The sequence below is a fragment of the Panthera tigris genome, chromosome F3 (assembly GCF_018350195.1).
Source record: "Panthera tigris isolate Pti1 chromosome F3, P.tigris_Pti1_mat1.1, whole genome shotgun sequence".
Classification (NCBI taxonomy): Eukaryota; Metazoa; Chordata; class Mammalia; order Carnivora; family Felidae; genus Panthera; species Panthera tigris.
This window is the reverse complement of record NC_056678.1, coordinates 64080486-64216818: the sequence shown is the minus strand read 5'-3', so window position 1 is coordinate 64216818 and position 136333 is coordinate 64080486. Positions and strand designations below refer to the sequence as shown.

The 136333-nt window shown below is 53.4% G+C and overlaps 9 protein-coding genes across 22 annotated transcripts; 2 read left to right on the top strand and 7 right to left on the bottom strand.

Moving 5' to 3' along the window:
• Window positions 1–10456: 10456 nt before the first annotated feature.
• F11R (F11 receptor) lies at window positions 10457–34931 on the bottom strand. 2 transcript variants are annotated; one of them, XM_042976992.1, is made up of 10 exons: window positions 34747–34926; window positions 15175–15243; window positions 14902–15009; window positions 14568–14714; window positions 14056–14258; window positions 13564–13666; window positions 13319–13426; window positions 13087–13099; window positions 12709–12757; window positions 10457–12575 (listed from the first exon to the last, which is right to left on the bottom strand). In XM_042976992.1, the coding sequence occupies exons 1-10, from the start codon at window positions 34805–34807 to the stop codon at window positions 12540–12542; spliced, it is 897 nt and encodes a 298-aa protein (XP_042832926.1). In that variant the 5' UTR covers window positions 34808–34926; the 3' UTR covers window positions 10457–12539. The 2 variants fall into 2 exon arrangements, 1 of the variants encoding a protein (XP_042832926.1); XR_006214235.1 differs by lacking the exon at window positions 13319–13426 and adding an exon at window positions 13200–13270 and having other exon boundaries at window positions 12561–12575; window positions 34747–34931.
• A 17740-nt stretch (window positions 34932–52671) lies between these two features.
• On the bottom strand, window positions 52672–54225 carry TSTD1 (thiosulfate sulfurtransferase like domain containing 1). Its single transcript, XM_042976993.1, has 4 exons — window positions 53920–54225; window positions 53640–53762; window positions 52963–53125; window positions 52672–52868 (listed from the first exon to the last, which is right to left on the bottom strand). Exons 1-4 carry the CDS (start codon window positions 54176–54178, stop codon window positions 52817–52819), a joined length of 597 nt encoding a protein of 198 aa, XP_042832927.1. The 5' UTR covers window positions 54179–54225; the 3' UTR covers window positions 52672–52816.
• An 84-nt stretch (window positions 54226–54309) lies between these two features.
• Window positions 54310–60085, bottom strand: USF1 (upstream transcription factor 1). 6 transcript variants are annotated; one of them, XM_015542426.2, is made up of 12 exons: window positions 59852–60085; window positions 59106–59399; window positions 58000–58092; window positions 57548–57597; window positions 57268–57383; window positions 56827–56928; window positions 56381–56576; window positions 56070–56157; window positions 55876–55934; window positions 55651–55745; window positions 55277–55405; window positions 54310–55091 (listed from the first exon to the last, which is right to left on the bottom strand). In XM_015542426.2, the coding sequence occupies exons 3-12, from the start codon at window positions 58005–58007 to the stop codon at window positions 55002–55004; spliced, it is 933 nt and encodes a 310-aa protein (XP_015397912.1). In that variant the 5' UTR covers window positions 58008–58092; window positions 59106–59399; window positions 59852–60085; the 3' UTR covers window positions 54310–55001. The 6 variants fall into 6 exon arrangements, with proteins under 6 accessions (XP_015397912.1, XP_015397913.1, XP_015397914.1 ...); XM_015542427.2 differs by having other exon boundaries at window positions 59106–59306; XM_015542428.2 differs by lacking the exon at window positions 59106–59399.
• An 858-nt stretch (window positions 60086–60943) lies between these two features.
• Window positions 60944–76636, bottom strand: ARHGAP30 (Rho GTPase activating protein 30). Its single transcript, XM_042976987.1, has 12 exons — window positions 76453–76636; window positions 71113–71215; window positions 68818–68962; window positions 67830–67912; window positions 67564–67671; window positions 66874–67001; window positions 65971–66142; window positions 65789–65892; window positions 65624–65701; window positions 64668–65069; window positions 63454–63719; window positions 60944–63362 (listed from the first exon to the last, which is right to left on the bottom strand). Exons 1-12 carry the CDS (start codon window positions 76547–76549, stop codon window positions 61728–61730), a joined length of 3321 nt encoding a protein of 1106 aa, XP_042832921.1. The 5' UTR covers window positions 76550–76636; the 3' UTR covers window positions 60944–61727.
• A 109-nt stretch (window positions 76637–76745) lies between these two features.
• On the bottom strand, window positions 76746–93851 carry NECTIN4 (nectin cell adhesion molecule 4). 3 transcript variants are annotated; one of them, XM_042976990.1, is made up of 9 exons: window positions 93773–93851; window positions 85142–85501; window positions 83083–83373; window positions 82020–82140; window positions 80985–81133; window positions 80592–80748; window positions 80088–80163; window positions 79615–79689; window positions 76746–79323 (listed from the first exon to the last, which is right to left on the bottom strand). In XM_042976990.1, the coding sequence occupies exons 1-9, from the start codon at window positions 93849–93851 to the stop codon at window positions 79099–79101; spliced, it is 1533 nt and encodes a 510-aa protein (XP_042832924.1). In that variant the 3' UTR covers window positions 76746–79098. The 3 variants fall into 3 exon arrangements, with proteins under 3 accessions (XP_042832924.1, XP_042832922.1, XP_042832923.1); XM_042976988.1 differs by lacking the exon at window positions 93773–93851 and having other exon boundaries at window positions 80076–80163; window positions 85142–85577; XM_042976989.1 differs by lacking the exons at window positions 79615–79689; window positions 93773–93851 and having other exon boundaries at window positions 85142–85577.
• A 10076-nt stretch (window positions 93852–103927) lies between these two features.
• On the top strand, window positions 103928–105623 carry KLHDC9 (kelch domain containing 9). Its single transcript, XM_042975784.1, is given in 5 exon segments — window positions 103928–104313; window positions 104316–104463; window positions 104771–104930; window positions 105024–105222; window positions 105342–105623. Coding segments are annotated over 5 exon segments (1041 nt in total). The 5' UTR covers window positions 103928–103946; the 3' UTR covers window positions 105509–105623.
• Window positions 105624–105833: 210 nt separating this feature from the next.
• PFDN2 (prefoldin subunit 2) lies at window positions 105834–116934 on the bottom strand. Its single transcript, XM_007093041.3, has 4 exons — window positions 116825–116934; window positions 107088–107176; window positions 106871–106994; window positions 105834–106144 (listed from the first exon to the last, which is right to left on the bottom strand). Exons 1-4 carry the CDS (start codon window positions 116897–116899, stop codon window positions 105968–105970), a joined length of 465 nt encoding a protein of 154 aa, XP_007093103.3. The 5' UTR covers window positions 116900–116934; the 3' UTR covers window positions 105834–105967.
• Window positions 116935–116955: 21 nt separating this feature from the next.
• NIT1 (nitrilase 1) lies at window positions 116956–119962 on the top strand. 4 transcript variants are annotated; one of them, XM_042975787.1, is made up of 7 exons: window positions 116956–117097; window positions 117662–117760; window positions 118010–118264; window positions 118396–118499; window positions 118709–118842; window positions 119011–119136; window positions 119421–119962. In XM_042975787.1, exons 3-7 carry the CDS (start codon window positions 118020–118022, stop codon window positions 119685–119687), a joined length of 876 nt encoding a protein of 291 aa, XP_042831721.1. In that variant the 5' UTR covers window positions 116956–117097; window positions 117662–117760; window positions 118010–118019; the 3' UTR covers window positions 119688–119962. The 4 variants fall into 4 exon arrangements, with proteins under 4 accessions (XP_042831721.1, XP_042831719.1, XP_042831720.1 ...); XM_042975785.1 differs by having other exon boundaries at window positions 116957–117081; XM_042975786.1 differs by having other exon boundaries at window positions 116973–117050.
• A 952-nt stretch (window positions 119963–120914) lies between these two features.
• Window positions 120915–132079, bottom strand: DEDD (death effector domain containing). Of its 3 annotated transcripts, none has more exons than XM_042975789.1 (6): window positions 132009–132079; window positions 130168–130200; window positions 123152–123540; window positions 122847–122954; window positions 122291–122437; window positions 120915–121431 (listed from the first exon to the last, which is right to left on the bottom strand). In XM_042975789.1, the coding sequence occupies exons 3-6, from the start codon at window positions 123474–123476 to the stop codon at window positions 121055–121057; spliced, it is 957 nt and encodes a 318-aa protein (XP_042831723.1). In that variant the 5' UTR covers window positions 123477–123540; window positions 130168–130200; window positions 132009–132079; the 3' UTR covers window positions 120915–121054. The 3 variants fall into 3 exon arrangements, with proteins under 3 accessions (XP_042831723.1, XP_042831724.1, XP_042831725.1); XM_042975790.1 differs by lacking the exon at window positions 132009–132079 and adding an exon at window positions 131850–131922; XM_042975791.1 differs by lacking the exon at window positions 132009–132079 and adding an exon at window positions 131708–131725.
• Window positions 132080–136333: the final 4254 nt, after the last annotated feature.

Genomic DNA, 136333 nt, shown 5'->3' with positions numbered 1-136333 from the left:
ATCCTCCACAATTTTTCCTTAATTAACAGCAGGAGTTTGAGTAGCAAAAGTCACATGCTGTTTGTTATTTCCCGAGTGTATTGCTTCTCACGGAGCCTCCCTCCGTGTTCCCCCGTATCCCGATGGCTGGCAACTTGTGGAAATTCTCCCCACGGCCTCCAAAGTGGTGCTTGCTTTTGCCTGGTTGTTGATGCATGTTATGAACGGGGCCAAGAATCACGTTGATGAAGTTTTGGGGTGACAGTGAGGGATTCAGAGCCGGCGGCCAAGAAAGAATTCTTGAAGATGTCTTTGGTGCAGAAAGGTGATTTTATTAAAGCACGGGGACAGGACCCGTAGGCAGGAAGAGCTGCACTGGGGTCGTGACGGGTAACTCATTATATACCCTCAGGTTGGGAGGGCGTTAGGGACAGAGTAAGTCTCTAAGGCATTTTGGAAGCAAGGTTTCCAGGACCTTGAGGGGCTAGCTGTGCTTTAGAAAAAATGCCATTTATTACTGTTTAGTAAAACCTCAGCCATGAGACCCTTCAGATGTATATCAGGGGGTCATAAGCTTGGATTATGTTTGCCAGCATGTATCTTGGGGGAGTTGAGATAAAGGAAGTTTCCAAAGGAATTTTTATGTTGAAGTAGACTTCCAGGAACCTCGAGGTTGGGATGATGTTAAGCTAAGATTCTCTTTTGCCCCTAGCAAAGTGTCATCATGGAGGCAGCTGAGCTTCTAGAAGGAGGTCACTCTGCCAGTTTCAAGGACTTGTCATTGGGGCCTGTAGGCAGTAAGGGAATTTAATTTTTCATTTGCCTTAGTTTCCCATATCACCATGGCAAGCACTCAAACCCCTTTTCTTTGCGTGTGGGTAGCTGGGAGTGTCTGAGGAATATCACACATATCCCACCTGGGGGGTGGAGCCGGGGGTGGGGGGGGAGGGTTGCTAGCTTGTACTTGGCCCCCAGCTTGCCACATGCTCCCTCATCACTGTCACTGTTCACCTACCACACGCTGGCTCTGGGGCCTGAGACAGCACTGCCCACACGGGCCAGGTGATGCAGACTCTCCTTGACCAGACTCTACTGTGACATTCTCCCCCGCCCGTGGATTGCTTTCCAGTAAAATAAAGGACATCGAATTCATTACTAAATTGTATTATGTTTGCCATTTGAGACTCCTTACTTTCTAGTTCTCGGCTTCCAGCAACTTTTCCCTTTAGTCAAACACCTAGCGGTTTTTAGGTCCGGCTCGTCACCCAGCATGTTCAACGGTCGCAAGAAACACCTTCTCCCAAAATGTGCGGTCGTGACTTGAGACCTTTGCTTTTCTTTGTCTCTTTCAAGACTGCCACAGCTCCAGCATGGTCAGCCTGCAGCTCCTTTCCCACTGTTACCAGACACTCCCACGGAATTCATCTTCTTTTCCTCATTGATTTATTTTTTTATTAATGATTTATTGGCTTTTTAAATTGACATCCAAGTTAGTTAGCAAATGGTGCAACGATGACTTCAGGAGTAGATTCCTTAAGCCCCTTCCCCATTTAGCGCATCCCCCCTCCCACAATCCCCCCCCCCCCCCATCAACCCTCTGTTCGTTCTCTGTATTTAAGAGTCTCTTCTGTTTGGTCCCCCTCCCTGTTTTTGTATTATTTTTGTTTCCCTTCCCTTCTGTTCATCTGTTTGGTCTCTTAAAGTCCTCATATGAGTGAAGTTATACGGTATTTGTCTTTCTCTGACTCATTTCACTTAGCATAATATCCCCTAGTTCCATCCACGTCGTTGTAAATGGCAAGGTTTCATTCTTTTTGATTGCCAAGTGATATTCCATTGTGTATATAGACCGCATCTTCTTTATCCATTCATCCATCGATGGATATTTGGGCTCCTTCCCTACTCTGGCTATTGCCGATAGCGCTGCTATAAACATGGGGGTGCATGTGTCCCTTTGAAACAGCCCATCTGTATCCCTTGGATAAATGCCCAGTAGTGCAATTGCTGGGTCGTAGGGTAGTTCTGTTTTTAATTTTTTGAGGAACCTCCTTACTGTTTTCCAGAGTGGCTGCACCAGTTTGCATTCCCATGATTTTTTTTTTTTTTTTTTACGTGAAAACCATTAACATGGTTCTGTTAAAACCATGGGCCCCAAATAGTGTCACCTAGGTTAAGGCCCCAAGTCGGTAAAACGAGACTTACTACCTAACCTAACTGTAATTTCAACCCCCTAAAATGTAACCTTTAACCAGTCAGCATGGGATTTCCTGGTCAGCACTATGAATTTTACTGCTAGACCCCTCCTGCTCCTCTAAGGAGGGCGACCTCGCCTGAAACGATGGATTCCTTATTTCCTTTTCCTCACTCTCTACCTTTAAAAAACTTTCCTTTTCTGGAGCTCCTCTCTACTTGCTAGATGGGACGCTTCCTGATTCCTGAATCGATTAATAAAGCCCATTAGATCTTTAAAATTTGCTCGGGGGGCACCTGGGGGGCTCAGTCAGTTAAGCATCCCAGTCTTGGTTCCGGCTCAGGTCATGATCTCACGGTTCATAAGTTCAAGCCCCACGTTGGGCTTTGTGCTGTCTCTTCCCCTCGCTCTCTGCCCCTCCCCCACTTGTTCTCTCTGTCTCTCTCAAAATAAATAAATAATAAACTTTAAAAATTAAAATAAATTTACTCGGTTGAATGCTATTTAACAGTTCCAAAAGTCGAAAGCAGACGAAACAGTATACTCCCAGGAGGTGAAACTTCATCGCCTATCTCTTTCACCCGGATCCTATCACCTCTTGTAGGTAACCAATCTCATTAATTTTTATCTTCTATCTTGTGTATGTTTCTGCAAAAACAATACAGTGTGCTTTCTTATTCTATCTCCTTTTCCTACCAAAATGTAGCTTTGTGCTTTTTTTTTTTTTTCATTTAAAAATATGTCCCGGAACATACTTCAAGTCAGTTAATACAATTAGGGGAAGAAAATTTTTTCCTCATTCTTTTCTAGGTTCTTTGGCTGTTCTAAAAATTAAATTGAGATTGAGATTTTTTGTGTGTTTGTTTTTTGAGAGAGAGAGCAGGGGAGAGGGTCAAAGGGAGAAAGAATCTTAAACTGGCTCTATGATCACAGTACAGAGCCCGGTGCAGGGCTCGAACCCACGACCCTGGGATCATGACCTGAGCTGAAATCAAGAGTCAGACTCCCAACCGACTGAGCCACCCAGGCACCCTTAAGGCAGGTTAACAGGAAAAAAAATCAGACAGAAATGTAATGGCGTGTATACCTCCTATATACAAGGGAACACCCAGGAAAACTGAATAACTCCCTGAAAAGGCTGAAGCTGTCACATTAAAAACAAAAAAAGGTGTTGGGGATAGGGAGTCACAGGAGGTGACCCGGAGAAGCACAGTAAACAGGAGTGAGGTTGTTATCCAGGTTTACTTGGTGGTCTCCTCCACTGAGAAGTTTCTAGAGATTAGCCCCCCCCACACACACACACCCTTCTCCTGGTACATCGAGGGAGACAGTCTTCCAAATGGAGATTTCCCTTATGAATGCAAAGGTCTCTTACAAAAAGATCATTTCTCAAGTTTTCACAGCTTCTCTCTTGTCTGAGTTCCTTAAAAAACAACAACAACAACAACAACAACAACAAAAACCCAGTTTAGGGGTGCCTGGGTGGCTCAAGCATCTGACTCTTGATTTTGGCTCAGGTCATGATCTCATAGTTTGTGGGATCAAGGCCCATGGTGGGCTCCGCACTGACAGCACGGAGCCTGCTGGGGACTCTCTCTCTCCCTTTGTCTCTGCCCCTCCCTCATTCTCTCTCTCTCTCTCACTGTCTCAAAATAAATAAATTAAAAAAAAAAACAGTTTAAGTATTTAAGTAATCAATATGCCAGAGGTGCATTTCGGGGTGGTGTATTTTTCTCCAAGATCTTCAATTTTTTTTTTTTTTTTTTTTTTTTTTTTACAGTTGCAACCTATTGCATTGTGGGAATACACCGGAGTTTATTGACTCAATTGCCTATATTTGAACTTTTGGGGGCAGTTTCCAATACATTGCAATGACAAAGAACGCTGCAGATAACTTCGTGTGTGCGGATGTTTGTATTGTCAGGGGTGTAGCCTCAGGGTCGATTCCTAGACGTGGGGTTGCCAGGTCAAACGTTACGTGTATCTGTGGTTTTGTTGAGATATTGCCAAAATGCTCCTCATCAGAATGACGCCTTTTTTTTGTGCCCGCCGCACAGTATCCGCGTTACTCGTTCCCCACAGCCTTGCCAGGTGGGGAAGCGGAATACGTGACCCCGAAAATGTGCCTCTTTGGCATAAGGATTATCTTGAGCTGGTTATCTTGAAGAAAACAGTGGATCCGGGAGAAGCTGTGAAAACCAGATGGCAGGGACCCTTTGTAAGAGACTTTTGCATTCGGAAGGGAAATCTCCACTTGCAAGGACGGGTGTCTCCCTCCCCGAACCCGGAAGAGGAGGAGGACCTGATCTCTAGAAATTGATGGAGAAGGTAACGACTGAAATCCGCATGACCTCCTCACCCTTGTTTACTGTGCATTACCTGAAAAACCTCCCTTAACCGGCTCTCCCCCGCCCCCAACATCTTTGTCTTTAGCTAGAGATAATATTTAAGATGATGGCTCGGACCGTTTGGGGGAGTTACTCAGTTTTCCCGGGCATCTCATGCTTACGGGAGGTACACGTGTTACTGAACTTGTTTTTCTCCTGTTAAATTACCTTCTATGACGATGGGGGGGGGGGGTCTCCACCAGGAACCTACAAGGGTAAAGGACGATTATTTTTCGCCCCCTACACAAACATTTTAACTTTTGCCAATCTGATGGATGAGATTAACCATTTTTAATCCCACCTTCTTAACCGAGTCTCCAGCAAACCACGCCTGTCATTTACCCTCAGGTTTGGAAGCGCCTCCCGGGAGGTTCTAGCTCCACCTGGCGGTGGCGTCTGGTTGCAAGAATTCGTGCCTTTGCGCTTACTTTTCCTACAAGAGCAGCCTGGAGGGGCGTCTGGGGGGCTCAACCGGTTAAGCTTCCAGCTTTGGCTCAGGTTCATGAGTTCGAGTCCCGCGTTGGGCTCCGTGCTGACGGTCCAGAGCCTGGAGCCTGCTTTGGATTCTGTGTCCTCCCCTCTGCCCCTCCCCTGCTCATGCTCTGTCTCTCTCTCTCTCTCTGAAAAAATAAATAAACACTAATAATGCCACCCCTTCTCAGCCTGGACATCCTTAAGGATTTCAACCTGTATCTCGTGGGGTACTGCCCTCCAAAAAAAGACATTGAGACAGGGCAGAATATGCCACCCTAAAGACACCATTTTGGCATCCTGATCATTTTGAGCTGAAGGCAAGTAAGAAATAGGTACAAGAAAAGCTCTCTGCCCTTTCCCTATTGGCCTAAAAGCAGGACATCAATTCATAAAGGTGACCCCCCTCCACCCCCTCCACCCCACCTCCCCACCCCCACCCCCACCCCTGCTTCCCCACTAGGAAGGGGAGAAGTTCATCACTGGCAACAACTCTAGACCCTTAGTCCAGAGATTGTATGTAACAATCCTTACTAAGTAGATTCTATGTAATAATCCTTACTAAGTAGCCCTTACCAGAAGATAAAATGTAACAATCCTTACTAAGTAGCGCTTAGCCTGGCTGGCATAGTAGATAGAGCATGCAACTCTTGGTCTTGGGCTCATAAGTTCAAGCCCCACACTGGGTGTAGAACTTACTTTAAAAATAAATAAATAAGGGAGCACCTGGGTGGCTCAGTCAGTTAAGCATCTGGCTCTTGATTTCAGCTCAGGTCACCATCTCACGGCTTGTGGGTTCGAGCCTCACGTCGGGCTCTGCACTGGTTTGGGATTCTCTCTCTCCCTCTCTCTGCACCTCTCTCGCACATGCTCTTACTGTCTCTCAAAACAAATCAATAAAACCTGAAAAGATTTTTAAAAATAAATAAGTAAAGTGATCACATACGGACCAAGAAAAAAATATTTTTAAAAAGTAGCCCTTCTCTTCCATTTATTCTCCCCTCCCCATATTTACTTTCCCGTAATTTGCCACCCTAGAAATTCAAGCCTTTTTCCTTTTTCCTTTGTCTTATCACTTCCCTAAAAATGTGTTATTCTTTTGTGAAGATGCCACAGAAGCCCAAGTTGTGTTGTTTTGTTTTTTGTTTTGTTTTGGGCAACCTTTTCACCCAACATGGAGCTCAAACTCCTAGAAGCCTGAGTTCTACCCACTGTGAGTTACTCATTTCTGAGCGCTCCCGTGTGAATGCACGACGCGTATGTTAGTATGCTTGTTCATCTGTCTTTTGTCACTCTGCTTCACAGTCCCCGACCTGAGAACCCACAAGGGTAGATGAGAAGAGAAACGACTTTTTATTTCTTCCCCTACAGAAACGACATTGACTGCGGGTGTCGTGTGTGCAAACAATTAAAGTCACAAGCCTGTTAGGAATGTTGCTAAAACATTGGTGAGAAAGGGTGAGGAAGGCCTGGGAGCCTTAGGAGTTGTCCCTGCTCCTTATCTGTCCCCCTGGCTGCACGGCCAGCCAGGCTCCCTCCCAGGCAGATAAAGGGTCTCATTCTCAGCACTTAGCCTTTTTTGTGGAGGTTGTCTCCCTCGGGGGAGTTTCAGTGTGGTCCTTACTGGCCACCTCAGCGCCTTAAACCATGGGCTGGGCTCCAAGGTAGGACTAGGGCTGAAGCCAGGAGTCCAGCACCCTGGAAGGCACTCAGCATACCAGAGATAAGTAAATGGGTCCACTTATTCTCTTCTTTGGCCCTGCACCCACCTCCGCTGACTCCACTGCCCACATACCCAGAGGAAACAAAACGTTTGTGGTGCCAGCATTTAAAAATTCAGGATGGGGCGGGGGGGGGCGGGGGGGCGCCTGGGTGGCTCAGTTAGTTAGGCTTTGGCTCAGGTCACGATCTCAGGTCACGATCTCACGGTTTGTGAGTTCGAGCCCCCCGAGGGGCTCTGTGCTGACAGCTCGGAGCCTGGAGCCTGCTTCGGATTCTGTGTCTCCCCCTCTCTCTTCCCCTCCCCAGCTCGTGCTCTGTCTCTGTCTCTCAAAAATAAATAAACATTAAAAACATTTAAAAATAAATAAATAAAAGTAAAAATTCGGGATGTGGGACCCCCTGTCCCCCCATCCGTCTTCCACTTTTCACTTGGCCTGCACACGAATAACGAGAGGTAACAACGCTCATGACAGCCCGTGACAGCCGACTAGCCGCAGCAGCTCCTAGGTTATCGGGATTTATCGCATTCGAGTTTTGTAAACGGATCCTTATTCGTCACCATTTATTGATGCGCACAGAGTGCCAGACACTGGGTACACACAACAAACAGAACAACACAAGCTCCCTGCCCTTAAGGAAGTTGGTGACATCAGCTAAGGAGCAGATTTGTGGCAGAAAACTACTGCATGATTTGTACGTAGTTTAAATTTTTTTTTTTTAACGTTTATTTATTTTTGAGACAGAGCATGAACGGGGAGGGTCAGAGAGAGGGAGACACAGAATCCGAAGCAGGCTCCAGGCTCTGAGCTGTCAGCACAGAGCCTGACGCGGGGCTTGAACTCACGAACCTCGAGATCATGACCTGAGCCGAAGTTGGCCGCTTAACCGACTGAGCCACCCAGGCGCCCCGCCCTGATTTCTACGTAGTTTAATGACCTACTGCGAATCAACTAGAAACAGAAACTGGGTATAAGTGTTGTTCTAAAATGACTCAGTGGGTGTGGGTCTCTCCTCCGGTTCCGTTTTCCCCCCTGCATCACTGCTCCCTGGCACGTTGGTTTTCCACCCACCCCTTTCTCTCCTGCAGTCTCTGAGGCTTTGGCCTTTATTCTTGTCTAGCTGCTACCACCCACTGTCTTCTGAGTTCCTTTCTCCCCGGGGATGTCCGCAGACGTGACCAAAGGCATCTTAAACTCTGCATCCGGGGTTAACACCTCTCAGGATGAGCCCTGAGTGATGTTGAATCACTATATTACACACCTGAAACCAATGTAACACTGTGTGTTAACTATACTGGAATTAAGATAATTTAGCTAGAAGACAAATGGGTTCGACTGCTTTCTTTTCACTCCAATGATGAGTCAAAACAGCCATTGCTAGCCCGCTGTTTTTGTGCAGCCTGGGATCTAAGAATGCTTTTTACACTTCTAAATGATTGGGGGGCTGGGGGGGGCAGGGAATAAAAAGTTCCTTATTTCAGGACATGTGTTAATTATGAAATTCACAAAGAGACCACAAACAGCTCTTGTGTGAGGTGACATAAAGTGCTTCCCAAATCTTGCCTCATTTGCTTCTAAAAACTTCATTGGGTGAGGCCTTTAGGTGACAGAGACTGACGGGAGAAAACCTTGCCAACATCAAAGGCTGGAATCAGGCGAGGTCTGCGACCTCAAAGCTGGCAGTCTTTCCAGTACACGACACCCTTTTGAGAGGTCTGAAGGGCACATTCTGAATTATAACCAGTCTCCTTTGTTGTTGTTGTTGTTGTTAATTTTTTTTTAATGTTTATTTTTAAGAGACACAGAGCACGAGCAGGGGAGGGGCAGAGAGAGAGGGAGACACAGAATCTGCAGCAGGCTCCAGGCTCTGAGCGGTCAGACACTCAACCGACTGAGCCACCCAGACGCCCCATAACCAGTCCCCTTTGGACAGTCAACCGTTGGTCCCGATCCTCCGTGAGGCCATCCATACAGTAATCTTCAAATATCTACAGGCTGCCATTTTGTCTTGCCGGACCTTTGATTCTCAGCTTGACTCTTGGTCTCTTTACCATCCACAACACTTTTATGAACACGTTCCAATTGGCCTATAATCGCTTTAAAGTGTAGCATCTAAAGCGACCTGATACAGGGGTCCAGTGCCATGAGCGGACTGCCTGCCTCTCTAGGTCTAGACGCTCTGTATCTTTCCATCTTTATTCATGACTTGTTGAACTTTTTGGACCCAGAGGCAGAATCGTCCACTTACTGCTACTGAATTTTGGTCTAGAAGACGGAGTGTATCATTTGTGCTAAGATTTTTTCTTTTAATTCTAATTCCAGGGTAGTTAACAGTGTTATAGAAGTTTAGGTGCACAAGGCGGTGGTTCAACAACCCCATCTATTACTCGGTGCGCTTCTCTTGGTCCCCCTCACCTATATCTCCCACCCGCCGCCCCTCTGGTAACCCTCTGTTTGTTCTATTGAGATGCTTGAATTCTCATTCTGCAGCCTAAGTTGCCGTTCTCTTTTGCCATCCACGAATACGATATGTACGCCTTCTGATTTTCACCTGGGTCACTGGCAAAAATGCAGTGGGCTTTGCCCTTCCTTCCAGAAGGTGGCACTCATAGGCCCTCCATTTTACCAAGAGCTTCCTATTTGTTTCACTGCGTCCCCTGGATCCTGTTGGGGTGGCAGGCTCAAGTGAAGTCACGGTTCAGAGGAAACCCCCGGTAAACATCATTGCTTTCAGGGTCCTCTCTGACACCCACAGGGCCACTTCGAAGGAGACCTTGTTTCCTCCTCCTCCTCCTCCTCCTGAATTCTTTTCCATTCAGGGTCACTGAGAGTGGGACGGTCTATCTGATCTTCTCTCCCCAGCTCTCTCGAGCCCAGTCCTCCCACTTGTCCAGTACTGGTTGTGAATTTGGACAAGTAACTTGGCATGTCTGTGCCTCTTTTCCCCATCTGTGGCCTAGGGGTATTAATAATAGCCAGTAAGTAAGTTAATGGATGATGATAATCATTCAACAAGGTACCCCTCAAAAAAGAAAAACTTCCATTTCATGTTAGATTTTTGTTGGGGGGGGGGGGGGGACACCTGGCTGGCTCGGTCAGTTAAAGCATCTGATTTCGGCTCAGGTCCTGACCTCATGGTTTGAGGGTTCAAGCTCTGTGCTGACAGCATGGACCTCGCTTGGGATTCTCTTTCCCTCTTTCTCTGCCCCTCCCCTGCTTGCATGCATTCTCTCTCTCCTCTCAAAGTGAATAAACTTTAAGGAAAAAATTAGGTTTTTTTCCTTAAAGTTATACTTTTTCACTTAACACCCCCCCCCCTTAAGGTGTCCCCATGCCCCATAAAGCATATTCTCCCTTCATCCAGAAAGGGACCAAACCCATTTCCCCTCCCCTTGATCTGTAGATTCTGTTAAGACAGAACAAACACATCCTTGACAAGCATTTTATCCGCAATTACAGTGGGTTCGTGTCTCAAACCACCAATGCCCATAGAATTCTTCCCTCCAAGTGTCACTGGAAAGAAACGTCCACTTGAGTCATTCCCATTCAAGCACGGGCCAACGGTAATTTGGGGAGAAAAGTTAACTATCGGTCTCCGTGGAAGGAGATCTCAAATCTCTTAAGACTATCGGGAAGGTTTTGAATCTCCAAACCACTCTGGAAGTCCCAGTTCGTTTACCACACAGAACTTCAGGCTGTAAACAAACTCAATGTGAAAAATAAACATTTATTACAAAATTAGCCTTGACATTTCGAAATGAAAGCAGGCAGGGTGTTTTCCAACTCAAGGGGACTGTGGTAAGCTGGAGAGGTGACTTCCAAGGCTGGTCACGCATGACTTCTGTTCACCACAAGTGACCATAGGGTGAGGAACCACTCACCTCAGACCTGATGGGACAATGAGTCACCTCTGCTTCCCTGTGGCCTTGTCTCCGCGTCCCTCCCACCCCGTCTCCCAACCAGGAGGCTGAAACACACTTTAAAAATCTCTTTCTTACTGAACCATTTCATCATCTCTGCTTTTACTGTTTAATTAAATTTTATCTCCATCTGAAAAAGCTCTTTTTTTATTGGCCCATGACCCTTAACCGATGGTTTGGCTAGGCTTGTTTTTCCTCTTGGATTCTCGATAGAAAACTCAACTCTGTCAGGGGTTTCCAGATCAGGGAATAAAACCTGGCAAAGTGGGGCTTAGCGTCCCCCACATTAAGAAGTTAAGCAAAATCAACCCTTGAAGACCCCCGTGTTCTCCCTCTCGCTCGTTAATAGACCGGGCGACTATGGTAGAGGGGGAAACAGAAATTTAAGGGCAAAAAGGGCTGTCCAGACGCACAAAGGAAAGCAACGTCAGGCAGGCCTACCTTCCCATCCCTCACACGCGGGTGGCCTGGCCACCTGGTCTCAAATTACCTTTCCTCTAAACAGCACCCCAGCCCCCAACTCCGCTCCAGTGAAGCAATGGTTACTTTACTGCTCTGGGGCAGTCTGTTCTCCTTAGAGAAGTCTTTCGATGCATCTGGTTGGCAGAGGGGGGAGGGGAGGGTGGGCACTTTCTCCCCTCAGTGGACCAGACCAGCGAGAACCCCAGGGCACAGCATCGGCTTCCTCCGGGTGTGCTCCCGCAGCCGAGGGCACTCCTCCCGCCGCCAGAGGGCTCCGGAATGAGGGCCCCAAGCTCAGAAGCTCTGCCTTGAGACGGGAGCCAGGAAGGGGTGGGACAGGGGGCCAGGACCAACCCAGGTTGTTGGGAAGCAGGGTTCCAGGCGCCTTCCTGTTTGTACAAAGGAGCCCAGGAACTTCACTTCCCCAACTTCCCGCGACGAGAGGCTTTGACAAACCAGCAACATCCGGCTACATCCAAACACACACCAACAGTCTCACCAAAGAGCGAAGACGCCCTGGACACACACCGCATTTCAGCAGAGAGCTAGGACCGAGCGCGCGAATGTGCACGCGCGCGCACACACGCACACGCACGCCCACACCCCACAGCAAAGAGCTAAGACCACTGCGCACATCCGCACGGCTCTGCAGACACATCTTAAAAGGGTCCATCCAGTTGTTCCAGCCAAGGGAAGGGTGATGGTCGGAGCTCCCAGCTCCAGCTTCCTTTTCTTTAGATCAGGGGTTTTAAAACCCTTCCGCTCAGTGTCCCCTGAGAGCCCCCCCCCCCCATGCTGTCCATAACAAAGCTCCGGTTTCTTTCTACAGACACAGATGGTGTCCGCCTGCGTTCAGGCCGGTGCAAGAGGGTCTCGGGGGCACTTCCCGTGGGAAGACAGAAGAAAGCGGAGTGGGCTGCAGGGGCGGGAGAGACTTGGTGTTGTCACCCCGCAACCTCTTCGGTGGCTCGGTCTCCAGTCCCCACTCTGGAACAGTGGGTCCCTCCTCACCACGGGAGGAAAGGGCCGAGGGACCAAACTCCAGATCCCTACTGGGGGGGAGGGGCCGCCGCCACACAGGGGGTATCGAGTGCCCCGCCACTGTTGCCACGTTCTGGGAAGGGAAGTCAAGGGGCGTGACGCTCAGGGCTGTTCCCTGATCCCTCGTAGGGATGGGGGACGAAAGCTTTTAAACAAGTCCCGGGCCACTCGGCAATGGCGGGAAAGGAAGGGCGGGATGCAGGGGGAAAGTGTACACAACCACATCCTAACTAAGATAAACGTGGGGACCCCTGTGGGGGCTAGAAGACGCGTAAGGGACCCTGTGAAACTACAGACGCCACGGGCCGGAGTCTGGTAGCACCGGAAGAAGGCAAGCACGGAGGACAGGAGATGAGTCGGACCAGGGTCACACCAGGAATGACGAGGTCTGCCTGAATTCCCCCTGGAGAAATAAAACGCCCAAATCAACCCTGTACACTCTTGTTTAGCTGATAAGCTCCTGAACCTGTAAACACAGGGGAGGAGCCCCTCATTCCCTCAGGGAGACCCTCCCGGTCCCAGGGGAGCACACTCACCTCACTGCGGGCAGCGGGCTGGCTGTAAATCACCTTCTTACTCGAGGTCCTGCGGACAAGCCAGAAGACGGAGACGCTCAGCAACCCCCGCCCCCCCCAAACCCGTGCTCTCTTTAACCTCTGCTGGCCAACGTTAGAGGCTCCACCGAGAACTCTACGGAAGCACAGAGCTCTCAGTAGGGAGGGGTGGGTGGAGGGAGACCCGACAAGTGCAAGGTCACAGGGAACGGAGAGAGGCAGACACACAGATGGCCACCCAACCAGGGTGGCCTCTGCCTCCAGCCCCTCCCCCCGGGGCCCGTCTCCGCTTCAAACCACACGCATCCTTGTTCTCAACCTCCTTTGGAGACCTCCCAGGATGGCAGGTGGCTCACTCACCCTTTCTTTGTTCCTGAAAAAGAAGAAAGGGGACCGTGAGCGTCAGCGGGATAGGGGCCGGCCGGGCGCAGAAGGCTGGGGGGAATGGCACTCAATAGGTCACTGGTGCTCACCCGGGAGAGAACCCCTGCACACGTGGGCTCACTATCAGGTCAGTACTCAGATGGCACCCAAGGACCGTGCCCTGGAATGGGGACGATACAAAGGAGAGCCGTTGAGGGCAAGTACTTACTGTCAAAGTAGCCTCGTCTATAGGCGAACCAGATGCCCAAAATCAAGAATCCAAGGAGAATGAGTGTGACAAGGACAGCTGCCACAATGCCCCCCACATTCAACTCCGCTGTGAGACACAAACGAGAGGTCAGTCCTCTGAGGGCTCACTCACGTGACTGACAACACCACCAAAGCCAGGGTGGAAAGCAGACCCCGGGCCCCACCCCAGGTCCCAGCTCAAGCCCCTGCTAGAGCCTTGCTCACCGGCTTCCATGCGCACAGCCTCTGACCTCATGGGCATCCCGTACCCATTCCGCGCCTCACAGGTGTACTCGCCCGTATCCCAGGCTGACACGGGATCGAAGACCTGAAGGGAGGAAATCGGTTGGCCTCCTGCCTACAGAAGCCAAGCACCTACTTCTGGTGTTTTGTAAGTAAGCTCTACGCCGGACGCGGGGATCGAACTCACGACCCCCGACACCAAGAGCCGCAGGCTCTACAGGAGCACCCCCCCCCCCCATCCTCGTTTTTAAATTGCAGTATCGTGGACATACGCTGTTGCACTGGGGTTTCGGGTGCACGGCAGAAGGATCTGTGCACCTTATGACACCCTCATCCTGAGAAGCATCCAAGCCCCCATCTTTAGTCTTCTGACCCTAACGCCAAGCTCATCTTGCTGCTTGTCTTCCCCACCTTCCAGGGCTCTTTGGCCCTGCCCCCCCCCCCCAATACCCTAACGCACCACCCCATCCTTACCAGCTCCCCTGTCTTTTTATTCAGGCTGTAGGAAGAGTTGCTGAAGGCGCGGTTGCCCTTGGGATCCGAAGGCATCGGGACCCCGTCCTTGAACCAGTAGTACTCAGAAGGGGGGGAGCCATCCTTCTCTGAGCAGGTCAGCACTGCCCGACTCCCGATGGTGGCAGAGGAGGGGATGTGGACCGTGGGCTTGGATGGAGGCACTGCGAAGGGACAGAAGGGGCCCAGCACAAGTTCAGACAGCGCCGCCTAGAGGCCAAGCGGAAGACAACCCCATAGGTCAGCTCCAGCCTCCACCCCTTACCAGGCCCTCCGCTTCCCACTGTGGGAGGGGGAGGGGCGGGGCTCGTCGCCTCTGCAGCACAGAGACTGAAGCCCCCCACCACTCCCCACTGCCCCCCCCCCCCCCCCAGCGCCCTGGCCATCAGTGAGCTCCAAAGCTCGGCAAAGCCCCTTGAGGACCTGGGAAGCAATGAATGCCAAACCCACACACAAAACGCGTGGGCACATACCAAGCACAGTGAGCTGGACGCTGACCTCCCCGTACGTGTTGCCGCCTTCGTCAGACACCATGCAAGTGTACGTCCCCGTGTCTTTCCGGGTCACCGAATGGAAAGTGATGCCACTGTGCGAGAAGGTGACTCGGTCTGCATAGGAGGCTACCAGGAGAGAGGAAGGGGCGGCCAGCTGAGTGCGCTGCGGGGCCACGAGAAGCTGGGTGGTGGCAGGGCAGGCCGCGTTAGAGTCCGCGGGACCTGGGCCCCAGGGTGCTCCTCTCCCCCGGGGGTCCGGCCCCGTCGACCCCTCCACAACCTAGGCCACCGGGGAGGAGGTGGGGCAACTCACCCGTGATCTTGTTTTTATAACAAACGAGGCTGGTGATGTCACCATGGGCGAACTTCCACTCCACGCGGGGGTTGGAGAAGCCCGAGTAGGAGCAGGACAACTTGGCGGCTGTGGGCAGCGCAAAAGTGAGCGGGACGAAGGAGCGGCGGCAGACGGAGGAGGAGAAGGGCCCCAAACTGCGTCGGCGGCTCTGCGCTGCCCGCCCTCCAGGCCCCAGGCGCACCTGCTTCCCCCCCTCCGCCCCACCCCCCTGCACGGCCGCCCACGACTCACGTTTGTCCTCAGGAACTCTGACATCGGGCTCAGAAGTATACACTGCGCCCCTGCCCAACGCCAGGGAGCCTGAGGAGGAGAGGGGTGGGCCATCAGGAGGGAGACACCAGAGCGGCCCAGCTGAAGGAGCTCCTGAGGCCCTTCCCGTGGCTTCTCCAAGGTGAAGAGACTCAGGAGATCCAGGCTCCCCCTGGGTCTCACGCCTCCTCACCAGTATCCTAAATACCTTCAAATGCTTTTTGCCACCATCGCAGGCCAATACTTCCATTATCAATGGAAATAAAATATTTCTCTCAGAGGTAATGTCTTTCATTTTTTTATTTTTCCCTCTGCAACTCCCAATAATCTAATTAGATTCCTAGTAGTCCAAGAACAGCTTCCCAAATGACTTTTCATGGTTCAGAGAAAGCTTCTCAACAAATAATTAATTGCAGTCACTTGTCAGACACTCCTGGCAGGAAGCCAGCAAAGCTGGAGGCAAGGGAGGTGGGTCAGGCAGGCAAGGAGGCAGGGAGGCAGGGAGGCAGGGAGGGAGGCAGGGGGGGCAGGGGGGCAGGGAGGGACACAAGGAGGGAGGGGAGGAGCAGTAATGAGGATAATAACAATACTCAACATTTGTAGGGCATTTTGTGCTTTTTAAAGTGTTTTCACCTACTTTACCCTGTTTGATCCTCGAAACCAGAATGACAGATCAGCAGGACAGGTGTTATTATCCCAGTTTTACATGAGGAACCAAGCCCATGAGAGAGACGTAAAGAATCGTGCCTAAGATCACGCAGCTGGGTCTGAGCTGGGGTCGGGACCAGAACTGGGCTAGATCCTCTCCTAGATCTAGACACGAGATCTCCTCGTGCCCAGTGGAGAAGGAAAAGAAGGGGTGGCATGTGCTGGGGGCACAGAGACGAGGCTGATTGCACGACAGGGTCGCTGGAGGGTCCAGCATTCCAAACGAAGCACCAGGGCCTGGGCTCAGACAGCCGGGCTCTGCTATAAACCTGCCCTTGGACAGTCACTCCCGTCCATGTTTTCCAAGTTCAAATTCACCACCTGGGCTTTCCTTATATCCCTAAGAGTCCCGTCTTCCTTAGATAAATGCAAGCACATTTTTCCTTTACGTAATCACTCGCATAACTGAATACGGTCTCGTGACCTCTGAAGCACCCTCTTCTCACCCAGAACACGAAAGGTTTGGACTAGATGTTCGCTCAAGTCCTTTAGGGTTTTTTGTGGGGGGTTTGGGGACGTTAATGTCTAACGAGGACTTTTATACATACATTGATATCTATGAGGACTTTTACACATACATTGATATCTATCTGACACAACACTGTGACTTCGTCCAGGTACGTATTCTCTCTCCCACTTTACAGATGAGAAAATTAAGTGTCTAAAAAAAGTTCTGCATCTAGCCCCAAGTTTTCATAGCTATGAAACGGCAGAGCTGAGAGGAAAACACAGGTTCCCCCTACACCCCCATTTCCCTCATTATGTCAGACTTTTATAAACCATGCGGTTTCTCAGAGAGGCCGTGGCTTAATGGGGGGCAGACTATGTAATAAAATGCCATTCTTTTATCTGTGAGCTATTTATACTAATATTACCTTATATGTGTGCATTTGGCATTACATTTTAATGTCAAATGTATAATCAAATATAATAACACGTAAGAAATTTAAACCAGATAGCCCTCCCTAAGTCGAAAACTGAGCCCATGGGAGTCTCTTACTCAGCTGTGAGGGGGGAACGCGGAGAATGAAATGCTTTGATTTTCGCCCGGATCAGCTTTCTCTGCTTCAACGATGGGCACTTGTTTTCTAAGATCCTCACATTTTACAATTTGCTACCCGTGATGTGCAGTGTGATGCTCGAACGAGATCTCTCTTCAGGAATGAAGGACTGACTTGTTGTCATCCAGCCTCTGGGACTTCTGCCAAATCAAAGCCCTCGGCCTATCAGCCCTTTCGGGGACAACAGCCGGGACACTGCGGGGCCCAGGGGCATGCGGTCCACCCGGGCAGGGACAGGGGCAGCTGGCATCCAATGCCTCATCACTGAATGAGAGGAGGGAAGCCCCAGGGAACCCCAGGTCTACTGCCCCAATCCCCCCCCACCACCCCACCACCCCCCAGCTCAGAACAACGCTGAAAAGCTATTCCCACCCCGTAAAGCTCCCTGGGGAATAGGTTGAAGCTACTCTGCAGCCCGAATTCTCCCTCTGCCCAACCCTGCTTCTTTTCCCTCCCCTGCCCTTCCCGAGCTGTGGACCCCAAGAGCCCTCCGTAATAAATGTCCTGGCACGATAAAGGACATCTCAGAGTCAGCTTCCTTAGAACCCAACCTATGACACGACCCAAATCAGGAAGAGCTTCTAATTCCACTAAAAACTAGCGTTTGAAATAAAGGGCCGCCAAAAAAGAAATGACAGCACAGGAATTTGGTGATTGTTTCCGCATCACTTCTGACGTCAGCTAAAGTTCTTTTGAGACCTCTCAGACCTCCGGATCTAAAACATTCAGGAACCACACACACACACACACACACACACACACACACACACACGTCCTCCCCAGCTCCTCAGTGTCCTGACCTCCATTGGCTAGTCCAGCCTTCTCTGGTTTAAAACACGGGCTCTGCCCCTCGCCTGGGTGGCTCAGTCGGTTAAGCATCCGACTTCGGCTAAGGTCACGATCTCACAGTTCACGAGTTCGAGCCCCGTGTTGGGATCTCTGCTGTAAGCACAGAGCCCACTTTGGATCCTGTCCGCCCCCCTTTCTTCCCCTCTCACACTCACTCTCTTGTTCTCTCTGTGAAAAATAAGTAAACGTATAATAATAATAATAAAATAAAATAAATAATAATAATAAAATATAAATAATAAAAAATAAATAAATAAATAAATAAATAAATAAATAAATAATAAAATAAAATAATAATAAAATAAAACATAGGGCCTGCCCCTCAATGCCATCCCACCTCCCTCGGAGGCAGGACTGCAGCTGACTGTCTGTGGCCTGTCAACACTCTCACTCTATTGTGCCTGTGAATCGTCGCATGTGTCATACTCAGCCTCACCAGTGCTCCCTCCTCACCGTGGGACACCTCAGCCACCGTGGTCCACGCCTCCCCCCACCCCCTCCCACCTCGCCCCTGAATAAGCCTCTGGAACCAAGCTGCCTGGTTCAAATCCCAGCTCTGGTACCTACTAGGCTGTGTGACTGGGCAAGCTACCTAAGTCGCTTTGAACCTCAGTTCACCCATCTGTAAAGTGGGGATAATAACAGTTTCTACATCAAAGGGCTGTGGTTGAGTTAAACAAGCTAATACAAATAAAGTGCTTTACAACAGGAAGCAGCAAACAACTATTATATTTTCTTATTATTATTATTATTATTATCATCATCATCATCATCTGCCCATAGGTTCTTCTCCACACACTTAATTGTTGACTTTAAAACTTTCTTCAATAAGACATATAAATAAATATAAACACTGCCTGAAAAATGCTTATGCTCCAGCCCACCAAACCACCTCTCCTCTATCATTGCAATTGTCTTGGAAAAGCTAACTCTTCTCTAGAACCTTCCCAGGTAGACCAGCAGAGCGGAGGGCTTCCCCTCACTGCACCCCATCTCCATCAGGACACCCAGGCTCTTGCCCATGGCCTTCATCTATGTTGTATTTCCCTTGCCTCCTCATCCCCCCACCCCCCAGACCTATAGTTGGCTCAATGACACACACAGTAAACCAAAATAGAAGGAAAGTTCACCCTTTCACCACGATGCTTAATTTACTACAAGTTCGCAGTAAGAAAAGCCACAAAGTCAAAGGCATCAACAGATTTTGGACCCTTTTGTGTACAGAAAACCTGCACTCAATCTCGCACACCTCTCTAGAGGGACTCCTCTCCTCCCTTCCTCCGCAAACTTTTATTTATTTGTTTGTTTGTTTGTTTTAGAGAGAGGGCACAAGCGAGTGAGGGGCAGAAAGAGAGAGAGACACAGACAGACAGACAAGGGGGGGCTCACCTGAGGCTCATGTTTTTTACCCAAAGCCAGGCTTGTGCTCACCCGTTGAGGGGCTCAAACTCATGGAACTTGAGATCACGACCTGAGCCAAAGTCAGACGCTTAACATGAGCCACCCGGGTGCCCTTCCTCTGCAAACTTCTTCAAAGAAGGCGTCTACACACAGTTCCCAGCCCAACACACTCAATCACCGCCTAACCTACCGCAATATGTCTTTGGCTCTCACCTTGGAATGAAAATTGCTTTTACTAAGATCACCATTCGCTCCTCAACTCTATGACGCCCTGATTATACGATAGAACAGCGATTTAATAACAGCTCCTTGGGGGGTGGGGACATCATATTAAATGTATAGTTAGGCTGTACGTCGCATCCCAATTTCCAAAACATTGAAGTAGTCTTAGAATTAAGGACAGCCACAATTGGCTTTTTCAGTTCCCTTCAGGGGCCCCTGTAAGAGGCCTGGCCCCGCCGACCACTCCCTTCCTCAGAAGTCACGCCGCCCCTTGGTTTCTGCGTGCCGCCCTTCTGGTCATCCCCACCACTGACGAGTTTTCTCATTCTCTCCCTTGAACCGTGCTTCCTCTGTGGATCCCTTAATATGAGTGCTCCCCAGCATTCTATCCTGGGCCTTTTCTCCTCTCCACGTTCTCTCCAGGAGATCTCGAACACCACCCCAAAACTCATCTGCACCCACACGCGGCCACCTCCAGTCCCCGCCTCCCACCTGAGCTCCTGCCCTCATCACCGGAGTCCCCACACCCCTCCCCATCTGCCGCCCGCTCCCTCCTCCTCCTCCTCCTCCTCCCCCAGGTCGGTGGTGGTGTCACGGTGTATTCCCATGTATCCCATCCGTCATCGTCAGTCAAACTGGAAGCCTTCCAGCAGCCACGTCTCCCCTCCTCAAGCAGCAAGCATTGGCATCGTCCCCTCCCAAATCTCCCTCAAACTGTGACCGTCACTTCTTAGCACCATCATCGTCTGACGAACCACAACTCGTCTCTCAAGCACACTTGGGTGTCTCTGCCTCATTTAATCTTAACCCACTCAGATCCACCCTCCATCCCAGGGCCGGAGGAAGGGCTAGTATTTACTGAGCACTTACTCTGTGCCAGGCAGTGCTGCAAGCATACTGTATGGTCTGTCTCTTCATCCCTGCCACCTTGGGAGTGGGGCGATACTGTTTATTACCATCACCTCTATTTTCTACACGGGGAAACTGAGGCCCCGAGCAGCAAACTGCTGGTGGTGATTCCAATCCAGGCAATTCCTGGGGCTGTGCTCTGCTCCAATCCACCACACAGCCTTCCTAAAAATGCCAATCTGACACTCGCCTCAAGCTTTCAAGGATTCCACATTGCCTCTCAGATAAAATTCAACGTGTTGGGGGCGCCTGGGTGGCTCGGCCAGTTAGGCACCTGACTCTTGATTTCAGCTCAGGTCACGATCTCATGGTTCATAGGATCGAGCCCACGTTGGGCTCTGCACTGAGAGCACAGAGCCTGCTTGGGATTCTCTCTCCTTCCCCCCCTACACCCCTCACCCTCAAAATAAATAAACAGTAAAAAAAAAACAAAAACAAAAAAAAAAAACACCAAATTCTTCATCAAGGCAGAGGCCCAGCAGTACCGGAGCCTCTGAAAGGCTGTCTACTCTTGGCGTGTTTCCCCTCTAGCAGTACAGAGGACTTAAAATTCCCAGCAAAGAGCCATTTCACAACGTCTGCTTTGCTCCTGCCGTTCCAGCTTTGCAGAACACCCTTTCCCCTCTTTCTCCCTCTGGTCAGCTATTCATCCACGTTATTTTCCAGGAAATGACCTACCAACCCCCGATCCTACCAGAGCCAGCTTCAGACCTCTTCCGGAGGCTTGAACTACCCCATGCAACACACGGGTGAAGTACTTCCCACGTTATAATGACGTCATCTGTGCACATAAGTCTCCCCTAGCAGACAGTTAACCCCCCAGGGAACAGGGACCAGGTGTTATTTATTATTCTGAGTACTCCGCGCTCAGCAGAATGCCTGGTACAACGTGACATTGAACAACACGGAGCCTTAAACGAATTAGGTCCTAGCAGACCATTCACCATAACATCTACTGTTAAGGTTTATCTACAAAGATAACCCCAGTTTTCACACTGGCAGATGGGGCACGCCCAAATGAGGAAAAAACAATTTGATCCAAAGCTCAATCTTTTTAAAAGTTTAAGAAACTATTCTACTTTCGGGGGGGGGAGGGGGGGGGAATGACTATTCCATCAATCTTTTTGTAAAAACTTAGTTTCAGAACATAAAAATTAAGTGTTTTTTTTTTTTAAGTTTATTTTTGAGGGAGAGAGAGAGAGAGAGAGAGAGAGAGGAAGAGAGAGAGTGAATCCAGAGCAGGCTCCACACTGTCAGCGTGGAGTCTGGAGTGGGCCTCAAACTCATGAACCGTGAGATTATGACCTGAGCCAAAACCAGGAATGGGACCCTTAACCTACTAAACCACTCAGGCACCCTAAGAATTGTGGGGTTTTTTAAAGATTTAAAAAAAATTTTTTTTACGTTTATTTTATTATTGAGAGACAGAGTAAGACAGAGCATGAGCATGGGAGGGGCAGAGAGAGGAGGAGACACAGAATCTGAAGCAGGTGCCAGGCTCTGAGCTGTCAGCACAGAGCCCGAAGCAGAGCTCGAACCCATCAACTGTGAGACCATGACCTGAGCTGAAGTCAGACGCCCAACCGACTGAGCCACCCAGGCGCCCCAAGATCTTTTTTTTTTAACACAAATTGTTTTTTAACATTCATTTATTTCTGAGAGACAGAGAGAACGTGAGCAAGGGAGGGGCAGAGAGAGAGGGAGACACAGAATCCAAAGCAGGCTCCAGGCTCTGAGCTGTCAGCACAGAACCCAGTGTGGGGCTCGAACTCACGAACTGTGTGATCACAACCTGAGTCGAAGTCGGACACTTAACCGACTGAGCCACCCAGGCACCCCAGGATTTTTTTTATTTTTAAGTAATCTCTACACCCAACATGGGGTTTGAATTCACAGCCCCAAGCAAGAGTCACATGCTCCACTGACTGAGCAGCCAGGCGCCCCCCAAATTAAGTGTTTTTAAATTTGCTTCATAGTTTTGTAATACAATCAGAGTACTCTGCACATGAGCAATTTCCAAGTGGCATTTTGCAACAGGGACTAATTTTGTTTTAAGTTTATTAATTTTTTTTGAGAGAGAAAGAGAGTACACATGGGGGAGGGGAAGAGAAAGGGAGACAGAGAATCTCAAGTAGGTTCTGCACCGTCAGTGCAGAGCCCCATGCGGCGCTTGAACTCATGAACGGTGAGATCATGACCTGAGCCGACTGAGCCACCCAGGCGCCCTGAGGGACTCGTTTCTCCGCGTGGGTCGCAGTGCTTACAGACTGCTTTCCTGCATCCAGGGAGGTGTGCAGAGACAAAAGAGGAAGTTGCAGGAGGTTTTCTGATGCAAGGTCTAAACCAGCAGCATGAAGTGGGGGAAGGATGTGAATCCATTGAAAACATCCCCACTGGGGGCGCCTGGGTGGCTCAGTCGGTTGAGCGTCCGACCTCGGCTCAGGTCATGATCTCACGGTCTGTGAGTTCGAGTCCCGCTTCGGGCTCTGTGCTGACAGCTCGGAGCCTGGAGCCTGCTTCGGATTCTGTGTCTCCCTCTCTCTCTGCCCCTCCCCTGCTCACGCTCTCTGTTTCTCAAAAATAAATAAATGTAAAAAAAAAAATTTTTTTTAATAAAAATAAACAACAACAACAAAAATCCCCACTGTCTTCATGACCACAACAGGGAACTCCAAGCAGGTTCAAGTCAGCTGGGGAAGAGGCCTTGGCCAGGTAGGGCATTGCTCTCACTGCAAAGGTATCTTCAACACAGTTTACGGTTGTTATGGACCAAATGGTGTTCCCTCAGCTCCTATGTGAAAGCCTGAATCCCTGGTACCTCAAAATGTGACCGTATCGGGGCGCCTGGGCGTCTCAGTCGGTCAAGCCACCAGCTATTCGTTTCAGCTCAGGTCATGATCTCAGTTTTTGGGTTCTGAGTTCGAGCCCTGCATCGGGCTCTGTGCTACAAAGTGAAGCCTGCTTGGAATTGTCTCTGCCCCTCCCCTGTTCATGCTCACTCACATGCTTGCACTCAGGCTCTCTCTCTCTCAAAATAAAGAAACTTAAAAAAAATGTAACTGTATCTGAAGACAAGGCCTGTCACAAGACAATTACATTAAAATAAGGCCCGTATGACACGCCCTAATCCAGTGTGACTGGTGTCCTTTATACAAAGAGACACCAAGGTGCTTATACAGAGGACAACCAGGGACAGAGTGGCTGCCTGCAAGCCAACGAGAGAGCCTCCAGAGGAAACCAACCCTAACACCGCAGTGGTCTTGAACTTCAAGCCTCTAGAACTGTAAGAAAATCAGTCACTGTTGTTTAAGCCCCCACCCTCACTCTCCCCATCCCTGTCTGTCTGTGATACATCGTGACCATGGCCCAAGAAGATGAATAGAAAGGTCTCAGCTGGACATCAGCAGTGAACATTCTGGCTGAATCCCCTGTAACTACAGCCTTGACTTAGGTAATTATGATGACATTTCCAGACAATGGAAGAATCAACGCTCTGCTCTGCAAAGAAAACCATCAACAGAATGAAAAGGCCGCCTACTGAATGGGAGAAAATATCTGTAAATCACTTATCTAATAAGGGATTAATATCCAAGAAAATTGAGAACATACAAAGAACTCACAACTCACTAGTAAAACAACAACAAGAACAAAACACAATCCAATTAAAAACTGGGCAGAGGATCCATATAGATGTTTTTCCAAAGAAGACATCCAGATGGCCAGCAGGTACATGAAAAGATGTTCAACATCGCTAATCATCAGGGAAACGCAAATCAAAACCAAAATGAAATCTCACCACGCGTTATTATCAGAGACAAGAAGTAACAAGCACCGGCAAGGATAGAGGAAAGAGAACCCTTGTGCATGCTGCTGGGAATGTAAACTGCTGTAGCCACTATGAAAAATAGTGTGGGCGTTCCTTGAGAAATTAAAAATAGAAATACCGTATGATCCAGAAATTCCACTACTGGGTGTCTATCTGAAGAAAAGAAAACCACTGCTTACGAAAGATATATGCACCCCATGTTCATTGCAGTGTTATTTACAATAGCCAAGATATGAAAACAACCTAGGTGTCCATCGATGAATGGATGAAGGATATGTGGTCCACACATGTAACAGTTTATTATTCAGCCGTAAAGAAGAATGAAACCTTGCCATTTGTGTTAACATGGGTAGACCTTGAGGCCATTATGCTACATGAAATAAGTCAGACATGGAAAGACAAATACCATAGGACCTCACTTATATGTGGGATCTAAATTAAAAACAAAACTGGGGCGCCTGGGTGGCTCAGTCGGTTAAGCCTCCGACTTCGGCTGAGGTCGTGAGGTCGTGATCTCGCAGTCCGTGAGTTCGAGCCCCGCGTCGGGCTCTGTGCTGACAGCTCAGAGCCTGGAGCCTGTTTCAGATTCTGTGTCTCCTTCTCTCTGACCCTCCCCCATTCATGCTCTGTCTCCCTCTGTCTCAAAAATAAATAAAGGTTAAATTAAAAACAAAACTAAGCTTGCAGATACAGAGAACAGACTGGTGGTTCCCAGAGGTGGGGGATGGGCAGTGGCAAAATGGTTGATGGGGGTCGAAGGTTACAAACTTTCAGTTATAAAGTAAGTAAGTCATGGAGACGTAATGTACGGCATAGTGACTACAGTTAATAACGCTATATTGCAGGGCGCCCGGGTGGCTCAGTCAGTTGAGCATCCAACTTCGGCTCAGGTCACGATCTCGCGGTTCATGGGTTTGAGCCCCACATCGGGCTCTGTGCTGACAGCTCAGAGCCTGGAGTCTGCTTCCAATTCTGTGTCTCCCTCTCTCTATGCCCCGCCCTGTTGTGCTCGGTCTCTCTCTCTCTCGAAAGTAGATAAACGTCAAAAAATTTTTTTTTTAAATAACACTGTATTATATCTCTGAAAGTTGCTAAGAGAGTAGATCTTAAAAAAGTTTCCATCACAAGAAAAAACAATTCTGTAACTATGTATGGGGATGAATGTTAACTAGATTTACTGTGGTGATTATTTTACCATCTATAGAAATATGGAATCATTATGATGTGTATCTGAAACTAATATAAGGCTGTGTCAACAAGAAAAATAAATAAATAATTAAAAGGAAAGAATCAACAGAACTCCTGAAAACCTTTTTATAAGACTTGTCCTATACTTTCAATTACAGTTGACCTTTGAATGACACAAGTTTGAACTTCACGGGTCTAGTTATACACAAAAATTTTTTAATACAGTACAGTATTGTAAATGTATCGTCTCATGATCTTAACATTTTTTTCTCTAGCTTAATTTATTGTAAGAACACACTATATAATACATATAACAAAATACGTGTTCATCAACTATTTATGTTATCAGTAAGGTTTTCAGTCAGTAGTAGGTTACTAGTTTTTCGGGAGTCAAAGAGTTATGCACAGATTTTCTTTCTTTCTTTTTTTAAAATGTATATCTATTTTTAGGAGAGAGAGAGAGAGAAGACAGAGAGTGAGCAGGAGAGGGGCAGGAGATAGAGAGAGACACAGAATCCGAAGCAGGCTCCAGGCTCTGAGCTGTCACCACAGAGCTCGATACACAGGGCTCAAACTCATGAACCTCGAGATCACGACCTGAGCCGAAGTCAGCTGCTCAACTGACTGAGCCACCCAGGCTCCCCTGCACAGATTTTCAACTCCATGGGGTTGAGACCCCAAAACCCATGCGTCGTTCAAGGGTCAACTGTAATCATATCTAAATTCTAGACACATATTACTGACCATGACCAAATGAATAACATAGGAGCAAGAATAAAATGATAATAGCAGTTAGCGTTTCTCGAATACTCACCACATGGCAGGACTCTTCTGAGCCCTTTACAGGATTAATTCATTTGATCTTTGCCATGATGCCATGAAATAAACCTTACTGTTGCTCTCATCTTCCAGATGAGTTCATTGGGGCACGTAAATTAAGTAATTTGCTCAAGTACAAAGCTAATAGGTGGCAGAGTAGGATTCTAACCCTGGGAATCTGGCTCCAGTATGATACATTATCAAAAACTATGTAAGAAATACATATTGCCATCTCAAAGGTCAAAGTAGATCAGAAGTATGTCCAAAATGTACAAGCAATATGTAGAATATGACCCTATATTTATAAATAATAAAAACAATCTGAGTATATGCATAACAAAATCTCTAAGAATAGATTCCAAGCACTAGACAGTGCATATTACCTGAGACCACAGGGAGCTTTTCTTCTCTATGTTCTATATTTGTGTCATCAGCAAGCACGGGATTAAGTGTTTTAATTTAGAGAAAAACGCGGGGGAAAGGGGATGAAAAAGGGGGAAAAGAAAATCAGATCACAAGAAGGAGAGAAGAAGAAACAAAGCCAAAAAGGAGAGGCAAAAACGTTGATTAAACAAAACCTTAATTTTTTCTAACGTTTATCTACTTTTGAGAGAGAGGGAGACAGAGCGTGAGCAGAGAAGGGGCAGAGAGAGGGGGAGACACAGAATCCGAAGCAGGCTCCGGGCTCGGAGCTGTCCGCACAGAGCCCGACGCGGGGCTCAAACCGACAAACCGTGAGATCATGACCTGGGCCGAAGTCTGGCGCTTAACCGGCTGAGCCACCCAGGCGCCCCTGATTAAACAAAACTTTAAAGGTGAAATGAGGTAATAGATGAGAAAGAAATATGAGAGTACTATACCATCGGGATCCTGTACAGTGCAGGTGAGTCTGATAAATTTCAAGGAGAGAAAAAGGGCAGGAGGTAAGGAGAGCAAAGGCGACTTGGAGACACTGTAGTTGACAATGGGGAAGTAGATAGGTGGTAGGAGTGGCTCAAGGGGGTGGGAGCGGGGAAGAGAAGTGAACCGGATAAAGAGAAGGGGAGACAGATAGTGATGCAGCCATTAATACTTAAATCAATCCCTACATGTTTTCATATGCTTCAGAAGAGAGTCGGTGGCGTAGAAATCTGTAAGACTGAGGATACAATTCTTGAAAACCACTATGTATCTGAATAATAAAACAACCGTGGCAAGTTATTATTTTCCAGAAGCAGACGCACGGATCTATCTCATCCCACCTGGTTTTCTTACATTGTGACTGAAGTAGATTCTAGGTTTCCTCCTCTTGAATCTGGGCACTGTCTTGTGACTGCTTCGACCAATGGAGTGTAATGGGAGAAATGACACAGTGAGCCCTCCATGAAGGTGGGTGCCATATGCATTGTGTCCTTAGATTCTAATTGCAAAAACCCCATGAGACACAAGTTCTATTGTCACCATCCCATGTTCCAGATGAGAACACTGAGCTTAGAACGGCTGCTCCAAATCACACAGCTATAAGCAGCAAAGTAGAAAGGGAATCTTGTTGTTGTTGTTGTTGTTGTTTTAAGTAATCTCTACGCCCAACATGGGGCTCAAAGTCACAACCTGGAGATCAAGAGTCGGATGCTCTACCAACGGAGCCAGCCAGGTGCTCCATGGTGGGAAGGGCATCTTAACCCAAGTCTGCCTAATTCCGAGGCTCTAAAACCATGATACTACCGGGGCTCAGTCAGTTAGTTGGCTCAGGTCATGATCTCATGGTACCTGGGTTTGAGCCCTGCATTGGGCTCTGCTCTTACAGCACAGAGCACGCTTCAGATCCTCTGTCTCCCTCTCTCTCTGCCCCTTCCCCGCTCACTCTCTCTCTCAAAAATAAATAAACATTAAAAAAAAATAATAATAAAGGGGCACCTGGGTGGTTCAGTCAGTTAAGCATCCAACTTCAGCTCAAGTCATGATCTCACAGTTCGTAAGTTTGAGCCTCGCATTGGGCATCGTGCTGACAGCTCGGAGCCTGGAGCCTGCTTCGGACTGTGTCTCCTCTCTCTGCCCCTCCCTTGCTCATGCTCTGTCTCTCTCAAAACTAAATAATCATTAAAACTCAAAATAATAATCATAATCATAAACTATGATGCTACAGAGCATCTCCATCAGACAAGCAAGAAAAGTCTACTCATCCTTCAAGATCCTTTTCAAATGCCCCTTGCCCCACTATGACTTTTCCCAGTCAAAATTAATCTTCCCCAACTTCTAGGAATGTAGCCTAAGAAAACACTCAAGAGTTAAGCTTAAAGATGGAACAATTTCATGTTATTTAGCACAGCAAAGAAAAAGAAAACCTCAAAGTCCAACAAAAGGTGAACAGTTCATTATGATACAGCCATACAGTAGAATACGATAGAATGGATTTTGTTTAAAGCATATTTTGCTTAAATATACACAGATACTACATTATTCATAAAGGAAAGACTACAATTAAACACCAACAGTAAGTATTTATCTCTTGATAATAGGCCTACGTGTGATTTTTTTTTCCATATTCCTGTTTTCCCATTTTTCTACACTGAGCACATATCGTGTCTCTCTCTTCTTTTTTAAGAAGTATATATGTACATTTTTTTAATGTTTATGTATTTTTGAGAGAGAAAGAGAGGCAGAGAGAGGGGGAGACACAGAATCTGAAGAGGCTCCAGGCTCAGAGCTGTCTGCACAGAGCCCGATGTGCGGACTCATGAACTGTGAGATCATGACCTGAGCCGAAGTCGGACGCTCAACCGAGCCACCCAGGCACCCCTATTGTTTCTTAATAAAAATTTATTGTTTTGAAAAATTGATCTCTTCCCTTTTATGCTCCCCATTTTGTACTTTGAGTGCAGCCGCTGGTACCCCCTTGTCAGTCTACGTCTGTAGTTCCTGGAGGAGAGAATCTGTAGGTCCCCAGCTCCTAGCACGGTGCCTTGCCAGCGAAGATGCTCCATGACCCCTAACTGAAGCACGCTGTGAGGACAAGGTGGTCACAGAGGGCGGAGGCTTCCAGCTAACAGAAGCCAGCAAGCATCCCTGTACATGTAGACCAGATCCGCCACAGAAAAGCTACTTCCTTCTACTACTTTATTTTTTTCTTTTTTTAATCTTTATTTATTTTTGAGAGAGAGAGACAGAGTGTGAGCAGGGGAGGAGCAGAGAGAGAGGGAGACACAGAATCCGAAGCCGGCTCCGGGCTCTGAGCTGTCAGCACCGAGTCTGATGCGGGGCTCGAACTCGCGAACCACGAGATCATGACCTGACGACCTGAGCCGAAGTCAGACGCTCAGCCGACTGAGCCACCCAGGCGCCCCTCCTTCTACTACTTTATTAAGAAAACTCTGAGGGCGCCTGGGTGGTTCGGTCGGTTAAGCATCTGACTCTTGATTTCGGCTCAGGTCATGATCTCAGGGTCGGAGAGATCAGACCCTGCCTCGGGCTCTGTGCTGCTGGTGGCAGAGCCTGCTGGGGATTTTCTCTCCCTCTTTGCCTCTCCCCACCCTCTCAAAATAAATAAATAAACTTAAAAAGAAAGAAAGAAAGAAAACTTTGTTTCCTCTACGCATCCTGTCCATTAGAAGAATGTTCCTTAAGTTGCTTTTCTGCCATGAGTTTGTTTGAATTCCTTTTTTTTTTTTTTTTTTTTTTTTAATAAAAGGAAGAAAAAGGAGGGAAACCAGCCAGCCAGTCTCTCTGGTCTTCTCTAAGAATTCCTCCGATCTTCGCCTCCAGGCATATGAGGTCCACGGGAGGTGGGGGGGGGAGGGGGGGGGAGGGGGCAGGAGCTGGAGAATGAGGGGGAGCCCTCACCTCCAAAAGGTTACTCCCGGGTTTCCTGATGTGAGCCAATTGTTTCCAATACCCCCAGCTCTCCTAAGAACTTTTTTCTTTTAATTTTTTTAATGTTTACTTATTTTTGAGAGAGAGAGAGACAGAGGGTGCACAAGTGAGGGAGGGGGAGACACAGAACCCGAAGCAGGCTCCGGGCTCCGAGCCGTCAGCCCAGAGCCCGACGCGGGGCTCGAACTCACGGACCGCGAGATCATCACCTGAGCCGAAGTCGGACGCTCAACCGACGGAGCCCCCCAGGCGCCCCATCGCCTCAGAACTTCTAGATAGCAGGTGTGGTCTCTGCTTTGTCCCTACTCTCTAGCACAGGGCTGGAACACGGTAGACACCAATGTTCACCGGATTAACAAATGAACTTGACAAAGCAATATACCATCAGGACCTGGCCCTAGGGCTTCTACCCCCGGTTTGCCCTTTCCTCCCCACCGGCCACCCTGTAGAGACGGAACTCGCTCCTGGGGGTTAGGGCAGGACGGATAAGGAATGCAGGGGCAAGAGGAAGGCTCTGCGAGCCCGACAGGCTGGGCTAAGTCTAAATAGCCCTTCTTGGCTGCGCTTAGAGTGACGTCAGTGGCTGGCCCGGTGGGCCCTCAGGAGGGCAGAAGGTGGGGCGGGCAGCGTGGGACAGGAGAGCTCTCACTGGAAGGCTCCCTCCCGACCTCGCTCGGCAGCATTCCCAGTTCTACCTGCTGGGCTCCTCCCCTCCCCCACCCATCTCCCCATTACAAGGCTGTGCCCGCCCACCCAGGGCTGCTCCCTCCAGGGGCCTGGCATCACACTTCCCGGTCGGGCCAGCTGCTTCCTCCTGTCCTATCCCCACATTGCAAAACAAATACCACAGCCGGACTTTAGACAGAAACCCTGCTTATCAGGGAGTCCCAGACAGATGAACTCTTGAGTTTTCAATGCCTGGCAAAGCCCAGCGTGCGTCCACTCACGCGGCTTCCCCCCCCCACCAAGCCCCCTCACAACGCCGCACCCTCGTCCACAATGACATCTGACGGGCCGTCATCCACATCTTTCCTGGACTGCGGCAAAGGAAGCTCGTCTGAGTCGGGAGGCCCCCAAGGTCTCCTCTCCTCGATCTAACAGAGGTGAAAAACCAGGCCCACCATTTCCAGCTTTTAAACCTATCTCTGAGCAAGGGTGCCAGTGTCCACAGAACAGGTGGTCCTCGACCCGGTGGACTTGGGGGGGTGGGGAGGGTGGGTCCTAATGACCAAGGCCACGGCACCCAAAAGGAAAAGATCTCCAGGGTATCCCAAAGCGAATGAAACAAGGGGCCTGATGTAGTAGAAAATCTGTAGTGTGCCTCATTTGGTGTAAGAAAGGGCAAAAACAAATACATATTTATATGTAATTGTGCCTGTGTAACAAAACACTGGAGGGGCGCCTGGGTGGCTCAGTCGGTTGGGTGTCCGACTTCAGCTCAGGTCACGATCTCACACTCCGTGAGTTCGAGCCCCGCGTCGGGCTCTGGGCTGATGGCTCGGAGCCTGGAGCCTGCTTCTGATTCTGTGTCTCCCTCTCTCTCTGCCCCTCCCCCGTTCATGCTCTGTCTCTCTCTGTATCAAAAAATAAATAAACGTTAAAAATTTTAAAAAAAAATTAAAAAAAAAAAAAAAACACTGGAAAGAGACCTAAGAATCAGGTGGGGGGGGGTGGGGCATGGACTGAACCTTCTACATCCTTCTGATTCTCAAACAATGTATTAACCTGTTCCTTTTCGTTGCAGGAGCTCTACCCCAAACCAAAACCAGGCCGGAGATCCCTGGCAAACCAGTGAAAGAAACCAGACAGAAACATGGTGAAGTGAAAGTGTCCTGGGGCCCGGAGGTGAAGACTGAGGCAGAGACACTGGAATCCCAGCCCCGCTCATTTCCTAGTTCCTAGTTCCTGCTGCCATCAGCCACTAGGCTTCAGGTTTCCAGGGAACAATTCTTTCCTGGGAGTAGCAACTGGCAGGCAGAGGGAGGGGAAAGGAGAAGTGACTCATCGACGTGGAGTTTGAGGTAAAGCTAGCAAAGCTCAACAGTAAAGCTGGAAGGGCTTGGGCGGGAACCGTCCCTGGAGAACACCAGCGCTCACAGGTGGACCCAGACACAGGGGGCCAGCAGCCCCTCCCTCCGGGAACAGCTCAGTGGGGACACCACCCTCAAGGAGGGGTGAGGAGGAAGGACCAGGGTTCCAGCCCAGGTTCCCCTTTCTTCCCCGTGGTGACACCAAAAGCCATCCTCGTCACACAGGACCCTGCTAAGCAGAAATGCCTCTCCCTCCCTGCTTGGGAGATAGCTGGAAACTTCTAAGTGCAGGTTCCCCAGGGAGAGGGAGACCGTGTTCTCCATCACTGGTTGGCTTTTCCCCAGGCCCAGTTCCCTCAGTGTTTGGGCTCCAATCCCTGGCCAACAGCCCGGGCCTTCCTCTCCGCTGAGCTCCCCAGGCTGGGGCTGGACCTTTGCTTGACTTGGATAATATCCTGCCCTTTTTCTTCTTCCTCTCTGATGGGCAGCAGCCCTGATGGAAGAGAGAGCATGTGGGCACCCACATATGATGCAGACATCCCTGGGTCACAGGACAGACCAGACACCCGAAAAACAGCCTTTAATGGAGTGCCTGGGTGGCTCAGCGGGTTAAGCATCCGACTTTGGCTCAGGTCATGATCTTGCAGTTTGTGGGTTTGAGCTCCAGGTCAGGCTCTGTGCTGACAGGTCAGAGCCTGGAGCCTGGTTGGGATTCTGTGTCTCCCTCTCTCTCTGCTCCTCCCCTGCTCATGCTCTATCTCTCTCTGTCCCTCAAAAATAAATGTAAAAAAAAAAAATTTTTAATGTGACATGGTCGGTTCCCCCATCCCCCGGACATGTTACTTCCCAGGACCCACAGTCCTGTCAAGCTGATGCAACATCACATCAGGTTCCCTGCGAACCATCTGAATCCCTGAAGAGACTGGAGGACGTCCCCCAGCTCAGGACGGTGTTACCACAATTCTTTCAGTGCCAGTATGAGATTATTGGGGGATGTCACAACGCACAACAGTAGGAAGAGAGAAAAGGGAAGACGAAGAGGAAGAAGACTGTGGCTCCAGCAGGCTTGTGAACCCGACACACTCTGTCACAAATAGAGTCACCACTGAGAAACTTCTGGGTCTGGGGAAGGGAGCACTGGCGCAGCATGAAGCCGAGTACCAGTAGGAGCCCCACACGGAACCGGCATGGGTGTCACAAGCAGTTCTACGGTGCAGGCAGAAATGAAAAAGCTGGAGAGTAGGAAAAGACTGGAAACTGAGGCAAAAAGGAAAATGGAGGCATAGAATGAAGAAGACAAGTGAGAGAAGACTCTAGTGGGAACTGAAAAGGTAAGAGGGTGGACCCGGGAGCGTGATCTCAGGCTGATGTTTGAGGTCGCGGTTCCCGTGCCACAGGGTGCTTGAGACGCGGACCCGGGAGTGGGAAAAGGAAAGGGACTCAGGAGATTTTGGTGCCATTCCCAGGTCCTTTCATCCATCTGGAAAAGTCATTTCCCCTCTCTGGACCTGTTTCCTTGTCTGTACAATAGGGCGAGGGTTAGACTTGCCTCTGGTCCAGTGCACCCCAAGGGCTTTTATGTTTTTGTGATGAGGGACAAAGAAATTGTCCATCCATCCGTCCAAGGGCAGGGAACCTATTTCCACGCTTCGCAACTGGGCAAAGTGAACCGCCGTATAACCACCGATGCGGCTTTTTGTTTTTAATTTTCGTTCCCTTCACACTTCCTAAAGCTTCGTTCTTCAAGGGACCAACGAAGATCCCCCCACAGATCGCATACCCGCACCACGACCCACAGAGGCACAGACCCTCAAGACCCTGGCGGACCACGTCCAGCTGCTGACACGGGTCGCCTGAACTAAGGCCCAAAGCATCCACGCAGCCCGGCCCATAGGCCCAAACCTATCTCTGGACGGAGGCAAGCCCCAGCAAGTGAGTCTCATTGTTCCACAGGAAAGGGAGTTTACAAAGGAAACAAAAACTCTCAGAGGCGGCCAGGGGGAGGGCAGAGCCCTGGCTCTGGGAAGCCTCCAGCCAACCGACAGGCAGGTCCTTCCCCTGGGAATAGTCCCTCGGTCAACAACAGCCACCAAGGGCTCTCAAGGTAGCTACTCCAGAAAGGAACTTGAAGTGCTGTGTGCTGAGAAAGTTCAGATTTGTAATTGATTTCTTCTTCGGACTTTGCACCCAGACACTTCTCCCGGTGGTTTCCCACCCCACCTCACCTCCAGTCGGTCTGCCCTGCCCACCCTTCAGGAGCAGACCACCCAGGGGCCGAAGGAGTCAGGGGTGCGGGGCTCGGGGCTTCTCCCGGGTTGGGCGCGGGTGTCGGGTGCGCGTTGCGGGGCAGGATGGCCCGCGCCGGCGCGGGCGGAGGGGTGCGCCTGGGCGGAGGGGTGCGCCTGGGTAGAGGCGTGCAGGGCCCTCGCCGGCAAGCGAGGCTGTGAAAAGCGGGGCCACCCCCTCCCGGTGGGTGCCGGGGCAGGGGGTGGGGGAGGGGAGCAGGCCACCCGCCGGGGGGGGGGGGGAGGGGGAGGGGAAACAGGGAAGGGCCAGGGGTGGAAAGGCAACTCGCTGGGTGAGGCTGGCGGGTTTCTCAACGCCTCTGCTGCCGCGGGCGAGGGGCGTGGGGAGCGCCTCCCTCCAACCTCTGACCCGACCCACCGATTCCCCCGAAACTCCGGGAACTTACTCAGGACGACCGACGTGAAGACGAGCAACTGTCTCCTCCCGGCTCTCGCCTCGGTCCCCATGGCGATCAGGACCCCGACGCGACGCGGCCGCTGCAGCCCCGGAGAGAGTCAGAGATTCCCCCGCAGCCACCCGCGGACTAAAACTCCAGCCGCCAGGTCGAGCCCCGCCCGGCCCCGCCCTCCACGGCGATTGGCCGGCGCCCCGCCCCTGCGCGCTCCCATTGGCGGAGGGAGTCGCCGCTCCCGCTGAGTGATTCACCGTCGCCAGGTGCGACCTCGGCCCCCGGCTCCCCGCCCCCCGGCGCTTGGCGCCTTTCCAAGCCCGAGCCGCCTCCGATTGGCCCGCGGGCCCGTCGCGTCCGGGGACCAGTGCGCACCTTCTGCAGGTGAGGACGCCCTGATTGGTCGGCGTTCCTCAAGTAGGGACTTTCTGACTGGCTGCTTCCGAGTCAGGACGGGAGGGAGAGCCCGGGGGAGGGCGGGGAGGGAGTTGTGCTGCGGGCCTCGTGGACACCCGGCTGGGTTTGCTTTCCGTGGCTTGGGTGTGGGTTTGCGGGTACATCGCCGGGTGCTGCGGGAACCTTGGCCCTCGTCCTTTGGCAGGTGAAAGCCACACATTCATATGGGGGGGGTGGGGGGAGAGGGACCCGGAGAGAAGAGGACGCGAGCCCCAAAACGCCATCCTCCGTCCGCCCCATCCGCAGCATCACAAGCTTCGAGAGGGGGAGCGCGGAGAGGAGGAAAGGGAAGGGAGCCCTCAACTCCAAGGCGGGAAAAGCAGAATTACCTTCTCTCAAGAACTTTAAACATCCGATGGGGTCACCCACACCCGGATAATACAAGCTGACCCACAGACAGATGCCCCGCAGACATCACCGTGAGAGCCAGGATTTGCCCTTTACGCACGTCCGATGTGTCAGCGAAACGCTACGTTTCAAAATTGTTTATCCTCTCTCTGTGACTCACAGTCGGGTGCTGACTAAGCCCCTCTTGCTATAGACTATGTTAACACTCGAGCTTTCTGTTAATGTTTATATTGTTGTGTCATTTTTTTTAATTGAAACTCACGCTCACCACCTTTACTATTTCTAGCTTTTGCTTTACCATGATTTCATCTTAACTGTTCTTGCCAAGTGGAAAACTTCCTGAACATGGTTTCATTGAGTGAAAAGTCCACACCTTTCTGCAAACCGGTAGGTAGCATTCTTTGACCTTCTGCTTCTTGCACTGTTGCTCTCAGTCCTTTGTCCACATCGCTTCTGGTCCCACCCAATCTGAAGCAATGGTTATTTAAGCACCTAGTGGATGCTGTAGGGAAAAACAGATCGATATAAACCAGTCTCTGACTTCACATGACCGACAATCTACTCCCAAGACTGATACAGAAACAAGATATTATGTAACCAAAAGAAACTTCATGTTGCTGAACTGAAACAAATGTTCCGTGCCTGCCAGGGGCAAAGTTCTCTTCTTTACCCTCAAAGGAATTTAAGGTCTTGGAGACAGAGGCAGATACAAGGGGAAGGATGAGCTAGGAGAAGGGACCGATCACTGCAGGGTTGCGAGTGTCAGAGAAAACTTTAAGGGCGGGGGGACTTGAGCAGCAGTTAAAGGAACTCTGATACTGGTCAGAAGTCTTTAGATGGAAGGGTCATCTTAGAGGTCGTTTAGTTCATTCTCTTGCCCTACATAGGAAGGCTCATACAACCACAGAGTGTTTTTTTTTTAATTTTTTAATGTTTATTTATTTTGAGAGACACAGCATGTGCAGGGGAGAGGCAGTGAGAGAGGGAGACAGAATCTGAAGCAGGCTCCAGGCTCTGAGCTGTCAGCACAGAGCCCGATGCAGGGGCTCCAACCCATGAACTGTGAGATCATCACCTGAGCTGAAGTGGGACCCCTAACCCACTGAGCCACCCAGGTGCCCAACCGCAGAGAGTTTATACATCCTCTGTTTAAACTCTAATAAAAATTCTCGAGGCAAACCATTCTGCTTTTTTGCACAGCTCTTAACTGTTAAAATATCCTTTCTGGGGGCACATGGGTGGCTCAGTCAGTTAAGCATCCAACTTCTGATTTCAGCTCAGGTCATGATCTCATGGTTGTGAGCTCAAGCCCAAGTGGGGATCCGTGGGGCTCCTCAGCGCTCCGTAGGACTCCACGCTGAGCATGGAACCTGCTTTAGATGCTCTCTCTCTCTCCTGCTGCCCCTACCAGCCCTCATAAAAAAGTATGTATATATACTTTCTGGAATCTGCTTGCTGGTAACTGCCAGCCTCTACTCTCTGGAGTTACGCAAAATAATGTCATTGTTCTTTGCCAATGACAGCCCTTCCTTCAAGTATTTTAATATACTTATTATGAGCCTCCTAAGTCTTTCCTTCTCCAAGCTAAACATCATTAAATCCTTCAAGAGTCTTCATATGGCATGGTTTCGCAATCTTCCGCCCCCCTCACCCCCCGCCAGGCACGGGAGAAACCATCTCTCCATGAGACAGACAGATCTCAGTTCAAATCCGGTCCCCCAGTTTCTAGCGAGTCCTTGGCCAGCTCACATCCCTCTGAAACTTTCTGCATCCAGAAGGTAGTTCTGATGACAATAATACCTTACAGCAAAAACAAGGATTAAATAATATAACACACACAATATGCTAAGCACAGCACCTGGTCCATTTTAAGCACTGGGGTGATGGCTATTTCCATCACTTGAACTTACAGCACAAGAATGCATTCACAAAATATAATAGCCATATTACACCGCTGAGTTAGTTACAGCCAACTTGTGGCAAAGTCAAACCCACAAGGCTTTTCTTCTTTTTTTTACATAGATAATAACTTTTGTTGTCATAAGCTCATCTACATTTTCCTAACATTCGGGCTTTAACCAACCTTTTTTTTTTTTATTCTAATTTTATTTATTTATTTTTAAATTTACATCCCAGTTAGTTAGCATATAGTGCAACAAAGATTTCAGGAGTAGATTCCTTAATGCCCCTTATCCATTTAGCCCATCCCCCCTCCCACAATTCCTCCAGTAACCCTCTGTTTGTTCTCCATATTCAAGAGTCTCTTCTGTTTTGTCCCCCTCCCAGTTTTTATATTATTTTTGCTTCCCTTCCCTTGTGTTCATCTGTTCTGTGTCTTAAAGTTCCTCATATGAGTGAAATCATATGATTTTTGTCTTTCTCTGACTGACTAATTTCACTTAGCATAATACCCTCCAGTTCCATCCACGTAGTTGCAAATGGCAAGATTTCTTTCTTTTTTTTTTTTTAATTTTTTTTTTAACATTTATTCATTTTTGAAAGGCAGAGAGAGACAGAGCGAGAACGGGGGAGGGGCAGAGAGAGAGGGAGACACAGAAACAGAAGCAGGCTCCAGGCTCCGAGCTGTCAGCCCAGAGCCCGACGTGGGGCTCGAACTCACGGACCGCGAGATCATGACCTGAGCCAAAGTCGGCCATTTAACCGACTGAGCCACCCAGGCGCCCCAAGATTTCTTTCTTTTTGATTGCGGAGTAATACTCCAGTGTGTGTGTGTGTGTGTGTGTGTGTGTGTGTATACCACGTCTTTTTTTTTTAATTTTTTTTTAACGTTTATTTATTTTTGAGACAGAGAGAGAGCATGAACGGGGGAGGGTCAGAGAGGGAGACACAGAATCTGAAACAGGCTCCGGGCTCTGAGCTGTCAGCACAGAGCCCGACGCAGGGCTCGAACTCACCGACCACGAGATCATGACCTGAGACGAAGTCGGCCGCCTAACCGACTGAGCCACACAGGCGCCCCAACGTCTTCTTTATCCATTTATCCGTCGATGGACATTTGGGCTCCTTCCATTCTTTGGCTATTGTCGATAGTGCTACGAGCCTTTATTTTCCATTGGACTACTATTAAGTCAGGTCTCTCACATCCTGTACTTGTTCAGTTGTTTCTTTTTTCTTTTATGTTTTCTTTTATTTATGAGGAGGGGAGGGGCAGAGAGGGAGACCCAGAATCCGAAGCAGGCTCCAGTCTCCGAGCTGTCAGCACAGAGCCTGACGCAGGACTCAAACTCACAAACTGTGAGATCGTGACCTGAGCCGAAGTCAGATGCTTAACCAACTGAGCCAACCAGACGCCCCAACAGTTGTTTCTTAACTATAGGACATTTGCATTTAACCTCATTCAAGTTCATATTTTTTTGTTTTGAAAATGAAATATTCATATATACAAAAGTATACATGAGATAATGTTAATGGTTAATGTTAATTGAAAAAAAGGAAATACAAACAGTATGCATCCCAGTTATTTCTATACAAAATATTTGTGTATACAAGTATAAAGCATGAACGTAATTTTACGGCATGCGAATGATTTTTTATTCTCCATATATTTATTTTTCTCATAAAATTGCTTATATAAACCAGTTTATGAATCTCATTGTCATTGACATTTGTTTCTGTTTTTTTATTTTCAATTTTATTTTTTTATTTGAGAAAGAGAGCTGGGAGAGGTCAGAGGGAGAGAAAAAGAGAGAGAGAAAAAACCTTAAGCAGGCTCCACACACAGTGTAGAGCCTGACGCGGGCTCGATCCTATGACCCTGGAATCATGACCTGAGCCGAAATCAAGAGTCAGACACTCAACCGACTGACCCACCCAGACGCCCTGACATTTGATTCTTATAGTCTCTTTGAAAAGGAACAGATTTGTAAACGTCAGGCTGGTGAGTTTGCCTGCAAAGTTGAAAACTGGAAGGGATTATTAAACGTAAATCTTGATTGCGTCATCCAATATATTAGCAATTGCACCTGAATTTGTGTTCTATGCAAGTTTCATAAACGTGCTTTCTGTGGCCTAATCCAGTAGGTTGATAAAAAAATATTGAACGAGGACAGAGTTGAAAACGGAATCCTGAAGTGACCTCTTTCCAAGCTGGCACTGTTAGCATTCTAGGTATTGATATTCCCAAATGTTCCTGCTGAGAGACACCGTGTTTCTGCCACGTATTTGTCTAATGGATACCTTGAATTTTATAACAAATCCTGTTAGTCATTTTGCTTTAGTCTCTAGGAAGACCAAATCCAAATTGGCAATTCAAGTCCAAAAACTGATACGCATTCCTGACTCCATCTGACTTCATCTGACTATCCTGAGTATGCTCTTCAATTTTCCCTTTACCTCGACATATTTTTTGAAAAATCTTTTATCCGGGGGCACTGGGGCGGCTCAATCCGTGCAGCCTCCGACTCTTGATATCCGCGCAGGTCGTGATCTCACGGTTCGGGAATTCAGTCCCTGCCTTGGGCTCTGTCAGTTGAGGAAATAAAGACAGTGGCTACAGACAGGTCAACTGAGATTTTGCTGAGAGGGCAGCAGAGAAAAGAAGCAGCAGCTGGAGGGCTGTTGGAGGAAGGCAGAGCTAGTACTTTTGCATGGAAACACTGTATGCTAATGGCAATGATCCAGCAGAAAGAAAAAAATCAGCGCCGTGTGAGAAAGAGGGGACAGCGGCACTTCCGAGTTCTTGAGGAGAGAGGGGATGGGACCCAGGGTTCAAGGTGGGTGTTAAAAAGGAACAGAGCCAACCATCCTCCGTGACAAGAGGGAATTGATCGGTACAGCTGGTCATCCGTTACTCGTCTGCGGGAAGATGATGGAAATTCCGTCTGACTTCTGTTCTCAGTTCAGTAGGAGGCAAAGTCATTGGCAACAAATGCACAGGGGAAAGGAAGGTTAGGGGATCTAACTAGTGGGGGGACCTCCTGTGCAGGTAGCACCCTTGCAAGCATGGTGAGCCTTCCTAGAACCTGCCAGGCTTTCTGTGAGAAGTGTGGGAAGCGCCAGCCCACAAAGTGACACAGGACAAGACAGGCAAAAGATCCTCTGTAGGCTCAGGGCAAGCGGCATAATGACAGGAAGCAGGGTGGCCACAGCGGGCAGACTAAGATCATTTTCCAGTAAAAGGCTGTAAAAGTACGAAGCAGCTTGCATTGAGGTTTGAAGGTGTTGAAACCAGATGCAAATCTAAGAGAATGCTGGCTGTTAAGAGACACAAGCATTTTGAGGGCACTTGAGTGGCTCAGTCAGTTAAGCATCAGACTCTTGGTTTTAGCTCAGGTCATGATCTCACCGTTCATGGGTTCGAGCCCCTTGTCAAGCTCCGAGCTAACAGTGGGGAGCCTGCTTGGGATTCTCTCTGCTCCTCCCCTGCTTGCTCTCTACCCGCCCCCCCCACCTCTCTCTCTCTCTCTCTCAAAATAAATAAATAAAAACATTTTAAAAAAAGATGTGAACATTTTGAACTGTGAGGAGATAAGAAAAGGAAGGGCCCTGTGATCCAGTTCCAATCCTCATATTTTGTTTTATTCTGAAGACAATAGAATCTTGTGTTAAAAAAAATAAATAAAAATTAATCAGTTAATTAAGTAAAGATATTTTTAAAAAATGGGGCACCTGGGTGGCTCAATGAGTTGGGCGTCTGACTTTGGCTCAGGTCACCATCTCACTGTTCATGGGTTCGAGCTGCGCGTCGGGCTCTGTGCTGACAGCTCGGAGCCCGGAGCCTGCTTCGGATTCTGTGTCTCCCTCTCTCTCGGCCCTTCCCCTGCTCGTGCTTGCTCGCTCTCCCAAAAATAAATAAACATTAAAAAAATTAAAAAATACAGGGTGGGGAGAAGTGGAGACAGGAACTGAACACACACTAAGAAAGTGTATCGGGACTAGTGAGCTGTGTCAACTGCCTACTAGATATTTCGGACACAGATTTAAAGAGAGATCCTTCACACAGGTGTGAGTTTTACCCCAGCTGTTTGACTGCAGGGAAGGAGTAAGCCGTTGGGTTTGACCATAGTTGGGTTTTTCCTAAGCAAGCGGATGGAGACAACAGCAAGGATGCAGAAGGGGTTTCCATCTCTTACAAGTTCTTACTAGTTCTGTGTCCTTCCGAGCCTTCCTTTTGCGAACATAAGCAATTACACATAAGTAAGCAAATAAATAAGTAAATGTGTGGATATACACACACAAACGCATGTCCATATTGTCTTCCTTTTTTTCTTTCAAGATTTTGTTTAAATTCAAGTTCGTCAACATATAACGAAAAGCCTTTTTTCAAAGAGAGGGCACGCGCTCACTGTGTGCACATCCCTGGAAATTGGCGGGGGGAGGGGCAGGCTTCCGCAGATTCACGCTCAGCGTGGAGCCCAACCTGGGGCTCAATCTCGTGACCCCGGGATCACGACTTGAGCGGAAATCAAGAGTCAGACGCTCAACTGAGCTACTTTTTTTTTTTTTTTAACACAAAAGATAGCATAGTACCTTTTTTCCCCACTTAACAATGAATCTGGGAGATCCTGAGTACACAGAGAGCTTCCTCGTTCTTTTCTGCAGTTCCACAATATTCTGTTGTGTGCTTATAATGTTGTTGATTCAGCCAGTTTTCACTAAGAGACCCTTGGATTGCTTTCAGTCTTTTGCTAACGTAAGAAATGAAATGAATAAACATGTACACGTGTCATTTCACATGGGTGGAAGCTTATTTCCAGAAAGCTTCCAGAAATGTGAGTGCTGGGTCAAAGGGTATATGCAGATACTGACAAAGAGCCCTCCCATAGAGTGTGTACCAATTTGTATGTACGTAATCTATTTTTTCAATCTTCACTTTATTTTTTTTAAAGTTTATTCATTTTTTTTTTAATGTTTTTATTTATTTTTGAGACAGAGACAGAGCATGAGCAGGGGAGGGTCAGAGAGAGAGGGAGACATAGAATCTGAAGCAGGCTCCAGGCTCTGAGCTGTCAGCACAGAGCCTGACGCGGGGCTTGAACTCATGGACTGTGAGATCATGACCTGAGCTGAAGTCGGACACTCAACCAACTGAGCCACCCAGGCGCCCCAAAAGTTTATTCATTTTTGAGAGAGAGAGAGAGAGTGAGCGGGGAAGGGGCAGAGAGAGGGGGACAGAGGATCCCAAGCGGGCTCCGGTGCTAACAGCAGTGAGCCCCTTGTGGGGCTCAGACTCACGACCTTGAGATCATGACCCGAGCTGAGGTCTGATGTTCAACAGACTGAGCCACCCAGGTGCCCCGACATAACTATTACCATATCTGTTCTCCCATAGTCTTGCAAAAGAGAGTTTTCTCAGACATTTGAATATTGGCTAAACTGATCAATGTAAATTCAAGTACAATTTACATTAGTGCATTTACCTGATTAATGTAAAATGAGTTTAGTTTTTTCGTGTCATTTTTAGTGTCTTTTCAAAATTTTATTTATTTACTTATTTTGAGAGAGAAAGAGAGTGCCAGCAGAGTGGGGCAGAGCCAGATGTGGGCTTGAACTCAGGAACCGTGAGATCATGACATGAAGGGAAATCAAGAGTCAGAGGCTTAACCCACTGGGCCACCCAGGTGCCCTGTGTGTCTTTTTTTTTAAAAAGAGAGACATTTTTGGGATGCCTGGGTGGCTCCGTCGGTTAGGCGCCAGAGTTCAGCTCAGGTGATAACTTTGAGCCCCGCATCAGGCTCTGTGCTGTTAGTTCAGAGCCTGGAGCCTGCTTCAGATTCTGTGTCTCCCTCTCTTTCTGGCCCTTTCTGACTCACGCTCTGTCTCTCTCTATGGAAAAATGAATAAATATTTAAAAAAATTTTAAGAGAGACATTTTAAGGGAGACATTCTATCTTTTTAATTTTTATTTATTTATTTATTTAGAGAGACTGTCTTTTTTTTTTTTTTTTTTTTTTTTTTTTTTTTTTTTTTTTTTTTTTTAGTTTAGTTAACATTCAAGTTAGTTAGCATATGGTGCAACAATGATTTCAAGACTAGATTCCTTAACGCCCCTGACCCATTTAGCTCATTCTACCATCCACAGCCCCTCCAGCAACCCTCAGTTTGTTCTCTGTCTTTAAGAGTCTCTTATGTTTTGTCCCCCTCCCTGTTGTTATGTTATTTTTGCCTCCCTTCCCTTCTGTTCATCTGCTTTGTATCTTAAATTACACATATGAGTGAAGTCACATGATATTTGTCTTTCTCTAATTTCCCTTAGCATAATACCCTCCAGTTCCATCCACGTAGTTGCAAATGGCAAGATTTCATTCTTTTTGATTGTCGAGTAATACTCCATTGTATATACATACCACATTTTCTTTATCCATTCATCCATTGAAGGACATTCGGGCTCTTTCCATACTTTGGCTATTGTTGATAGAGCTGCTGTAAACATGGGCGTGCATGTGTCCCTTTGAAACAGCACACCTGTATCCCTTGGATAAATGCCTAGTAGTGCAATGGCTGGGTCGTAGGGTAGCTCTATTTTTAATTTTTTTGAGGAACCTCCATGCTGTTTCCAGAGGGGTTACACGGGTTTGCCTTCCCACCAGCAGTGCAAAAGAGTCCTCTCTCTCCGCATCCTCGCCAGCATCTGTTGTGGGAGAGACAATCTTAAGCAGCCTGCGAGCCCAGCATGGAGCCCAATGCAGACTCCATCTCAAAACCTTGAGATCAGGACCTGAGCCGAAATCAAGAGTTGGACGCCTCACCGACTGAACCCCCAGCCGCCCCGGGGTTTAGTGTAACTTGTGTATCTCAAAGTGAGCATCCCCATAACTTCAAGAGTCCTGTGTATTCTGTGAGCTCTTCATTTGTTTTTCATTTCTCTTCATATGTTTCGCTCATTTTTTATTGGAGTAATTGTCTTTTTCTTATCCATTTGTAAGGGCTCTTTATATAGTCAGGAGTTAGACCTTTGTGTACACACTGAGTTGATTTTCCCCCCAGTTGGCTGCTTGTCTTTTGACTTGATTTCTGTGATGTTTGCCTGTCTTTGCCATGCAGGCAGAAGGCTTTTGATTGCTTGTGTTGTTTGTTTGTTTGTTTTTGTTTTTGAGAGAAAGAGAGAAGAGAGCACGTTTCTTGGGCTCCTCACTGGGCATGGAGCCTGCTTGAGATTCTCTCTTTCCCCTCTCCTGCCCCTCCCCCACTCTCAAAAAAAAAAAAAAAAGTCACATGCTCCACGACTCAGCCAGCCAGGCGCCCATGGACTTGAGCTTGAGCTTTCTTGATAAGTTTATCCCTGGTTCTGCAAAGGAACGGTGATAGCAATGACCCATGCATAGAATCTACTGCATTAGGAGGAATACAAAGGCATGAGGAAATTAATAAATAGCAAAATGTTGGTAAGGTCGATGAATTGGATGACTTGGTAGGTTGAGGAACGTGGTGACAAATAGGAATAGGAATAGGAAGCAGAGTGAATGAGTGGGAAGGACGTCCCTCCGGATAACCTGATGACATTTTCCTGACTCATGTTCTTTTTGGGGTCTCTAGCAATGAATTTATGTTTTCTTTCAGTTTTAAAATCTGCTTTCCTAGAGTCCACTTCTTTTTTTTTTAATTTTTTAATGTTTATGTTTTGAGAGAGAGAGAAAGAGAGTGTGAGTGGGGGAGGGGCAGAGAGAGAGAGGGAGACACAGGGTCCAAAGCAGGCTCCAGGCTCCGAGCTGTCAGCACAGAGCCCCACGCAGGGCTCGAACTCACAGACCGTGAGATCATGACCTGAGCTGAAGTCGGACGCTGAACCGACTGAGCCACCCGGGTGCCCCTTCCTGTAGTGAAGCTGGTATATTTGCACTGATATGAAACAAAACAGACTTTGAAACTAGTTGAAGGGGACCTAATGAGAAAGGAATCCAATCAGGAGGAAGCGTTACAGTTCTGTGTACAATCTAATACCACAGTCTCCAAATATACAAAGTAGAGGTAACAGAACTAAAGGGGAAATAGACAAATCCCTATCATAGTGACAGATTTAAACATACCTCTGTAAGAACCTGAGAGTACAAGTAGACAAGAAAATTCTAGAGACATAAATAGATTTGAACAATCTATTAATTAATAATCAATTAATAAATATAATTATAATTAATAAATTGGACCTAACGGACATAGAGAGAGCACTGCACCCCCAAACTGCAGGATATACCCTCTTTTTTTTGCAAATAATTTTTAACAGTTATTTAGTTTTGAGACAGAGAGAGACAGAGCATGAACGGGGGAGGGTCAGAGAGAGAGGGAGACACAGAATCTGAAACAGGCTCCAGGCTCTGAGCTGTCAGCACAGAGCCCGATGCGGGGCTCGAACTCACGGACCGCAAGATCATGACCTGAGCCAAAGTCAGCCGCTTAACCGACTGAGCCACCCAGGCGCCCCTGCAAATAATTTTTAAAAATTTATTTGTTTATTGAGAAAGAGGGAGAGAGACAGGATCCCAAGCGGGCCCCACCCTGTCAGTACAGAGCCCAACGCGGGGCTCGAACCCACAAACCGTGAGATCATGACCTGAGCCAAAACCAAGTGTCGGGTGAGCCACCCACGTGCCCCTGTACCCTCTTTTCAAGCGTTCATGGAACATCTACAAAAATTGACCACACAATTGGCCATAAAGCCAGTCACAACAGAGTTTAAGTTTGTACATGCAATGTATGTTTTCTGAGCACAGGGGTGGTAAAATGAGGGTGTTCACTTTGCAGAAATCCATCCAGCTGCACGCTTATGAAGTCTGGCTGTTCTATTAAATATATTTTCTTTTTAATATGACATACTTTCCCACGGCCTGTCACATGTTCCCTTCCATCAAGTTTCAAAATACCTACGCAATTTTATTTATCTTCTTGTGCTTATTATTCATATATATATCCACACCTTCTACATGGCAGGTACTTTACGTGTTACCATTAAAAAACATTTTTTTTTTTTAATGCTTATTTAATTTTGAGACAGAGAAGGAGGGAATGCAAGCAGGGGAAGGGCAGAGACAGAGGGAGACACAGAATCCGAAGCAGGCTCCAGGCTCTGAGCTGTCAGCACAGAGCTCGACGCGGGGCTCGAACCCACGAGCTGTGAGATCATGACCTGAGCCGAAGTCAGACCAGAGCCACCCAGGTGCCCCTACATATGTTATCTTAATCAACTTCCACAACCGGGCACCTGGGTGGCTCAGTCGGTTGAGCATCTGACTTCGGCTCAGGTCATAATCTCATGGTTCGAGTTCAAGCCCCGCATCAGGCTCACCGCTGTCAGCGCAGGACCCACTTTGGATCCTCTGTCTCCCTCTCTCTTTGCCCCTCCCCCGCTCACACGCTCCCTCGAAAATAAACATTAAATAAATAAATAAATAAACTTCCACGACTATCCAAAGAGACGTGTTCTAACCCCCGTTTTTACAGATAAAGAAAGTGAGGGTTGGGATAGTTAAAAAGTAGTTAGCGGTGACCACTAGCCTTTCCTCTTTACAGAAAAACGTGCTACCCTTCATGAGTATTAGTCCCAACTTTCTCCCCTTGCATTTTTCCCTCTGAGAGTTACTCAATACCTCAGGAAAAATTCCACGTTTATGGAAGTACCTCCTCCGAGCCAGGTGCTGGTTGAATTGTTGGCCACACAAAAAATGGAGTCAACATAAGCAAAGAGCCATCCATGCAAGTTATCACACAGCATGAGAAGTGCGTGCCTCCTCCCTGTCCTCCTGGTCTCATGGCCTTTGTGGAATTCAGTGATACAATATCATCTACTTATTTTCCTCCCTCCTCCTTTAGTTTTAAAGCCCTCTGGATGAGGACAGCAAGTGTCCTGCCAAATACATTCTTCCAATTCTTGTGAAATTCAAAGTAATCACAAAAGAGCCTGGAAGCTTCCCAAACGGGGGGAAATGGTAAGCAGGCGCCACCACGGGGAGGAGGGAGTAGAGGCTGCTTAGTCCCCTAAAAAAATCCAGCCTGGTGGGGGCAGGTGCTGAAGAGGAAGTTTGCAAAGGCAGGGTGACGCCAGATCTAGGCTACAGATTGCTCAGAAGGCCGGGCCACGATGCGTGCCCGAGCCAGTAGGCAACAAGGACTTCTTGTAAAATTATCGACTCTGACTGATAAGATAAAATGTTATTCTTTTAATTTTTTTAATTTTGTTAATGTTTATTTATGTATTTATTGTGGGGGGAGGGGAAGAGAGAGAGGAAGACAGAATCCGAAGCAGGGTCCAGGCTCCGAGCTGTCAGCACAGAGCCCGACACGGGGCTCGAACCCACGAGCCGTGACATAGGACCTGAGCCAAAGTTGGACGGTCAACTGACTGAGCCACCCAGGCGCCCCCTTTTAATTTTTAAAAAAATTTCGGGGGCACCTGGGTGGCTCAGTCAGGTGAGCGACCGACTTCAGCTCAGGTCATGACCTCATGGCTCGTGAGTTCGAGCCCCACACGGGCTTTTGCTGCTGTCAGCACGGAGCCCACTTCTGATCCTCTGTCCCCCTCTCTCGTCCTTCTCCTACTTGCATGCCTGCACGCTCTCTCTCTCACTCAAAAATAAAAGATACAAACATTAAAAATTTTTTGAAGAATTTATTTTTAGTTATTTATTTTATATTAGAGAGAGAGAGAGAGAGAAAGTGCACCAGTGGGGTAGAGGGGAAGAGAGAGAATCCGAAGCAGAATTCAAGCTCAGCCCGACACGGTGCTTGATCCCACAACCCTGGCATCACGACCTGAGCCGAAATCAGGAGTCAGACGCTCAGCCGATTGAGCCACCCAATTGCCACTAAAAGATTTTATTTTTATTTTAATTTTTTTTTAACGTTTATTTATTTTTGAGACAGAGAGAGACAGAGCATGAATGGGGGAAGGTCAGAGAGAGAGGAAGACACAGAATCCGAAACAGGCTCCAGGCTCCGAGCGGTCAGCACAGAGCCTGATGCGGGGCTCGAACTCACAGACTATGAGATCATGACCTGAGCCGAAGTCGGCCGCTTAACCGACGGAGCCACCCAGGAGCCCCAGATTTTATTTTTAAATGAAAAATAGTCAGTTGGGCGACTGAGTTCACTCAGGTCATGATCTCACAGATCGTGAGTTCGAGCCCCCTGTCAGGCTCTGTGCTGACACCTCAGAGCCTGGAGCCTGCTTTGGATTCTGTGTCTCCTCTCTCTCTGCCCCTCTCCCACTCACGTTCTGTCTGTCTCCTTCAAAAATAAACATTAACAAAAAAAAAAAAATTAAAAAAAAAAAAAGATTTTATTTTTAAGCAATCTCTACACCCAAAGTGGGACTTGAACTCACAATCCTGGGATCAAGAGCCACATGGTCTTGCAGCTGAGCCACAGCCACACACCCCAAGGAACCAATTGTTGTTTTGTTGTTTTAAGTAAGCTGCACACCCAACATGGGGCTTGAACTCCTCACCCTGAGTCGGGAAGTCGCATGCTCTACTGACTGAGCCAGCTGGGCACCCAAAAATGTTATTTTAAGGTTGCTCAGCCAGCGGTGTTTCCAAAAGGCTGAAGTCAGAAGATTCTGAACCTTGGCAGGGTAGTGAGGCTCCACAAATACCCACTGAGAACTCGCGTTCGTTTGGGGCACTTCTGTCTTTAAGGAGCTCAAACCGACTGGGAGGAGTTAACAACAAAAATGGAGTGTGACAGATATGACACAGGTATTGGTCCATACAACGTGGGGCAAAATTTGGTGAGAGGGAGGAGCCCAGTGGAGTCTGGAAAGGAAGGCAGAAGGCAAGGGGACAGACAGCTGGTCCGCTCGAGCTCCCGGCCTCACCTGTTGAAATAGTTAGCTATGAGGAAAGGGAAGAATTAAAAAACAAAAAAACAACCTTTTAATGTTTTTTAAATTTACTTTTGAGAGAAAGAGACACAGAACGAGCTGGGGAGGGGCAGAGAGAGAGAGAGAGGGAGACACAGAATCCAAAGCAGGCTCCAGGCTCCAAGCTCTGAGCTGGCAGCACAGAGCCTGACTCGAGGCTCAAACCCACGAACCATGAGATCGTGACCTGAGCGGAAGTCGGATGCTCAACCGACTGAGCCACGCAGGCGCCCCTGAAAGGGAAGAATTTTAAAGGGCAAAGGAATGGGTTGGAACAGCCTTATCAAGTTTATGAACCAAACAGTTAATGAGGGAGAAAGAGGAAAGATCTCTTCATGATGACCAAGCCAGGGGGCATGGTCGGTCATGGAGCGCAGGCCAGTTTACTTCCGGGGCCCTCTCTGACCCTCATCAGCTAAACTGAAGAAAGCAAATAACGTAGGTTGGCAGGCTGAGAAGGAAGCTAAAACACTAGTGTACGGCGATAGAAGATAGACAATGGTGCCTAGAAAAAGATTAAGGATGGAACTGACTGCAAAGGGGCCCCAGAAAAACCTCGGGGATGTCAGTGTTCTAGATCTTATCAGGGTGGTTGTTACAAGTGAGCATACGCTTGCCAAAACTCAATGAACTGTACATTTAAGAACTGTGCATTTTATTGGAGGTAAATTATGCTTCAAAAAAAAAAAAAAAAGGAAGAAAGAAATGCTATAATCAAATTACAATATTTGAGGAGGCAAAAAAAGAACACTAGAGCAGTTGAGAGTCAAACAAGGAGGGAAATTAGACCCCAGGAAAACCTTCCAAGCAGTCTGAAAACCAAAGGGAGGTGGGTGTTTGAGGGACGATTTGCCAGAACTTAGCCCAGACTCACATGTTTCAATTGTTATCTGTAGACCCAACGCTGTCCAGCTAAGTGCGGACAGAAATGAACTGTGGTTGGGGCACCTGCGTGACTCAGTCGGTTGATTCCCACTCAGGTCATGATCTCATGGTTCATGGGTTCGGGCCTCGAGTCCGGCTCTGTGCCGACAGCTCAGAGCCTGGAGCCTGCTTCGGATTCTGTGTCTCCCTCTCTCTTCTTTGCCCCTCCCCCGCTGGTGCACTGTCTGTCTCTGTCTCTCAAAAATAAGTAGACGTTAATGAAAGAAAGAAAAAAGAAAAAAAGAACAAAGGAAGGAAGGTAGGAAGGAAGGAGTGGAGGGAAGGGAAGGAGGGAGGAAGGAAGGAAGGAAGGGAGGGAGGAAGGGAGGAAGGAAGGAAAGGGAGGGCGGGAAGCGTGGGAAGGGAGGGGAGGAAAGGAGGAAGGGAGGAATGGAGGAAGGGAGGAAGGGAGGAAGGAAGGAAGGAAGGAATTGTGGTTAGCCCAGGGAGAATGGGAGAGCCATGACAGAGAAGCTGGAGAACCCAGAAGAACAGATTTTGTGGAGGTGCACGGTAGGCTGTGACATAAGACACAGAAGGGCTGGGGACAGCCCAGGAGGTAGAAGGGGAGAGAAAAGGAGGGAGAGGAAGGCAAGGAATGCAGGGAATTGAAGGCATTTCTCCAGAAACTTGAAAAATCAGAAAATTGGGTCCAACTTCCTCTTCCACCAATAAAGGAACAGAATTGTATTATTTATTTTTTATTTTTTTTAAGATTGTATCTTTTTTCATTTTAAAAAATTGTTTATTTAAATATAATTTATTGTCCAATTGGCTTCCATACAACACCCAGTGCTCATCCCAACAGGTGCCCTCCTCAGTGCCCATCACCCACTTTCCCGTCTCCCCCACCCCCTCCACCCTAGGTTTTTCAGTATTTAAGAGTCTCTTAGGGTTTGCCTCCCTTCCTCTCTGTAACTAAATATGTTTATTTATTCTGAGAGAGAGAGAGAGAGAGAGAGAGCACAAGCGGGCGAGCACAGGGGAGGGGCAGAGAGAGAATCCCAAGCAGGCTCTGAGCTGTCAGCACTGAGCTCGATGTGGGGCTCAAACTCACCAACCAGGAGATCATAACCTGAGCCGAAATCCAGAAATGGAGGCTTAATCAACCGAGCCATCCAGGCACTCCTCTTAAGTTTTCATTTATTTTTTTTCAGGAATCATCCCGCCCAACGTGGGGCTCAAACTCGCAACCCCAAGATCAAGAGTTGTAGGCTCTACCGACTAAGCCAGCCGGGCGCCTCAAGGAATAAAATTTTAAGACAGCAAACTTAGGAAGTCAGAACTCTGGCATGAAAATATTTGCAAGGTCTGGAAGGACATGCATCAAACTATGCCCCGCACCAGAGGGAAGGTACAAACACACCGTGTTGAGTTTTGTCAGCAAGTGTGTGTTTCTCATTTTCCTTAACCAATTAAATTTTGTTCAGTCCAGCGTGGGATCAAAGGACGGTGTTGCCAGAAGCTGGGGCCTGTCTTTGGTGTAACCTCACACTTGTAACCTGTGTTTGACACACCTGTAGGCATGAAGGGTGACATCTGTTCAGTCCCTCACTGCCTGGAGCTGCCCTTTCCTTTCCTCAACCCAGTGACGAAGCCGGAGGGAGGTGAGGTGGGGGCTGGGGACCCGAAGGGCAGGGGCAGGGGCAGGCAAACTATGGCCATCAAGGACTAGATAGTAAAAATGTTAGGACTGGAAGAACATAGAGTCCCTGTCACAACAATGCCGCCATTTTGCACAAAAGCAGTCACAGACAACGTGGAAAGAACAGTCATGGCAGCAAGGCCAAGCCAAGCCCCAGTCGGCTGCCCTCTGGAGCAGTGGTTCTGGTCCCTGACTGCACATTAGAATCACTTGGGGGGTGGGTGGGGGGGGGGGAGAGGGGCACCTGGGTGGCTCAGTCGTTTGAGCATCCAACTCTTGGTTTCACGGTTTGGGCCATGATCCCAGCGTCGCGGGATCCAGCCCCATATTGGGCTCCATGCTTGGTATGGAACCTGCTTGGGACTCCCACCCCCCCCACCCCCCCACCCCCGCTCTCGCTCCCGCGCTCTCTCTCTCAAAAGAAATGTAAACAACACTTAAAAAAATCACTTCGGGGGCTCATAAAACCACCACTCCCCAGGTCTCACCCCCAAGATTCCAAATCTGGAAGGGGACCCAAACTTTTTTTTTTTTTTTTTTAAGGTACCAGTTGATTCTGATGTGCTGAAAACCGTTGTTCCAGGAGAATCATCCTCTCAGGAAACTGCAGGGGGTTGGGAGGTTGGAGTGGGGGTGGGGGTGGGGGACAGAGAATGCTGGAGAAGGACCCAGGGCTGAAGTGAAGTCTAGATTAAGACTGGGAGTGTTCGCAGTGCACCTGACAAACTGCTTCCAATGCTTCGAGTAAACGGTCTTTATTTGATGCTTTTGCGCGCAGAGCACTGTAAGCAGAGCGCCAGCTGGGGAGTCAGACCCTCCACCACCCGCAGTTACGGTGGCCGCGGTGGGGAGGGAGAGGGGGCCATCAGTAAGCCACCTTCTACCTAACCTTCTTTCTGGAACCATTCTCTATAGGCCCCTGCGTAGTTGCGAGCCCTGTGGAGACAAAACGGGGAGGGGGTGAGGGAAGGACAGGCCCGGGAGGCAGTCCCCAGTCACCCCCAGCTGGCGATGCGCACCTCCCCCATACCCTGTGTATCCAAGGCCCTGGGCCAGCTGCGTGGCCTGCAAACCCCGCTTGCCCATCTGGCAGAAGAAAATGAGATTCTCATCGTCCCGCTTCGGCTTCTCGGCGGAGTACACAGCCTGGAAAGCGGCGGGCTCCATTTGCAGGGCACTTTCCAGCTCAGACACTGGGAGGAGTCGAGGGGACAGAATGGGAAGCCGGCAGCTGGCGATCTCAGGTTCACACCGGGCCCGGCAGGACTGGCTCCCGCGGCCCGAGCGCGTCTCCGGAGCGCCCCCAAACCACACCCGGTGACCACGCCACACCCCAACCTCAAGGACGAGGCAGGCCCGCCCGCGCGGGAAGGCGGCCGCACACAGCCGAACGGGGGCCACCCCCGCTGCGGCGAGGAGGAGCGGCGGGCGGGCGGGCGCCCGGCCTCGGGGAGGTCAAGCGCGGAGCAGCGGGTCCGCCCCTTCCTCGCCGCCTGCGATCCGCTCAAACTGGAAGGGCCGGTTGCGCTGCCAGGATCCGCCTCCCACCAGCGTTTCTCCAGGAAGTTGGGAGGTGGGTGCGTGGGTGGGTGCGGGCGGCTTAAGGCAAGGCGGGACCCCCGCAGCCGTGCCTCCCCCACGCCGCCCTAGACGCCCCTCCTGCACGGCCTCTCGGCCACCCGCGCGGGCGTCCCCTCGGCCCCATACCCGGGATGTTGAGCGCCCCCGGGATGGTCCCCGCTGCCGCCTCCTCCCGAGATCTCACATCGATGAGCCGGGCCCGGCCCGAGGCCAGGAGCGAACGCAGTTCAGGGAGCGAGACCGTGGGCGCTGAGGAGGGAGGCACGAGAGCCTGGAGCGGAGCGCGGCGCCCCAGCCCGGGAGCGAGAGCGCGCGGACCTCCGCGCCCCCCGCCGCCGCGCCTCCTCCCGGGGGCTCCGCGCGCTCCCGGGGGTCGGGGCGAGGCCCCACGTCTCCCCGCAGGTACCTCCGGCCATGGCGCGCGCCGCGACGGCGAGCAGCAGGAATGCGGCCCCGGGCCGCCCCCTCCGTGCCCGCAGCATCTCCCCCGCCTCCCGGAGCCGGGACCGGAACCGGAAGCGAAGGCACCGCCTCCCGAACTGCCCCCTCGGCACCTGTTCGCGCGCGGTACAGCTGATACCCCCGCCGGCCCGAGATTCTTGCGACTGCCCGACTGCCCGGCGCGGACGGTCAGGCTTGGCCCAGGCACCGGGACTCAGAGTCATGAACACGGGAGTGGCACCCCACCCTAACCTGGGCCGACCAACCCTTACTGGGCAAAGTGCAATGTGCCCCCCCCCCCTCCCTTCCGCCCTGGGGCCCACAAAAAGGAAAACCAGGAGAGAAATGTGGCTCTGAACATTTTATCATTTTATCTTTAAAAAAAAAAAAAAAAGAAAAGAAAAGAAAAGAAAGTAAAAGAAAAACCGTCCCCACAAGGGGGAAGGCCCCAAGTGGGCCCCTGTCTGTTGTTCTCCCCGGCTCCAGAGACTTCCGCATAGGCCTTAGATGCTTGCCGGCCAATCTCCTCTTCCTGGGGGCAGCGGCCGCTGCTAAGCATCCTTTTCCCCACTTCTCGCTAAAGCCTGTTCCCCAGAGTCCTCAGGTGCACATCTGAGCTCCAGGGTGAGGAAGAACCAGTGGAAGAGAGCGCCAGAGTCCTGGGGCAGGCCAGAGCATCACTCGTTAGCGGACCCTCTGCTGGCACTCTAAGCGAGCACGGGGCAAGCTCCCCCCACCCCCGGTTCTGTGTGTCCAGTATCCAGCACGGAGACAGCACATGCATGCCCAAGAGGGGCGCAAGGGCCCAGGGGCTGCATGGCGCGGGGCCGGGCAAGGCTGTCCGCGCCCGCCCACGCGTGTGTTTCAGGCCACTGCAGGCTGCTCGGTCACAGGGCCTCAGTTCAAAGCCACGCCTTCTGACTCCCCCTGGTCCCACGCCAGAAGTGGGCAGTGAAGGCAAGGGGCACGGGGTTGGCCTGCTGCTCCTGGGCTATCTGTAGTTCTCAGAAAGGGGCTGTAGGGCCCAAAGCCCCGGAGTCCCCACAGTTAGTTGCTGTCGTTCTTAATGACGACCTCTACTCCGTGGTGCCGCAACTGAGCTCGAAGCAGCAGGTTCTTGTTTTTAAGATCTTCCACCTGACGCGGAAAGGAGGCGATGAGGAGAGTAAATAGAAAAGCTGGCACTTTTCTGACCTTCTTCAGGCATCCACTAGTGAGGGGAAGAGGATGAGGCCCGCTCCATGGAAACCAAAGGAGGGAGTCCCAAACTGGCTCGGGGGCCCTGGAGTCGAGGAGGGCTGTACGGAGGACAGGGGTCTGACCTGCTGTCGAAGCACATCATTGTCCAGCTGCAGCTGGTCAAGCCCTTGCAGTTCCTCAGACAACCGGTGGTTACTCTGTCGAAGCTCCTGGATATAATCACAGGCTTTGGAGAGAATCCCACCTTTACTCTGCAAGAAGAAGCCAACAAAATGAGGACTAAGGTGCTCCCTGCCCGGCCTTCCTAAAGCGCACACACACCCTGGGCCTCGTTTTCCCCCTAAGGACGGCGGGGTAACCTTTCACAAGGACACGGGGAACCTCAGAGAGAAAGAAGCACGGGTTCCTGCCACGGGTGCCCTCGCCACCATTTCTGCAGGCGATACCAGGAGACAGAACCCAGGCATCCGGCCCACTCCCGGGGCCCTCCCGTGACCTGGCCAGACTTGGTGCTCTCCATGGAGCAGTCTGGGATGATCTTGGACAGCTGCACAATCCAATTGTTGATCTTGTCTCGGCGGCGGCGTTCGACTGTGGGGCAGAGCGGAGGTCAAGGCGACTCTGTGAGAACCGCCCTCCCCCCACCCCCGGCCCTGTCCAACTCCCCAAGCTCTCTCGCTCAGACACCACGCTGTCCCCGATGCCACCAAGCAGTACCCACCTTCATTATGCTGAGCCCTGCGTTTCTCATCCCGAGTGGTCCGCGGAGCTTCTGACTTCCTGACGACAGAGCCCAGGGCGGCCAGGGTAAGGGAAGGACGAGAGAGAAGATTGGAGGTGGGGTTAGGGGACGACACAGGAGTTGGCGGGGATCAAGAACACCACGGCAGCCGAGAAGAACCAGGGGTCACTCACGGGGAATAAGGGTGAGTCCTTGGGGCAATGGAGCGCTGGCTTCCTCCCTGCAACACTTCTTGTGGCGACATCATCACAAAGAATTGGCCTGTGAAGATGCGGGGTCGGTTCTGTCAGGACGTGGGACCAGGAACCTCATCGAGCTCTGAGGCCAAGGCCCTAGGATCCTCTAAGAAGGACACACTTCCTCCTGCTGGTAGGGCAGCCCCAGACTCACTGCCTGCCCAGGTCTTAGCGATCGTTAGGGGGTCATGAGGAAAGGCCCCCTGCCCCCAGCCTTGTCCCTCCAGCCGCACCCTCACACGTCTCACCGGTGCCGGGAGGGGTCGCCTGCCCCAGCAGTGCCTCTGAGCCCTGCGTCGTGACAACCGCGGCCGCGCTCCCCGAGGTGGTACCCGCGGCCCCATCGCCCACGGCAGTGCTGGGGAAGTAAGTGTAGTGCGTCTCGGCAGCTGTCCCCTCGGCGTCAACCGTATCGTCACTGGTGAATGCACCCTGGATCACCGCCTGGGAAAGGGAACATGAGAACAAAGTTCAACGACAGTCGGGTACTTCCCACCGAACTACTCACTGCACAGCTCCTATCCCCGAGAGGAAGAAGGGAGAAATATCGAGAAAGGGAGAACCTAGCACCTTGGGACAAAGCAGCCCCAGGTGCCTCACCGCCCCCAGCCCCAGCCCCAGCCCCAGCCCATGGGCTCAGCTTCATTTTCCTCCACGGAGCCCTGGGCCCCCTCCCCAGCCCGTACCCTGGTACCTGGGTCATGGACTGAGTGGCAGGATAGCCACTGATGGCGCCAGTCCCCTCAGTCTGGCCATCCAGCTGCCCCTCAGACACCTGGATCACCCTGTACATCACCTAGAAGCAGGAGGAAAGGGAAGCGGTGGGGAGGGAGAGAGAGCAGGAGAGTAAATGCTGGGGACCCCAGGACCCTCATAAAGCTTCTCTCAGATAATGCCCCAAAACAAGAGTGCGTCAGAGACAGAGATTCGGCCACTCTCCCCTCTTTCCCCAGAAGTGTCAGCACGCCCCCAATCCCTACTCCAAACCTCATCCTCCAAGCCCCTCCCCACCCCGCAGGGGTCCACACCTTCGCCCCACCCCCACCTCCAAGCCAGGTCTCCCCCTGAGGGTTCGATTACCTCCCTCAACCCCAACCCCAGGTAACACCTGCAGGCGCCTGGCCCCCTCCCTTACCTGGCCCCCATTCTCAGTTCGGAAGACGTACTTGACGTTGGGGTCAGGGAAGGTGGCAGCTGACTGGATGCTGGCAATGGCCACGCTGGTGGGGTCCTCCCCAGTTGCCACCGCTCCTGAATTAAAAGAGCGAAGGAAAACTCTGCGAGGTATGGACTTTCTCCCCCTGTTCCACGAAGGACAAGGGTGCACAGGAGGTGCGCCCGCGGGGGGGGGGGGGGAGGGGGGCAGGGAGGGGCCACGATGGGCTCTGGGTCTCAGGTCTGTTTCTACCACTCACCTTCCTGAATCTGCACTGTCCCCTCTTCCGCTTCAGCTGTTTTCTGCTGCCTGTTTGTGATGGGGGGGGGCGGGGGGAATAAGGCAGGAAGTGAATAAAAAGCTCACTGACCCAGTTACATGTGGCTCCCAAACTCCCATGGCCTTCCCAACAGATGCCGGGTCAGGTTAGAATAACAATCTAACTGGTATTTACTGAGTGTTTATTGTGTGTGCGTAGCACCGAACTCAGCACTGAACACGCGTTATTTTAGCTCATACTAAGAACAGCACGATGAGCTAAGCAGCGTCACTTGCCTTTTGTAGATGGGGAGCCAGATCACAACACTAGTAGGTGATGGAGCTGAAACCGGAATCCAGGTCTGCCTGACTCCAGAGCCAGTGCTCTCAGCCGTTGTGCGTCCTCCCCGGCCTCCCACCTCCCGCCCCAGACCCTACCTCTTCTCCACTCACCCCTTCATCTCTCTGTAAGGGGGCACATCCAAGGAGCTGGTCCTTCTTTGGAAGCCTTTGTATCTCCCGCCTCACAGGCCAGAGTGTTAAGTCCTGGTAGAAAATCAGGGAGTTTGCGGTGAGGCCAGGAAACTGAACAGCCTGTTTCAAGAAGCCAGGCTCCATGAAGACTCAGCCAGGAACAAAGCGCAGTCATCTACAGGGGACAGTTTCCCCCGTTCTGATGCTGAGAGGTGGGCTACAGTATTTGAAAAAGCAACTCTACAAATAGTGCTCCTCGGCCCTCCACGATCACTCCAAGTCACGTGGGCACTGATGCTTCTTCCCGCTTCTCAGCCACAGAAATTTCTGTACCAAGAAATTTGTTTTCAAATCTAGGAAGGGGACACCTGAAATCCACTGCTATTGGCAAACCTCCCTGAACCATAAAGAACATCCGTGGCCCCTGGGCCTCATTCTGCTTAGCCCCTTGGGCTCTTGTTTCGGGGTGTCCAGATTTGTGTCATCTGTTCAAGACCCTAGAGTCCAAGTGTGTCATCTACAAGCCCCTTCTATTTTCTTCACCAAGCCTTCCCGTGGAACAACAGGGTTGCTAAAATGTTGCCATGACAACTCCAGATCAACTGAATCCCAGCAAGAAGGGGGGGAAAAAAAAAAAACAACACTCCAGGCTCAAGGTTCGGGAAGGAGAGACAATGGAAAAGGAACTCATTTGCAAGGTGGCCCGCCTTAGGATCCTGACACCCGGCCGGAGGGCAGGAAACACAAAGAGCGGAGAAGACAAACGTCTCCAGAAAGATACAGCTACACTTACAAAACGACAAAACGATCCCCGCAACGAGAGGGTAAGCTTTTTTGTCAAAGGTCCCCCAAACCTCTCCTACCCAAGGGAAATCTTCAGCGGATGACTGAAAAGCCCGCATCGAAGGAAAGTATTGACCGAAAAGAGAAGAAAAAAAACCCAACCAACCAAACAAACAAAAACAAAGGGCGAAGAAAAAAAAAAAAAAAGAAGAACCGAAAGCGAAAGTGTCCGGAGGAAGCAGCGCAGCGAGAAGATCCCAGTCCCTAAGGGGAAGTAGGACCAGGGTTTCGGGACCACCTACCTGTCCATCCCCAAACCTACGGAGGAAGTGCCCCTCCGAGGCTTGCTGCGCTGACTGCAGGAGGAGGCGATGGAAGAGACGGCAGGGCACAGGAGGCGTCTCTATCGCCCACAGCTGTCAGCCAGGGGCAGCCTCGGAGGACACCCAGCAACGGGGTCAGGCCGCTTATTCAAATCTTAGTTGGACATCCGGAAGCATTTCCTGAGCATTAGGGGATGCGACACGGAAACGCGGGCGGGATGTTGTGGCGTGCACGCTCGGGCCAGCGGGGCCCGGCAAGAGCCCCTGCTACGTCTGGACACAAAGGGGAGAACGACCAAGTCCCGAAAGAAGTCGGGCGCCCGACCTTGCCCGAGAACGCGGCGCGTCCCTGCAGGCCCCGCAGCCAGCAGGCGCGAGCCCGCGAGCCCGGGAGCCCGCGAGCCCGGGCGGCCGCCGCGCTCCCTCGGCGGCCCGGCGCTGCGCTCGGCGGCCCGGAAAGGGCGCGGGGCTCGGCGGGCCCGCGGTCCCGGCCCCGCGGCAGGCAGCGCAGGAGGGCGGGGACGCGCGCGCTCGGGGGCGGGGAGTGCGCTCGGCCCACAAAGGGGGGCGGGAGAGAAAGAACCGGGCTCGGCCCCCTCCCGCAAAACAAAGGCTTCCTCCCCGGGAGGTCCGCCACCTGAAAACGGGAACAAAACCCACGCTGCCCTGCCTTGCCGGCCCACCCAGCCCCTAGACTCCCGGCTCGCGTCCCGTCCCGAACTCACCGGCCAAGGCCGCCTCAGCCGCCGATCTCCCCCGACCGTGTTCTCCCTCTCCGGACTCGGAGAGCTCCATGGACGGCTGCTCATGCGCACTCCCGGCCTGCGGCCATGTTGCTGAGGGGCGGAAGTGTCTCTCTCGACCCGCCCAGGCTCTGAGCGGCCCCACTTCCGGTCGTTGCCGCTTGAGGAAAGGAGCGGTTGGGTGGGGGTGTCGCCGGGGCATAGAAGAAGTCACTTCCTGGGGCCCGGGGAGAGTAACACTGGAGTATTTGCGGCATTCGGCAAGAACGGGAGAACGACGACTGATGCGTGCTTCCATCTTTCTGCTGGACAAGGCGTTTTTAGGGGCACAAGGGAGGGAGGTTGGCTTAGATCAAGGGAGAGACGTCGGACGGAGGCGCCATCTTTAACAAGGGCTACTTGGGAGGCCATCTTGGGTCGGGACGCTTTTTTGGTGTCCCCTGGAGACGAAGATAGATTTGGGTATATTCCTTTGTAGTAGCGTCAGCAGTTGCTCACCCAAAGACCCCCCCCCCCCCGAACTTCCAGTTTTTGTGAGGCCCTCAGTTTCTGTGAGAGGGATCTTGGTTCCCATTCCTTCTTAGTTAAGACCTACTCTTAATGGATTTGGAGCAGTGTGGTGTGATCAGAAGAGTTTAGCCTCTGGAGCCAGACAAACTCGGATCTCGAACCTGCCTCTGCCGCTTCTTACCGCTGAGAACATTGGCAAGCCTTTTGGCTTAATTAGCCTCAGTTCTCTCATCTGTAAAATGGAGACACCAATACCAAACTTACCGAATCGTTATACGGACTAAGTAAAATCAAGGGTATAGATGTTATGCTCGTAGAATACCTCGCCTTTACTGGTAGGTCATGAGCATTATGTAAATAAAAGTTTCTCTTCCCCATTTCCTGACCACCATGAACCCAGCTCTAGTTTCTAGCCACAGGTCTCCATGACAACAACTGAGGAAGAGCACCCTAACAGCAACAGCAAGAAGACATCTTGCCAAATATGAAAATGTAATACCCGTCACCTAAGACTCTAGTTTAAAAAAGAGAACAAAACAAAAAAACACGAGGCTTCACGCTGTGTAGGTATAAAAGTATAACTTTTATTCTGAGATTGCTTCTTACTGGGATGGAACATCTGTTCCCAGCCTGTCTGCAGAAGCAGTCCCAGGGCCTGAGTTATGCTATTCCCCTTCCTTGAAATAGGAGGAAGTTATTCCAAAGGAAAAAGGAGAAGCCAGGGAGATCTGCAGAAGATCTCTCTTCCTAACGGTGACTGGAGGCAGAGGGTGGGGATGCTGGAGAGGGAGCCAGTCCCTCCAACACACTTTGAGGACTTCAGAGAGCTTCCTTGACATGGTCCTCCTAATCTGGAGCGAGGAGAGTCAGGAGGTACCCAAGGGTCCAAGAGCAGAATAAGGATGGGCAACTCGGAAGTGTTGATGTGTGAGAGCCTCTGACCTGGCCCCACCCTCCCCTCCTCCACCCTGGGCTTCCATGAAGGGAAGTACCCGGCCCCAGAGGAGGCAGGAACTTAGCTGGAGTTCCCTCTTCATTCTTCACTTCGAGAAGCCTCTTAAGTTTTCTGCCTACTCTTTGTTCCCTTTGACCAATGACCCCGCTCCTTGGTAACAGGATCTCGGTGACTTTCTTGGGAATATCCTAAGGGATAAGTGCTTTGTGTCTGAGACAAGCTCAAGTAAACCAACGGAGGCAATGCTTCCCACAGTCGAAAAGAGAAGCTGGAGGGTCAGAGCCTATGGTGCTGGACACTCCAGCCGCTTAGGCTGCAGGAGAAACAGCCGGTCTGGGAATCTGGAGATTCAAGACGACTCACTGTCCCCTTTGCCCAGCACTGTGGTCCTACTCACAGTCCCTCACCTCTCCCAGGGTTGGCCTGTGTTTCAAACGCATATGATCGGCGCTGGGGGGACAGAAGAGGGTCGGGGGGCTGGGGTTCCCTGGGGGGCAGACTAAGCCGACTCCGGTGTCCAGACCCTTCTGTGTCTTCTTCGGGTGGGAGCCCCAGGCAGCTAAGTGGCCGAGAATAGGCAGGGATCACACTACACGGGGAGGTTCTGGGGATGAGGCTGTAGTCCCCACCCCCCGTACAGGTCTGGGTCCGCCGAATTCCCTGAGCCTCAGTCCTCTGGCGGTCCCGGGCCAGGGCCACAGCAGCATCAAAAGAAAGACTGCCCCCGTTCCTCCAAGAGGAACGGGAGGCTCGGGACCCCCAAGCCCTTTCCCCAGGAGTCCCATCAAGCCGGCCAGGCCTCGGGCATGGGTTTGCGGGTGCCACGTGGATCTTGCTACACATCGCACTAGGCATCTTGGCAAATTGCGGTTTGGGGGGCACCACAGGCACAGAGCGGACCTGTTGGACCTGAACCAGGCTGGAAGCCAGGCGCATGCCCACACCACCAGCTGAGCCAAGAGGACAGGGACACGGGTTGCAGCCCTCTGGACCGAGCGGCCCCCCGGGCTCCATCTCCTGTGGCCGGGGTGGCTGCGGGACCGCCTGTTCTGCCTCAGAGGACTGGGGGTTGCCCTCTTCGGCACTGCCAACCTCCAGGGGCTCTGCGTGTGACCCTTCAGGAAGGGCGTCCTTCTCTACACGGTCACCTCCAGCACTCTGGTCTCCCTCACGCTCCCCGTCCCCACTCTCCCGTCCCTCGCTGACCTTCCCTGCTCTTCCTCCAGCTGCTGCTTCAGGGCCTCTGCCGTCTTCACCACCTCCTTGGGCTTCTCTCGCCCCTTGGTCCTCAGGCCCCTGCTGTCCTTTGGCCTCATCCTCTCTGCCCCCGTCAGCCTCTCGTCTGTGTACGGCTGCCCAGCTCCCCTCGGCAACCTGGGTTTCCTGGGCCCCGCACTCCGGGTCCCTTCCGGCTTGTACCTGGGCCTCCTCTCCTCCCTCAGCCTCTTCCCCTCGCTCCTTCCTTTCTTTCTCCTCGTCTTTACCCTGCCCTCCTCCTGTTCCCACCGCACACTTAGCTTCCTCCGTGCTGCCCTCCTCCTGCTCACCACGGGACTCCTCTTCCTTGGCCTCCGGCTCTTCCCCACCCCCTTCCTTCACACTGACCGTCGTCCCCTGCCTTTCCCCAGCCCTCCCTCCTCCCTCACCTGCCTCTCCATCCTCCACCTCACTCTCCAGACTCCCCTCAGCCTCCTCTGGGACGTCCCGTCTGCCTTCAGGCTCAGCCTCCCGGTCCTCCCCACCTTCCCGGCAGGCCTGCTCTCCCTCAGCCTGCCCTGGAGGCCCCCGTCCCCTGCATCCTGCTGCCTCTTCTTCCAGGCTCCCTGGACCCTCCCAGTTTGGGTGTCTGGGCCCCAAGAGGGGACTTAGGTCATCGTAGGCACTCAGGAAGACTTCCTCCCCGCTCTCCTCTTCTCCTTCAGGCCCGGGGCCCGCAGAGTCCGGGGAACGGCAGCTGGGAGCCAGGACAAACTGTGCCTCGTCCAGAGACAGGTCATCCAGGGGCGGCTCCACAGAGAACTCCTCCACCTGCGGGCACAGCACCGTGGCTCAGGACCAGGGGGCCCTGCCCACCCTCTGGCCTCCCCGGCACCCCAAACCCAGCACAGCTCCTTCTTACCTGAGGCCCGACTCTCAGGAGCTCCTCTGGGTAGCCCATCCCAGGGTCGTCCTCCCCAGGGGAGAAGGCTGTTCCTGCAGTTCCTGCCTCGGCCACCTCCCCATCTTCCACCCCCACCCACTCGGGCTCTGAGCTGCTTGAGTCCTCTAGGAAGGAGAAGGAATCCTGCACCTCCTGGGACAGGCAGTCCTCCAGGGCAGGGGCCACGTCCGCCGGGCCACAGTCAGCCGGGGGACCTGCGGCCGAACTGGCCTCCAACTTCTCATCTGTTGAGAGAAAGGCAGTCCCAGGAACACACGGGTCAAGACCAGCCTTGACCCTTTACAAAATGGACCTTCCTAGCCTGGCTACCGTATCGGGACCAACGCCCCCGGCATAGATTTGGCCCGTGGCCGATGCTTTCAGACCGGCATCCCTACCTACTGGCTTATCGCTCCCACCAGGTGCCAGGCACCATCCTGTACGTTTTACAGTGCGCTGTCTTATTTCTTCCCCCCGCGACGCAGCCCGATAATGTAGGGTATTTGTCCGCATCTTACACACGAGGAAAGCGAGACCCAGAGAGGTCTGTCCAAGGTCACGCAAACAGTGAGTGGCACGGCCCAATTTTGAACCCAAGTCTACTTAACTCTGTAGCCCGAGTCCTTCCCCGCCGCCCTGTGCTGCCTCAATACTTCTCATCAGTGACTCTTCAGAACCTCTGAACTAACTCCACGGCAAATAGCTTAACCTAGGTCTCCAGTCCCGCTGCTGTGACAGAAGCACGGCAACAATGACGGTGTCGTAAGATCGCGAAAGAAGAAAACAAGCGAATGCCTGCAAAGTCCTTAACACAGCACAGGGCATACAGTAAACCTTCAATACGTGTTAGCGATTGGTGTTAATCCTATATTACCACCAGCGTCTATTATACAGCCCCGCCTTGTGCTCCGTGATCCCTACTGTCTGAGTCTGACCCGGACTCCCAGTCTCGGGTATATCAGTGATCTGAAGACTGCCGGGGGTCCTCTCTCTGTGGATTTCACAGAACCTGATAATATTACCGGATCCCCCCCCCCCCCCGCAACCTGGAAGTCAGGGAGGCAGCCGAAGGTGACCACCCAGAGCCTGAGGACTGAGGCGTCTGCCATTCTCGGGACAGATACCTTGCATCAGAGCTTCAGCCTGGAATTCTAGTCCCTTCTCCCAGGCCTGGGAAATCCCCGGGGCCTCACCTGGGGGGCCGGGGCCGGGGCCGGGGCCAGGACCCGGGCCAGAGGCAGGGCTTGGCCGGGGCTGTAGGGCGGGGCACTCAAGGCCGCGGGTGAGCCTGGCCAAGGAGACGTTGGAGATGATGTTTGGGGGCACGTTGAGGATGGAGGTGATGTGCAGTGGGAGGTTGACGTTGTAGGGGTCCGAGATGTGGACTCCAGCACAGCGCTCTGCTCGGCTGCTGCTCCCGGCGCGGATCCCCGACCGGCCGGCCCGCGGCGTGCCAGGCTCAGAGTTGGTGCCGCCCAGCGCCTCCGGCTCCCGCTCCCGGTCACCCTCCGCCGCCTCCACGGAGTCATTCTCCAAGCTGTCCTGCAGCAACGCGCTCGGCTGGGGATGGCTGGGTCCCGCCAGCCCCTCCGGCTCTGTGCGGGAGAGAGCGCAGGGCGGCAGAGGGGCCCGGACACCTCAGGAAGGCTCTGGAGAGCGGGCCCTGCTTTCTCAAGCCTGAGAGTTAGGACAGCCTGGAAGGCACCGGGCCCGGCTTCCCTTGGCCACCGCTGCGAACCTTCCACAGTGACACTTACTTAGGAACCCCCCCCTCCGTCCCTCCGGCCGTCCCTGCCCCCCCCACAAACCCACACCCCGCTCTCTCCCCTTTGGATGCTCATTTGAACACACCTGTTGATCAGATGATCAACTCACTATTGTAAACCCAACATCGGGTACTGTGGCTGGTGTATAATAAGCACGCATTACGTGTATATTTTTCTTTGAAATTAGCGAGCACACGGCCACGTGTACAGACACACAAACACGCAGGAGTGCACACACAATGGTCTCATCCGTAACACTGCTATTCCCTTGCAGAGACACCCACACACGCACACGCAGGTGTTCGCCAGCCTCTTCATGCACGCGCGCACACGCACGCACACGCACGCACACACACACACACCACGTGCACACCTGTACTCACCATCACTGACCCCAGCCGCAGCACTCAGTGAGTCCATGCTCTTGGCTGGCCGCAAAGTCCCCTTATCGGATTTGTCCTCTGCAAGACATGAATGTTTGTAGGGCCAGGGTCCTGCTCGCCTTCAGCAGAGCACCCCCCCCCCCCACTACGTCCCTCCAGACTCACCTCTGTCCTCAGCGCCCCGCGGAAGTTTACGTTTGGCCTCATGGCCAGAGCGACCCAGATTGAAGATAGATTTCCACTTCCTGACCTTCAGAGACCCTTTCCTCCTGGAAGGAATGGAGAAATCATTGGGGTTGGAGCCTGGCGGTCAATGTCGGGGAGGAGGGCCAGGAAGGAGACCTTACTTGTGCTCCGCAATTTCAATGATAGTGTGGTAGGGCCGTATCTGCGGGGGTCCATCACCAGCCTGCAGGATGCTAGGCAGATTGTAGGGCAGGGACCTGGGCATAAGGTCCTCGGGGCTGCCTGATGCCCGGGCCCCTGGAAGTGATCGCCATCCACTCTCCATTTCACCACCTAGGGAAAGAAGAGGAATTGGCCGGCCAAGAACAGAGATGACAGGGCGCCTGGCTGGCGCAGTCGGTTGAGCATCCGACTTCGGCTCAGGTCATGAGCTCACGGTCCGTGGGTTCGAGCCCCGCGTCGGGCTCTGTGCTGACGGCTCGGAGCCTGGAGCCTGCCTTGGATTCTGTGTCTCCCTCTCTCTCTGCCTCTCCCCTGCTCACACTCTGTCTCGCTCTCAAAAATAAATACATATTAAAAAATTTTTAGTAATAAATAATTATAATAAATAATAAAATAAACATTTTTTTTAAAAAGAGTTGAAAGAGGGCTTCAGCTCCCTGTAGCACCCTCCCACCCACCAACTGACCGCCAGGCTAAGGATATACTCAGAGGCCTTGGGAGACAGACCCTCTGTGTCTGGCTCCTCAAGAGGGCGTCCTCGGGGACAAGGGTCAGGAGATCCCAGCCCACCGGCCAGGTGGGCTGGGGTAGGAATGATCGGTCACTGGCCCCGAGAGCCAGGATGGTGATCAGAAGGTCAGGCTATGCAGGAGAGGTTTGCTCAAGGACGGACTAGGCCATCACCTCTCCAGGATTTTCTCCATGTGACCACAGCTGTGAGTCTCAGCTGTCTCATCTGCAAAACGGGGAGACTGAACGAGGTGGCCTCTGAGGCCCCCTGTGACCCTGACATGACTCCCCAGACAGACGGTGGTGCTGTGGTGGCTGGGAGGGACACTCACTGGAAAGGGCAGCGCCCCCAAAGAGCTGGTCCACATGCGTGAGGATAAACTCGACCACGATGGACTGCACCCGCACCTCCATGAAGGCTGCTGTCCCGTTGAAGCCCGAGGCCTCTATGTCCTTAGACCTGTGGAGACGTGGAATTATTCCCCTCCAGCCCCACCACACTTCCCCGTCTGAATTCTCCCTAAAAATACCCCCACCCCCCCTCCCCTGCGTGCCCTTAACCTCGTCCCCACCTCTTAAACCACATGCGTGATGCAAGCCTCAAATGCCTTCCTTCAGGAAGCCCTCTGGGAATTTACTCCCGTCAGAATTCATCTCTAACCTTTGCACGCGAGGGTGCCTCGTTATAATGACTCTCAGGACTTCTCATGGTCTGCCTTACACCACGGGGGGTGATATACAGGCCAGATCTCCAATAGACCGCGAGACGTTCGCTCGACACACCTTCAACAAGGACTCTGAGCTCGGGGACACGGCACCAGAGGAACAAGTCCTCGTGTCCAGTGGGTAAGCCCCGTCCCGCTCAACGTAATTGCGAAACCCCCTGTTTCTCACCGGGCTCTAGGAGGCCCCACCCCCCTCCCCAGGGCATCCCCACAGCCACGCCCGCTCCTGGGGCAGCCTCTGGGGGCTGGGCTCTGCCAGGATCCATTCCCCCCCAGGCTGCTCGCACATGTGCCCACCTCAGCAGGTTGGGGGCCCACACGATGGCCAGGTTGCGGGCGTGCATGTTGGTCTGAGCACTGAACGAGGCCATGTGCACCAAGTGCCGCGTGAGGAACTCCAGGGTCCTGCAGAAGGGGGGCATTGTGGGCCGGGGGTCACACAGGGGACGCCCAGGGCCGGGGTCGGATTGAGGTCTGGGAGCCGGAAGGGAAGAGACAAATCGACGCCCCAGGGTTGCGTGGGGCGCGGGGCGGCCCTCTGGGGAGGGAGGAACCCCACGCACCTGTAGTTTGGGAGAGGGAGTTCTCCAAGCACCTCGAGGATCTTGATCAGACGCTCCGGCTCCAACTGCACTGCCACGGCCTCCTGGTGGGGAGGAAGGTTCAAGAACCGGGTCAGCCGGCCCGCGCCGCCCTTGCTGACTCCTCGGAGCACTGAGCCCGACCGTCGGAAACGGCCTGTGCTGCACCCCACCCCATCCCCCAGCCCAGCTCTTCGGAAGCCACGCGATGAGCAGACAGAGCCCAGAGCTCGGGGGGCCCACGGCACCTGCTGCTGGGTCTCAGCCCTGCCACCCCAGAGCTCTGTGACCTTGAGCAACTCCCTGCCGCTCTGCCTTGGCCTCCTCCCCCCGGTGCCGCTCCGGTACAGGAATACCTCCGTGGTCCCTCCCTGCGGGTGTTCCAGGGGCCGTGGAGTTATTCCGAGGTGCCCAGGGAGGCCTGCGCCCACGCGGTCCGGCCGGCGTGGGCTGAACTGTGTGGGCCGCTGCTCCCGGCCCCTACAACCCTATCGTGCTCGACAAAATGCAACTCACTGTTTAAATGCTACTGAACTCAAGATAGCATTTTTGTCCCGGGTTCCCTCACTCAAAAGCTGTCCAGCATCCGGTCCGCTGGTGGAGGCGCGCTCCGGGACAAGTTTTGACGTCTAAGAAGGGTTCTCCTTCTCTCCCACGGAGGGAAGCTCTGGCCCAGGTGATTTCCCAGGGCCCTCTGCTCTCCGCCTGGGTTCTACGTCCCCCAGCCTCGTCCCTGCACCATGCGTGAGCCGCAGGCCCCAAGGGAAGGAGGGGAGGCGAAGAGAAGAGGGGGGAGATTGGCGGGAGCGGGGGGGGGGGGTCTTTTCCTTTTCACGTGGTCTCTGTCATTCGGGATCGCCAGCACTCTGTCCGGCCGTGAACACCCACTTGGGACATCGGCGCCAGGACGATCACCCCTCAGCCTCGTCTTCTCCGCCACCCCCCCCCCCCCCCCGGCCTCTCAACTCACAGCAAACTTGTCATAGAGCCGGTAAGTGAGCAGAGGGTCTGGAAGTTCCCTGAAGTAGGCCTTTAACAGGGAAGAGACACAATGGATGTCCTGCAGGTAAACATCTCTCCGCAGGTCCGGCTTCCGCTCTGCCTCAAACTCCTGCCTGGGGAGGTGCGGAGTGTGAGGCGTGGGGGAAGGGGGGTGGGGGGGCAGTGGGAGAGGCGGGGGCTGTGCGGGTGGGTCCAGGCAGGGTCAGCGGTCAGCAGGCTCGGGACTTGGGAGGAGGACGTTGGGGCGTGTGTGTCCGTGAGGCAGCAGACGCAGGGGCACCTGTCGCGGTGCCCGGGGGGTGTGCAGGCGGCCGGGTGGGTAGGGAAAGGGACCCGTGCGTGCGGGCACAGGGAGACGCGTCGGGGATGGAGCCGTGGGGGGTGAGCGGCAAGGCAGGGGGGCGTCCGAGCCAGTAAGGGTGGAGGGGTGCGCCTGCAGGTGCTTCTGGGCTCGTGAAAAGGTGGAGGGGACGCAGATCTTGGAAGGAAACGTAAGTGTAACCCTTCGTGGTTACAGCCCACAGGTTCTCAGATAAGACGCCAAAAGCACAAGCGGCCAAAGGACAAACAGATACACGGAGCGTCACGTGACAAACTTTTGGGCGTCAGAGGACAGTGTCTCGAAAGCCAGGACAACCCACAGCACGGAAGAAAACATGTGCGAAGCATAGATTTGCCGGAGCGTTTAGTATCTGGACCGTATGAAGAATTCTTACAGCTCAAAGGAAACAAATAACCCAATTTAAAAATGAGCGAGGCGGGGAGGTGGGGGGAGGGGTGGCCGGGTGGCTCAGTCAGCTGAGCATCTGACTGTTGATTTCGGCTCAGGTGGTGATCTCATGGCTTGGTGAGTTCAAGCCCTGCTTCCGGGTTTGCGCACTGACCACAGAGCCTGCTTTGGATTCTCTCTCTCTCTCCCTCTCTCTCTGCCCCTCCCCGACTTGGGCTCTCTCTCTCTCTCTCAAAAAGTAAATGGATAAACTTAAAAAAAAAAAAAAAAAAAAAAACGAGCAAGGGAGGGGCACCTGAGTGGCTCAGTCGGTTAAGCATCTGACTTCAGCTCCGGTCACGATCTCACAGCTCGGCTGGTAAGTTCGAGCCCCGAGTCGGGCTCTGGGCTGACGGCTCAGAGCCTGGAACCTGCTTCGGATGCTGTGCCTCCCTCTCTCTGCCCCTCCCCTGCTCACACTTTGTCTCTCTCTCTCTCTCTCTCTCTCTCTCTCAAACATAACTAAGCCTCAAAAAAATTAAAAAATAAAAAGATCTACAAGTGAGCGAGAAGCACACAAGATGTTTGCCGTCATTGGCTGTTAGGGAAGATGCGAACCCAGGTGAAACATGACTTCACATCCGCTGGGATGGCCGGAGGGATGCGGGGAAATTGGAGCCCTCGTGCCCGGCTGCTGGGGGTGCGAACTGACGCCCGGCCACGGAAAACGGTCCGGCAGCTCCTTAAAAAGTTCGACATGCGACCCAGCAAGCCCGCTCCCACGTGTCTACCCCAGAGAACCGAAGCCGCACGTCGGCACCAACACCGGCGGGCGAGCGTTCGAGGCCGCGCCGTTGCTCGCAGCCAAGAGGCGCACTGCCCATCGGCCGATGTACAGATGAACCAAATGTGGTCGAGCCGCACACGGACGGCTTACTCAGCCGGAAACGGAGATGAAGTAGCGGCAGGTGCGACAACGTGCGCGAGCCCCTGCCGGCCCGCCACGTAAAGAAGCCAGACACAAAAGGGTACGGTAATGCGGTTCCGTTTGTATGAAACGTCCAGAACGGGCAAGCCCGCGGAGCCAGGTGGTGGACCCGTGGCTGCCAGAGGCTGCGGGAAAGGGGAAATGTGGAGCGAGTGCTTTGGGGGTTGATGAATGTTCCGGAATGAGTGGTGATGGTGGCATGCCTGGCCTTGTGAATGTACTAAAAATCGCTGAGTCGTACGTATTTATTTTTAGTGTTATTTTTTTTTGTTTAGTTTTGAGAGAGAGAGAGAGAGCGGGGGAGGGACAGAGAGAGAGGGAGACACCGAATCGGAAGCAGGCTCCAGGCTCCGAGCTGTCAGCACAGGGACCGACGCGGGGCTTGAACCCACAGACCGTGAGAGCATGACCTGAGCCGACGTCGGTCGCTCAACCCACTGAGCCCCCCCAGGCGCCCCTGCGTCGTACACGTTTAAATAGTTTTTAACTATTTAACCACGCTTCCTTCTCCCCGCTTCCCTCGCCCCTCCGGGCCCACGGAGCCCTCCCCTCCCTGCCTGACTCACCGGAGCTTCTGGATGTTCGAGGAGACCCCCGAGAGGCGGTAGATCCCATCTACTACCCCGTATTCCTCCACGAACTCTGCACAGCTCCTCAGCACCTGTGGCACTGGGGACACAGACGACACAGAGAAGAGAGATCAGCAGGTCTGGGAGGACAGAGACCGCAGGGGATCTGAGAGATGGAAGCATCGGGGACGGGGGTTGGGGGAGACCGAAGGCAGAGCTCGCGGAATAGCAACCCGTCGCAAGGAGGCTCAGAGGACCTCAGCCCCCGGTCTCTCCGTCCATTGGGTCCAGAGCGTCTGCAAAAATGCCCCAGGTGAGGGGGGAGCACACTGCCTGTCCAGACCGCCCACTCCTGCTGGAAAGTTCTGCCTTTTGTTGAGCTGAAATCTGTCTCTCTGTAATTACTACCTGCTACCCCAGAATCTTCGAAGGGGCAGCAGTCTGCTTGGAAGGAGACTCGGAGTAAAAGGACGGGTCTTGAAAGTGCATTTATTTAGGGGCGCCCGGGTGGCTCGGTCAAGGAAGGGTCTGACCCCGGATTTCGGCCCGGGTCACGATCTCACGGTTCGTGAGTCCGAGCCCCACATCAAGCTCTGTGCCGACAGCGTGGAGCCCGCTTGGGATTCTCTCTCTCCCCCCTCTCTCTGCCCCTCCCCTGCTCTCTCTCTCTCTCTCTCTCTCTCAAAGGAAATACCTAAACTTAAAAAAACAAGGAAAGTACGTTTATTTAACACTCTATAGAAAATGAAGGAGCATGAGTTGTCCGGACCCACAAGGCGCGGGGCTGACGGGGACTGTTGTCAAGCCAGGAGGCCAGCGCGTGCGTAGTAGGTCTGTCATAGGAAGGCGCACAAGATCGCGGCAAACCTGCACACAGGTCGGTGCAGGAGAGAAGCAGCGATGTGCCAAGCTCTGTGCATTAGGTATCCTAGTCCCCATTCTGCAGAGGGTCAGAGAAGTAACGAGTGCCCAGCATTACCAGCTAGCGCCAGGATTCCCATCCAGGGGTGCCAAAAGTTGCGTTCTCTTTCCCACCCTGGGCCCCCTCCCCTGTTGCCAGACCGTAAGCTCCTGAAGGACAAGATCTAAGTGTGACCCGTTCTGTGTGTGTGTGTGTGTGCACCCTCTCTGAGGCCCAAACAGAATGTTACTGATTTTGACATCCCTCGTTTTCTTTTTTCTTTTTTTACGTTTATTTATTTTTGAGAGAGAGAGAGACAGAGACAGAGACAGAGCATGAGCATGAGCAGGGGAGGGGCAGAGAGAGAGAGACACAGAATGGGAAGCAGGTTCCAGGCTCCGAGCTGTCAGCACAGAGCCCGACGCGGGGCTCGAACTCACGGACCGAGAGATCATGACCTGAGCCGAAGTCGGACGCTCAACCGACTGAGCCCCCCAGGCGCCCCGACATCCCTCATGTTTTCTGACATGATGTCTCAGACTCGGGAAACCTTCCAACGCCCTGTGTGAAACCCTGTCTCCAGAAGGCCGTGTATTTCTCTTGCGAAAGCTTTCCCTGCCTTAAATCTTCTGCTCCATAAACACTTTGCTTCGGCCCAGTCTTCACTGCTCGGCCTACGGATGGAGGATAAAATAGAAACCCCTCAGCCTGGTGCATAAGGCCCTGCAACGGCCGGGCCCAGCTGCTCTCCCAGCCTCGGCTCCGGTTGCCTCTCCGACGAGCCCTAGGATCCGGCTCTTTGCTGCTCCGTGAACACGCCTTGGCCCCGTAACTCGTGTCGTTCCCTTGCCTGGAAATACCCTTCCCTCTGTCTTTGACGGGTGAACTCCGATGCGTTCGCCAAAACACGCCTCAACGATCACCTCCAACTCTGAGCCCCTTGCTTGTATCTGTATCGTGGCACTTACCACACTTCGTTATCACTGGTTTCCTCTGTGTCTCCACCTCTGAAAACCAGTGACATGTTCCCCAGCATCTAGCACGGGGTGGAAACAGCAGGTGCTCGGTAATGGTGTATTGACGACTTGGGAAAGAAAGCCATCAGGTATGAGGATGACTAACATCCCCTGGAGGTTGAACTAGAGAATATTGCCCAAGACAAAAGACTAAGTTCGATTCACCAAGACTTTCTAGAGAAATCCCTCTCCCGTGTCAGTGTCACGAAAAGCTGTCTCTCCTTTTTTTTTTTTTTTTTTTTCCTTCTGGGCTTTATGAGTCTTAGACCTGGTTATGTTCACCTCTTTGGTTACCAGGAAGCTCAGAGCCCACATCTAGAAACCGTGTAGAATCGCCCGATACGCGCTTCTGGGCACGGATCTTGACCTTCCTCTCACTCCCCCTTCAACCCAATTCCCTCGGTCATTTTATTCTATGTTTTTGTAAAGTGTTAGCTTTTGGAATCATCCATCCCAAGTTCTTGGTGGGATGAAGTAATTAATTAGAGAAATATAGAATGAAGGAAATAATCAATAAACCCATTATTCATTATTGTAAACCCTCCTCATGTGGCCTGGTGTCCACACCCTTTGTCCCCCACCCCCACCCCAGAGCCAGGACTTGGGTGAGACAAGGAAAGTGCAGGTGCGGAATTTACGGAATCACCCATTCCTAGACCTGTGCAAGTGCCAACTGTGCACAAACACGACCTTCAGAAGAGCATGGAACTCTTGATCTCGGGGTCATAAGTTCGAGCCCCACATTGAGAGTACTAAAAAAATTAATAAGTAAACTTTTCAAAAAAGGGAGGGAGGGAGGGAGAGAGAGAGAGGAAGGAAGGAAGGAAGGAAGGAGGAAAGGAAGGAAGAGGGAAGGAAGGAAGGAAGGAAGGAAGGAGGGAAGGAAGGAGGAAAGGAAGGAAGGAGGGAAAGAAGGAAGGATGGAAGGAAGGACAGAAGAAGGAAGGAAGGAAGCAAGGACGGAAGAAGGAAGGAAGGAAGCAAGGAAGGAAGGAAGGAAGGAAGGGGGAGGGAAAAAGAAAGGGGCACCCTGGGTACTGTGGTGGCCCTAGGTCGAGGGCTTCCTTAAATTTTGCGCCTTGGTCACCTCTCTTGCCTCACCTTAGTCCTGGCCCTACAGTTCACCATCTATCCTTCCACGACCTGTGCCCATTTTCCAGGGCCCCCTGACCTCAGGTTCCCAGCACTGAAGAAACGGGGTGGACCCTCCTCAGGTGCCTAGTGCCACACCAACTCTCTTGGCCGCCATATTACTCCATTGACTCATAGATAGTCCGCTGTCACCCAAGGCCTAGGTCTTTTTCACATGAACTACATCCAAGCCAGATCCTCCCCATCCTGCCCTTCTCTGTTGATTCTGAATCTCCAGAAAAGGCCCTTAAAGAAGGTATTAGAGAGCCTAAGGAGTCAGAGCCACGGAGGAGGTGGGTCATGGAGATGAAAGGAGAGATAACAGGCCGAGAGACGAGAGACGGGGTGGGGCGGGGGGAGCGTCAAGGAAATAGAGATCAGAGCCATGGCATCAGAGACGAAAGTAAGAGACAGGGCTGAGGTGATGGAGTCAAGGGCTGGAGACCTCGGGGAATGGAGGCGGGGTCCGAGAGGAGGGCCCAGAATTTAGAGACTTCGAGGATCAGAAGTGCTACCTGACCAGGGTAGCAAAGAGCTAAACGTTAGGAAAAGAAAGAACTCAGTAGAGGTAGGGCTTGGGGAAGGAAGAGATGGCCCCCGGGGCAAGGAGCTGGGAGAGGGTGCTGAGACAGAGTGAAGACAGATGGAGAAAACCAAGATCCTCAGGGAGGATAAATGAAGCAGAAACACAGACCATGAGTCTTGGGTTGAAGAGAGAAGCCATCACCAGCCTCTCTCTGACCTTTCACTGTCCACCTGTCTGTGCCCAGGGAAGGGGTGGATAGGGAGAGGGGCCCGAGATCACTCCATCCTTGGGCTCAGGTGAGGTGCTGGGGAAGGGAAGCGGGTGCTCCTCTCCTCCTCTGGGTCTCACTAGGACCAGGCCCCAGCAACCTTCCAGAGAACATGCCCCTCACCTGCTGGGAATGCAGACAGGCCAGGAGGGGATACAGGAGTGGGGTCTGGGCCGGCTGGGGGTTCCATGTTTCAACATGGCGCTGGGGGGGGGCCACGGGGAAGGGCAGCCCCAGGATGAGGAGACTGAACTGAGGGTTTGCAGAGAACTGGAAGCACATCAGCCCCATTGGATCATGTGGCCCTTGCTTGGCCCAGAAGTCATCATTCTCAAGAGGAATCCCTTGTAAAGGAGTCAGCCCTGTGCTGGCAGTCAGGCTCTTCACGGTGAGAAGAGAAAGGCAGAGCAAAGCCTTCGGGACTTCAGCTCTTTAAGACTCTCTGAGGCCCTGGGTTTCCCTGAACGGAGGCCAGTGGGGATGGGGGCCCCTGGGGGAGGAGAAAAGGGGAAGGAGGTGTCTGGGGATGAGGGGGCGGGGCTAAGAGCAGGAAATGAGCCGGGAACCACCATCACCCTCCCGGACTGAAGGCACCACAACCCAGAGCGGAGAAGAGGAAATGACAGATTGGGGTGGGGTAGGGTGGGGGGGGTGGAAATCGTGCCCTTCTCTGGGAGGAGCTCGGAGGGGCACAAACAAGCCGGGATACCTGTGTTCAATTTCAAATCAAGGCGAAGTTTGTGAGTGGCCACTCCATGCGGGGATGAGCCCCGAGTGGTCCCCCGTCCTGCTGGCTTCCGAGCCCCTCCAGGGAACTCAGGGAGGCAGCCGACAGGCCCCACACCCACCTCCTTGCACCAGCCTCGGGGCATCTCTCTGACCCTTCCTGCAGCCCACATTTCAGCCGCTTCTGCCCTCGCCCCTCCACTCCCAACCCAAACCCGCTCCTCCTTTGCACAGGGAGAGTCACAGAGACTGGCAGAGGGAGATGCCAGCCCACACCCTCACCTGCGGCCCGCCAAGGCTGCAGAGGGCCCCGAGCCCTGCGACCACGGCCCTGGGGTGCTCTCCTCCAACCAGGAAACACCCGTGCGCCCCAGCGCCACCCTCAAACTCTCCTGGCACCCTTCTCCTGTCCCCTTTCATTCAGACCCAAGGCCCGTCCATGGGCCCTTTCGCCATTCGTCTCCTGGCCCTGTCCCGCCGCCTCCCGTCCCCAGCAGTGATGCCTTCCTCTGTCTCTTGCCTACGCCTCTCGGTCTCCCAGCTCTCCGGCCTCCCCACCCACAGGTAGTTACACAAGGGGGCTCCCCTGTCTCCTCGGCCGCCGAGCCACATTTCCTGCCGCACCTGCTTGACAGCCGCCTGGGCGCTGACCCCGAGCCACTGCCCCTTCGCCACAGGCACCTGGGAGCTGCCTCCATCCCTGAGGCTGGACCGGGCTGGAGAGGCTCCGGGCCCCCCACCCAACAGCAGCCCTGAGCCACCTCCTTACCCTCCTGGCCGGAACGCTGCAACTGCTCCTGTAAGTCGCACCCAAACACCCTCTCCTTGGAGCTGCCCTTCTTCTTCCCTTTCTGCCGAGACTTCATGGCTGGAGCCCCCAGGTCCTGGCCCAGCCACCTCTCTGCCCCCCAAGACCTTTGCCCTACCGGTCCCCCATAGGATCCCAAGCCAGTCTTTGGGCTTGGCCCGGCCCCAGGGGGCAGGGCTCCGAACCAGGGCGGGGTGGAGGGTGGCCTGGGCCACGGGCCGAAGCTCGCGCCTCTGGGGGCCCCGGCCACACGGAAGCGGCCGTGGAAGAGGAAGCCACCAGGACCCTGGCAAGAAGTTGTGTCTCGTGGCCCAGGCTGGCACTCGCCCCTCCGGCCCTGCTCAGCCCTGGGGGAGCAGGAAGCCGTGTGGCTCCTCAAACCCGCTTCCTGTTAGAGCATCTTTGCAACCACAGGGCCTGGGGTGGGGGAGGCAGCCGACATTCACATCCTCAACCCAGCGCTGGGACTTCGCTCATTGGTCAAGGGGAGGTGATGTCAGAGCCCCGGGGTGGGGTGGCGGCGCCTGGGGCGTGAGCAGGTGGCTGACACCCTCGGAGATCAGAATTCGGGGTTCCGAGGCGGAGACAGGGGGCCGGCCTGAGAGCGAGGTGGCACAGGGCCGTGCGGAGCCCCCAGGTGGATGCCAGGCTGGGCCCCTGGCGGGCCTGTGACGAGTCACATTACCTCGCTGAGCCTGTTTCCACACATGTGACAAGGAAGGGGGTGAACTAGGTGATCTCTAATCCTTCCAGCTCTTTCCACGGAACTCATTGGAGGGCCAGCTTCTTTGGAAAGAGCGTGCACAGCATTCTGCCTCCCAGGCCCATTTTGGTGACGCTGGGGCACGACACAGGATTGACAACAGGGCGCACAAGGGCGCCGGCTGTCCCAGAAGGACCCGGGGACTCGGAGACGGCAGAGGGTCTGGCGGGGACACGTCTTTCCCCTTTACCTCCCAGCCACAGACATGCTCTCTCCTCCTGCCCTACTCGGGGCCGCAGGGAGGACGATGCAGAGGGAAAATCGAGCTGTTCAAGGCTTACACAGCTCAGGGGCAAGACAGGAACCAGGCAGAACAGCTTTTATCTGTTTATTTAAAAACAGAATATCATTTTATATACAAATATGCACATATTTACACAAAATGTACACACTAGGACCCCAGATCTTTGGGCTCCACATCCAAAGTCCTGAGCTGGCCAGGGAGCAGGGGGTGAAATCCAGCTGTTTTCGGGCCAAGTGGGGTTTGGGTACAAAATCTAGGCATTCTGGCTGAGTGTGTTTCGGGTGGGCAAGGCAACGGTGGACCATATCTAACCCCAGCACCCCCCCCAAAACTGCCAAAAGAGCCCCAAGCTAGTGACCCGGAGGCCCCTGGGGGAAAGGAGACATTCTTGCCTCCAGCGGCAGCTTTGCCCCACCTGACCCCCCTCTGCCCTGGTCTGTAATCACGACCCTTTCTCCCTTACACCAACTCCGAACCAGGAGCCCTTGTCACCCAGTCCCCGCACCCCCCCCCCAAGGGACCACAAACAACTGGGGACGCAACTAAGAAAAAAGACGTGGTGGGGAAGGGACCGGGGAGCCTCTAGGGCCAGGGACCCCACCCTGTCCTCCTGCAGCCCCTGACCCAGGGGCTCACACCGTTGACTCAGACTCCACAACTCCAGGCTCCCTCCCAAGAGGCTGCCTAAATTAAAGTGTCTTAGCAGGAACACCTTTCAGAACCATGGGCATTGGCCCCCTGCTGGGGTCTGAGCACAGTCTCTTGGTCTCCCGGGAGGGGGGTGGCTGACCAGTGGCTGACTCCCAGGGTTGTGGGCTAGTCATACTCCAAGCAGTCCAAGCAATAACCAACATCCAGAGGCAGCGCAAATTTTCTTTCAAAGACAATTTGAAAGAAATTCAAATTTTTGTGTCTCTTATTAAAGTATTCGGAGCAGTATTCCCTACAGAAACTCCCCAGCAGGTCTATTTATAGAAAATAGGCAGGTGCAGCAGGGCCCAGAGGCCACCAGAGGCCACCAGAGGGCCAGGGGCTTCTTCCCGAACAGGGTTAGCCTGGCAGGCCCCTGAGCTGGCCGCTTCACACTTGCCCCCGCTGGCTTTCAAGTGGAGGGAGCCCAGCTCCCCAGCTCAGAGGAGGCCAGAATCCAGCTCTGGCCTGTGCACCTGCGTCTGCCCACCGTCTCCACCTCTCGCCTCCAACCTCTGCGTCATTAATACTGCTCTGGGGTCCGAGGAGATAACCTGCGCTTACAGATAGAGGTCACGCAGCCACACGACACGCCAGCAAACCCACCACAGTTCACTTGGACGCTGACATGAAGCACGGGCACATCACCCCCGCACAGGCACAAGGTCAGCGAACGCTCACACATGCACACGGTGATCTGTGCGCGCACACACACACACACACACAGGGAAGGACTCAACCAGCAGAGCCCCCCCTTTGTCGAACAGAGGGGCTGGAGGAAAAGGTCGAGCAGTCGGGATGGGGAGCATCTTCCTGAAGAAATAGGGTGTTTAGAGAGCCCCCTCTCCCCGAACAGAAATCCCCAGGTCAGCAGAAGGAGCCAGGCTTAGGGGACGGAGGCAGGCCTGGGTCAGACCAGATGCCCCCGCCCATTGATGTAGATGCCATTGCCTGTGGGTTTGGCCCGCAGGGTCCCGTTCTCTTGGACGAAATGGTTCATGGCCTGTTTGATGCCTTCGTCCCGATCTTCCTCCTCCTCTGCCCGCCCGGAGCCTGGAGACAGCAGTTCAGTCTGGGTTTCAATCTCCCTCACCGTGGTCAGCGTCGAGTAACTACGGCCCTCCGGCTCTTCGCTCTGGACGCCAAGGGCAGAGGGCAAGTCAGGAACCGAGGCAGGGGAGCCAGACGGGAGGGGGGCCGGGTGGGGAGCCGTAGGGTCAGAGGTCAGGGGCTCAGACACGGGGGCCAGGAATGAGCGTCAGGCGCGGAGGGGGGGGAAGGAGAGCCACAGGTGAACAAAGGCACAGCCGAGGTGCCGGGCCCGAGACAGAGGGTCTGGTGAGGGGCGGCTGGCGCGCCACATCCCCGAGCAGGAGAGGGGCCTGAGGACAGTGGTGGGGACGCCGGTGGGGCCGGGGGGCCTCACCATCACAGAGCAGCTACTGTTGTCCTTGAGACTATCGGGGTGGCCCTCGGCTCTCAGCCCTACACTCTCCTCCGGCTGTGGGGCCCGGACATGGGGGAGGAGTCAGAACAGGGCTCAGCCTCCTCCGTCATCACCTCTCCCCCCACCCGACCGGTCCACCTGTCTGCCTGTCTGCTCTCCCTGACGCCCGTCCTCGCCCCCCCACCCGGCCCCACCCTGGAGCCAGGGCTGACGGCGGCTTCCCCGAGCAGCCCCGGGGGCCAGTGCTAAAGGGGGGCCAGGTGGACCCAGAGTGGACCCCAAAACAGCCCTACCCCCAGCCCAGGCCGCGAGTCAGTGGCCAGATCTGGCCGAGGGCTGTCTGTCCTCCTGGTCTGCAGAAGGGCCCCCCGAGCCCCCCTTCCCCCCACCTCTCTTCCCCACCCTTCCCCTCCCCCATCCCGCTCCCAGATGCACCCGACCTTGGCACACACCTGGCTCCTGGGGTCCGAGTGATGGGAGTGCAGCCTCCGGATGGAGTTCTCCCGGGTCAGGGTCAGCTCCTCCTCACTGGGAAAGACACGCCCTTGTTAGGAGCTGAGGGTACTGGTGGCTCCCAAGGTGGGCAGGCCAAGAGCCTATGTGAGCCGGGGCTGGAGGGTGTGGGGGCTGTGCTGTTCCCCCCCCCCCCAGTGTGAGTGAGTGGCTGCAGAGCGAGCGTGAGCCCCGCTAGGGTGTGTGTGCTTGGGGATACCGGGCACGTGGATCTGGGCCTCCCCCCCCCCAACTCAGCTGTGGCCCCAGCCCCCCTGGCTCCCCGAAGGACCCTGCCCAGCTCCGGTCCATGAGCTCCCCAGCCGTCAGCACCCCCCCCCTCCGCCCACCTCCCCTCTCTCCCCTCTCTCCCCTCTCTCCTGGGTGCCGGCCCCCACCTCCCGCTCGGCCCTGCCGGCTTTGCCCCCAGCTTAGCTCCGCCCCCCCCAGCAGCCACGACTCACTATTTCTGGGTCATCTGCTGAGCCTTGCGCCGATGGTACCGGGACATGAGCACAACCACCACCACCAGCAGGAGGAACAAGAGCGCGGCGATCACGCCCACCACCACCACTGAGGCCGACACCAGGTTCACCTGCTTCCCTGGGGCCTCCTGCGGGTCTGCGGGAGACAGGCCTCGGTCTGGGGTGGCTGCCCACACCCCCGCCCTCCCCAACCCTGCCCCCGTGTCCTCCCAACACACCCCCCAAACCACCTCCTCAGCCTGACCTTCTGCAAAATATACGCGGTCCAGCCCCCCCCCCACCGCCCCCGCCCCCAGCTCACCCTCTCTGTCACCGTTGCCCCTCTGGGCTCTCGGCCCGGCCCCCCCCCCTCGTGTCTGCCCCGGTGCTCACCAAGGATGTCCACAGTGACCCGGGAATCCCTCGAAGAGAGCTCGTTGCTGACGTGGCACACGTAGATGCCGCTGTGCTCGGGGGTCAGCGGAGGAAAGCCCAGAGTGTCCCCTTCCGCTCGCACCCCGCTGGGCAGAGGCCCGTCCAACCTGGACGACAGGGAGGCTGCGGCGGCCCGAGGCTGCCCCCACCCAACGTGCCCGGGCAGCTCTCCCCTCCCGCCCCCGTGACGTCACCCGAGCCGCTGGCTGTTCCCACGGTGCCCCTCCCTCCCCCGGGCAGGTCTGGGCAGAGGCCCCTGCTCCCTGCCGCCCAGGCTGACCCGGGCACCCCCCCCCCACACACACACACACGTCACCCGGCACTGGGTACCAGGGAGACACGGTATGAGGTCCACACCGCAGGACACCCCGTCCCTCTCTGGGCTCAGACGGACTGGGAGAGTGTGACCGCACGCCCCAACACCCACGACATTGCGTGGCAGGGGACCTGAATGGAGCCCGGGGCACGCACGAGGCCACACGCACGGTTCATCCGCTCACGTGTGAGAATGTGCCTGTCGGGGGCTCACACACGTGTGCACCTGACCCCTCCCCAACCCCCTGGACACCTGAGACCCGGGAAAAAGCCAAGGAACCGGCAGAGGCGGGCGGCTGGCACTTCTAAGGTGCTTCCAAGGGTCTTACAAGATCACAGCAGTGCCTTTTTGTCCTCTCCGCCTCAGGTACTCACGTAAACATATAAAACATTAATATTTAAATCTCGCGCTATGTCTCGCGATTGAAGAGTTAGGGGGAAAAGCCAAGGACTTACTAGCTTGTTCCCTCCCAACGACCGCGTGCATTGTGGGCCCCCGGCTGCAAGCCCATCGTGATATTTGGTGACCACGCGTATTCTTGAGTGGGCCTGAACACGTGCCCCACTTTATCCGGGGTCCAGAATATACCGTCCCAGCCCCTAATGAGGACACGGCAGCCCTGCGAGGGAAGGACCCTGGCCGCAAGCGAGGCCCTCCCCCCGGGGCCAGGCCCTTACCGTGTCCAGTTGTACGAGGGAGAAGGGTATCCCTCGCTCAGGCACTTGAGGGTAGCCCCTTCTCTGCCCACCTGCCACAGCTTTTGGTCTTCGAGGCCCCTCACAGAGGCCTCGGTGAGGACTGGAGTGGGAGGAAGGAGGAGGAAGAAGGGGAATGAGGCTTTCCATCATCTGCTTCTCCAGGGGCCCCCTGCTCGGGCCCCACCCTGCCCTTCTCTGTCCTTCTCATCTGCTTCCAAACCCAGCCCAGCCCAGCCTGGCCGCCGGGTCCTGGCCCCCCGGCTCCCGTGTGGAGCTCTGAGCTCAGAGCCCACTGTGGTTTGTCCGGGCAACGAGCCTAGAAGTCCCTCAGCAAAGAGTCACGCTTTTTCGGAATCCCCTGTGGTCCCCCCGGCACAGTGCTGGTCGCGGAACAGGTGTTCCGTCAATGCTCCCTGATTCTCCAAAGACGTAACCATCCTACTTGTCTCTACATTTCCTTGACAAACATTTGTCGAGGGCCTACTTTGTGCCAAATGCTGGGTTCGTATGAATAGAAAACAGCCCTGTGCCCGGAGAGGCTCTGAGCTTAGTGCTGGGAAAACGGTATCTGCTGCGGACTGAGGACCATTCAAGCACTCAGCGTCGTGTGAGATGCTTTGCGTTCGTGGTTTCTAATTCCCATCGGAACCCTGTAAAGTTCGTATAATTATACTCCTGCTGCGGAGGAAAATGAAGACGGACAAGATTGACTAACAGCCGGTGCACGGCAGAAAGAGGGCCTGTCCGACCAGAACCAGGGTCAAGCTGTGGGGCCCGAAGCTGTCTCTCTTCGTGTGCGTCACACAGTGCTTTCAAGTCTGTGTTTATACCGGATTCTCCCCACAACCCTGTGGCGTAGGACAACCCCCTTTGTAAACGGGACACCAAAGGCCAGAGAGGTCTGAGTGATCTGTCAAGGTCATCCGGGACGGCCTCCTGGTCTTCGGCCTTTGCACTAGGGGTCTCCCGGCCACACGAGGCCGCCTTTCACGATCCAGCCTGGCCAGACTGGTGAGTCTCTACCCAAGGTTCAAGTACTCACAGGCCACTTGGAGGATGTGGGTGATCCTTTGGTCCTGCAGCAGGCCAGGATGGGACACCACGCAGGTGAGTGGCTGCCCATTCATGCTGCGGCTGGGCACCAGGTGGAACTCCGAAGTGACAGCAGCTGAGCGGGAGTGCTTGAAGGAGCGGCTGGTCGCGGTGCCCTTGACCTCTGTGTCCCAGGTCACGCTGGGGGCTGGGCTGCCCTCTGCCGTGCAGGAGGCTGCCAGCGTCAGGCCCTGGCCTTCTTCTAGCGCCGGACCAGGGTTCAGTGAGGGCAGGGGAGGCACTGCAGCGGGGAGGAGGCAGGGGTCACGGTCTGCACACCCGTCCGGAGGCCCTGGCCCATCCCAGCTCGGTCTTGCAGGGAAACATTTCCAGGCCCTGTTCGTTGTCTTATCTCACCAACGTGGACACCACCAGATGAGTGGTAGGCTTTCAGCTTTCTCCATTGTTTTGATTTTTAAAATTTTTTTTTACAACGAGCAGGGATCATTTTTTAATAAAAAATGATGAAGTAAATAAAAAGCTGACCAGATAACATCTCTGTGCTAATAATAATAGCCAGCACTTAGTGAGCACTTATTATGTGCCGGGTATCGTGCTAAACACTCGATCGATGTTATCTCATTAATCCTGCCGGCGGGCCAGCGAGGTGGGCATCCCTACCCCTGTTTTACAAGTCAGGACACCGGCGCGTTGGGGAGGTTAGAGGATTTGTCCCAGATGGTCAGCTGTTGGAGGATGGGGCCCAGATTCACACTCAGGATTTTCACCCCCAAGGCTAGTGTTACTAAGTTCCACGCAGATAAAGGGAAACTGAAGAAGGTTCTTTATTTCTATCTTCTTGACATGAACAGCTCAAGCACAAAATGCAAAAGCCTTAAGTAGACCATAGGTCTAGGGCATCCATCGACCACAAGAGCCCACAGCGCAAAATGGTGGTTTAAAAGAAAGGTGGGGGCGCCTGGGTGGCTCAGTTGGTTAAGCGTCTGACTTGGGCTCAGGTCACGATCTCACTGTCCGTGAGTTCGAGCCCCGCGTCGGGCTCTGTGCTGACAGCTCAGAGCCTGGAGCCTGTTTCAGATTCTGTGTCTCCCTCTCTCTGACCCTCCCCCGTTCATGCTCTGTCTCTCCCTGTCTCAAAAATAAATAAAACGTTAAAAAAAAAAATTAAAAAAAAAAAAGGAAAGGTGATGGTGAGGGGCGCCTGTGTGTCTGAGTTGGTTGAGCGTCTGCCTCTTGACTTTGGCTCTCAGGTCATGATCTCACGGTCTGAGATCGAGCCCCGCATCAGGCTCTACCCTGACGGTGCAGAGCCTGCTTGCTTGGGACTCTCTGTCTCCTCTCTCTGCCCCTCCCAGGCAGGTGCAGGCGCTCGCTCGCTCTCTCTCTCTCTCTCTCAAAATAAACAAATAAACTTAAAAATAAAATAAGGTAAAATAAAAGGTGATTGTGATCTCCAGCCACATTCACTGAAGGTCCAGACCAGGAAAGGTATGAGCCCCACTGGTCAGGCACAGCCACGCCCGTTGGGGGCTGGGTCCCCGTGGTTCATATCTCAGCCCCACATTTTAAAACCGCGGATGGCCAGGGAGGCTGCGAAGGAGTGCCTTTGGTAGAACCACTGCGGGAACTAGTAAGTGTAACTTCCAGAAGAGGAGACTGGGGGCTGGGGTGGGCGTGGGGAATGGCAAAGGTCCTCAGCTCTTTGAAAGGCTCGCGGGCAGAGGAGAGAATGAGCCTGTGCCACCTTGCTTCGGAGGGCGACAGCGACCAGGGAGGGTGGTGCAAGTCAACAGAAGAATGTTCTATTACGTGGACTCTTCCCCCAGGCTGACCGCTGCGTGCGTGGCAAGCTGCTGAGGTCACTCGGAGGGAATTTCTGGATCGGGTGGGAGGATGGGCTGCGCCGGGCTCCCTCACCCCTACGGGACGCCACCTCTTACTCCCGCTCGCCCGCTGCCCCACGCCTCTCGGCGCCCCCCACCCCCGCTCTCGCCTGCGAAGCCCTGGGCGAGGGCCCGGTGGCCCCGTGCGCCCGGCACCCCACTTACCCAGCACGCGGAGCCGCAGCCGCGTCTGGAAGCTGCCTGCGGGGAAGGTGCTGACGCGACACTCGTACTCGCCCTCGTCGGCCTGCACCGCGTTGCGCAGGAGCACGGCGCCGTCCAGGGGGCTGCGTGGAGGCGGCGGCTGCTCCACGCGGCCCTCGTAGGCCGCGCTCACGTGCAGCCCGTACTTGGAGTGCAGCAGCGCGAGCTCCCGGGCGCCCTCGCCCGCGTCCACCCGAGCCCACGCCACCTGCCCCACCTGCTCGCCGGGCTCCCCTCGGTAGAAGCAGGGCAGCTTGGCGTCCTGGCCCAGCACCACGGTCACCGGGTCCGAGGTCTCCAGCTCGCCCGCCCGGCAGCGGCCTGCAGGGGGCAGACAGGAGCAGCCTAGATTAGGGGCGCGGCGGGAACCCCGGGGGGAGCACTTCCTCATGCAGACGCCCGGGGGCGAGGAGGCCACCGGAACTCCTGGAGCACTTTCTGCTTGCCAAGCGCGTTCAGTCCATTACCTCATTAGATCCACACAGCATTCCCGAGGTGGGCGTTATTATCGCCATTTGACAGATGAGGAAACTGAGGCCCAGAGAGAGGAAGTGACTTGCCTACGGCCACGGGGACGCCGGGTGGGAGAGCCACACCCTCTCCCAGCCCAGGAGTGTGGAGGCTGCAGCTGGAGAGAGGCAGCCTCCGCCCTCAGGGAGTTCCCAGTCCTCTCACGCAAATGGGTTTTGGGCGCAGATGGGCGCAGAGACCGGGGAAGCCCTGGGCAAACTTTCACAGAAGGTTCAACCCACCAAGGAGGGGGCGGGGGCGGGGGCGGGGGGGAAAGTGAACGCTTTCAGGAAGTGTGGCCGGGGGAGACGAGGCAGGGATGGAAGGCAGCTGGCGGCTGGGATGGGGCACGTAGGGGGCGAAAGGGGCCCTTCGGAACATTCTTTTCATGGCTTCAAGATGACCGATCTGGATTCCCAGAGAGCAGGCCTTCTCTGTGGGAGGAATGGCCGCAACGGAGGCTCAGAGACAGGAATGACAAGTCACTGAAGACAGAAAGGCCCCAGGTCAGAAGCCCAGAGAGATGAGGTCAGGGCAGACACCCAGCGACAGGCTCAGAACGGTGGCGAGCGAGCCGGAATCAGTGGGGCAGAGACGGGGACCAGCAGGGAAGGGCGAGTGTTCTGTGCATCGACAAGGACAGCACGCAGCACCCAGGGGCATCTATCAGGTCACCTTGTTTTCAAAGAAGGATCCCTTTCCTGTCTTGTCCTCATGGAACCTGAGGTCTGGAGACATTTTGTGGACGTGTATGGAAAGGCGTGACGGTCTCTGATTTAGTGCTCAGGGGTGTGTTGCAGGCCACTTGGGGGATGGGACAGTCACCGTGGACCCGAGTCCTGCGGGAGGGCCTCGTGCATGAGCTGGGTAGGACCAGGAGGGGGAGACCCCGGAAAGGGATTCCAGGTGAGGGACCCAGAGGGGTGGAGAGGCTGGCTGGCTCAGGAAGCAGGGCGGAAAGGACGCACCTAAGGCAGGCGGTGTGCGTCAGCAGGACAGATATGTGTGCTTGGGCCTTGCACACCAGGGAAAGGAACTCATGGGGAGCTATCACTGCGGCAAGAGGCCAGTGGCTGTGTGCCCTCTGGCTGGAAAGCAGGGAGACTGAAGCCCCGAGACTCTCTAGGAACCCTTCATGCTGTGGGACAGGGAGGAGGGGACAGTCCTGGAGGACCCTCGGCAGGATTTGATCACTGACCAGAGAGAGAGAGAGAGAAAAGAGAGGCCAGACAAAGACAACTCCTACCGGTTCCAGGATGAGTGACGTAGGAGGGGGGGCGGGGCCTGGGGAAACTCATGGTCCAGGAGGAATAAATAAATTCGTGGAATAAGGCATGTGAAACGCAGGGCTGGGGGCAGAGGGAGGGTTCTCTCTGGGAAGCCAAGAGCTCTCTGCCTTGGGATGTATATCCAGCAACGCCCCGCAGCGCGCAGCCCCTGCCTCTGGCCACACATGCCTGGCTCACCCGGGCCCCTCCCGGGAGGTGCTCCTCCCGGTGTCTGGAGGGATGACTCCTACTCAGCCTTAGACCGCTTAGACAACGCTTCCTCCGCCACCCCACCCCCACCTCAGGCAGAATGAGGGGCCCTCACTCCGTCCTGCCCTAGTGCCCTGCTCTGACCTCGCCACCGTACTGTATCCCCCCTGGATTGCATTTGGGCGCTTCCCGTCTGCCTCTCCCGCCGGACGGAGCTGCCCAAGAGAAGAAGCTGGGTCTCACATCACATAGGGAAACACGGTTTTCTGACTTAGGGCTCAGTGGCAGGTGGTCTGCCTTCTTGGCACATAAGGGGACCTCGATGAATGTTTATGGAATGAATGAATGAATGAGAGAGAGAGAGAGAGACAGGGAGAAGAAGGAAAAGGTAGAGCGAGCAGGAATGAACCTTGGGCTGGGCTGGGCAGACAGGGAGGGGGTTGGCATGGCAGCCCGGGGTGGAGGCAGGCTGGGCTGGCTACCTGGGTTCGATGCCAGAGGGAACAGCTCTGACCGCTCACAGGGAGAAGGCCGGGGCTGGATGGGGCAGTTATGGAGGGAGGAAGTGGTCCACTCGGATGGACCAGAGGGCTCCGGGGAGGCTGAGCATAGGCCAGAGGAAGGGGGTCCCGTGACCCTGTGAGCAGGGGTGGAGGGAGGGAGGGTGCTGTCGGGAGCTGGGAGGACCCAAACGGGACGGGACAGACCTGCAGGGCCAGATACCGGGGCCCTGACCTGCCTAAGCTGGTGTGGGTCCCACCCAGCCCGGCCTGGGAGTCCGGCTCACCACCCGCACCCCTCCTTGGCAGGGAGCAGGGCTGCCAAGGAAGGGCTGGAGGTGGGCTGGAGATGGGGGCTCAGCCCCAGCACATCCTCTGCTTCAAGCACTGGTTTCCGCAGGCACAGGGGTCACAAGCCCTGCTCCGCTGGGACACTCAGACCCTTCTACGGGACACCGTCGGATGGCGTATTTCCCATCCCTATCCCTATGCTTGCCAACCATCCGGCCCCTCTCCACAGCCCATCGCCCACATTTTCCCCAACATATGTCTCCCTTAGGGCACAACAGACCATATGCCCGCGTCGCGGTCCTCTGCGTCCCTCCCCGTAAGTCCAAGATCCCCACCGCCGAGCAACAAGCCCACGCTTCGCAGGATGAAGAACCCAATAAAACAGGAGAGCCCCTTCAGGACCTCTCCCACAGCCCCCCATTGTCCTAAGTCCCCTATTCACCAGGAGCATCACAGCTTCGGGCAACAGCCCCTCACACTTCATACACACACACACACACACAGGGGCTGCGACAGAAGGAGGAGAGAACTTGGGCTCTAGAATCCCCATCCTGGACTAAACTGGACCCAGAAGCCCAGACTCCCAGGCCAGGGCAGGCCGGCGCTGCCTCCTCCCTCTCTCCCCCACCCAGTGCCCGCCTGGCGTCAGCATGATGATGTCACCAGAGCGAAGGAGACACGCCGCCCGCCTGGTGAGGTCACCCTGCGGGCATGTAGTTGCCAGGCCGGGCCAAGCCCACGGACCCTTCTGCTGCGAACTGTTCGCCGAGGCTGGTGGACTCTGCTGGCTGGGCACTCCTCCCTCTGACCGTCCCCACCCCTCCTCCCGGGAGCACAGGACGCTGGTCAGGAGCCCTGGTGATTCAGATGCCGCCACAGAGCAGCAGGCCCAGCCACAGCCGCCACCAGCCATCACCTTGCGCAAGGAAAGAACAGGCCCAACTGGCCAGACGGGATCCCTGCCCTCGGCCTCCCCCACCCCTGGCCAGGCCCCCACGGGCCTCTTTGGGGCCCTGCCCTCTGTGTACCCCGCCCGCTCCCAGACAGGCCCTCCATTCCTGGTCCGGGTTGGCTCTCTGGGTCCCAGCTTTCCTCTGTGTGGGGGGCCTGGCCTCTGATCTCAGGAGGGGAAACTGAGGCTAGCAGCTGCAGATAACAGCGTCGTTGGGCAAGGAGGCTTTCCTCTGTGAGGGGCCTTTCTCCCTCGGTATCCCCTGCATCTAGGGGTCCTGGCGACGAGTCTGTGCATGAGTCTTTTGCGCGTGAATGTCTGATCACTTTGGGAGAGGGCCTGGCGGGGTGTAAGTGAGGCCGACTCCTTACTGAACTTGGGGGTGTTTTGCACTTCTAAGCGCTCACGTGTTATCGTTTGGAAGGTGTCTGTGCTCGCCTGCCTCCAGAGACAAGAGCCACGGAGTGGTCTGTGTGCAAGCGTGCGCGCCCCCGTCCCGCGGAATTCCGAACACAGGGTAAATGTTTTGATGCTGGTCCCTCCTGGCTTCCACGTGTCTGTCTGTCTTAGCTGCCCGTGGTCAGTGGTGGGTTGGCTCTGCCCCTTCGCCTCTGCGGCCCGTCTGGAGCCGAGCCAGGCACCCCTCCCCACCTCACCCCAGACTTGAGGGCAGATTCATCTCAGGCGGAGGTACCCAGAGATGAGGTCACTGTCCCTCCAGGTGATGGGAAACTGCCGTCAAGGACTCCTCAGCAGAGCAAAACAGAGGCTCACCCTCCCCTGGCTCCTCAGGCTCCTGCTAGAAGGACTCCCCCCCCCCTCCCCCGACCCCCCAACCACCTCCCTCGGCCCCCCAGGAGGCCTCTCCCTGGGAATCTCTGTCAGGCCTCTGCTGCTGCCACCACCAGAAAAACCAGCTCTAGCTCCGGGCCTGGGGTGAGGGTTGTCTGGTGTGGGTTTGGTGGGAAGGGGGGGGGGGAGGGGACTCCTGCTTAGGGCTAGGGGGAGGGGTCCAAGCGGTCCAGGGGCTCAGGCTCCTTTGTTAACTCTTGCCTCCCCTCGCCCCACAGTGGCAGCCTCTACCAGACAGAGCTGGAATGGGTGGGAGTGTTTGGGGTAAGAAAGAACCTGGGAGGAGCCCTGAAGCCCCCCATTCAAGACAGGTGACATCAACCACCCGGCAAGCCCTTTTTTCTGCCACCCTTCCTCCCATAACCTTGGCCTTGGAGGTGCTGAGGAGCCTGGAAAACCAGGAGACTCTCCGTCTGCCTTCATCCACGTCCCTCACTTGGCCCCCATCGTCCTAAGCCCCCCAGCTTAGTGACAGCTTCCCAACCCGGGCAAAGTGCCCACCCACAGATTAGTGTCTGGGGAGGGGGGCCACACCAATCACAAAGGCAGCTGAGAACAATGGGGGGAGGACAGGCCTTGAGGCAGCCCGGCTCTGGCCCAGACACAGCTCCCAGCACAGATAAGTCCCCTAAACCCCCCCGGAGCCAGAGTCTGAGCCCGGCTGAGTCACGACAACAGCCACACTGTGGGTGGGAGACCCAGAATTCAGCTTCTCCCAAACTCCTGAGATCTTAGCCACCCCGCACCCCTAAATCCTGCCAGCCACCTCTCCCCAAAGTGGGGGCCAGCTCTGCCCCACCCCAAATCAACCCAGCTCTCAGGACACCAGTTACAAAGGCAAGCGAGGAGGGGGTGGCCAGAAAACGCTGGGAAAAGTTCCTGGGGCCAGAGGCTCCCCGTCCCAGGGAGAGAGAGAGACGATCCAAACCACCTCCTTCACAGCCCTCCTCTACGAGGCTTGGTGGCCCGGCCCCAGTTCTGAACTTGACCTTCGCGTGCGGTTTTAGATTCAGCCCCTAGGCTCCTGTCCTCCCTTCCCTCCTGACTCAGCTCCCCACCCCACCCCCAGCCTTCTACTCTGCTAGCCTTTGGTCAGTGCTAGAGTAAGCTTTGGAGGCCGGAAAGCCCAGGCAGTCTCTCCTCCCGAGGCCTAGCTCCCTACAGTGGCTGTCCTCCTCAGCCTGGAGGACTCCAGGGCCCCGAGATGATGCTCCAGAAGCTGGGACCGTGCGCTGTGCCACAAACTCCTCACCGCCATCTCTGTAGCTGGGGTCCTCTGAGCCCAGCCCCCGCGAAACACCCGGGTGGGACCAAGGTCACTGGGGCCACGGGGCTTCCCTTGTGATTCTCCTAGTCCCCGCTACCTTGGGTGGGGAAGCTAGCTTCCCTTTCTGGCTTCCCTGGGTTAGGGTAGGTCCTGCAGGAAAGGGCCTGCCCCCCTCTGTAAACAGGAACAGAAAAGCAGGGATGGGGGCCCCTCCCTTTCTAGGAAACTAACCTCAGGTAGAAAGCCGATCCTAATCTTTGGAGGGCACAGAATTCAGGGCAACCCCCCCTCCCAACACTCTGGCCCTACAATCGGGTCCAGACAAAGAGCTAGAAACTAGCATCCCACTGGAGGGGTGTCTGTAGATTTGAGCCGCTCGGCTGCAGGACAGGAGATGGAGGGAGTAGGGAGGGGACCTTACCCGGAAATTCATCCCATTAAGGAGAGACAAAGAACTGTGGTGTCAGGCACCTCCCAAGCCTGGGCTCCTCTCCCTGTCAGGGGTGGGGCAGGGCCCTGGGGCTCAGAGCTCTAATGGCCCAGGAGTGGGGGGGCACTGATTTGCAGCAGGGCAGGGGCGGAAGGCAGCATCCGGCATAAAGCTACCTTGGTCCCCACTGAGAGATGGGCCAGGACCCTTCCCCCCGCCATCACCGCAGCCAGACTGACCGCCTCTTCCTGCACCCAGCACCCCCCTTCGGTCAGCGGCTGGACAGGCACACCGCCACAGGACTGCAGAGCTGGAAGGCCCACAGAGATCCCGGGGTCCCACCTCGTGGGCTGCCGAAGTCTACGTTCTTAGTTGCCAAAGGTCACCTAGCAAATGGAGACCAGAAATGGGGCCACAACGCAAGCCTCCGGACTCCCAGCCCAAAGCTCTTTCGGAGGCAAGACCTCCGGCTTTCTGGGGGCTTCCACAGAGAGGAGCCAGAAGGGGGGCGGCAGTGGATGTGGTCGTCAGGCTGGGAACCTGGGGCCCGCGCTGCAGGCCTCAGAGCACCCTCCAGCTCTGTGCAGGTCCTCGCAGCCATGGGGGGGGCGGCTCACCGGGCCCCAGTTACCCCGGATAATTCTGGAGTTAGGGTGCCCCTGTAGCCACGGCACCTGTCCATCGGGCATTGGGCAAGGTCGGGGTGATGCCCTGACTGCAGGAGGTCTCCTCTCCCCTTCCCTGGGCTTCTCTTAGAAAGAACAGCCTCACGTCCTGGAAAAAGAAGGCAGGACCACGTCCCGTTTGCCACCACATCTCCAGCATTTAGTCCCCTGGCTGTGCCCCGTGCACACTCAGACCTACTAGCCTTTAACAGACTGGAGGCTGGGAGACCCGGGACACTCGCCCTGGTCTTGCTGCTAACACTGAGTCGTCTTGAGACGTCGCTTGCCTGTTTGTCTCAGTTTTGCTGTCTGTAAAATGAGGCAGTTAGAGCGGCGGCCTCTCTGACCCTTTCCACGTCCTGAGACATTGTGGCTCCACTCTTCAAGGGTGGCCAGGTCCCCCAGAAAAGTGGCTGCCGAGTTCTCTGGCCCCAGCGACCAGACCCCACCCTCTGGGCCTGAGCAAGTGAGGAGGGTTGTCTGGAAGATGGGAGTTAAGGCAGGGGTGGAAAGCAGAGGGGCTGGAGCTCAGGACCCTGTGACTGGAGACTGGCCGATGCCCTTGCATCCCCCCTCCACTATAAGATCAGACAGGAGCAGTGCCCCCCCCCACCCCCCATCTGTGCCTCATGCTCCTGACAGCTTCGGCTGGTGACGGAGAAGGAATCCCTGCCGGGCCCCGCTGGACAATGACACTTCCTTGCTCCTGGGCCTATCCAGACAGGGCTCTGTCTTCCCAGGACAAAGATTCCCCAGTTACTCATTACTCTGGAAAGAGCCTAGGGAATCCCACTGTGGTGTCACTGTGCCTACACATGCTTAGACACACGCACACACACGCATTCTGTCCCCCACTCTGGAGATTGTCAATTCCTGTAATTTACATCTACTACATACACATTAGACAGGAGTAACCGAAGGCATCCAGATGAGAAAATGAGGAGACAGGGAATAAACAAAAGGAGACCACACCCTATCTAGAAGCTACTCTACCCTAGACCTCCCCTCATCTAAGCATCACCGCCCCCATTAAATAGTGTCTCCAGGGAAAGAGAGGGGCCCGAGGGAAGGCGCCCCAGCTCCCCCCTTGTCTCCCAGCAGGTGCTCCAAAGCCGGTGCTGTAGGACCTCATAAGGAGAAGGGAACAGAAGGGCCCTGGCCACGGTCTGGGCATCAGGCTTCCTGCACCCTGATGACTGCCGACACCAGCTCCGCCCTGAGTCAGCCCAGCTCCAGTCAGCACTTCTGGAGCCCCGGGAGCAGGCGAAGGAGCCTCCAGGAAACCCTGGGGTGAGAGGGTCCCCCACCTGTGCCACCTCCCTGCCCCACCTGCACTGGGTCCACACGTCCGCTCCCCGGGCTGAGGCAAGGCTGTGGCAGAGGCGGGCAGGGCCCCCAGACGCAGGGCTGTGGCCTGGGGCTGGAAGAGGGCGCGAAGGGAAAGAGTGAGGCTGGCCCTTCTGGGGGCGCCATCGGCGGTGGGGGGGTGGGGGCGGGAGAGAGAGATTGGTTGCTCAGTCCAGAGTCAAAGGGAAGAGAATGTTTAGGTGTGCGTGTGTCCGTGTGTGCGTGTGCGTGCGTGCGTGTGCGTGTCTGTGCTGGCTCGGGCTCAGAAGCAAGGGTCCCGATGGTTCGGGCAAGTCCTACCTGGAAACGATAGCAGCAGCAGCAGCAGCAGCAGCAAGGCCTCGGGCCCCCGCATCTTGGCTCCCAGGGACAGGGGCATCGGTGGAAAGGCAGAGCCGCCCAGTGTTTCTGACGGTCCCCTGAGTTCTCCCTGGGAGCCGGCTCTAGAGCTGGGTAGGGCGCGACCCGGAAGGCAGGAAATCGCGGAGTCCTCAGGCACTGCCTCGCCTGCCTATCCCTCCGGGGTCTCTGCTGGGGACCCAGCCCTCCTCTACCCGCCCAGCTCCGGCTACCCCCGAAAAGCCGTGATCGGGAGCTCCGAGCTCCCCCAGAGCTGCTTCCCACGCCGTGGCCAACGACGACGGCAGAAACCTGGGAACCTGCTCAGCAGGTCAGAACAGGTGCGTCTCCGGGGGTTGGGCCTGGCACGAAGACGTACCAGCCACCGCCCCCATGGCCTGGGCTAGCTAATGGGCGCCAGGGAGGGAGGGCAGGAGGGAAGGACCCGGCGGTGGTGGTGGTGGCGGCGGGGCGGGGGTGGGGGGTGGGGGGGGGGTTCCCATCGTCAGCTCCAGGCTTCACCGGGCAGTGTGCAGTGTGGCAGGGGCTGGGGAGGGAGAGGCAGGGTGCGGGGGGCGGGGCAGGAAAAGGCCCAGGGTGGCTCAAAGAGGGAGGCACCAGGCCAGGAGGAACAGGGGCAAGGCCCTTGTGGGTGGAAAGGAGCCCAAGCATCCCACACCCCAGCCAGCCTCGCTGCCTCCCGGGGGCCTTGCCAAGTTCCCCAGTCTCCTGCAGGGGCTCGGCTTTGAAGCTGAGAACCAGAGAAGGGCCAGAACTGGGAAGTATGGGACTGGCCTATATACCTCTTGCTTTAGGTGAGAACAGAGGCCCAGGGAGGGGAACGGCCTTGGAGGACACACAGCTTAGGTAGGAACACGGTTTTCTCAGACGCCTGTATCCTCAGACAGGGGACTGGTTCCAAGACGCCCGAGAAGGAGCTTAAGTGACACCGTCCCCAATGCCACCGTATATGGAAGCTGATGGACTGACCAAGAAATGAGCCCCGCGGGTTCCTGGCCTCCCTCGCTGGATCCTCTCTCCACTTCAAGGCCTCCTCGTCACCTGGCCAGGAGTCCCCAAAGTGCACCAGCCCAACACTCCACGGTCATTTTACCCTCTTATCCCACGGTCATGGGACAAGACCACATGTCTGGACTTTGCAAGGTCAAGCTCGATTTCAAATACTCTGCCCCTGTATCCCTGTAAGTTTATTCCTACCTGTAAGCCCCTGGGTTTCCATTCCGGATGCACACAATATAGCCGCCAAGTGACACAAGACCTTGCTGGCCAATGTGGGATAGCCAGAGGACGGGGGCAGGCTCTGAACTCCCTGAAAACTGAGTGATGAGAAGCCACAAGCTCACTGTCAGACTGGGGCTAAAAAAAAAAAAAAAAGAAAAGAAAAGAAAAGAAAAAAGTACTGAGCTAAATGTGAGGAAAGAAAAAAAAAAAAAAATATATATATAGGTTACAATTTGCAGCAGGACCCTTTTGTCTGGCCGGAGGCAGGAAGCAGGGTTCGAGAGCAATAAGGGAGGGTCACTTTGCTTAGACTGTGCTGTCCACACCCCACACCCCCAACTCTGTCACAATCTTATTCATCTTTCAAAGCTGCCCTCACAGGCCACGTCTTCCGTGGGGCTTTCTCAGCGCCTCCCACCCAAAATGGATCTTCCTCTGTCCTTCCCCAGCCTCTGCTAGTCCCTTTATTATAGCCTGTGCGCCCATAATTTGTGCACATCTTATCTCCTTGACTAAATGTAAGCTTCGGTTTCAAGAAACATGGATTGGGGCCTGCTGCGTGCCAGGGACTCAGTTAAACGTGTGAAACCGGGGGCCAGGACGGGCAGCTGTAGTCTGTGAGCTCCTGGAAAGTCAGGCCTGTCTTATAACCTTTGTCGCAGTCGCCCAGGCCCGCACAGGACACACTTCTGTCCCTTCTGGCGCACGTTTGTGAATGAATGGATGTCAGCGTGGAAAGGGTGGTCAGGGAGGGCCAGGGAAGGGGACACCCCGACTCTCCCGAACCTGAGCCGTCACCCGGACTCTAACCCTGGCCTCAGGACCATGACCCCAACTCCTGGCAGTGACCTTGGTAGTGACCCCTTCTTCAAGGGCTATTTCCGGCAGGCCCTCCTCAAGGGCCAGGCCACATGCCAAAACTCCCCAGCTCCTCTCCACCTCCACCTTGGCAAACCCCTTCCCCTCTTTAGGACTCAGGTCCCCACCTGTGCCAGGGGAAGCGGCCTCACCCCGATGCTGCTTTGAGATGCAGTGTCGCAGGGGTGGGGTAGGGCCAGGGGCTATGGGAGGGGGGAGCATCCTGTATTATAATTATAATTATCACACCTCGGATCCTATCGCACCGTTTCCTTCCCACGGATTCACCCCTCCTGGTCCGGGAAACCACCGGAGAAACCGAGGCATGGGGTGGGGGGGCAGGGGGACAGCAGTGGGTTTCCAGTTCTGGTTCCCCTATCTCCTCAGCCTTCCCATGCACCATACGCCCCCAACCCCGCCACAGTGCAACCAGTCAGGGAGTCTGTGAGCCCCTCGTCCACTCACCCCCAGCTCCAGCCATGTGGAGGGCTGACGGGAGGCGGGACTTGCCCGAGGTGTCGCTGGGGCCGAGGACCCAAGGTGGTCCAGCCAGGCCTCTGGTTGAAGTCGAAGTGTTGCCCTCCCTCACCAAACAAATATCCGTCTCCAAATCTCTCTGCTCCCTGGGCCATCTTGCGTGTCTCACAAGGGCCATGCGCTTGGGGGACAAGCCCTCATACGCAGGCCTTTCTGTCCCTCTTTTGGGATGAGTCCTGCGGAAGGCAGATTCTAGGGCTGGGGCTGGAAGAAAATCCTGGCTGCGGAAGCCTTTCTAGGCCAGTGCCTGGTATCCTGCCCTCCGTTCTTTGCTCCCCATCGAACCCCCATTCCCCTCATGCCTCGCTACCTACCTTCCTCCCACCCACATTCTGGGCCCGAAGAATGGGAACAATTCAAGCCGCGGTGGCATCGTTAACGTGCGTACGTGTCTGAGCGGCGTCACCGGGCCTGCCTGCCTCAGTTCAATTACGGACACTTAGTGAGCACCGCTGAGCACCAGGCTCCAGGGAGGGGACGGGGCCGCAGCACACACGGCCCCTGCCCTCCGCGAGCCCCTCCGTTGGGGGAGGGGGCCTCGTCGGCCGGCAGACGCCACGTCCCGCCACCGTGCGTTCCCTCCGCGTCCTCGTGCACGTGCCGGGTCCAGGCTCAGGGCTGTTTCCGCGAGCGGAGCTGCAGGTGCTTACCGTCCTGTGGCCGGGCACCCGCTTGCAACTCCTGTCTGTCCCCGCGGCAGGCTGCACACCTAGGCCAAACCGGTCGGGGTGGGTCGTGCTGAAAGTTTTGTTTGTGTCAGTGGGACTGGGAGGTGAGTCAGGGAGGGACGAGGAGGGGTGGGGTGGGGTGGCGAGGAGAGTGAGAGCGAGGGTCAGGCTGAGCGAGGGGGAGGAGGAGCGGACACGGGGGTGGGGTGGGGGGGAGAACCTTGGGCTTTGGGAGAGACGGGGTAGTCCAATCAGAGTGGACCGAGTCGGAGGCACGAGGGTGGACGGCGTGCCTGCGACCCAGTCCTGCCCGGCTATGTGGCCCTGCGCGACTCGAAGCTGCTTCCGATGCGCTCGTCGCCTTGGCTTCTGCACTTTGCACAGAGAGGCTTTGGGGGCGCTGACCGACACTGTGGCAGAAGATTCCCGACAAGGGGTTTGATTCCGTCCCCGGGACCGCGGCTCCTTCAGGTAGAGGCTTCAAGCTCATTTCTGCTCCTTCCGGGGCTGCCCCCCTCACACAGAGGGTCCCGCACAGAGGAGGGGTTCCCGGAGCTTTTCCGCCACGGAGACACCCCTTCGCCCCCCACCCCTGCAGCCGGAGCTTCGCTGTGCCCACTGTTAGAATGGTGGCACCCAGTTTTCCGGAAGGTTTCATCTAAACGTTCCATCTGGCACGCGCTCTGCTGTTCCCATTCGCCCCGTTCTGCAGGCCCAGGGATCCCGGGTACCCAGCCCCGGTCCTTCAACGACAAGCACACTTCCTGGTTGCCTCACAACATCCCTGGGAGCCCAGGGGGCTGGGTTTGTTTGCCGCTAAAGAGGTCTAAAGCTGGGGTGACCCACCCAGGGCGACGGCTCAGCTAGAAGCGCGCCCGTGGGCTCCGTTTCTCAGTCGGCCTCCGCGTGCGCAGCCCCACCTGCTGGCTGTCACCCCCTGGACCCCCCAAGCGTCTGCAAATACACGACCATGAACTCAGGGACCTCGAGCATGGGGTAGGAGACAGATGCCCTTATTCTTTGACCCCCTGTCTCTGGATGGGCTGGCCCTTTTAGGATGCTCTAGAAGTGGGTGCTGGCAGGTCTAGGACAAGAGTCGGAGCCCTCACGGAGAGCAGAGTCTTTGGAGCAGCAGCGAGAGATGTAGCAGCAAAGGAGGAAGTAGGAGCAAAGGCAGGCAGGATCCTGAGAGCTCGGACCCCAAGCGGTGCTCCCCATGCATCCTCCCAGTCTCCATCCCAACCGCGGAGGCTCCTCCCGGGAAGCCCGGCTGCGGGGAATCATGGGGGGAGCTCCCCAGGGGCCAGACGGGTACCTTCAGGTGCTCCCGGCCTTTGGGGCTTCTGCTCCCCTCCAAACAGCGGCCTGGATGCCCAGGGCAGGGTGCCTGTCCAAACCAGACAGCCACCCCCCGCCATCAGCCTGAGCCCCTGTCACCACCCGGCGCAGCTGCCCCAGCGGAAAGCAAGCCTCCAGAGGCCCTGCCATCAAGTGTCCGCCTCGGACCAGGCGCTGGGGGTGGCAGGACGGCTGCAGAGTGGAAAATGGCCCCGCGAATCCAGGAGACCAGAAGGCCCAGCGCGGGGAGAAGCCTGGAAGGGCTGGGAGCTGCGAGAAGAGTGGAGAAGCCCCTGAGGGGAAAGGTGGATGTTCTCGAGGGGACACAGGAGCAGAGAGGGGCCGAAGCTGACGGAGCACGGGGGCCAAGGGGGAGCGCGGCACGGGGGGCGGGGAGGGGGGAACGGGGAGGAGCTGGGGACTCCCCGTAATTTGAGGGCACATCTGCTTTTGAAGTTTGTTGGCACAATCTTCCTTCTGTGTGGCCTGGGAACATTCACCTGTCCGTCTTGTAAACCCGAGCTCCCTCCTCCTCTCCCCTCCAAGCCCCAGGTGGCCTCAGACCTGCGGGCCTGTTTCCATGGCCAGCACTCAGCAGCCGCGTGCCTGCCCTGGTCAGAGGCCAGGACGCGTCACAGCCGTCGAGGGGCCCAGTCCCGGGCGCCCAGGTTCCATCTTGGTCTGTGCCCCCCACCCCTCCCCGGCCCCCAGGAAGCAGGGGCCAGGACTTCCGGTTTCCGGCCGTCCTGGGGCAGCACGACTCGTTCTTGGCCTTGCTCCCGCCACACTTGGGAGACCTGGACTCCATCCTGCATCGGTTTTCAGCCCCACACACAGCGAGGCCGGGAGCTTGAGAAGTCCCGGGAGGCAGAGGTGCAAGCTGAGCAGGCGCCCCACTCCCCCGCTGGGCATTCCCCGCCCCCCACAACCCCGCACACCCCAAGATGCACGCGTGCCTTCCCCTTGCAGGCACCCCTAAGTGACTGCCCTCCAGCATCACCCCGAAGCCTTTTTGAACCTCAGTTGCTCCTTCATTTCTAGAAGTGGCATAAAAAAAGGACTAGGGATCAGGAAACAGAGCGCGAGTTCCCTCCTGCGACAGTTTGCAAGATCAGGTCCATAAAGGAAAGGATAGAGGAGTAAAGACCGGAATCTGTCTCCGTTTGCCTGTCAGCTTCCCTCCCTGGGCCTAGGCCTCCACCCTCCAAGGTCTCCTGTGGGGAAATCCTACTCCCTGAAAAGGCCCCGAACATCGGAGCTCCCTCGGGTCCTCGTTAGTCATCAATATACCCTCTGACTGTGCCCAGGGGCCCCACACTGAGTATACAGTCTAGAACACAGCCAAAGGGGAGAAGCCTGGTCACTCCTGGAAGGTTCCAGAGCTCCTTGAAGGAAAGTCAGATGGTTGCCTCTGTTCAGTGGGGGGGGGGGGGGGGGGGGGGGGGGGGGGGAGGGGCAGGAAGAGCAGACTTGGAAATGGTGACAGATCTCAAGGCACACACAGTAAGACCAGGTAGAAACCTGGAGAAAGAAAGGAGTTGGGGCAGAAACACACACACACACACACACACACACACGGAGTAACGGAGGGGCGTAATTCAGAGACAAAGACGCTGAGACAAGGCCTGAAGCAGAGACACAAAGACCCTAAAGAGAAGTTTCTGAATGCCTAGGTGTCCTCATCTACCTGAGTTTCAGCCACTCAAAAGTGGGACCCAACGACGTTTCCTCTTCAATACCGCCAAGTCCCTTAAATATTCAAAATTTGGGGGGCACCTGGGTGACTCAGTCAGTTAAGCGTCCGACTTCAGCTCAGGTTCATGATCTTGTGGTTCATGAGTTCGAGCCCCGCATCAGGCTCTCTGCTGTCACCACAGAACCTGCTTCAGATCCTCTGTCCCCACCCTCTCTCTCTCCAAAATAAACATTTAAATTTTTTTTTCAAAAATTCAAGATATTCCCCATCCTTACCCCATCTCTCCACCGTCCTCCAGTTAGACTGATGCCGCCCCCCACCCCCCACTCCGTCTGCTGACAGGTCCACCTTTTCTCAAACCCCTTCCAGCTCAGGTCACAGTTACAATCGGATGAGCTTTCAAGATCTGGCCTCTTGCGGTCTCTTTTCCCGGCCATTCCTCTGCCTTTCTGTTTATCCGTGTCCTTATTCTGGCTGATCTGAGAGCAAAGCACCAGAATTAGGGCCAGGGAAGCAGGGAGCCAGGAAGACAACTGGCCAGAGTGAGCTGTGGGGAAAAATGTAGAAAGGTCAGAGGACAGTAGAAGAGGCAGTGCGGGCCGGCCTGAAGGGTGGCATAGCCTGGGACACATCGGCAGAAGGAACTGAGCAAGTCCTGAGCGGGCGGTTGTGTCCTGAACAATGCTGAGAACCGGGGATGGCTCCAGGGCCAGACTGAATTTAAGGGAAGGAGAAAAGAGAGTTTTCTGAAGACAGATTGGGTACAGATTTGGGGCTGGGACAGACATCTGAGACTGGGAAGCTGGGCAGCGGGCATCCTTGTACCAGAAATGGCCAACTGGGACCAAACTCATGGGATCAGGTCAGGACTGTGAGACTTTCAGAATGATCTGCCCTAGCCCCCAGCCCTGGACAGACATCGTCCCGGGATATTATTAGCAGGTGAAAGCAGGACCAGAAAAGGAGGGGCCCTTGTGGCTGCCCTTCTCCTGTTCTCCCAAAGTCCTTTGTCAGGCCTACCCTTCACTTTATCCTAATGCCCCTTCAGCTTCTGGATCACTGACAGGGTCATCATAGACCACTTTAGATGCTGCTCTGGGTATAAAATAAGTCATACAAAGGCAGACTGGCTTGTGTTTTTTCTTTTCTTCCTGTCTTTTATTTCTTCCTTCCTTCCTCCATCCCTGGCTCCCTCCTTTCCTTCCTTCCCTCTTTCCTTCCTTCCTTCCTTCCTTCCTTCCTTCCTTCCTTCCTTCCTTCTTCCCTCCCTCCCTCCCTCCCTCCCTCCCTCCCACCCTCCTCTCTCTCTTTCTTTCCCCTAGACTCTTTTCTACCTCCTCCAAACTATGGGCTTGGTTCAGACTAACCAAAGGAGGTGGGAGTCCTGAGCAGCTCCTCCCCTGGGTCTATGTCTGGAACAGCAGTGGCTAAACACCTCAAGCTTCTAGATGGCCCTGGAGGGGGTACCACCAAGGAGGATGTGGGGTTCAGGCTCTACATCCAAGTGAAATGCAAACCGCTGAGGGCTCAGAGCCAGGGTGGAAGCTGAGGGAAGGAACACAAAGCTGTGAGAGAGAAGCTGGAAAGGCCCCTGGGGTGGGGAGTTCCCGGCTCTACCCAGGAGAGGCAGAAAATGACTCTGGCCAGGGGCGCCTGGCGGGCTCAGTCAGTAGCATGTGACTCTTGATCTTGGGGTTGTTAAGTTCAAACCCCACCTCGGATGTAGAGATTACTTAAAAATAAAATCTTTGGAGGCGCCTGGGTGGCTCAATCGATTAAGCATCTGACTTTTGATTTTGGCTCAGGTCATGATCTCACAGTTTGTGTGTTCGAGCCCAACGGATGGGCTCCATGCAGGGCATGGAGACTGCTTAAGATTCTCTCCCTCCCTCTCCCTCTACTCCTCCCCTGCTCTGGAGTGCACGCTCTCTCTCTCTAAGAAAGAAAGAAAGAAGAAGAAAGAAAGAAAGAAAGAAAGAAAGAAAGAAAGAAAAGAAAGAAAGAAAGAAAGAAAGAAAGAAAAGAAAAGAAAGAAAGAAAGAAAGAAAGAAAGAAAGAAAGAAAGAAAGAAAGAGAGAAAGTTAAATTAAATCTTTGGGAAAGAAAAAAAGAAAAGGAGTCTGACAAAATGGGCATATAGGCCCACAAGGCTTAAGTGAAATGACCACCCCGCCCCCCCTCATCCCAGGCAACTCCTTGCCTAAATCCTAGCTGGTTGGAGGCTAGCCAGTCAGAGCAGTCTTAGGGAGAAGGCTGGCTTTCAGATTTCAGTCGAGGATGTTAGCAGTTGGGGATTTTCTAGAGATTTCGTTACCATGATCTGGTAAAACTGAGGATCATCTCCGCCAGACTCCAGGAAAGCTGGAATTGGGGGGGACGGGGACTTTCGAAGCTCTTACTGGTTCTCGGCTTCAAGGACAAGTGGGAAACGGGTCTCGTAACCTTCCAGTCTCTCCGCGCCTTCCCGCACATACTGTTGCCATGCTGTGTGCTCAGAGGATGTGTGCTCAGAGGACGCGCACCATCAGACCCTGAATCACAGGTCCTCCCCACCTGCAGTCCTGGTCTCCCTCGTGCCTCCATTTCTGGGGCGTGATGGGGCACGAGCTGATGTGTGGAGACCACAGGCGACGATAGCAGCCATCACCCGCATTTGCAGCCCAGGGCTGGGGACACACGTCCGGTTTCTGTGCTGGCAGAAATCTGTCTGCATTGGCTCCTGGGGCCCAAACTCCTCAGCTTGGATCCGGGCCTCTTGGTCCCTCACCGGGTCCTGGAGGGACAGAGTCAGGAGGAAGGGCAGGGGACCTGGCTGGAATTAAAGGGAGATACCAGGGAGTAACAGATGCTTGTTTTTCTGTTCTTCTGCCCCCTCCCCCACTACGCCCCCCTCCAGCTTCCAGGGCTGGGCAGCTGCTGGCCTGGATCTTCTCGGGAGAAACTCCCTGCCCTTAACCTCGAGTTCCAGATGCCACAGCACCTCAGTTTCCTTGCGAGCCTATGAGGCGAGCTGAAATAAGGAATTATTCTTCCCGGGACACCGTAGTGGAAAGTTCTCCAAGTTTCAGGCATTCCCCCTCACCCCCAACCGAACCCCGCCCCCCAACACGCGCGCGCGCGCGCACACACACACACACGCGCGCGCACACACACACACACACACACACACACACACGCACGCGCGGTGTGCGCTGACAGCAGGCTCTACCACCCTCTAGTGGCCAGAACAGAAAGGACGCTTCCACCCAGCCCACCGGGATCTTCAGCCTCTAGCAGGGAAAGTCGTCTGCAAGACGCCTGAGACAGAAAACCCACAGCACAGTTTATAAATGAGAAAGGTGAGGGTGCCCGCGGTCACCCCGAGAGTCAGGGGCACGGCTGGGACCAGAACCCAAGTCTCCTGACGCCCACTTTCACGCCCCCTCTTCCCCTCCCCCAGACTCATCCCGGGGGAGGGCAGGTGCAATTGGAAAAGGGTGTCCCTCGTCGCCCCCCGCAGAGCCACGCCTGCACCTCACATCAGCTCGCGGCTTTGATAACGGGGGTCCGTCTGAGGACCTGGCCGCCCTCTGACAGTCTTTCAGGATTGTTCTGGACTTCGCGCAGCTCCCGTCGCCGCGGTGACAACACCGTCCCTTCCCTCAGCTACCCGGGTCTCCCGGTCTCCACGGTAACCGGTGCTTTGCGACCTTCGGTTTGCAGCCGGTCGCGCTGCCAGTGCGGCAGTGGTTGCTGGGCGACGGCGGCGCGTGGCAGGGACCCGGGCGGTTCCTGGGGGGCAGGTGGGGGAGGGGTCATGGCGCTGGCGGGGCCCCCGGGGGGCTCGGGCTGGACCTGGCGGCCGGTGGCCCGGGACGCGCTCCTGGCGCGGGCCTTCCATTCCTGCACTGAGCTGCGGGGACGCTTCTACCTGGTGGGGGGCCTCCCGGCCGGAGGGGCGGCGGAGCCGAGCGGCGACACGGTGGTCTTCGACCCGGCGGGGGGCCAGGCCGTACGGCTGGGGGCCCGGGGCGGCCCGCGGCGCAGCCACCACGACGCGGCGCCGGTGGGCGGGCGCTGGCTCTGCGTGGTGGGCGGCTGGGACGGGTCGCGCCGCGTGGCCACCGTAGCCGCGCTGGACACGGAGCGCGGAGCGTGGGAGGCGTGGAGCGCGGCCCCCGGCAGCCGCCCCCCGCCGGCCTCAGCAGCCACACCTGTACCCGCGTCTCCGACCGCGAGCTGCGGGTGGCGGGCCGGGAGGGCGGGACCCGCACCCAGCGTCGCTACGGCAGCGTCTACACGCTACGGCTGGACCCCGGCGCCCGCACCTACAGGTATGGCACCCCGGGCCCCGCACCGTCCCCGTCCCTTCATCTGTGCTCTGGAAAAGCGCAGGGGAACAGAATCGCAAGCACTCCGGCCACAGCCGCACCCCGGCACCCGCCTCCCCCCGCACCCACCGTGACTACGACAGCGAGCTCGCTCTCTGCCGCTGCTACCCTCTCTCTCTCATCCGACCGCTGCTCGGTCCCTGCCTCCTTTCCATGCTTGGCACCACAGAAAGGGGCTGGGGAAAGGGCAGTACAGCACTTGTATTTTCCAGAAAACCCAACTCAGGCCCGAACTGCTGCATATCCACAGCTATAAGGAAGAGGGCTGTCACACAGCCTCACGCTCGGGTCACTGCGCTGCCCTGCTCCAAACTCCCGGGCCCCGCCCAGGCCACCAGCTCCTGCTCTTTGGGGGCTGCAACTCGGCTGAACCAGAAGTAGCCGGGCACTGGAGTCACGGGAAGCTTGGGGTACCTGTCGACTCACAACTTGTTAGGGTGGAAAGGGGCAAAAACTGGGAGGCCCAAATCCCTCCAGCCAACACCCCTTCTTTCTCCCGCAAGGAGGAACCACCTGCTGCCCCCCGTCTGAGGGAGCAGCTTGCCAGGCTTGTGAGCACTGGGCAGGGGTCCCGGCAGGGGCCCCGGGGCCTGCGGCATCACTCGTGTTCCGTGGTGGGGCCCTTTGCCGTGCTGTTTGGCGGAGAAACTCTGACCAGAGCCAGAGACACCATCTGCAATGACCTGTACATCTATGACACCCGTGAGGGCCGGCTGGTTGAGGCGGGGAAGAGGGTGGGGAGAAGGTGGGAAGACGAGGAGGAGCCCCATGGTGCCAAAACGGTACCGCCTCAATAAGCACCCTCTGCTCTTCCCCAACAGGCAGGTCCCCTCCTTCCTGGTTCCACTTCCCCTGCGCAGACCAAGGGCTGAAGCGCGTGGGCCATCGCACCTGCCTTTGGAATGACCAGCTTTACCTGGTTGGGGGTTTCGGTGAGGATGGCAGGACGCCTAGTGCACAGGTTTGCATCCTGGACCTTTTTATCTAAGGAATATGCCAAGACACATCGCCAAGCCCCCGTTTTGTTGCAAACTCGCGGCACGTTACCACCAGAGCGATCTGCCTCATTTCACCTGCTTATTAAATTTCAATCCGAGAGTCAACATTTGTCTCTGAATCTTTTGGGGAGGGTGGGGGAGGGCAGTGAATAAGGAGATACATCTTTATTTGCAAGGGAAAGGATAAAATATGGGGCCTCCTCCGAAACTGTGAACCATCAGCCCGATGGAGCCAAACCCCACAGATCATGGGCTTTTTTCCATGCCTCATGCAGATCCCGCCCCTAATATTGGGAGAAAGCTTGAGGCTGGAGCTGAGCATTCTGACCAAAACATTTAATTAACAAAAAAATATTACAATAGCAGAGAAAATAATAATAATAACAATAAAGAGAAATCAGAAGAAGTGGGAGTCAGGGTAGAAAAAAAAAACGCAAAGGCCTTGGTCCCTAGGAGACCAACACTCCGGCTGAGGTGGACTTGGCCCCAGCCCCGTCGGAGTTTTCCTTGGCTGCCGGCTTGTCATCTTCCCCCATGAGACGAATGTTGTGCTTTTCCCGGAACTCATTTAATTCTCTTCCCTTTGCCTGAAGCTGCTGTGTAAGTGTCTCAATGATCTTCTGTATCTAGAGGGCCAGCGATAGGATTACATGAGGATTTCAGGAACCACCTTCCCCTACCTGGGATGGACTATAGTTGGGGGACGGGAAGGAGAGAGGACACCTGTAACCTCACCTTTTACCAAGTATTAATAGTAGAGCCGAGACCCTAAAAGTATGCCTTTCTCAAACACAACGGCGTGTGAGCTTTAATGTACGTTAAGAACCACTTGGGCTGTTTATTTTTAAAATGCCACTCCGTGGGGTGGCTGGCTGGCTCGGTCAGTAGAGCATGTGACTCTTGATTGTGGGATTGTGGGTTCGAGCCCTGCGTTGGGCACGGAGAGGACTTAAAAAAAAAAAAAAAAGGATGCCACCCCATAGGCCCCTAGCCAGTTGTTCTGAATCGGTGGGTCCAGGCAGCTGCAGTTTGGGTCAGGCCTCCAGGTGACCCGGATGCAGGTGTCCCCGGACCACACTGTGAGAGACCCTGCTCTCACTGCTGCCTCTCCCCTTGGGAGAGCCAGGCTTGTGAGCCAGGTCACAGAGTGCCGGGGAAGAGGCCGCCAGCCAGCAGTCCCTCCTGTGTGAGGAGTTAGACTTTGCACAGCATAAAAAGCACAGGCTGACAGGCTGCACGTGCCATCTTCAACACGGGTGCCCGCCCACTTCCTCCACCATGCTCCCCCAGTCCCGGCCTCCCTTCCCTCACCCCTCGGCGCCCAGAGCTTGTCCGCAAGGACTCCCGCTCACCTGCTCCTTGTTGCTCTCCAGGGCCGGCAACACCTCCTTGACCGTCCGCTCCACCAGCACGCCTCCCACCATGCGGTAGCACTTGCGGGCTTCGTCCACCTCCTTCAGGGTGTCTATCACCAGGCTGGGGTGGGAGGACAAGGCCGCTCGGAGAATCCAGCCCCGCTCCACGGCAGCCCGCCCGCCGCTCCTGTTTGCGCCTCCCCAACGCCCTCACCTGTGCTCATTCAACTCCATCTCTAGCTCGGCTGCCTTGGACGCCAGACCCCGCTGTTCCTGTCGAAGGCGGTTGAAGCCAGCAATGACCTTAGAAGGTGAGAAAGAGTTAAGTGAGAGAGGAGACAGCGGGCACGGCAGAGGGTCAAGACACAACACAGGACGGCGAGCTTTGGACACCTCCCTTAGAAAAGGAGTAGAACCCACGTCTGTCATTTCGACCTTCAGTCTGTCCGGAAGCCACTCACCCTGCACTGAGAGCCTGCCCGGTGTGAGAGAGAGCTCTGCTAGTCCCTCTCGCAGCTTCCCGTGTGGTGAGGAACAGGCATGTGTAACTCAGGATGGGGTGGAGAGCCACTGGGGCACCTGCAGAGAGGCTTAGACTTGCAGGTAAAGAAGGCTGTTCGGAAAGACTCTGTGGTGAGTTAACTCCTGTTTGGACCTGCCCAGCCGGCATTCTTCCCACCGGGGAGCCGCCCCCCCTTAGCTCAGGGGGTGCTTGTGGGGCTACCATTCACAGGACCCTTGGCCCTTGACCACAAGGGCGGTGACCTGTTGTTCTATACCAGAGTCTCTGTACAGGAACTGATTTTGGGGGTAGAGAGAAACGGGTACGGAAGACAGGTGCAGCGAAGGCAACTACTTGTCCTGCAGAGACGATCCTCCATTCCTCCTCCTGAAATCCCCAAAGCTGCCCTAGTTCTTGAACTTGGTGGGACTCAGTTATTTAACCTTTCTCTTCATTGTGGTCAATTCTGTGAACTACCCGCCAGCCTTCCAAAACACTACTTCAAAAAAGAAAAGGTTGCTCAGGGTCCATGTCTGTAGCCTGGAAACCCCAACTAACATAGGCTTCCTGAGAGACACGGCCTTAACTGAAGCCTGAAGGACGAGAAACTGGGGGAGGAAAGGGTGCAAAGGAGGCATAAGAAGTAACACACATAAAGGCCCAGAGAAATGATTACTACCAGCTCCTTGTTCCCCAGAAACAGAGCAGGGAACCTAAAACAGCGTGAAAGCCAGACTGGGTACTAAAATCACCACCTCCGTCACTCTCAGTACAGGGCTCTGATGACTGTGTTCAGAAAGAAGTACCAGATGAAAGGCGGAAAGTGTAATGAGGAAAGAAGATTGTGGGGGTGTGTGTGGGGGAAACATGGGGCCCAGAGACAAAAAACCAGGTTCAAGTTGGTCTGTGCCATATATTGGCTCTATGGCCTTGGACATTTAATCCGATGGTTCTCAACCCTGGCGCCACGATAAAGTCCCCAGGAGAGCATTTTCAAAACACGAATGGTGGAACCTCAGAACAATTACACAATCACTGGGTGAGGCCCCTGGGATCTCAGCACTTCTAACACTCCCCCATAATTCTAATGTGCATCCAGAAAGGAGAACCACTGGGTTTCCCCCTCTGGGCCTGAGTTCCCTCACCTGTGACACACACAGGGTCACCTACTTTATAGAACTGCTGTATGGTGCGGGCTAGTTAGGAAAGGGCTTCGTAGGCAGGAAAAGTGCGTTAACTGCTGTCATGGCCTTCTCCCCAAACCCAAGTGCCCCCTTGGCCCTTCCTGATCAGCTGAGGGCCGTGGGCCCGCCCACGCTCTCGCTCCCAGCCATATCCTGCCCAGTCTCATGCTACTGGTGACCGCCTCATCTTTACTAGGACCTTCTATCCCGTACCTCTCTCCACAAGGTTCATCTACAGCTGATAAGACCCTGCTGGCTGGCCTGTGCCACCCCTACATCTCTTTTCCTGCTCAGAAAACCAAGAAATAAGTCTGACTAGGACGCCGTCGCCCCAGTCGTATGCTGCCTCCTCCCGGCCACCAGCCTTTGATCTCCGTGTACTTCTCGCACTCATTGCAACAAACACTTTGAAACCTAACTCCACTACCTATACCAAACTATTCCATTTATGGTTAGCTTTTCCTTCACTATCGATGTTACAGATCAAAGTAATTTCATCTATGGAAATTCCACAACGAAACCAGATTCTAGATGCTCTCCCAGCATCCAAATGACCCTCTCTTCTGGATGTATTTTGTTGAACACATCAGTGAAATCAGCTTAAGAGTCTAAAATTTCTGAGGCCTAGACTTATTTTCCTTAGTAATTAGTAGGAATCTACTTTTCAGCCACCAATTTAACACAACTAAAGGCAAGAAGAGGTTTTGTTTTCAACTCCAATTTTTCTTCAAACATTATTGCTAATTAACAACCCCTACTTCCTCTTGGCCCAGTTTATGAACTTTTAATCAAATGGCAAATTAAAATAAATCTATTTCAGTGTATGAGTTATCTACAGTTATTATGGAAAATTTCAGCCACTGGTGCACTTAAAGGAAATGAAATCTCTTAGCAGCTAACCATAACCTAACTGTAAATTAGATGCAAAATAAGCCCATAGTAACCTGCCAATGAAGACAGAAAGGCTGTGATGTATTCCCACGTTCTTCCTCTGAAAATACTTTTCTAATGGTCTTTTCCCTTATGGCCAGACTTATTTTCCTTCTCTTTCCCTTATTCCCATTCTCCTAAGGTTGTCTGGCGTGAGAAGGGATGGTTAGGTCAGTGTTGATTCCCTCAGCCCTACTAAAATCTTCATCTTACATGTAAACATCCCTACTGAAAAAGAATCCAATTAAATTAAAATACCAACTGTTTATCCTATTCAAAAGTAACTTCAATCCTGGCAACTATACAGAGCTCTTTACATTCTTGGCACACTTTTATACAGGACATGGTTTTCTACCCCCGCCCCCCCAGCTTTACTGACATAAAATTGACATATTACATTGTGTAAGTTTAAGGTATACATTATGATTTAGTATATGTATATATTGTGAAATGATTGATAATAAAGTTAATACATCCCATATGTTAACCCTCTCTGTGTGTTCACATATAAATGCATATCAATTCCTTAAATTTTTTGGTAGAAAAGCTTTCCAATTTTAGTGCATTTCTAATTTTCAACTATGCAGGCCTGCCTTCTAATCTTTACTGTTGTCTTCTTTGAAATTTTAAATATGCAAATGCAACCTCTTTTAAAAAATTTTTTTAATGTTTATTTTTGAGAGAGAGACAGAGACTGAGCAGGGGAGGGGCAGAGAGAGACAGAGGGAGAGGGAGACACAGAAACTGAAGCAGGCTCCAGGCTCTGAGCTGTCAGCACAGAGCCTGACGCGGGGCTCCAACTCAAGAACCGTGGGATCATGACTTGAGCCGAAGTCGGACTAACTGGCTGAGCCACCCAGGCACCCCTGCAACCTCTTTTTAAATACCTGTTTTTTCCACAGTCCTACAATATTGCACCTTCCGCCCAAGGTTTGTAAGGAAAAGAACACTACTATATGCCAGGCACTCTGCTCGACTCTATCTCATTTAATTCTAAAACAAACAAACAAAAAAGCACAGTATAAGACCTGTACCTTCATTTTATGGGTCAGTAGACCAAAGATGGTGGAGAGAGAAAGAGGAAGGAGGGAGGAGCGGGAGGGGAGGGAGAGGGAGGGGAGGGAGCGGGAGGGGAGGGAGAGGGAGGGGAGGGAGAGGGAGGGGAGGGGAGGAGATAGGCAGCAGGGGAGGGGACAGGCAGCAGGGGAGGAGGAGGGAGGGGGAGGGAGGGGAGGGAGGGGAGGAAGGGGAGAGGGAGAGAGAGAGAGAGAATGTGTTAGCACAGTAAGCTGCGGAACTGGTACCTCTCCCCAGCTCTGTGGAACTCTAAGGACCCTTTTCTAGCTGATGTATTATTCCTGGCTTGTCATCCGTCACCTCTCATAGAGGTCAAACTAGGGGGTGTCTGGCTGGGTTCAGTTGGAAGAGCGTGTGAATCTTGACCCAGGGATTGTGAGTTCAAGCCCAACATTGGATGGAGAGATTACTCAAAAAATAAAATCTCAAAAAAAAAAAAAAAAAAAAAAAAAAAAGAAGTCAAACTAGTTTTGTATGATTTATTTGCCTGTTTTATTTTTTCTTTCTTTTTTCTTTTGTTTAATCACTACCGTATACTTTTGGTAACTTTACAAAAAATCTGCAATCAATACCTTTATCTCCAAAATGTCCTTTGGTCTTTTTTTTTTTTTTTTTTCTTGTCCTTTGGTCTTCTTACCTACATGATATTTACTCTTATTGGTTCACTGAAGAATAGAATAACAGGTCAAGAATTACGACTGGATGCGTCTGGAAAAGCATTTTATAGGGTATCACTCACTAACTATCTTCTTTTCAGTTCAGTGCCCTCTTTTCCTGACAAACATACTCAGCTGTCAAAGAAAACTTCTTTGACCTTATTACTCCAACAAATAATGGTTCTAAGCCCTTCTCTTCATCTTTTTTTTTTTTCTTTTTAAAGTAGGCTTGCCGCCCAGCATGGAGCCTGTTGCGGGCCCCAAATCACAACCCAGAGAGCAAGACCTGAGCTGAGATGCAGAGTAGGGCAGTCAACTGACTGAGCCACGCAGTCGCCCCTTCATCATGTTTTTAGGACTAGTCTATACTCACTGCCTCGACTTCCTCACCTCCCATTCATTCCCAGCCCACTTTAAATTGCTTTCTATCTATACTAGTTATTAAACTATTACTACTTATTAAACTAACTTCTCAAAGATCACGAATGGCCTCCTGCCTAACCCAACAATTTTTTCTCAATTTTCACTCTGCTGCTTTGAAACTCTCTTAAGTAGCACACGGTAAGATGGAACTAGCCCAGACTTCTGAGTCTATTGTGGACGGGTTCATATCCTAGTGTTTTTGCTGTTTACTTGCTGTATGACCAAGCTACTTAACTTCTCTTGGTTTCCTCATTTATAAATGCAGTTAATAGACCATAAAGCAGGGTTTCTAAACGTTAGCACTACTGAAGTTTTGGGCAGGAAAATACCTTCTTATGGGGGGCTGTCCTGTGCATTGTAAGATATTTAGCAACCTCCCTGATTCCACCTACTAAAAGCCAGCAGCAACTCCTACTTGTGACAACCAAAAATGTCTCCAGGCAATGCCAAATTTCTTGGGGGGGGGGGGGAGGGGGAAGTCCCAGCAAGCGGAGAACCATTGTCTCACGGTAGCAATGAGGACTGAACTGAGAGGCCCAGTGTAATGTACATTCTCTTCTCACTTTTAGCTTCCAGGACCCTTCAGTTCCTTGGTTCTCTAACCTGTCTTAACACTCCGTTCCCCTTCCTGAAGTTCTTCCTCTCATCCCAACAGTGGAGAAGGATCTAAGATTCTTTTCATAGCACTTCTCCCTTTATTACCTATACTATTTCAACTGGTATTCTTAGCTACCTCTGTGGTTCCAACAACTGCCTTCATTTGACTGCCTGCAAATCCAGGCCTCAGAAATTCTAGACTCTAGACCCAAATTTCAAGTTAGAGGAAGGCATTCGGAAGTGAGTCAGAAATGGCTTCAAAATCTGTGAGCGAGTTACCCCTTTTCTGAATCTCAGTTTCTTCACCAAGAACATAAAGGTAGTATCAGTCTCCTAGCATGTTTGTGAAGATCAACTAGTTACATCAAGAACTTAGGACAGGGGCGCCTGGGTGGCTCAGTCGGTTGTGCGTCCGACTTCGGCTCAGGTCATGATCTCACGATCAGTGAGTTCGAGCCCCGCGTCGGGCTCTGTGCTGACAGCTCAGAGCCCGGAGCCTGTTTCAGATTCTATGCCTCCCTCTTTCCTCTGACCCTCCCTGTTCATGCTCTCTCTCTCTCTGTCTCAAAAATAAATAAATGTTAAAAAAAAAAAATTAAAAAAAAAAAAAGAACTTAGGACAATATCCAGCAGAAAACAGATTGTCACTAAATGGTAACAATTAGCACGGAACATTTCCACTTAAATGTCCTACGGGTACCTTAAACTCGGGTCATTCAAAGCTGAACTGATCATCTTTTACCCCGTTTTAAACTGTTCCCTTTTCTTGTCTCCCTAGTTCTGCTAATGACACCACCCTGGCCCTCCAGGTAGGAAACCCTGGTTTCGTCTTTGAACACACCTTTATCGCAACAACTGCCAAGTTTATTGCATCAATCTCAGCAATTTTTCTTTGGCTCCCTGACATCACCCCACTTCGAGCCTTCATTATCTCTTGTCTAAACTACTCCCGTCGTCTTCTAAATTATCTCCTAGTTTTGGACTCTCCAAATTCATCCTATACGCTGCTGGTGACTTAACTTTCCTAACACTTGGATGACACAGCAAACTGTTCGTGACATATTAGGCTTACAATGCAGATTGCAAAATGGTATATACCGTACGATGCTATTGTACTGGACCAATATTATAAAGTATGCAAATACGTAAAGAACACACATCCTCCCTTTCCATCTACACATGCATATACAAAAACATAAAAGAGGGGAGAAACCTCTTTTGGAGTATATCAAAGGATATACTCCAAAATGGTAATAATAGTTATCTTTTAGACAGTAGGCTCATGGGTACATTCACTTATTTTGTACTTTTTCCCGTGTTTCCCACATTTTCCATAATAAACATGCCTTATTTTAGGTAGCAGAAAAAAAAAAACAAAACAATAGTATACCATATATCCTTCTGTGACTCGGGCACTGCTTACATTAAAGAGTTCCAAATTCTTGGGGCGCCTGGGTGGCTCAGTCAGTGGAGCATCTAGCTCTTGATTTCAGTTCAGGGCATGATCTCACAGTTCATGAGTTCAAGCCCCCGCATAGGGCTCTGAGCTGACAGTGCAGAGCCTGCTTGGGATTCTTCTCCCTCACTCTCTGCCCCTCCCCTGCTCGCTCACACATGCTCTCTCTCTCTCTCTCTCTCTGTCACACACACTCTCTCTCAAAATAAACTTAAAAAAAAAAAAAAGGTTCCAAATTCTTTGCCATGCAAAGACTCAGCTTGCTTTAAGCACCACAACTTTCTTATACCTTGTGATTTAGCTAAACTAACCACTCACTGTCAGCCTGTGCTTTCCCTAGGTCTCCTCTTCTCATCCTATTCCCTATATTCTATTTCCATTACCACCTGTTCAAATCTATCCAATCCTTCAGGCCCAGCTCAAATATCTTTAATACGGTCGTGGTGTAAATGGAAAAATAGGTCTGATTCTCAACTCGCTCACTCAGTTAAAAGCCCCAGCCTTCCAGTTACTGACTTTGGGTGAGTTAACCAAAGTCTCTGAAACTCAAATGTCCTTACCTACAATATAGGTAGGTAAGGTATAGGAAGACAACATAACCTACCCAAATGGCCAAATGGCATAATAAATTAACAGAAGATCAAACAAATGCCTAGTACAATGTTACTTCCTTCTATCTTGTTTATAAGGGACCTATGTAGCTCACGTTTGCAGCAGTGATAAATCACACACACACACACACACACACACACACACACACACACACACCTTTAAAGTCAGCTCCAGGCCCAACGTGGGGCTTGAACACATGACCCTAAGATCAAGAGTCACATGCTCCACCTACTGGGCCAGCCAGGTGCCCTGATAAATCTTCTATTTTTTACCCAGTGTTCTCTCTAGAACACAAAGACCACAGAATGTTAAGCAAGAACAGCCTCCGAACTCAATTATCACACCCGCTCAGCCCTCTTTGAGGGGTTCTTTTCTTTCTCCACAACCCCTTAAATATTGGCTCCATCCTCGTTCTGCTTCTCTTCTCACTTTCTGTACAAACCCTAGAGGATTTCACCCACAACCGTGGCTTTGTCTACCATCCATAAGCTTATAATTCTCTAATCCGTATCTCTGACTCAGGTTTCTGTAACTCAAGATTTATAAATCAAACCAACTACTAGATGTCTCTACTTGACCGTCCTACAAGAAACCCAAACTCAACCCCCTAAAATAAACGTATTTTCCCTCCCCGACATTTCCGATCTTCCTACATTCTCTACGGCACCAGCATCCATCAAAGACAGAGATCTGAGAAATATCCTAGATCCCTCTCTATCCCTTTTCCCCCACATTCGAGTCTTGCACCCTTGTGCAAGTCTTGTCCCATGCCATACTTTGTCTACCTGCACCCTAAACGTGCCAGGCGGTTTTATGCCTCGGTGCTTTTAAGTACCTTATTCCCTCTACCTAGGAAATTCCCCACTTCCTTCTTTGCCTGACTAACTCCTCTCATCCTTTAGAATTGACTGGAAGGAATAGCTCTTCCAGAAGGGGAAAGAAGAAAAACAAAACAAAACAAAACCTAGCATTTATTAAGCACATACTATATTCCAATCACTGTGCAAAAACACTCTGAATACCTTTTTTGACTAATAATCAAAATAGTGATGAGGTACGCACCATTATGCATAATTTTTATTTTAGAGCGTGTGCACATGCGGGACAGAGGGAGAGAATGTTAAGCAGGCTCCACGCCTGGCACGGAGCTCGACTTGGGGTTCGATCCCACGACCCTAGGATCATGACCTGAGCCAAAATCAAGAGTCGGATACCCAAGAGACCGAGCCACCCAGGCGCCCCTGCACCATTATATTTTCACAGGAGAGCAAGGTGAAAGAAGTCACCTATACAAAATAAATAGCAGAAATGTGATTCAAACACAGATCTGTCAAACCCAAGTGCACTTCTTACGCTCTTAGCCACCCCACTATACCACAGCTTCCCTTTCCCACCCATTCCTCGAATCTCATAACCTCTTGCTAGGGGGTCCCTCCTTTAGCTACCATAAAGAGGGGCCCGTGTGGAATACTGTACATTGAGTCTGTGAGCTAACTTGAAAACAAGATCTAGGTTTCCCTATACACAGCAGAGGGCCTGGCACAAGGCAGACCCTCAGAAAGTATCAGGTGTCTTTTCCCTGCCCTTCCATCTCTCTCCCCCCTCCCCCGCAGAAACTCTTCCCCCCCCCCAAAACCCCACAGCACTTTATACCTGTTAGAACACTCACCTTCTGCCTCATATTAGCATTTTGTATGTGTTATTTTACTACGGGCTCTTTGCATGGGGCAATTTGAAAAACCCTTATGCGGATACCTTTGCCTGTAGCAACTGTTCCACAAATAAATGATAAATGAACCTGTAATTAGAAGAGCTCTTGTTTATGTTTTCCTTTCTATCATGGAGATTTCTTCCCACTCCCATTAAAACACTAGCCTCACTATTAGCAAATGGCTCCCATGCCACAAAAGGCTTTCTGAGTTATTTATCAAACATCTCGCGATGCCAGAGACTGGGGGAAATGCAAACTCGGGTTAGGAAAGGGTTTCTGGTCGCTAAAGAAATTCAATCTTACAATGAGTCCCGAATCAAAACAGTATGGAACACTAGACTGTTCGAGTATGTGAGTCACGTGGCTCTGCAGGGTGAGGGCGACTGTCAACGTGGTTTCAGGGTCACGTAACAGACCACATACAACCAGCCCGTTGACTAATCCCCTGGGATTCGTTACGAGCGGCCTTGCCCAGCCTATCCTGTTTGAGGGTGCGGAGAAGTGGGGAAAGTGACGACCTATCTCCCCTCACAACTGTGCATCCTGCCACACCCCGCATCTCGGGGCTCTCGCCTCCTGCTGGCTCACCCAACACCCCCAAGGGAGGCGTGGCCTTCACCTACCAACCCTTTGGCTCTCTCCCTGGGGGCTCGGCCAGCTTCTCCAAGGACCCTCCCCTCTCTGGGCGGCCTCGCAAAGGTGGGACTGGAGCGAGGCCTGCACCGGCCACAGGCTCCCCCCCTCTCTCCGCATCGACTTCGGACCCGGCCCGGCTGCCCTCCTTCGCGTTCTCCGCTCCTCACCTGCTCTGCCGACACCGCCCCTTTCCCCGCGCCGCTGCCGCTGCTCTTGCCGGCGCGACCGCTGCTCTCCGCCATCTTCGCCGCCTGCTGGGCTTCCGGCCTGCGCAGCCCCGCCCCGCCGTGCGTCACATCCGGTCTGGGAGTTACCGCCCACTCGCCCCGCTGCCTCTGCCTCCAGGCCGCTCTTCGGTTCGGATCCTGCGGATGGTTTTGGCTGTGTCTCCATGTAGGACCTACCGTCTGCCCCGCCGGCCGCGGTGAATTCCGCCTGCGGTGCTTTAACTTGTGCAACAGAGACAGTGCCCCTGGGAGAGGGGCAGAACCCTTTCGGACGGGTTAACCGGAGAGTGGGGGCGCGGGTTGGGATCTGGGTGCCAGTGCCCTCTGCCCAGCACGGGGCGGTGGGAAAGGAGGGAAGGTGAATTTCCCCTCAGAGATTCCGGGGTAAGGGGCGGGGGGGGGGGGGCGGGGAATATGTTTTGAGCCGCAAAGCTGTGCAGGTGTGCAGTCAGGAAGAGAGGCTGGGAAAAACAAGGAAGTTTCATGGAGAGGACTTTTCAAGCGCGGATAGGTTTGGCTGAGGAAAATGGCTTCAGTTTAATATGAGATCACTGGAAGTCGAGGTATTCAGGTGCCCAGTAAAGCCCTTTCCTCCATCTTCCCACTTTATGATCTCTTCCTGTAGCCCATAATTACTTACAGTAAAGAGTGTTTTGAAGACTTAGGGGGTGTTACTGGCAGGGCCCCGATTCGGCCCCACAGTGTGAAAAGTCAGAGAAGCCTAGAAATGTACTCCTTGAGGGAGGGGCCGGTGTCCTGATTTCTCACCGTCTTCAGGCTGGGCTTCATCATCAGGCCTCCTCACCAGCTCCTGTCCCTTCTTTTGTGTCCTGGACTCCGGATCCCTCGACCGTCAGTACTTTGTGCACAGCCCAGGTAACACGTTTTGTTCTGTCCTCAGTGCCTCAGTAGATGCTCAGTAAATGTTTGTTAAATGACCAGATGGTGGGAAACACTGGGGTACCAACCATCCACAGAACATTTCATCAGTGGGTGGTTGTGCCCCGTTAAGAGCACAAATCAAAGGGCAGTCCAGCCCTCCCGCCTCCCCATTTGAGACCCTTATCATTAAACTGGGATTTTCCCGTGCTGGGAAACCTGAGTCCTGCCTTGTGCCATTCACAGGCCCAGAGCCATGGCCATCTTCTCTTCTTCCTGGGAACTACCGCTGGTGGCTGTGTGCCAGGTAACCTCAACCCCAGACAAGCAGCAGAACTTTAAAACATGCGCAGAGCTTGTTCGAGAGGCTGCCAGACTGGGTGCTTGCCTGGCTTTCCTGCCGGAGGCATTTGACTTCGTTGCGAGGGACCCTGCAGAGACGCTCCGCCTGTCAGAGACACTGGGTGGGAACCTTTTAGGAGAATATACCCAGCTTGCCAGGTATCAGGGCAAGGGGGAGGAAAAGGTAGTTTCTTTGTTGGGCACTTGTCCCTGAGTTGCCAGGTGGGAGGGTAGAACCTTGAGAAGAGTCGTCCGTGTCGCCTCCTCCCCCTGCCCCCCTCCTCCCCCAGGGAATGTGGACTCTGGCTGTCCTTGGGTGGTTTCCACGAGCGAGGCCAGGACTGGGAACAGACTCAGAAAATCTACAATTGTCATGTGCTTCTGGACAACAAGGGTGAGACTTCCGAACTCTCCAGCCTCCCTCTTCCCAGGCTTTGCTACCTAAAGTAAGATCCTCCAGAACTGTTACGCAACTCTTTGCTTGGTCAAGGGGCATTTGTACTTGGCATCCTAGCTTACAAGCTAGCTCCCTGGGAGGAGAGGAACGAGGTTGGCTGCTTCTAGGGCACCAGCACTGAGCACTCCTTCTCCATCTTGCTCCAGGGTCAGTAGTGGCCACTTACAGGAAGACCCATCTGTGTGACGTGGAGATTCCAGGGCAGGGGCCTATGCGTGAGAGCAACTCTACCATCCCGGGGCCCAGTCTCGAGTCTCCTGTCAGCACACCAGCAGGCAAGGTGGGAGTTGTGAGAGGAGGAGATGCGGGATCAGGAACACGAGGGAGGAGACTAGGAACACTCTGAGGTGGTAACAGAGGCTGGAAAGCCCTAAGGAGCGGGGTAGGGAGGTAACGACTAGATGCCGTGACGAACAGAATAGGGGTGTCAGGCTCTTTTTCGTTGCAGGTTGGTCTAGCGATCTGCTACGATATGCGCTTTCCTGAACTCTCTCTGGCATTGGCTCAGGCTGGAGCAGAAATACTTACCTACCCTTCAGCTTTCGGATCTGTTACGGGCCCAGCCCACTGGGAGGTAAGAGACCCTCCCTTCAAAACCCAAGGGCCTCCTCTAAACTTCCTTCTCCACCCTTGGCCCTACCAGCCGAAGAAAAGATTTTCCTCCCCTTCCCACCCAGGGGGAAGCATTCATTCCCTAGATTGCTGCCCTTCACGTTAGAGAACAGGTAACAGTAAATCATTCCTAGGCAGTTATCAGAACGGTCACAAGGAGTAGACTGGCCTGTAACATCCGTCACCTATCGATTCCCCACTGGACGTTCCATGTACGTGAGTGAACGCACGTCTCCTCATCCCCAGGTGTTGCTGCGGGCCCGTGCCATTGAAACCCAGTGCTACGTCGTGGCAGCAGCACAGTGTGGACGCCACCACGAGAAGAGAGCAAGTTATGGCCACAGCATGGTGGTGGATCCCTGGGGGACAGTGGTGGCCCGCTGCTCTGAAGGACCGGGCCTCTGCCTTGCCCGAATCGACCTCCGTTATCTGCGACAGCTGCGCCAACAGCTGCCTGTGTTCCGGCACCGCAGGCCGGACCTCTACGGCAGTCTGGGCCACCCACGGTCTTAAGACTGACTTCTGGGAGCTGACACTCCCATCGTGAGCTGGCGTTGCCGTGACTTGATGGCAGGACCCAGGCGCGGCTCCCCTCACGTGGAGAAGCTCGACTGCCTTGGCGGAACACAGGCTCAGCTTCTCGAGAAAGAAGAAACTTTCACCTGAGCTCCCATTTCAGTTTCAGAAAGGTGGAATTTTCTACAGTCACTGTTTATTTCATGAAAACCGAAGTTATGCAGAGGGCTGAGCAGCACTGGCATTGAAAAAAATAGAATCATCAGAAAGTCTGTGTCTGGACATCTCCTTTGGGAGCTGAAAAGGGGAGGTGGGGTCGTACCAGCCGGACGAGGCTCCAGTTCTAGGCCTTCTGGCTCCTTCGACAAGCCTCCCTGCCCCGATCAAAGTGCGACACTCAGTGCATGTCCCGGCCCCACGCTCCCAAGCTTGAGCGTGGGAGTGGGGTAGAGAGGGGGGGGGAGGAAAAAGGAGAGAGGGGTGGGTACTGAATGACTTCGCTTTCACCTAGACTGCCCTTCGCCCAAGCCAGAAGAAAGCAAAGGGGAAAGGGCTGCAGGGTACATGATTTATTTTCACTTGAACATGGAAGGGAAGTCTCACACTCCCCCTTCCCCTTTCCAGGGGGAGTGTATTTTTATCAGCAACCCCTTTGCCATCCGCCCTGTGCGGGAGCAGGGAACTAGGCTGCCCTAGTCCTCTTACCTCAGACTCCCTTTCGGAGGGTTTGACCAAAGGGGGGGAAAGGAAGGCGCCACCCCAGGCAGAGGTTTCAAGCCATGGAATGGAGGAAAACGAGGCAGAGAGGAGCAGCACCAGAGGCCGGCAGAGAGTGGAGAGGGCCACAGCTTCTTTGTTTTTTAAAAATTCTATAATTTGGGAGAGGGTGGTGATTAGTTTCCAAAATACGCTTCAGAGTCCCACCTTCCACACAGCTCCCTCACTCAGCCCTTTGGTTTTTGCAGACAAAATTTAAGAGCCCTCAGAAAGCCAGAAGTACTGACGACCCCGCAATGCACCCGGAAGCAGTGTTCACTTCGATCCCCTACAAAGACTATGTTCTATAGACTTTGCTTCTCCCTCTACGTTTGTCTTACGGCTCAGTGGCAAGGTGGCTGTAGACGCACATCAGGAGGGGACGTGGGAAAGGGAAACAGGGGAAGCCCAGGCACGTGGGTGCAGGGAGGGGTGGGGAACACCGCTTCCATTTTCCTTTGTCTTTTCCTTTAAAAAAAAAAAAAAAAAAAAAAGGCAGGGGTGTGATTGGTCGGAAGGGTAGAGAACAAACCCCAGAACGGTATGTGAGCTCCAGAGGTGGGCGGGGGGAGCAGTCCCCCGAGAGGTGAGAGGTGAGAGGGGAAAGGTCAGGGCAGTGCCTGCAGCATCAAGTTCCTCAGCAGTTTCTGCCGGCCCAGCTCGTAGTCCTCCTCGTCCACATTCACCAGCAGCTTGATGGCTTCGTGGCCCACAGCCTGCTTGAGGGAGTCTGTGATAAAGACACCTTTGAGCGCCTCTAGTAGCGAGCCGTTGATGTAGTCGCGCCAGAAGGCGTCGAGGTAGGTGAGCTCGGAGAACTTGATGTCGCAGATGATGGAGCCCAGGTCCCGGGACTTGAGGATGGTGTTGGCCTGGTTGAAGCGCTCGAACTGCCGCTCCAGTGGGTCCTGCTTGTTCGAGAACACGTTGCCTTGCAGGGCGGTCTCGTGCTGGCAGTATTCGGCCCGAACCCGCAGTCTGATGTCTGTGGGGAAGAGAAGACACGCACAAGCCGTTGCGGAGGGGGCGCGGACAAGCGGGCTCGAGAGGCTGGAAGACCGGCGGAGGAGCAAAGCTGGGAGCGTCACCTGACGGCTTTCCTGCCTCTCCCCCCGGGACCAGTTCTTTCCCAAGCACCTCTGAAATCCTCGCCCGAACACACGAGTTTCCCTTTAAACGGGCCAGGCCCAGGCCAGATCACTGCCATCCCTCACGAGGAGCACCCTGCTTCTAGGCAGTATGTTCCTAACAGGCACAAGTTCATTTGTTTTCATTTTGTTTTTAATATATTTTTTAAATGCTTTATTTATTTTTGAGAGAGAAAGAGCGTGAGCGGGGGAGGGGCAGAGAGAGAGAGAGAGACACACACACACACACACACACACAGAACTCAAAGCAGGCTCCAGGCTCTAAGCTGTCAGCACAGAGCCCGATGCCGGGGCTCAAACCCATGAACCTTGAGATCATGACCTGAGCCGAAGTCCAAGGCTTAACCGACTAAGCCACCCAGGCGCCCCCAGGCACACGAGTTCATTTCAGTATTCGATCAAAACTTGGTCCATCCTACAATAAGGATGTTGTAACAGCATCCCTTTGATCTCGTATTAACTAGAAAGACGTGAATTGGACTCTGCCACAAAGACAGAGGAATTCTCTCCCCACGGACTCTGCCACAAAGACAGAGGAATTCTCTCCCCACAGATGAGGCCGTTCAATCCCACTAAACCATTCACCCATTCAATGCGAGCCTGGCACTAAACAGCATAAACTGCCCGGGGTCTCAGCACTTCTCCGTATTTCCCCCTCCCATCTGCTCCACCTCCAGAGCCCTTAAACTTCCTCACCACATGTCTGCTTTTCCTTGGGATCTGGTGTTACTGACTTCCGGCGTTTTCGCTGGCTCCCGAGTGTGGCTCTCCCTCGAGCTGGCCGCTTGCTACACATCTGAGGGCCCGACGTGGGGCAGCACACCACAGGATAGTGGGGAGGCACTGGCCAGAGGGGAAAAGGGGAAAACACATAGTAGGGGAAAAGGAGAAATACAAACCGATCTCTTGGAATGAGGAAGGAATCGCTCAAGACTTAGCACTAAAAGCCTACGGGACCTGAAAAGAGGACGCACGATGTGGGGACAATCACAGGACGCAGGTGAAGCATTAACACCTCACCTAATTTTTATAGGGCTAGATGCTGGGGGAGCGGGGGTGAGAGAGACCCGGCGCCCTTTCATGCAGGCTGGCGAGGCTGGAAAAATGGTGAGTTTAGGGTCTTCTTTTTTTTTTTTTTTTAAGTGAGCGCTATTCCCAAAACGGGGCTTGACCTCACAACCCCAAGGTCAAGAGTGCATGCCCCGCTGACCGAGCCAGCCAGGAGAATTCAGAGGAGTTCCTATCTTCTTACCTGTTTTAGGGGATTGGGGAGGCCTCGGTTCTGGATCGCTGAGGGCTCTGGGGGTCACGTAGCGAATTGACGTCTCCTCCAGATACTTGTCTACAAGATCGGGGCACACTATAGGAGGGGAGGGGGTCCTTCAGGAAAAGATGCACCCCCCGCCCCCGGTCCAACCCTCCCACGGGCCTCCTAACTCCTCCTAGGTAGCCCCCAGGGTCATCGCCTCCTCCCACCCGGGCTCCTGTGCTGCCGGCTCCAGGCCTCCCACCACCGGTCCCCGGGCCCCCGCGGTCTGGCCCCTCGTGCACCCTCACCGGCCCGTCTCCTCTTGAGGGTGACGTAGGGCAGCAGGTCGTGGCGAGTGATGATACGCAGCAGCTGCAGCACCTGGCGGAAGTTACTCTCATCGCAGCGGCCCTGGCGCTCCAACGCCAGCAAGAAGTCACGTCCGTTTCGGATGAGGCCACGCTCGTGGTCATCGATGACATCGACAAAGAGGAAGGAAAGGACGCGCACGTCCCTGTGTGTCAGGTGGGCGCCCACGATGTCAAACATGCGGTGCAGGCTATAGAGCCCGTGCTCCTGCTCGCCGCGCTCTTCGGGCCACACCTGGCCGGCCCGCCGCTTCAGGCCCGCCATGCCGGGGGCTCAGGTGCGCGGCGCGGTCCAGAGTCCCCGCTCGGCGGCCGCGGGCCCCGCTACACTGTAGGGACGAGGAAACAGAGCCTGTGAGCCACCCGGTGGAAGAACTGGTCTTGTTCGCTCCCGTACCCCCAGGGCCTAACGCCGTGCCTGGTGCGCGCGCGGCAACACCGAGGATTTATCACGTTTTAAAAAAGTGATTACTGCAAAATAAAGCCCAGAGCTCTCCACATCCAACAGCTGTTACCTTAAGTCCAGACCCTACTGGAGAAACAGGGTCGCGATCCCTGAGAGTGTTATATGCAACTTCAGGCTGCAGACTCAGCAGGAATTGCCGTTAGAGGGTACCCCGATTCTTCCCCTGCCCCCCAAATACTGCTTTTGGTCCCTTTGTGCTCTCCCTCCTTCCCCCAACCATCTCACCTCTTAAAGGTAGGCAATCCCGAGAAAAGTAGAGAATTCACTTTCTTTTTTTAATGTTTATTTATTTTTGAGAGAGAGAGACAGAGTGTGAGCCAAGGAGGGTCAGAGAGAGAGGGAGACACAGAATCCGAAGCAGGCTCCAGGCTCTGAGCTGTCCGCACAGAGCCCGACGCGGGGCTCGAACTCACAAACTGTGAGATCGTGACCAGAGCTGAAGTCAGATGCTTAACCCACTGAGCCACCCAGGCGCCCCAAGAATTTGCCCTTAACTAATATGGAAGCTGCAGGAGACAAACCTACAGACGGACAGTAGGGAAACTGAAAATCTTTAGGTAAGACCTAGTTTTCATTCTGCCCATATCATTAACAAGCTAGCTGTGTAGCTGTGTGACTTCAGGCAAGTCACCTCACTTCAAAGTCACACTGTCCCCCATCTACAAAACATGAAGGAAAGAAGCTACTCCTCAGACTTGTTAAGAATCCAATTAGAAAATACATGTGAAACTGCTGGGGCGATGATTGTGAAAGAGATTTCAAAGAGATAAGCACCCTGACCTCTGCAGCCCAGAGCCACCCCCTCCCCCAACCTTATCCTCATACTTCCTGCAATCCAACCAAGTTCAAAAGCCTAACTGCACAGGAGGCTAACCAATAATGTTCACCCAAACTCATGGATTTACATCAACGAACATTACTACGTTGAGCACGCTCGTGACCCTCCTATGCCAGGTGAACTCACCAATGATGTTCACGCACCATTTGGATATATGCCCCTTCTACTCCTTCCTCGTGGTTGTCATTTCCCCACCCCCTCGCAATGACCCACAGCAGCTGACATTCGTTCTATAATTTGGCATTTGTGGGGTTTTTTTTTAATATTTATTTATTTTGGAAGAGAGAGAGCACGAGAGAGAGAGAACGAGGAGAGGGGCAGAGAGGGAGACAGAGAATCCCAAGCAGGCTCCACGCTCAGCAAAGAGCCTGACGCGGGGTTTAATCTCACAGTCGTGATCGTGACCTGAGCCAAAATCGAGTCAGACGCTCACCCGACTGGGCCCCCCAGGCGCCCCCATAATTCAGTGTTTGGCTCACCAAGTTTCAGCATCAAGCTGGGTAATGTCAATGACCTGTGACCAAGCCTGAAGTCCACAGGCTTCCACATCCACACTTGTCACACACACGTGCCGCCCAATACTGTTCTACCAAACCACAGCTCCAATCACCTGATCCATTATATATTCCTATTGAAGCCACTTCTAAATACGTCTCCAATCACCTCCACCGCCCTGCTTCAGGTCCTGATGATCCCTCACTTGGACTATGGCAACAGCCTCTCGAGGGCTCCCCTGCCCACCAATCTTAACCCACCTAAGTCCATCCCTCATATCCAGCTGAATTCGCTATCTAAAACGCACAACTGAGGAGCGCCTGGGTGGCTCAGTTGGTTAAGCGTCCGATTTCAGCTCAGGTCATGATCTTGCAGTCTGTGAGTTCAAGCCCTGTGTCAGGCTCATGCGGACAGCTCAGAGCCTGGAACCTGCTTTGGATTCTGTGTCTCTGCTTCTCTCTGCCTCTCTCCCACTCATGCTCTGTCTGTCTCTCTCTCTCTCTCAAACATAAACATTAAAAAAAACATTTTTTGGGGGGCGCCTAGGTGGCTCAGTCGGTTAACATCCAACTTCAGCTCAGGTCATGATCTCACAGTCCGTGAGTTCGAGCCCTGCATCAGGTTCTGTGCTGACAGCTCAGAGCCTGGAGCCTGCTTCAGATTGTGTCTCCCTCTCTCTCTGCCCCTCCTCTGCTCACGCTCTGTCTCAAAAATAAATAAAAACATGAAAAAAACCCACATTTTTAAAAATAAAATGCACAACTGACCACATCACTTTTCTGCTTAAGACCTATCTACAGCCCCCTCCTTACCTAGAACACTCCAGACTCCTCACACAACACACCAAGCCTTCTGAGATCAGGCCCTGCCTACCTTTTCAACCTCATAACCCACTTTTGATTCTCTACCGTTATCGGTTTGTTTATAACTCACATACAGCAGGCAGCTCATTTCTCTGTCCCTTTCTTCAGGCTACTGCCATTGCCTGAGTGCCCCTCTCCCTTCTCTGTACCCTACCCCCCTATACCACTCCTCTTTTTCACACGGCTAACTCCTACTCGTCCTTTACGAGTCAGCTCAGATACCATCTTCAAATTCATTCTCCACACCTCCATGCTGGGATACGTAATCCTCTTCTGTGCTCCTATGGAACATCATGCGTATTTCTTTTAAACCCCATTTGTGTATTTATCACCCCAGCCCATCTTAAGCAACTCGTGAAAATGGACTAAGTCACATTCACCTTTATATTCTCAGTGCCTAGCAATGAATAGAGGTTGGTACACAGTACTCACAACCTACTGAATCGAGCTTAGTCTCCAAGAAATCATCAAAAGCAGCATCAATTAAGAAACAAACCCACACAGGGGCGCCTGGGTGGCTCAGTCGGTTGAGCGTCTGACTTCGGTTCAGGTCAAGAGCTTGCAGTTCGTGAGGTCGAGCCCCACGTCGGGCTCTGTGCCGACAGCTGGGAGCCTGGAGCCTGCTTCGGATTCTGTGTCTCCTTCTCTCTCTACCTCTCCCCCAATTGCACTCTGTGTCTCTCTCTCTCAAAAATAAATTCAAAAATTGGGGCGCCTGGGTGGCGCCGTCGGTTAAGCGTCCGACTTCAGCCAGGTCACGATCTCGCGGTCCGTGAGTTCGAGCCCCGCGTCAGGCTCTGGGCTGATGGCTCGGAGCCTGGAGCCTGTTTCCAATTCTGTGTCTCCCTCTCTCTCTGCCCCTCCCCCGTTCATGCTCTGTCTCTCTCTGTCCCAAAAATAAATAAAAAACGTTGAAAAAAAATTTTTTTAAATAAATAAATAAATAAATAAATAAATTCAAAAATTAAAAGCAAAAAACAAAAAACAGATACACACACCCTGGTTACCACGCATACACTCTAGCTAGCCGTAGCCTCCCCTACGCTGTGTGGAACTACCCATACCACGGCACCCTACTAAGCAAGAAGATTGGTGGTCCTGTTTTATACACCGAGACACTGAGGCTAAGTTACAAAAGAGAGTAAGGCACGCCAGGGTGGCTCAGTCGGTTAAGTGACCGTCCGACTCTGGACTTCAGGTCAGGTCATGATCGCACGGTTTGATCAAGCCCCGGGTCAGGCTCTGCGCTGACCAGATGGAACCTGCTTGGGATTCTCTCTGCCTCTCCCCTGCTCACAGTGTGTGTGTGTACGCTCTCTCTCGCAAAATAAATAAAGTTTAAAAGAGAGAGAATAAAATGAGCCACTTCCAAAGAGCCAAGTTGATGGGGTCTTAGAAAACTGCAGAGCAAGTGAACCCAATCCTCCCTTCCTCAAGAACCTAAAAGGGAAGCAAAGACTCATACCCATAAGAAAAGGGGAGCTCCATCCCGCACTCACTTAGCCCCCAAACATGGGTTTGATATACGGACAAGAAATATGGCTCACAGCTACTTAGGAGAGCCCAGATGCCCCCCACCCCCCACTCGCCTGCTGAGCATGGGAACAGCTGGGAAAACAGCTACCCAACTACAGGGTAGTTTTCTCTGTATCTTCCTCTCACCTGTTGTACTTACTGGGTACAAATGGGGGCGGGGTGGGGGGGGTGCTGAAGGAAAGTAACTCCTTGCTCATAGCAGGCAACATGAGAAAACCGAGCCTCCTTAGGCGTCTCCCTGTTCCCTGTCCCACCTGTTCCTCTTGGCCAGCTGCTGATTATGAGGATCTCAGAAAAAGCAGATGGGCAGGTTTCACATTCAACCAATCCTAAGAGCAGGTTGCTAGAGAGCTCCCTAATTCAAACTGTTCTGACTTTAAGTCCCCGGAAATGAAGAAATATGGTCCCTACATACCTCGCCCCTGGAAAATGAGGCAAAATGCAGGAAAGCATTATAGTCCTAATTATTATATATCAATGGATGCAATTCTGTAATAGACCTCAGTCCTCTGAGGGTTAACTCCCTAGATAGGATGGAAGAAACAGCCACCTTAAGTCCTAGACCCCAGGCTGGATCATTCAAAGTGCCAGGAATTATCAGCGCTTCTAGGTCAGTGGTTCTCAACCACGGAGGACGCTGCCTCCCTCCCCGCCCCCCCCCCCCCCCCCCGGACATCTGGCGATGTCTGGAGACATTTCAGACTGTTATGACTGGAAGGGGTAAAGGACTGTGCCAGTGGCATGCAGTGAGTAGAGGCCACGGATGTCTCTAAACATCTTAGAATGCCCAGAAGAGCCCCCACAACAAAGAATTATCCAGCCCCAAATGTCAATAATGCTGAGGATGAGAAACCCTGTTCTCGATGGACCATGACACGAAGGGGCCAAAGAAGAGAGACAGTATGTCACCGTCCCCCCTAGATCTAGAGACGGAAGCCATTGGGTCCCTCTGACCCAAACCCATCGAACAGTATTTCAGAAGAAAAGCAAAGCCGGTCAGACACAGACTATAAACTCGTAAGTCCAACGAACCCGAAGGAGTCCCACCCACTCCAACCCTGGCTTCTCTAACACCTGCGGCTGCCATTCAGGTGAGCAGCAAGCGGTGGGCCTACACTCTCTTCGGCCCCATCCCAGGAGGTCGAATGTGACCTAGTTCAATCTGGATCTCTACGAAGATAAGAGAAATGCCATCCTGTGCAAGACAAACAGAAAGGATCCTGCCCTTAGGCCTCACAGCCACCTTTCAAGTCCTGAACCTAGAGTTGCAGACCCTTCCTTATTTGACTGCTCATCAGACATCCTGCTTATTCTATGAAGCGAAATGCAGAAGAGGCTAGAGTTTCCCAAGGCCGTGTCCTTGAGAGAACTGTCAGGAGGCTGACGGGCAAGCTAATACGCACCCCCCCCCACCCCACCCCACTTAATTATCATCTGGGATGGTGAGTTCACTCAGTTAGCAATCCAGATGGGGTTCCAAGAATCGATCTAACTTCAGTGCTGAAAGAACATGCCCAACTTCCTCTTAAACCAAAATATACTCAGCTTTCTGTGGCAGTGAAGCTTGGGAACACAGCTTAAATTATACAGAGATCCCAGAGAGACCAGAGTCGTGAGGAGAACGTACCCCCTCTAAACAACAGAATTAAGAGACCTTCTGAGTCCCGGTATCTGAAATATTGCCAGATAACAAGAAACGGACCAAACGCTCAGCTCAATGAGAGTCCTGATCCCGCGGGCTGCTTTGAGTCCACTTGAGAACCTAACAGGGGTCCCCCCGCTACAGTTCCCCAAGAATAATTCTTTATTCCGAGGAACCGCCGCATTTCCTGGAGTTGTAGTTTTTTGCTAGTTTGTTTTCTTTAGGGAGGCCCAAGCCAGCCCAGGGCCAACAGACGGTGCCTATATACCTACAGAATTGTCTGTCTGGTTCCTACTTCCAAGCAAACTCTAGTCTCATCCCAACCAGGAATGACATCCGTATTTTTTGAGGTACTTGGCTCTCTCAGAAGCCCTTAGAGGACAGTCCCGTGGAGGAAACAAAAAAGAATGATCTCTTGAAAGGAAGACGCAACTCTGGTATCATCGCAACCAGGATGACATCTGTATTTTCGTAGAACTAGAGGTATTTGGCTCTCTCCGAAGCCCTGGGGGACGAAAGTCATGTGGAAGAACTAAAAGAGTGAGGTCTAGAAAGTTGGAATGAAAACAGCACGGAGAAGCCTGAAGAGGGCAGAAAGAGCTTTCCTGCTGGTGGGATAGGGAAAATGTAGCCAAATATCTGGAAGTCAGAATTACACAGTATGTTTTCAAAAGGAAGATTCCAGGAACCCTGAACAACGAAAAGACAAAGGTGAGGTGCTTCAGCAGCCCTCCAAGAGTAACACTCAGAGACACTGTACAAGGGCACCAGTTCCGTATGTTAAAAAAAAAAATGTGTCTCTCAGAGCTCACCAAGAAGACTAGATAATGACAAACCAAAGCTGGGGGCTTGCCCCCACACACCTGATTTCTGCTCTCCTTTTCCTCCTACCAATTTCCAGTTATCCAGAGACACAGTGACTGCAACAGGTCGTATGCACTCAGCTGGGTAGGTGAAAACACATGTTCCCTGGCCTCGAACCCCTTACTGGGCTCAACCCCAATGCATTTCTCTTGCCATTCCCATCCCCTTCCATTGTTCAAAAAAAAAAAAAAACAAAAAAAAACCAAACAACCAAAAAACAAACAAAAAAACCATAAAAAGTTCCAGACTTACCTTTGCAAGAAACTTAATTTCCCAGGTCTCTTCCTAGCACAAGGTTGGAAGCCAGCAGCAAAACAAAAACAAATGAGGGGGAAAGAGTCAATTTTCAAGCGTGATTTTGAAACATCAAAGGCCCAAAAAATTAGTCAGTCCCAGTTCCAAAAATACACAGACACACCTAAAGCCATTTCGATTAAAATGATCCACTGTGAGCTAAAGGGGAGAACTCACTCCCAACCAAGTCCCCAGTCCTCCCTAACGCTCTACTGGCCAATTCACGAAACAATACCAACTCCCAGAATTTCCAGCCTGGGTGGCTCATGGCAAGAAAGGTCCCAAATTCGACAACTTGCGGGAAAACCAATCATCCTCTGATACCTGCTCACCTGACTCCTCAATGCCTTATGAGACCCACGTCTTTCGTTACATTTTTGTTACATTTTAACACTGACTTTCAACTTTAGGGAGAACTGGAGACAGGGAAATGATTACAGCCAAAGAAGGCACTTTCTATCCCTTCGCTTATCAGACCAGACCTAGCCTCCAAATTCTGTCTTCACCCTTTCCCTTTGCACACAGTGAAAACAAAATATCCACTGAGGCCGGGCTCCCTGATACATCTACATTTCACCAGGGAACCTTTCCTATATGTGAACGCTGACCCCGCCCTCTTAGCACTTAAACAGGGAAAAAAAAAAAAAAAAGTCTGGAAACTAAAGCAATCATTTAATTATCCAGGCTGCCCAGATGCCATCCTGTTTTCTGTTCCCTTTCTCAGACTTCCAGAGCCTCCACCCTGGCATGTAGGGCTCCAAACCAGCATGGCTGTTTCCCCATTCTTACACTGCTAATTGCTAGAAACTAGAAAAGTCCTTTACTCCTTCTACACTTCGGCGGCGGTGACACCGGCTTCCCCGTTCTCCCTTCTGTCCCTGACCAGGAAAAACAAGGGAGCAGTAAATCAGGGAGCCTCTGGAAAGCAAATCCAGTTGAACCCCCATCCGTTCTCCAAATTCCCTAATTCTCCCAATTCCCCATTTCTCCAAACCATTCCCTTCTGCCCTTCCCACCCTATTAAAAGCTAAAGGCCTGGCCATTAGAATTGGTTGCAACTGAGGCTGCTTAACTCTGCTCGCTCTTCCTTTCCACGGGGAAAGGGAAACCCCCAACCTCTATCCCCCGTGCAGCTCCACTGTCCTATCTCCCAGCCCATTCCCCTTCCTCCCAAACTTTCCTCTTAGTCTCTCACTTTCCCCATTACCTCGTCACACCGCCACGCTCTCCATTCCCCCCAATCTCCGCGCTCTCCTTTTCCACCCAAATGCTCCCCTAGGCCCTTCCCCCTCCCACCTCCAATTTCACACTTTCAAAACCGCCCCCCCCCCCCACGTCTGAAGTCCCCTCCTCACCCTTTCCCACCCCCTCCCAGGACCGCTCTCCAGAGTCCAGTCCCTCCCACCACATGCCACCGGCCTCTTCCCCTCCGCACCCTCGGCCGCTCCCTCCCGCGCCCACCGCCCTCAATCCGGCGGGATCGCAGCCTCACTCCCACCTCGGCCGCGCCAGCACCCCCGGCCGGGCCCGGCCCGGCCCTTGTTTACGCCCCTCCCCGCGCCCAATCCCCGCCTCGCCCCTGCTCTCTCCCACAGTTGCCACCTCCCCCGCACGCCCCCTCGGCCGCTCCCCTCCCCCACCTCGCAGCGTCCCGTCACCTCCCTCTCTCGAGGTTCTCGGGCTGGACGTCGCCTCCGCCTCCCCCTCCACTTTCCTTCCCCTAGCCCTCCGCGGCCCCGCCCGGCCCCGCCCCGTCCCGCTCGCCTCCCCCTCCCCACCCCGCCGCCCCGCCGCCTCACTCTCGGCTCAGGCTCGGCGCCGCCATGTTGGATCCATCCGCGCCGCCCTCCCGTGCCGTCGCACGCCGCCGCATCCGGGCTCCGGCCGCCGCCGCCGCCGCCGCCGCCGCCGCGGGCGCGGGGGAGGTGGGGGGGGGGGCGGCCGCGTCCGGAGCAGCGCCTCCCGGAACCCGGCCGGTTAGCGGTGGCTTCGAGACCATAGTGAGGCATGAGCCGGGGTGGCCATGCTAGGTGTGGGCAGCCTGGCAGCGGCATTAACCGGGGCGTGGATAGCTTCACTTTGGGTCGAGAGACTAGAGACTGGCAGCCATCTTGCTTTGGGGCAAGCGGGCAACGCAAGTTCTTCCCGACGGCGGCTTCAGGGCCGTCACGAGGCGGGAGTGCGGGTTGCGTTCTCGGGTGTGAGGACGTTGGCGGCGCCGGAGCCGGCCGGTGTCGACTTCAAGACCCATCGAAAGACTGGGACTAGCAGCCATGACTCATGAGGGCGGAATCTAGCAAGGGTCGGACTGCCCCCGCGAACTTCGGGAAAGGTTCACGATCGGGATTTGACCTTTGCCCTGAACTTCCGGTAAATCCGGACTTTCCGTGAACCTCAGTCCGGAGGCGAGAGCGCTGCTCGGATGCCCCCTCGGATTTCACTCTTTGAGCATTTGCCTTTTAAGCGCCCGCTTCCCGAAGGAAGTGTCGCCAGAGCCGAACCTTGGACTGGTGGGAATTGGGGCTGGGGGGGGCCGGATACGTTCTGGAGCTGTCAGCAGCCTGTGGGTTAAAGGAGAGGTAACAGAGGAGGCCTGGGAGAATGGGAGGGGCCGATGGCGCAAGGCCTTGTAAATTAGTTGATTTTATCCGAAGGGCCGTGATTTTATTCGAAGAGCCTTGGCCGAGAAGGGAACAATTGTGTTTGCGTTTTTTAAAGATCGCTGGTTGCAGTAGGGAGAATGGATAGGAGGGAACGACGTTAGAGGCAAGGGGACCAGTTGGGAAGTTTTTTTACCCAGGCAGGAGACGGGGGTGGTCCGCCCTAGAGAAGGGCGACTGCAGGCGGAGAAAACTAGATCGGAGATGGGGATGAGGCCGAGGTTATTTCCCAGTGCTCTGACTCGGACAACTGGGGGAAAGTGATGCCATTTTCTGTTTTGTTTGGGGGGAGAGAATGAGTTTTCGGTGCCTGTGGGATGCCTATCAGACAATTGAATATTCGGTAACGTGGATTGGAAGCCCGACAGAAAAGTTTGAGGTGTGCGTGCGCGCGAGCGAGCGTGTGAACGTAGATAGTTGTTGAAGCCGGGGAAGTGGATAAGACGGCCTGGAGAGGGATGTCTGCGTCTGAAAAACGAGGGGAGAGAACAGGAAAGGGGGGCGTTGAGAAGGGGCAGACGAGGGGAAGAAGGAATCCAGGAGAGAAGTATCAGGGAACCTGGTCAAAGTGATAAACGTAAGAGATTAGGTAAATGTGGACTAAAATGTGACCAGTGGGTATTGCAAAATTGCCTTTAGTGATTTTGAAGCACCTTGTTTCAGAGATGCGGTGGGATAGGAACCAGAATAAGTTGAATTGAGCGACTGGAAAAGGACAGTTTGTAAAGACCGTTTTCTCACGGTGTTGTCTGTAAAAAAAAAGGGGCTGGCAGTCGAGTGTAGCCTGAGGCTGAATTCCAAAGAAAGGGAAGGAGTTTTCGCTGCCTGTGGGAAGGCCAGAACTACCAATGGCGATTGAATGGCGATTGAATATACAGATCTAATAGTAGGAGTAAATTAAATGGAAATTACTACCTGGGGAAAAAAAGCAATGCCAGAAGAATCCATACAGCACATTTACACAGGCATTAAAAAATTGACCATGAAGAGTGTGGGCCTGAGAAGGCTGGAATTTATACTTTTTATTTTAGATCCGTCTTTACTGTTTGAATTTGTTTTCCTATGTACATATGTGGTCTTTACAGAAAACTACTTTTTTTTTTTAAACTTTAGTGATATATAGGTCAGAAATTCGGAATTACGAACATTTCAGTGGCAGTTGAAGCTGTAGATTTGGGTAAACTCCAGAGAACAGCAGAGGGCTAAGGAGAGTGCTTTGGGGAGAATTCCAACATTTAAAGTGCAAGTAGAGGGGCACTGGCTCGCTCAGTTGGTTAAGCGTCTGACTTCAGCTCAGGTCATGATCTCACGGTTGGTGGGTTCGAGCCCCACATCGGGCTCTGTGCTGCCGGCTCAGAGCCTGGAGCCTGCTTCCGATTCTCTCTCTCTCTCTCTCTCTCTCTCTCTCTCTCTCTGTCTCCCTTCTCTGCTTGCTCTCTCTCAAAAATAAACATTAAAAAAGAAATTTTTTTTAAAGTCCAAGTAGAAAAAGAGCCCTCAGAGAATCTTTGAAGAGGAACAGCCAATGAGAAAGAGTAGAAATGGGGTGATAACTGTTGTAGAATCTGACGGAAGAGAGTGAGTGTTTCAAGAGGATCACAGTTGTTAAAAGTGTCAGATGTCCTCAGGAAGGCACCTAACAGGAAACGTGCTTTTAGTTCCAGACCTACTTTTTCTGGAAGCTTGGCACAGAGGTCACATGCAGATCATGAACCTTCCCCCACATATGTGGAATCTGATCCCTGTGCTTTCCACCCTTATGCATCATGGCTGCCAGTCCCATCTCAGAATCCGGTTCTGACACCACCCATGTTTCCACACTCAGCATTGCTGCCTCTCCCGTTCCTTGCCATGGCCCTGAAGCTGGCCTCAAGAAAAAAACCCGTGTTGGGGCACCTGGCTGGCTCAGTGGGTAGAGCATGCGACTCAAGAGTCTCAGGGTTGTGAGTTCAAGCCCCACATTGGGTGCCGGGGTTACTTAAAAAATAAAATTAGAAGTGGATTCTCTCTTTTAAAAAAAGGAAGAAAGAAAGAAAACCCTGTGTAGCCGAAATGGTGAAGATAAGGAAAGTAGGGGTATAGACTGGAGTTGAGCAAGTCAAGAAGTAACGGGGGCGGGGCGACTCATTAAAAGAAAAAGAACTAACTCGAGGTCACGTGGATTTTCCTAAAACCACCCAGAACGATAGGGGAGTTGGCAGACAGAGGTTACTGAATAGGTGCTGGGGGTCCTCAAAAAGCAGGAGGGCTGGAGCTTCGAGGGGGAACGAGTTTTAGCAAGATGGTGAAAGCACAATCCTCTGAAGATGAACAGCCTCTACTTTAGAAGGCTGAAAGGGGGGCGCCTGGGTGGCTCAGTCGGTTTAAGCCACAGACTTCAGCTCAGGTCATGATCTCGCGGTCCGTGAGTTCGAGCCCCGCGTCGGGCTCTGTGCTGACAGCTCAGAGCCTGGAGCCTGTTTCGGATTCTGTGTCTCCCTCTCTCTGACCCTCCCCTGTTCATGCTCTGTCTCTCCCTGTCTCAAAAGTAAATAAAACGTTAAAAAAAAAATTAAAAAAAAAAAAGGTTGAAAGGAATGGGGTGGGGCGCCTGGGTGGCTCAGCCAGTTGGGCATCCGACTTCGGCTTGGGTCATGATCTCACAGTCATGTGAGTTCGAGCCCCGCGTTGGGCTCTGTGCTGACAGCTCAAGGCCTGGAGCCTGCCTTGGATTCTGTGTCTCCCTCTCTCTGCCCCTCCCCTGCTCATGCTCTGTCTCTCTCTCAAAAATAAATAAAATAAATAAATAAAATAGAAAATAAAATAAAAAGAAGAAGAGGGGCACCTGGGTGGCTCAGTCGGTTAAGCATCCGACTTCGGCTCAGGTCATGATCTCCGCAGTCTGTGAATTCGAGCCCCGCGTCGGGCTCTGTGCTGACAGTTCAGAGCCTGGAGCCTGCTTCAGTCCTGTGTCTCCCTCTCTCTCTTTTCCTCTCCCCCTCATGCTCTGTCTCTCTGTCTCTGTCTCTCTCTCTCTCTCTCTCTCTCTCTCTCTCAGAAATAAACATTATCAAAAAAAGAAGGTCGAAGGGAAGAGGTCTCCCTTAGAAAAACCAAAAATTTCCACCCCACTCATTTCCCCCCTTGAACCCATGGGAACTCCTCCTCTGTAAACAGCCTCCTCTCTCACCTCATTTTCTTCATAGATTGCTCCCTCGCTTTCCCTCGAGGAAGACTCATCAGGACATAGGTAGCTGTGATGTCGGGGGGGGGTGCCCCCAAATACGTAAGTCCCCCCCCAAAAGAAAAACAGGTCTACTACTGAAATTAACCTCACGTTCTCTCCATGCCCACATCCTGAAAGTGGCTTGACATGCTGGCGATGCGGACGTCATGGCAGTAATTCCTCTCCATGAGCCCTCCCGTCCTCTCCAAACTTAGCACAACCTCATTGAGAGGTTCAGAGAGGAAATGGCGTGCGGAGG

What these genes read in the sequence shown, in the direction of transcription:
- USF1 (XM_015542426.2), bottom strand. An exon ending in GACAGTGCAGATTCAGGAAG is followed by an intron (nt 57,384 to 57,547) that starts GTGAGTGGTAGA and finishes CTTTTAATTCAG; the next exon opens with GAGCGGTGGCAACTGGGGAG. An exon ending in ATGATGTGCTTCGACAGCAG is followed by an intron (nt 55,092 to 55,276) that starts GTCAGACCCCTG and finishes TTTCCGCGTCAG; the next exon opens with GTGGAAGATCTTAAAAACAA.
- NIT1 (XM_042975785.1), top strand. Translation starts at nt 117,029, where the DNA reads ATGGTTTTGGCTGTGTCTCCATGTAGGACCTACCGTCTGCCCCGCCGG. An exon ending in GTACTTTGTGCACAGCCCAG is followed by an intron (nt 117,761 to 118,009) that starts GTAACACGTTTT and finishes TGCCATTCACAG; the next exon opens with GCCCAGAGCCATGGCCATCT. An exon ending in TCAGCACACCAGCAGGCAAG is followed by an intron (nt 118,843 to 119,010) that starts GTGGGAGTTGTG and finishes TTTTCGTTGCAG; the next exon opens with GTTGGTCTAGCGATCTGCTA.
- DEDD (XM_042975789.1), bottom strand. Translation starts at nt 123,476, where the DNA reads ATGGCGGGCCTGAAGCGGCGGGCCGGCCAGGTGTGGCCCGAAGAGCGC. An exon ending in CCTCAAGAGGAGACGGGCCG is followed by an intron (nt 122,955 to 123,151) that starts GTGAGGGTGCAC and finishes CCCCTCCTATAG; the next exon opens with TGTGCCCCGATCTTGTAGAC. An exon ending in TCCCCAATCCCCTAAAACAG is followed by an intron (nt 122,438 to 122,846) that starts GTAAGAAGATAG and finishes CCCTCTGGCCAG; the next exon opens with TGCCTCCCCACTATCCTGTG.
- PFDN2 (XM_007093041.3), bottom strand. Translation starts at nt 116,899, where the DNA reads ATGGCGGAGAGCAGCGGTCGCGCCGGCAAGAGCAGCGGCAGCGGCGCG. An exon ending in GGGCGGTGTCGGCAGAGCAG is followed by an intron (nt 107,177 to 116,824) that starts GTGAGGAGCGGA and finishes TCACCTTCTAAG; the next exon opens with GTCATTGCTGGCTTCAACCG. An exon ending in ATGGAGTTGAATGAGCACAG is followed by an intron (nt 106,995 to 107,087) that starts GTGAGGGCGTTG and finishes CTCCCACCCCAG; the next exon opens with CCTGGTGATAGACACCCTGA.
- NECTIN4 (XM_042976988.1), bottom strand. Translation starts at nt 85,571, where the DNA reads ATGAGGAAGTGCTCCCCCCGGGGTTCCCGCCGCGCCCCTAATCTAGGC. An exon ending in GGTCACTGTGGACATCCTTG is followed by an intron (nt 80,749 to 80,984) that starts GTGAGCACCGGG and finishes TGTCTCCCGCAG; the next exon opens with ACCCGCAGGAGGCCCCAGGG. An exon ending in ACAGTAGCTGCTCTGTGATG is followed by an intron (nt 79,324 to 79,614) that starts GTGAGGCCCCCC and finishes CTTGGCGTCCAG; the next exon opens with AGCGAAGAGCCGGAGGGCCG.
- TSTD1 (XM_042976993.1), bottom strand. Translation starts at nt 54,178, where the DNA reads ATGACTCTGAGTCCCGGTGCCTGGGCCAAGCCTGACCGTCCGCGCCGG. An exon ending in GGCGCGCGCCATGGCCGGAG is followed by an intron (nt 53,763 to 53,919) that starts GTACCTGCGGGG and finishes CTCCCTCCTCAG; the next exon opens with CGCCCACGGTCTCGCTCCCT. An exon ending in CAGGGCCTTGGATACACAGG is followed by an intron (nt 52,869 to 52,962) that starts GTATGGGGGAGG and finishes TTGTCTCCACAG; the next exon opens with GGCTCGCAACTACGCAGGGG.
- F11R (XM_042976992.1), bottom strand. Translation starts at nt 34,807, where the DNA reads ATGGGGACCGAGGCGAGAGCCGGGAGGAGACAGTTGCTCGTCTTCACG. An exon ending in CGTCCAGCTCACTGTGCTTG is followed by an intron (nt 14,259 to 14,567) that starts GTATGTGCCCAC and finishes GTCCCTTCGCAG; the next exon opens with TGCCTCCATCCAAGCCCACG. An exon ending in ATAAAAAGACAGGGGAGCTG is followed by an intron (nt 13,667 to 14,055) that starts GTAAGGATGGGG and finishes TCCTCCCTTCAG; the next exon opens with GTCTTCGATCCCGTGTCAGC.
- ARHGAP30 (XM_042976987.1), bottom strand. Translation starts at nt 76,549, where the DNA reads ATGAAGTCTCGGCAGAAAGGGAAGAAGAAGGGCAGCTCCAAGGAGAGG. An exon ending in TCGAACATCCAGAAGCTCCG is followed by an intron (nt 68,963 to 71,112) that starts GTGAGTCAGGCA and finishes GCACCTCCCCAG; the next exon opens with GCAGGAGTTTGAGGCAGAGC. An exon ending in TGCGGCTGGGGTCAGTGATG is followed by an intron (nt 65,070 to 65,623) that starts GTGAGTACAGGT and finishes TCTCCCGCACAG; the next exon opens with AGCCGGAGGGGCTGGCGGGA.